The sequence below is a fragment of the Patagioenas fasciata genome, chromosome 1 (genome assembly GCF_037038585.1).
Source record: "Patagioenas fasciata isolate bPatFas1 chromosome 1, bPatFas1.hap1, whole genome shotgun sequence".
Lineage (NCBI taxonomy): Eukaryota > Metazoa > Chordata > Aves > Columbiformes > Columbidae > Patagioenas > Patagioenas fasciata.
This window is the reverse complement of record NC_092520.1, coordinates 173,972,632-174,094,978: the sequence shown is the minus strand read 5'-3', so window position 1 is coordinate 174,094,978 and position 122,347 is coordinate 173,972,632. Positions and strand designations below refer to the sequence as shown.

Here is a 122,347-nt window from a genome sequence, read left to right as displayed (position 1 = left end):
AAACAACAACAACAAAAAAAACAACTCAAAACCTGCATTCAGGTTCACTTTTATAAGGAGAGCAGAAAGAAATCACACATGTAAAATACAGTATCCCTTGAAGTTTCTGAAACACACCTCCCTAAAAATCCAAATGAAAGTGATGCTAATCACCCACATGTAGCTGCATTTTGTTGTTCAGGCTTGTTGTCACAAGAGGGGAGCATTTCACAGGGAAGTTTCTCTGGAGAGCTCATCAGGTAAGCACATGGCCATGGGGATCCTCTCTCCATCACTAAGCCCTATGATCCAAAATAGGCAAATATTAAAAGGAGGAAGGTGACCTTGTACAAATTCATGCTGGACTGAACAAAGCAACACAGGAATCACCAACTCAAGCAGGTTTGCCATCTCATAGTAATTGTTCATTCCTTTGTTTGAAAATGACGAATGCCAAGAATTCTAGCTGTGATTTAACATTGGTTTCTAACAAAACACTTGGCCAGCTGTTTGTTCTAAGCTATGCACAGAAAGGCAGGAAAACACTTTGTCCATCTGTTTCTCAGCCTTGCATTGTATTGGGGATCATGGCAGGTCAAGTAGAGCAAAGCTGGCTATATCCAAACTTGCTAAAACATAAATGAATACTAAAAGTGACACCAAACAAAGGATACAGAGACCAAACCTCTGTTGAGGGGATGATCCCAGCTACCATTAGCTGTGCAGGCAGGAATTTGGAAGCTCTGTTCTTGACTGAGCCTTTGTCAGGCAGAACTAAAGGGGCTTGCACCCATACCTGGTTTTTTTTTCTCTCAAGGAAATATTCTGAACATAGTGCTTTTGTACCATCAGAAGTTATCACAGATGCACTTTTATTATAAGCACTTGACATTAAGCTAGAGAATGCCAACATTTTCAGGATTACTCATGAAATGCTTCTCTCAGTAAAAAGATGACTACAAGAGACAAATCACATGACAAGGGTACTAGTTTAACTGTTAAAATATAATGCTGCTCTTTTGGGGATAAAAAGTAGTAGTTAATTTTGTATTTTTTTTAAACAGTAGTTCAAAAATAAAATTTCTCCATCTATTTCCAGTACAGATCTTGAGAACAATGCAAGAACATGGTACTAATTGCTACATGATGGAATCACCAGCAAGAAAACACACACTATAGTTCTCACCTCTGAGCTAAATTGTTATTTGTAGTTACATACAACAAGACTAAAAGAACAGTGAGAAATACCTGGGGATTACAATTTAGCTTTTATTTAAAGGTCCAGCTACTGTGCAGCTGATACCTCCCCTTGTTGAGAAGCAACTTCATTCAAGTGAGAAATGGATTTAATTTACTTCTGATACTGGAAGTAAACCCAGGATGTCTCATTACTTTCCACTACCAATCTGTACATTAAAAACCAGTATCACTGTGGCTTCTTAAACACATTTTGAGAGCTGAATATTCTAAAAAAACTCTCAGGCTAAAACCCATCACAAGAGGTGATGTTAGCTTCCCTCTTGAAGCAACATCATGACACTTGACACTAGGTGTTCCACCAGTGAAAGAGTTTCTTTTTTAAAACACAAATTTCTTTCTTCACGTTACCAAAAGAGACTTCCGCAGTACAGACATTCAAAAAAAGCATTCAATTTTCTTTGGGTAGAACTTCAACATGTGTTAAGAGGGGCAGCTGGGGGAAGGAATGCATGTAACACTGAAACATGTAAAGAACACTTCTCTGCATAGTTGATATTAGTGACTACTAATCAAACTAAGGCCTTATCTGGAAAAAGCTGAGAACACAAAGTTTCTTCCCCCAGCCCCCAACTCCACTGGTGAAATCTGGTAACTCTCAATCTCTGGCTGCTGCAGCAGCTACTTGGTTTGGCCTATGATGGTGGCATCTCCTGACTGGTTTTGGTCGTCTCTCTCCCTGTCTTTTTGTCTTAGTACTGGACAGTAACAAAAGTATCTGTCGATAAAATTCACATGAACACACTGCTGGGCACAGGAAAAAAAACCCAAACCCCATAGTATTGAGCATGATAGGAGTCAAACATAATGTACACTGCTTGCTTTGGATTACTTCATCATAAAGAAAAACTTACTAGTTCATAGTTATTATTTAAGCAGGAGATGACAGCAAGGGAAAAAACTGAAATTCACTTCTACATATAAAACATTTTTTTTTTTCCAGAGTTGAGCTGTAGAATTATAGCTGTCAAAAATGGCTACAAAATACAGACCTATATCTTTGACTAGCGGCAAGATTAGCACAGTTTTATTCATAAGGAGTGTGCAAAAACAGCTGTAGGGAATCTTTGTACTTCTCCGGTTTTGGGCCAGTTCCAGGCCATGCTGATCTCTCAGCATAACTCATAGCAGCAGCAGCAGGGCTTTCTATAGCCCCAAAAGGCCATTACAGCAGCAAGGGATCACCAGGTCATAGAAAAAGGATGATGAAGCCACACCAGAAATTTCCACAAACAAAGCATTCCCCTACACAACAGTTATCTCTCCAGTGACCCAGTCAGCATACTTCTGGTTGCTTATTTGGCAGTGATTTCTTAAGCAGTAGACAGACACAACCATCACCACCAGCTGCAGATTTCCCAACTCACAGATCCGCCTTGGATTAAACAGCAACAGAAGAGCCGGGTCAGCTCAGTTTACTGCTGAGGTGGATATGGCAAACTCCACTGAAGCAGCCCCACTGATGCACCTTAGGCAGATTAAGCAGCAGCCTCACTATCACTCCAGCTGGCAGAGGTACCAGCAACAATCCTATCTTTGACTGGAACCATTAGCTCAGTAGAAGAAATCTGCCTGTAGCCTAGTTTACATAAAGAGGTTCAACTCAAATGTGTGAAGATAAGCTAAGAACTGAAATAGCAGTTAGAATATTCTCTGCCACATGAACATGTTTATTGGATATCTTATTTTCTGCTGTCTAGATTTGCTCTGCATCTAACTGTGAAGGACTCTCCACTCCATTCCCATTCTGGGTTCTGAGAAGGTATATATTTCCTGCTCATATTGCAACACAAAATTAGATCTTCCCCACAGGAAGCACATGGCAGATCTAGCACAGTCTAGTAATGCATACATATATTACCTTAAGTTTAGCACTTGGTCAACAAGTGAATTGCTAATTCAGGTATGAATGTTTGTAATAACCCTAAATTAGATCCTCAGCACAGAAATGTCAAAAATCACTGGATGATCTATTACAGATAGCTAATTTTGTCAGAGAACAAGGAAACAAGCACAGATGCTATTATGAGGGTTCACTTGCAGCTACCACCACATGAACTTACTGTTCATTATATTAAAACAACAAACCATTCATGATATCACAATAAATTGAGAAAAGGTACAACTATAAAAGTACTTCAAGGTGAGATTCAGGCAGCTTGTGAAGCATAGCCAGGTTTAACTTCAATTAGCAGCTGCGCTCTTGCAGGTTTTACCAAATTCCTTCTTACATGTGATGCATGGTAGAAAGCGCCAACTTGAGTAAATGTGAGAATCCTTGCAATAACTGGTGTCAAGCAGATGTGATGAGCTGCACACAAGATTCCTTGCAATTCATCTCAAACTTGTTGCAAACTGCTATTTTAACCTTCTTTCCCTTCCACCTCCTTGCGGTTGTCTGTCGCACGTCTTTGCCTCAGTAACAGTGTGAAGTGGTCCAGTATTTAATAAGGATGCCAGACAGGGCCCATAATGTTTTACTCATGACCTAATTTAGATCCAAATTTAAAACCTTCAGAGAAAAATGCAAGTTTCATTCCCATTAGCCACTTCCTTTCTCTCATGCACATTTATGCACACTCACACACTTTTATTGTACTGCCATCTTCGCACAAACGTTCACCTTTAAGTAAAGTGTTTAACAGAGCCAGCAGAGTGCAGAAGGATGAAGAGGATTCTCAGGAATATTCTCAGGAATATGTGTGTGTACATGTGCATGTGTATGAGTGTGAGAGAGAAAGAAAGCACAAGCACACAGAACAAACGCCATGGTACAGCAGCTATGAAGTTACACACGTTACACACTTGTTTTTCTTTACAAAAGGGAAAAAAAATAGTATAACAGCATAAAGCCATCTTGGCAAGCTCAAGATTTTCCTCCAAATTGCCCTCCAGCACTTCAAGATCTGAGAACAGTTTGAAGAGGGTAAGAAAACTAAAAAAAAAAAAAAAAAAGGCACTTAAACAAAGGACAAAGGCCAGAATCAAGTAATGGAGGGTAACAGCCATTTCACCAGTCAAAAATCTACCAACCTTTTAAAAGTTCCTATAAAATTAAAATTGCATAAAGTGTTAATTAATCAGTCATTTACCTACTGCTTTCACCTTCTGGTTCCTTTTATGGAAAAAAGAAACAACACAAAACAAAAAACCAACAAAACTAAACCCAAACAAAAAGCAAGTGTCCCTTTAGTGATTCCCCCTCAGTTCAGCAAAAGATGAAAGTCAGGTGTGGGAGGAAGCCTTCCACAGCTTGGCTTGGCTGCAGGTGTCCCTGCAATGCATCTTTAGGAAAAAAAAAAATCCAAAACAAAGACAGAAGAGGGACCACTGTGCCTTCAACAGTTCACACAAAAAATTAAAAAAAAAACCCAAACACCCCAACACTTCTAGTCCATCTGCGGGCAAAAACTACTCAAAAGAAAACCAAACAAACTGTAAACTAGATTAAAATTTGCTAATAAATACAGCCAAAAGTTCATTTTACGAATGTAGCAGCAAATGTGATAAAGTTAGTTAGCTGGAGTCCAAGGTGACTCCTAGAGGGTTAATGGTTCACACAACTGATGGCAGCTTGGGAGAGTTGCAGGATTTCTCTGTTTTCATGTCCTCAAGGGTCTTGCACCAAGTGGAGAAGGAGTGTGGAGGAAGGGTCAGGTGATGGGACTGCGGGAAGGAAAACAGGCTCTTGGCACCTGTCCCACCCCCAAACCTGTGCATCAGACAACTTTGATTGGATTCAAACAAGAAGCAGAACCCAGGTAATTAAAAGCTACTTCTGATTAGCAGAAAACAGATGTGAAACCCACAGCATCCACACTTGTGACTTAGTTGACCAGTACTAGCCATGTATCTCAAATCAATGGAGAAGGCTGCACAAAGTGATTTAGGCCGTTTGCATCTTGGAGTGGGAGAACACTGCAATTACAGTCCAAGGTATCAGGAAACTTTGCGGCCTGTGTTTCATCTAGCCTGCCTTCTTTCTTTGCAAGTGTCTCAAAAGGATTTAAAATAGCTACCACGGCTTTTGGGACTTTGGATCATGTAGCAGAAATTATTACCCAGACGGTTTTAACATCTAAAACCTGTGTTTGAAATTATTGCTTGCATTTGTTTGGGGCCTTCAGTGAGCTTGACATGTTAGCTCATGTACAGTCCCCAAACCAAGTTCAGCCCTGCTGCCTGGAAAAGACAGCTCTACTTGGCTTTCTTATTGCTTGTGAATACTGAGGGTTATTTAGTATGTACAACTACAGTTTATATATTAACAAAGGCCCTTAAAAAGTAGTAAAAACTTGGGGGAAAATGTCTTTAGAAGAGCTGCTGTGCAGAAAACACTAAAACATTAACCTAGTTTTGCATTTGGACGTTGCAGAAATCTTTCACTTCTCCATCCCGCTTATGCTGCCTGCAAAGGTCTCTGGGAGCCACCCTATTATTTCCCTTGACTCAGTCTTGCTGGGTTTAAGCAGGAAGAACAGACAACAGATAACACAGACCCTTTCATCACTGTGTTGCCAATTCTGAAGAAGCTCAAGAGCAAAATAACTGGAAAGTTACCCTCTGAGGGGCTGTTTGAACTGCCTGCACAAACAACACATGGTCATCTTTACTCTTCATCATCCTACTGCCTATTTCCACAGTAACTATAAGTTTAGTTGTTTCCCAAAACTGAGAAGCTCAGTAGGCCACAGTGACAGGACTACTACCTTCCATAAGATTTAGAAAGGCTACTCCTCCACTGAGGATGAGGCATGCTTCCAGGAAGAGAGGAATGTTGAAAGGAAATTTGTGCTGTAGTTATAGAGGGCTCCAAGTCTCCCAATCTAAAATTTCATTAACTATGAAGACAAAAGATGGCAATCTGAATGAGATGCCTTGATGAGGAAAACATAGAAGAGGTAGAACTCTTAGGACAGGGTCTTTTAAATATATTGCTGTCTGACAGCTCACTGCTGCAACTCCCTTAAGCTACGTGCATTGTTAAAAAATATCAGGTTTGACACAGTTCATAGTAACAGCATCCTGCCAGAACTGTTAGGCCTCAAAAAACAAAACATGTCTTCCTTGAACCCTTCCTGGAGAAAAGAGAAAAAAAGTCAGATAAAGCTTGCATTCTAAACAGTTTATGGTATTTTGACAGAATTCACACAGTATTAAGAATGTCAGAGTCTACATAGCTGAATGTTTCAACTCTAAACCTCGATTATGGAGATGCAAGCTCATCTAATCAACACGCCACATACAAGACATTAGCACTAGCTAAAAAGCATTTAATTGCCAGATGCTGTGAAAAGTAATGAACTTAATGCATCTTGTTTTAATTCAATCTGTCTTTCACAGAAGTGTTGTGCAAAAACGTTTATTGCTGAGCTCAACCCAACATTTTAGACTAAATACACAATATATATTATTTTAAATTCATGTATATATATTTATATAAAATTAAAATGAGCTCTAAATAGAAAAGAAATTGTTGTCTAAGAAAAATAAATCACATGTAAAAGAAACCTGAAAGCTATAAGTTAATCTAGCAAAAACCATTGAAGATTCATTACCCATGGGTCAAAGTCTCTCTGGAAGGTATGAGATAACGAGTAGTCACTGGTTCAATCTCAAAACAAACTACTGGAAAGACTAGCTACAAGGAATTTCAGCATCTCTGATCAAAGGAATGTTTTGGGGTTGGAGGAGAAGGACATATACTATTTTATTCGCTCCTTTCCCCTATGACTTAGTTTCTGCCATTCTCACCTTTTATCTAACAGCGCAAGGGACTCAACAGCGAAGTTCTGTTCTAGTGTCGAAAGTGCAACATGTGCTGGATATTTCCTAACCTTACAAATGAACCAGTCAATGTATTGCTATCCCAAAAAAAAAAAAACCCAAAACCCTAAAAATGCCAGCTTTGCAGTCTTGTGCTACCATGTAAGGAAGAGTTCAGGTCAGGAACTCCCCAGGCCAGCAGGGGCTGGAAATGCTGAAGACAACCCATTCAGCCCCCAGAAGAGAAGGCACCTCTGGTCGCTTTTGAACGACTCTTCTTTGGCTAATGCCTGAAGCAGTATTAACCTGGCTCTGGAATAGGTCACACTCAGCTTTCTTTAATTAGGAAATCAGTATAATGCATGACTTTTGGGAGGAGTTAGATGAAAGATGAGGAAGATCTAGAATGAGCAAGGAACTTGTATTTTAAAGACATGAATAGAACATTACTGAATTTGAGTGGCAGATAAGCACAGGCAAAGAAAATTCAACAAATGAGAGGACTGAAAAAATCAGTGTGCCTTTAAGAAAAAAAGATGCGGGAAAGAAATGCTAGTTCAAGCAATAAAATGTGGGTTTCATTTTTACGTAAATGAAAATATTTCCATTGCCTTCCTCCCTTAAATAAGGATCTTTATATTAAAAAAAAAAAAAAAACAAGGAGCAAGGGATTTCCTAGTAGTCTGACTCTCACATCTCATTGTACCAGCAGATCTGTTTTTGAAGACAACTCTCTAATGAGACTGCATACATATGTGGGCTCCCTAAAGCCAAACAGCCTTGTAAAGCTGGAAATATGCCCGTACCAGAAACTGCATTTGTGTAAGGGTTTAATTATAATGCAAAGTATCCCAGCACCACCTACACCATCTACATAACCTTTGGTCCACAACCATACAGTACACTCAGGACCTACACAATCATCTACTGGGCACTTTGGGCACTAGTGAAGTGGATGATTCCACCTTACACAAAGGATGGAGAAATCTATTCTAGCTCCTCTCACACTTTCAACACTTCATTGGACATCACTCAGGAAAAAAAAAAAAGATGTTTGTGCTGCTGTGGGTTTGACGATCAATTTCTTTTAAAAGCCAATCAGAACAGATAAAAAAAGCTTGTTTCTTTAGGCAAGATCAAACTATGACCAGTCTGCATGACCAGGAGGACCAGTCTTCCTTTTCCTTCTCTCTTTAATCAAGTATTGTTTTCTTTTTCTTCTTCCTCTCACCACAGTGCTTGGGATCAGAATATGTAAACATCGACAGAAACAGCAGCCCTGTGACAATAAGCACTTTCCCAACTGGGCAGATTCTGTCAGCCAACCAGAACTGCTTCAGCTCCCTTGCTTGTCCAGAAGTCACTGGTTTTTCCGCTGTAACTTAGTGTCCCCTTTACTTTGGCCTCCATCTGCAATTTAGAGACAGGAAAAGAAGGGGAAGAACAAAATCATGAATGAACTTTTATTTTTATAACTTACAGCAAGAGAGACAGGAATTTGGCACATTTAGCTTTAGCATCACCAAAAAACACATTGTCTTCATAGGGTGGAAGACTGTTCATCTTTGCAGTAGTTAATTTATTAGAAATAGCACTGTTGAAACCTGAGATATCAGGCTTCATACCAAAACATAACATCATTCGAAAGATTAAGTTGCAGTTTGGGATTTAAAAAAAAAAACCACAAACACAACACCAAGCTTTTCTTTAGAAGCCTTGACATTGTAATAAAGCATTTCCAGTATTCAACCATGGCAATCATTGCCAACAAAAATGAGGGTTGTACCAAATATAGCCAATTGGTTTGTTTTCACAGCCTCTTAGAGCAACACTGCTCATTCTTCTGGTGCTGAGAATTCTCAGAACAGAATGAAGAAACCCCCACCAAGACACTGCCACCTTCCCTGTTCCTTCTCCTGGCAAAAAAGACCCCCTCCCCTCAGCCGCAAAACCTACAGGTGGCAAAAGAACACACTCTAAACTGCACCATCTAAAGCTTTATGATAGTTTTTCAGCTCTACAAGCCTTACAAACAGAAAAATGATATTTTCTACTTCAAATTTATTTTATCAAAATATGCAAACTCTTATCAAGAATCAAATTCTCAAGGAAGGCAGATCTTCCCTTAGGAAACAATCACACTGTTCACACAAGTATGCACTCTTACAAGAAACATGAAGCTTCTAGCTGCAAGGTCAGTTTCTTCTCCAAAGGAGAAATTAAAATTGACTGGAAAAAACAATCCCCCAATACAGGATTTATGCAGCCTATCAACAATCATATTTGCATCCAGTAAGTCATATTTCTTTCTTTCCCACTAGTTGAATTTGTACACTTCAGTTTCTAGAACTGCTAACATAAATTGAAATTTCTGAACTTTTTCTGTTCCTGAAACTGAAGGCAAGTAGGAAAAAAAATTCATGTTCCAAAAATATTGCTATGACAGAACGTACACTGTCTGCTGCTACCAAAGGTTTTTCTTGTGTTGTGTCTTCTCTAAACCAATTTCAGTTTTGGTGTACATTTTATTTCAGTCTAGGGCAGAAATCTGACTTAAGTTAAAAATAAGTGATAAAGAAAATACAATGTCTTTACCTGTGTAAGCTTGCTGCAGGTGAGCAGGCAGAGGTGAGTGAGACAGCGTTGCTGCGTGCTGAGCACCTGGCTGTAAACCCTTCAGTAAGTCTGGCAACAAGAAGAGAGCAACACAGATGAAAAATCTTAAAGACAGAGGCAGCCTTTATAAAATAGGAAGGTTTTATTTTGATAGTGTAGCTGTAGTAGCATGTTAATTTACACAGACTTCTGAATATGTATCTCAACAACAAAAAATAAATACCTGATAGTATTCTGAGGGCTGGAATAATACGGTTAATCAAAATCATAGGAAGGACCATGCCTCACTATTGGGATGCAATTCTTCATACCATTTCTTTGAGCAGAAAGACCAAAACTGATATAGGTTAAAAAGCTAAATAATTCATTTTTAAGCAATTAAAAAAATAAATGCCATCTCAGTTGTTATTTCCTCATAAGAGAATGGTTTGTTATCTGAGAGTTTAAGCCATTACTAAGCTAGAGGATATTTTGAAGAATTGCCATATGAAGGCTCTTATTTATATTGTGAAATTTGGAGACTCTTAAGCTATATTCCTTTCTAAAAGTAAGGGATTAACAGTTAACCCAAAAAGGCATATTCAAGACTAAGTATATACTGTGAATGTAACAATAAGGTTAAGCTTATCAAAGGTGATTCATAACATTTGCATAATTACATAAAAAGTTTCACCAGTGAAGAAACCACATTTACTCTTCTCCAGGGATTTCCATGGACCAAATCTGAGTTTCTCAGGACCTTATTGCTTCCCTTCTTAATTTACGTTTTCAGGATGTATCTTTACCTATCAGATAGTGTGACAACTAATTCCACTCACTCTGAGTTAGGCTGTGATGGAAAGCCGCTGAGGTAGATCCCGAGGTGGTTGTCACTCCAGCTGTGTCCGTCCCAAAGCCAAGCAGCTCCAAGGGAAACTGGAAGGGCACGGTCACAGGAACAAGGCCACCCAGCATCCCAAAAGGAGTTAATGGTGCAGACGTCACATTCTGACTGGTTACAGACAGGGGTGATGCCATGAGAGTCAGAGGTGACGCATTAGCCAGTAGTGATGCTCCTGCTGTTGACTGCACAAAGAAAAGGAGTATTTTAAGATTTTCAAGTTTTGAGTTGTATCCTTTTAAGAATCGACCATTTTCTGTTGTGACCCTCTTAAAAAGTGTATTAAATTAATTAATAAATATCCAGTTATCCACCCAGGAGGTCTTCCTACAATTCATCTGCTAAGCAAACACAATTGTATCTCAGATTCAGACATGATAGTATGGCTCATCTCCCATGTTTTTCTCATCAGCCTTCCAGGTAATTTCCTCTATCTCCTTTCTAATTATGCACTGGGTCTACAGTCAGAATCTAATGCAATGTCTTCTATTAGATTGATAATATGAAAATATCAGATGTAGATCTGAAGTTCTTCAGAAGTACCGTACTGCTCTGCCCTCTCCAAATCTGTGTCTTGACAAAATCACAGTATCACAGTATGTTTGGGATTGGAAGGGACCTCAAAAGATCATCTAGTCCAATCCCCCTGCTGGAGCAGGAACGCCTAGGTGAGGTCGCACAGGAATGTGTCCAGGTGGGCTTTGAATGTCTCCAGGGAAGGAGACTCCACAACCCCCCTGGGCAGCCTGTTCCAGTGCTCTGGCACCCTCACTGAGAAGTAGTTCTTTCTCAAATTTAAGTGGAACCTCTTGTGTTCCAGCTTGATCCCATTACCCCTTGCCCTATCATTGTTTGCCACTGAGAAGAGCCTGACTCCGTCCTCGTGGCACTCACCCTTTATATATTTATAAACATTAATAAGGTCACCCCTCAGTCTCCTCCAAACTAAAGAGACCCAGCTCCCTCAGCCTTTCTTCATAAGGGAGGTGCTCCACTCCCTTAATCATCTTTGTTGCCCTACGCTGGACCCTCTCCAGCAGTTCCCTGTCCTTCTTGAACTGAGGGGCCCAGAACTGGACACAATACTCCAGATGGGGTCTCACTAACTTTTTTTTTTCTAAAAAAATTACTTAAAAGCAATGATTTTTGAAAATTCAGATTCATACATAAGAACCCCCACACTTCAAGAGAAGCCAGGTTACCAAGATGCAGTCATACATATATACGTATAGACATCTATGCACATGTCAAAGCAAAAGGCAAAGGAAAATAAACTCATCACTCTACATATCACAGAATCATAGAATGTTCTGAGTTGGAAGGGACACACAAGGATCAGAATCCAGCTCCTGTCCCTGCATTGGACAACCCCAAAATTCATAGAATCACAGAATGTCAGGGATTGGAAGGGACCTTGAAAGATCATCTAGTCCAATCCCCAGATCATCTAGCCCAATCCACACCATGTGTCTGAGGGCGTTGTCCAAATGTTTCTTGAATATGTCATGATGAAGTTAAATTAACTTAGTATAAAAAATGAAAATGCAAGATTAGCCAGAACATTTTAGCAACAACAGTTCCCAAATCGCATTCATTCTTCTATCATTAGAACAGCTCATTCTAGTTTAACACTTTTTCCTTCACTATGCATGTAGTAATTGCATATGCTAATGTTCAATTCTGTAATGATCTACTACAAAACAGTCAGTATAGAAAGCTCAGATATTTTAGACTCAGACTAAGCAGGACTTCAAACCTTTGCATTTAGACAAGTAAGCCCTAACTAAACCCAGAACTTGAGCTAATTTAACAAATACATGACCTTAAAATGAAATCTTGACTTCTGTAATATCAACTTATAGAAACAGTAAAGTGATGAAAAGCAGCTATAGAAATGTTAGTTGCTGCTTAAGAGAAAACACAACATTTTAAAACAGTAACCCTGTGAACAACTGCAGATGTTATGTTGGTAGCAAGTGTTTGTGTTGGTCATCTTAAGAGCTATGGCTTCTAACACATAGTCCATTCTAGAAGTAAAAAACACATGGATGCAAAACTTCACCACACATTATTATTCTCTTTTGCCTTTAAAAGTACTAACTTCACAATAAGGCCATGTACAAAAAATTACAACCATTCACTGTCTGCAACTGTGGATTTGTAAGATGCCTGAAACAGAAAGAAGCATTATAATGTGCTCTGTCAAGACTTTGAACTTCTCTGTCTTGTTTGTTGTTGCTTTTTGTTTGTTTGTTTTTTGAGAAAGTGAGCAGTGATGGAGAGAGCTACAGAGAATGACCTAGAAGAACTGCAGTTCAAATGTTTCTGTTTTTCTCACTTCATAAAAAGGTTCATCCTGGTTATGTAAATCTGAGTCATTAAGATCCTTAGAAGCCAAGCCTAGATTCTGCTCAAGAGTGCTAATGGCAGGCAGAGCTTTTTAAAGAAATCACATGCAGTGGTTGCTGAATTTTAGATTACTTTGGCTTTGTGTTCTTAAGATGTAACTTAGGGTACTCCAGAGTAAAATTTCCATGGAGCTACAGCAGGTACAAGCTGCTGTATTCTATTCTGGTAACTGTGTCAATCAAAAGGGGAAAGGAGGGAAACACTTACTGGAAATTCTCCTTAGTTAGGAACATCTTTATTATCACATTAAATTATCTAGTCTTCAGTAGAAGCAGACTAGGATATTCTAGCCACTCAGGTACCATTCTCATCTTCTGACCAATTACTAGCATTCTCGGATAGTACTTAAATCCCTAAACTCTAATGGAAAGGAGATTCACTTTCAGTCTTATGCAAAGTTATAACTAACTCCTTAGTACATTGTACCTAATAACTAGTCTGGTATTTATTAAGTTCAGCAGCCAACCATTAGTCCTTTAAGGCTAACTAAAGCCCTCTGTGATCACAAATCTCTTCCCCTTCAGTGTATTTAGACTGGGAGGTAATTTGATTCTGAACATATTCCACTCAGCCTCAGACTGCACAGTAGCAACAGCCTTATTCCATGGTTTATCTTCCTCGCACCATTCTTTCTAACAATTTCTAGGTTACCAAAAAGTAACTTCTGAAGTGTCAAAAACACCACATGTAAAGTCACAGTCATTATTTTAGTGCTCAGAACTCCTGCCTAATTTCCCCCCCTATATATACCTTATTTTGCTGTATTACAGTATGCACTCATGTTACTTGATAATTCACCACACCCATTCCAGTCCTCTTCAACATTACTGTTTGTCAAAAAGCATTTAATTCCCCAAGTGATCAGTATTTCTGAAAAAAAATTAGTTGCCTTTAACTAGAGGAAGGTTTGCCAGAATTCATCTCATGCAAGACATTTCTACTTATTTCCCTTGTCTGTTATCTTTAAGCACTACCACACCCATTTCACATTTTCTTCTGCAGCACAATAACTGTATCCACTGGATTCTGTTGATTGCACCAGAAAAAAACAAAACAAACCAAAACCAACTCTGTCTGCAGTCCATTCATTGCGGCCTTTTTGGTCCCCTCCAGACACCTTCTGGAGCACCCAAACCGCACCATATCTGGCTCAGCTCTTCTTTAGGACCTATGTAGTACCTCAGTGCTTTTTTCATTCAAAGCACCCAAAATAATGATAAAGTTGTGTCAGAGCCTACCAGACAACTCTTGTTTACTGTAACAGACTTAAGGTACAGTAGTAAGAAAGACCATAGAAATATCTTGTAAAAATAACCTTCCTCCTGTTACTCAGCTGCATTAAGAAAAATGTGATAGCAAACAAAATGATTATAAACCATTGCCAAAACCTGAGTATACACCACTACCACACCATAGCTATGTACATTGTTCAGAACAACACAGTTTTTCCATTTGCAGTACACCAAGACTGATCTACAGCGATACTGTTTTTCTGATTTTTACTTAAGTAGTGAAGACTTCAGAATAGAGGTAGCAATAAAGAGAAAGGAAAGTCATCAAGTCATCTCAGTAATTAAATCATTTCCAGTAAACCAAATGTGCAACTTGGGAAAGCTGGTTGCCTTCTCCATAAATAATAGGTTTGCATAGGTTTTAGAACAACAGTATTTTCAAAATATTTGTTTTGTATTACTTGTATTATCTTCAGTAATGAAGTTCTGCATAGGCGTGTGCTCAAACAATTTCTACAGTATTTATATATTAATGACTTGTCTCATTCAGTTTGACTAGATCCTATAAAATACAATACATATTTAATCGTGAATGCTAAAGAAAAGCCCTCGCAAGAAGGGCTTATTTTAAATACAAGTCTTGCATTATACTCAAACCACAAGCAACCGAACTCTAGTTTTCAAAGTTAATCATGAAGCTTGGCAACAAATGTAGCAAGACACCTTTTCATATGACCACCATCATTACAAACAACATACAAGAATATACAAATCCAATAGTGCAGAAAATACCACATCCCCTGAAAAGACGGTCACACAAAGCATCTTTTCTAGTGTTCTTTAAAAAAACCCCTACAACCAAAATGAAACAAACAGAACCTCAAACAAAAAATGCATTCTGTTCCACAGTATAGACCAACCAACATTTTATACTGGTTCATTCCACACTGATCCTTGCATTTCACATAAGCTGGAAAAACTTATTTGCTAGATTGAAATAATTTCATCAGTATCAGCATTTATGCTTAGTAAAGCGTACACATTAAATGTATGACCCATTTTCAAACCAAGATACTGTAAGAAATAACAGTTACAAAATAAATGTGACAAGTATGAATGTAACGTTTAAATGTAAACTCGTTAGATGCGTACCTGCACACTGGCTGCTACAACTGGAGACCCTGAGGCAGATGATGGTCTGTGTGGAGTTGACAATTGTTTAGTAGCACCCTGTGTTCCACTTCCTGCTCCCCCAGACAGACTAGTCCTACTAGCTCCACTTGAGTTAAGGTTACTGCCTCTGCTGGCAGGTACATTCATTCCAACTCCACCCACATTATTTTTACCAACAGTTCCAGAAGGAGAAGAGTTGGGCAATTTCGAAGAAGCCTGAGGGTTCTTTGCAGGCTGAAGGCCTGAGGTGCGATTAGAGGACAGCAAATTCATGGTGGGAGACTGCCTGCTGATATTTACACCACTGGTCTGTTTATGAAGGGGGTTGTTGCTGGAGTGACTACTCTGGGAAACTAGTGCACTTGAACTGGAAGAACTGGGTGTTGTTGCAGGCCTGGGGGATGAGGTGGACTTGGATGAAAATTTAGGTGATGCATTGGGCTTGGATGTCACAGAGGGCTTAGATGCAGTGGGCTTGGGAGAGGCAGCAGGTTTGGGAGAGGCAGCCATGGAGAAAGGAGGCTTGAAACCCTGGGAAGAAACTTGTGACACCATAGCCTTGGCTAAATAGTTACTAGAGGTAGAGGTGCTGGATGTTGTCCGAGAAACCAGTGGGTGAGACACTTGAGATCCACTTCCAGATGAGGGATTAGACAAAGGCAGGCGATATACTACAGACTTATCTTGAGCCTTGATGACTGGTGAAGAGCAAGACAGTTTGGGATTACTACTCAATTTCACCACTGGATTGCTCTGTGATTTACTAATAGTTGCTTGTAAAGGAGACACATATTTCTGCTGTACAGCTGAATGCTGGTGCATCTTTGTCACTTGTGATGTTGAAGAACCACCACCTTGAGCCTCAGAAGATGATACCAAGATATTAGCATCCTTGGTTCTTTGAGAAGAGGTGGCAATAGCTGCTTGGGTCTTAGAGGAAGAAACGTGAGTCTGTGAAGAGGAGGAAGCAGCTTGGATCTGGCTTGACCTCTGTAGTCCTTGCTGAAGTAGTTTGGCTGGCAAAGGCTCTAAGGAAACCTTAGGATTTTGAATTGAAGATCCAGCAATAAGGCCTGAAGAGATACCAGTGTGAACTAGGTCCTGGGGTTTCTTTGGTACTGGCCCTGTGTGACCAGCAATAAGACTTGATGAATGGGGAGTTTGAGTGGGCTCTACTTTCTTTGAAGTTGCCAGGGGCAACTTACTCATAATGCTTGCTAGTTTCTCCTCCCTCAGCCCCGGGCGAGGTCTGGATGTTGGTGTCTCTATAGTGGATCCAAGAGGTGATCCCTTGGCACCATTATTGATAACAGCCAGAGCATCAGAAATAGAGTCCAGTGAGGGTGGGTGGAAAGAGAGATCTTCATCCAGTGAGTCATCCAAGCAGATCGTCTCTGGAGCTGGTGTGCAGCTAGAGCTGGCTGGGGTGCAGACAGATGTGCTGGAACTCAGTACAGTAGCACAACTTGAATTGACCGAAGACATACATGTTTTCTGTTCTTTCTTTGGACTGGAGTCCTGAGAATGAAAAGATAAGAAAAGACAGGTTTAATAGCCTTTCTGGAGTGGATCTAAAGTCTTCTTTATTGCAATACTATTATTCCGTAAATTCAGATGAACCAAAGATCTACTATTGTAATTTTCATGTTAAGATACCTATTATATGTAGATGTTAGAGTCCCATGTGCTAATTTAATACTTATATTTAAAAACCTAATGCAGTTGCTCCACACAACTAGAAGTACTCCCCACAATTAAGAAAAATCAATGCTGTGAAAAACAGGGTAGTGAATCTGATCACTAAGTAAAATTCATACAGAACTAAGACAACACCTAGTCATGTCTAATGAGAACTTCTAACAACTTACTAGGTCATCCTCCCAACCACACATTTTTCCAGTGTTGCAAATTTAATATAAGCTGAACACAAATCACACACTAAAAATGTGAAAATTTTCTGGAACTAGTATCTCTTCATAATCAATTTTCAAAAACCTAATATATCTTAAAGTTACAAAGCTTTTATAGTATTTTGTATTATTTTATTTAAAATAATATACCACCAAGTCAATAAGCTCTTATAGCATCTCCTGATCGAACAATTCTGCCAGAATTTCTCTGGGTCAGGGGCATGAAACAGGTTGTGTGAAACAGTCCCATAAAACTCAGATATTTAAATAGGCATTTACCTTCACTTTGGGTTTAGGTGCCAGAATCACCTTCTTCTTTGCCCTAAAGCAGAGGAGATACATGCACATCAGAAAAGAAAAGGAGGGCAAGCCATTTTAGTTTTAACTGTTACCCTGATATTTCAATAAAATACAAGGATGACTACTGAGGTCCAGCTTTAATAATAAAACAACCTTGAAATAGAAAATGGGTTGGGGGAGGAGAGGAGAACAAGCACACTTTTAATCCTTTTTTTTTGGTCATGTATCTCTAAGCAAATTACTTGCAAAATTCACTGAATTGCTGATATAACCCAATGCATATCAGGAGAGCTGTTTTTTACTTTTCCAATTTAGAGAAACTTCAAAATCTCAACTAATTTCAACTTCTTACAGAGTCTGTTTACTTGGCAGAGCTTTTTCTATACTGAAGTCACCTATAATAGTTACATAATTTCATATTATGTTGATGTTTCTGTCACTGAGGAGTATACTTGTTGCATTCCCCCCAACAAAAAAATGTTTTGTTGCTTATCAACTGTGAAATAGTTGTATCTAACTTCTGTTTGTTGCAAAAAGCCATCTAACAAACTTCCAGGTTCTTTTGCAGTGTAAATGAACACCCTAACACCAACCACAGTTCTGTGAGCAAGGACAGCATTAAGAATTAAAGTCATCAGGTTCAACTTAGAAGTGAAGCACCTCACATCATTTTTTCTCATTTCTATTTCTTCAAGAGGATCAACAGATTTCCATCTTATAGGTCACTTATTCTCCTTTCCTAGGCAACTAGTAATGTGCCTGGTTAAAAAAAAGACCCTACTGTAGGTGGACCATGACTCAAGTTCTGCTATTGTGTAAAAAATATCCTATGTTAATCATATTTACCACAAAGGTTCTAATTTGGGTACTACTTGAAGTCATAACTGCCTATTTGAATTATGGCTGAATAAGGGCAGCTTCTGAGACGGACATAACGTTGCCTGAAAAATCAAGAAGGTAAAATTCCACTAAGACACACAGCCTTCTGTGGCTAGAGATATTTATGAGGAAAATAAAAGAACATGAAGTACTGCAGTCTCTTCAGTTCAATTCAAGGTGCTGCACAGCAAATTTTAGGTATAGTGCTTCAAAACACTTTGAGAAAAAGATGTTAACCCAGGAGTGAATAGCTATTGGAGTTATCTAACCATTTAACTGAGTTAAAATACAATGCTACAAGAACATTACAGGTAAATGTCTAAATTAAAGCATCCAAAATAATTATGAACATTATAAATATTTTGAAACAAATCCTAAAATATCCCCCTCTCCTCCCCTCTGTCCAAAAAAAGGTAGCATGAAGATGGGAAAAAATACTATGAACAAGCTAAAGATGCTAGTAAGTTGCCAATATTATACTCACGGAGCAGAAGTGAGGTGATTGTGAACACTTCGGCTTTCTTTAAAAAGCATCCTAAAAGAATGGCAAGAAAATAAAGTGATTCTACAGGGGCAATCTGCCTGTGACCACCCAGTACTCAACCTTGAATTTTCAAAATAGCCTTTTTATTATCTGTCCCCAAAGCAGCTAGTTTGTCTGTATTGCCATCACAATGCAGTTACATGGTGCCATAAACAGAAGAATGCTACAAAAACGAAACCATTTCAAGTCTATATTCAAACTACCTCAGTAAATGGCAAGCAGAAGTCAACATAATGGAATATTACCTCCTTCAGCTGGACAGAAAAAAATACATTTTTAATTCCTTCTTCTCAAAGACTAATGAAATATTTTAAACAACAATGATCTTGTAAACTCTTTACACTACATGGCCACACATTGATCGTAGGTTTGGGTTTTGTCGTTAGTCTGTTGTGGTGGTGTGTGATTTTTTTGGTGGTGTTTTTTGGGTTTTTTTTGGTTGGGGGGGGTGTGTGTATTTTTTTTTAAAGCACAGAGGAAAAAAGTTGGAATATAGTAGCCAAACTTGTTTCTAATTTTCTTTATTATTTTGTATAGCCCACTGTGTACCATTTCTGTGACTTCAGTTACACTACACTTACACATGCTTTACTGCAGAGCCAATTATAGCAAGAGCTGGTGTAAGAAATCTCGACACAGAAATAAAAGCATGTGAAGTGTTATCAACTCCTGAGCTGACATGTGGAATTGAAAATGATTCCTGCCCTGTACTTATACTTCAGCTTGCTACCCACATGCAGCTATAAGCAGACAATTAACAAAAACCTGATGCCCTTCCCTGTTTCCACGTAGGTAAACTAGAACAGACGAGATTTTCCTACACCACTGCCATCACACTAGCACTGACCACATCATGAACAAGAGCTTTTCACCACTGATAACACATCCTGTAGAATTGCAATACTCATGAAAAATCCAAGTATCCACAAATCTCATGTAATCTAGTAAGAAAACATTGACATCCTCTTGCTACAGTTTGTGTCTTCCTTCTCAGATTCCACTTTCATCTCCACATTCACATATTCTTCACCATACCAACCTCCAAATCTATATTGCATTGCTCCCCATCAACTGAATGCCAAAAAATGTAATACTTCATTTGTTCCATTCATTATTACTTCACAAGCATCTTATTGCAACCTCATTTTCTAGGAAGTATCTTCGTACAGTTATTTTTACAGTTTTACAGATTTCAGTAATCTGCAATCAAGGTGTTCTTGAGATGATTATTATTGTATCATTTAGCTTTTACAGTTAGGTCAAGATTTGATGGGAAACTGTCTTTTGCAATGGCTGCTACAGAAAGAAAAATTATTTCATCTACGTTTGCTACTTTTCCTCCACTTCAAAATGTTTGAAAACTTTGTCAAATTTTTTATTTCACAGTGATTATTATCACTCTCATTTTTTTATTTTTCCCTTTGTGTGACTGTTTCCTCTTAATAAGTCAGTAGGAAGCAAAAAATAAATTTTCATTATGAAACTGGTGTATTTTTAACAGCAGCATCACAGTGCATCCCAGTTGCACACAGGAAATAAAGAGCACAAACCTCAGTGTTTCGTGAATTCTAGTGCTGAAATTCCAGCTTATAATTTTAAAGTTTATGTCACACTGCATTATCAGACTGCTTACAACATCAGGCAAAACTACTTTCTAAACCACTATAACTTTCTATATGACAGAAAAAAACTTCCCAAGCAGTCACTCCTGGCCTCATACCGCCCCTTCAAATGAAGAATCATGCAATGTGGTGTGAGCATCAGTAAACTCAGTTTCCAGAAGACGACAAAAGCAAATAGTTCTCCAAGGAAAACAGTGGGGTTTAATCTCTCAGGCTTGTAAACAAGACAAAGTTAACTTCTGAAAAGCATTAATTCTTACAAAATATTCCAGTTCCACTGACATTTTGAGGTTTTAACCAATATTAATAGTACATACTTGAGTCAAATATATGACAAACAAGACCCTAGAAATTATTAACAACAAAATGAATATAAAGCAGGTATCCTAACCTTGCCTGCATCCAACCTTTAGGCCAAAGTGGTTTAACTTCTGTTTCCATAAAGGTTTTGAGGTAATCTTCAGCAGATTGACTTCTATTTGGCTCTAGCTCATAGCATCCCAGCTTGATCTTAACAAGATTACACAACAAAGACCTGCAGAAAGAAACACAACAAATATATTGAAATTAACAATGCTTTCAAAAGCTCAGCAGAAAAAGGCTGAGAAATGAAAGCACTGATGCTGTACAGCTGCTGTGTGTTGCCAGTCGTAGGAAGAGCTCAGTTCCAATTGTGTCTTTTGGAGGTTTACCACTACAACTGGCATTATCTGCTACTGTCACTTATCCATTTCCAACAGATTGTATGGCTCTCTTTTTCATCTCTACTGTCATTTTGTAATTGCTTTTACATTTTGTTTGTGGTTTCCTCCTAGCTGAAACATCTCCTGTCACTTTGCTCAGTGACCTTTCACAGTGACCTTTATCCCATTTAAGACTGAGAACGTCTGAAAGCAAGTAAAATCCGTTCTACACTGAATATTTCAACAAAGATTCTTTGACAGGGATGCTGCCTTTTACTATCCTTAAAAAAAAATAAATCGAAGTGCACACAGTTAAGTAGCATTGGCCTTTCAGAGCCTCTTGAATTAAAAACAAGCAAACAAACAAACAAACAAACTACAAACAAGATTTAAATATCTCAAAGTATGTCTCCCTCCAGGTCAGTCCAAGCCATACTGTTTGTATATATTCCATGAAGCTCGCTTCTCTGTCGTCTTAACATACTAAAAAGACTCAGTGTGAGAAGTCCACTAGCCCATTTTAATAGTATGTATACTTGTAGTAAAATTAGCTTAGATCTTGCATGGGAAATAACTAATACAGAAAGATCTGCTTGCTTAAAAGCCTACCTAGATTATTTAAATGATAGTAATCTCAGTTTTCAGTTAACTCTATTCCAGGAAACCAAACATTCATCATTTCAGACAAGAATCTGTATTGCTCTTGAGAGACAACATCGGATTTGTGTTCAGAGGGGATGGGAGAGGTTAAGATTCATGCATTCTGGATGTTGGCTCGCCTGAGAACTCAGAGGTTTGCCAAAACAGCATCACCAACTTTGGCGGTCTGCTCTATTCCATCAGAAATCTTTACCACTCATTGGGTGACAATGTTTTGTGACCTATTCCTAGAACAGTGGGAAGCAGGTGTAACTCTGTTCTTTGCTTAAAGAAGTCTGAAGTCCTAGGAGCAGGAAAACTCAAGTATTTGGACAAAGCAGACAAAGAAGCAGTGCAAAAAGGGCTGGACATAGGATTATCTTGACCTTCAAGTTAAAGAAAAGGATGCTTTAACATTGCAGCATTTTTGCTTGCCTATTTAGCCCCAACACTAGCTAAAACTTCTGAGGTGTACTTCTGAGAAAAATTATTTATTAAACAGTATCATATAACAACATTGCCTTGGAGACCCCTTTGTGAAGTCAGTGAAAAGCTTGGCAAAAAAGGTAGTTGTGTCTCACCTCACTGTGTCATCCCAATGAAACTTCTTTCTGGGTCCTACAACCCTCTTTCCAGGTTTCTCATCATCATCTTCCTCTGATCCATTTTTCTCTCTTTCATCTTCCGCTTGCAACCTGTGGTTAGAACAATTGTTTTCTTTATAGGTGTACGCCACAGACAAAATGTTTCCTTGAGAAAGGAGCGTGGGTTTAGGTGTCAGGAAAGAAAAAAAAGAGACCTGTCTTCAGATTCTTGTTATACCATTTCTGAAAAGGTAAACTTCATCTCCCCCTCCTTCACAGTCCTCAGGGACAAGCACAAAGGACACACTCTATGGATACTATCAAGGATGTTGGGTATAAGCTTCATGTAGCACTTCTACTGGAAATGGCAGGATGCTTATCAATCTATTAATGGTTCTCTAAGTCTAAAATTAGTAAACTATGAGGGAAGCAATTACAGTGAACAAGGACAAAATATATCAAGAACCTGAACACACCATCTTCCTACATTAATCTGGCATTTTGGGAATCTGCAGTATCCTCCTCACAGTTCATATTTTTTTTTCCTCGCAAGAGCTACTTCATTCAGCTAATGGAATTTCTTTCTAAAGTCAGGTGACAACATCACATACACAAAACTAAGTACTTTGTACAATTAAAAACCTACAGACACCTGTAAACTGGAGCTGAGTACTTTGCTGAGCTCAGGGAATGAACAACATGGTGACAGACTTCCAGCTGGACTCTAGAATGGCCATGCACAGATTCCAGAAATACCTACTTGGCATTCTTGGCTTGATTGCGGGCCTGACAGTCCTCTTGGTACTTGCATAACTGTTCAGGCATGACGTTACTGACAGCCAGTTTTAGCTTTTGCAGTGGTTCTCTCAAGCGGTCATCCTGTAAAAAAAGAAACACCAAAGCAGTCCTATTAGATGCAATGTAAAGAATGTTTCTCATAGTTTCACAAAAATTATTTCACATTCACTCATGAGGCAATATTCCCAGTGCTAACTAGAGACTGCAACAGCCATTTCCTACATGGCACTTGAATCCTGTTAGGTGCAACAGCATTATAGAAATGCACATACATGAGTTGTATGAGAAATTTCAAGTAAGTCTTGAGACCAAAACCAATGAAAGATAGTAATGTGGAAACATATCTTCACAAATATCCCAACACACTATGGCATGATCTCATTAAATAATGCTTTTTTTAATCAAAAATAGGCAAAGGAAAAAAACTGCAGGGGAAAAAACAAGATAACTTGACCAAGTATCTCAGCACTTGCAAATAAGTATCCAATTAATCTAGTCTCCAAAAACTCTGTGGTATAAAAACATCTTAGGTAATGAACATAATGTGTTAGATCTGAGTATTAGAATATTATTATATATAACTTCTGTACCTCAAAGGTAAGGACTACATACTTAGAATTGTCTCCAAATATGAAGAATATCAAACATTAAAGTAGTTTACTATATACTTCTCTACATGTTTCAAATTCTCTTCCTACATCTTCTGTCTTTACATTCTTAATCATAACTGCTTATTGAGATGAACTAGAGTACTACGTGGTATTATGTCTTACTGCTTAGAAATAGCAGATGAATCTGTTTGCCACCTTAGCAAGTTCTGAGATCTCTGCATTCATGCCCCTCTGCAAGATACAGTGTGGATTTCATCTAAGTAATTGGGTCAGGATACTTCAGATAAGAGAACTTTCTCTTAAAGAATATACTTTACTATTTAATAAAAAAGAAACTGCAAATGACAAAAAATATTTGTAAGACCTAGACACAAAGGCAAATTTGCACAAACAATACAGGCTGGGTCATCTATTATTAGTCTCGCCTGTCTATTTCCTCAGCACAAAAATGAATACAGTAACTTTTTTTTAGCCTGTCATAACTATGATTACTGTGGCTTTCTAGTTCTGCTACTTTGATAAGCATCCTGTACCCAGCTTTCAAGCTGAAAGCATTTCATTCGCAAATAAATGGTCTGAAATACTTAAATAATTTGTTTCTAAAGAACTGCCAACAGCATGTACACAGAAAAAAAGCTTTTAAGCTAATTTAGCAACTGATACAAAGTCTCTGGCTGTTGCTCTACTCTCTCTGTCCTCACCACTGTTACATAAATGACTCATGCTGGAGCTAATCTCTCCATTACCTGGACATTGAGGTGTAACTTCTTCAGACGTTTTATCAGTGTGTCCTTATTGCATGGCACAAAAGCCTCAAGGTGAGAGTACACTCCATTGCGGACGGCAGGATTTATCTCCTGTAACTGTAGCTCAATACTGACAAACAAAAGAGAGTCAACCAGTGAGGCTCTCCAAGATGAAGATGACAACTGAAAAAAACCTAAGGAAGCTTTGTAACATATTCTAGCAATACATACTAAAAACAGCAGCTTGGGACATTTTTAACAGTTAAACTGTTCTACGAATGGAGGAAGTCTTAATCAATGGCAAGAAACCATTCATATACACACTTCTCCAGCCATGCTAAAACACTGCCATTCAAATTTCATTTCTAAAGAGAAAAACCTCCCACCATTTCACATCTTGATACAATTTTGACTGCTACAGTCTTCTAAAGGTTACTTTTTTTTTCTTAGATTATGAACACAGAACCTTCTATATTAAACTCTTAACAGCATAACAAGAGATGGCATTTTCCTTCATGAAAGTTGAAGGTGTTTTCAGTTATGGAAGTGGGGGACAGGAAGAAATAATGACAGTTTTGTTGAATTTCACGCATGAAGTCAAGGACACAGGGCACTACAAGACACTTTACACTGGATAAAGACAGTCATGACAGGAATTAATATATAAATCTCTTTAGCTAATAACTAGCTTAGACTGATCTACCTTCATTGACTTTTAAGGGCTTTGTTGGAACAACCTCAATAACATTTCCTCTTCTGTACTTTTCCTTTCACCCCCTTTCCAAAAAGGGAAGGTTGTACAGATAAGCACTTACTCCAGCAGAATATTATTCATGTCTTGTGTGAAAAACTTCTTCCTGCCTTCTTCATCAAACATCTTGGCGGCCTGAAAATACAGTAATAATTCTTATTTTCTGGAGAACAGAATTACTTGGAAAAAAGTAAACAAAACCAAACTACACTCAGCTGTTCAGAAAAGAGGTGAGGATTCTTATTATACTCAAAAACTCCTTGCTCTAGGGAAAATAATCATTCTATTTAGAACCTGCCTGGACCACTCATGTTAACACATTCATCTTTTCGGTAAGCACAAAAAGAAAATGATAGATATGTTTTACTATCTCACCACCAGCAAGATTTCACTACCACCATTTGCTTTAACAAGAGAAGCATTGATTCACAAGTCAGATAGGGAAGAACATCAACACATTTCTACTCTCAGTCTACAAAAGGCTGCTTTTCTACCCCTGTTACATCCCTCACTCAGTTACAACATCTCAGCCTTGTCAGATCCACCTCAATCCTTCCTTGCAATTTCTGCAAAGGGATTATGTGTGCTAGAGAAATACCTCAACCCTCTGTTCTGGTGCTCTCCAGCATTCCCACCATCTTTACACTATATCTCTCTAGTAATTTTGCCTGGTCTCTTCCTGAGTCTGTTTGGGGTGGGGGGGGGGAAACAACCAAACCAAACCAAACAGAGACAGCCTTATTCCTATACATACACTTCCTTTTATTAGAAGTTTTCACTGATCTTGCAGGAATTCCCATGCAGAATCCCTTTATCTTTGTTCTTCTCACCTAGATTATTTTCACAATGACAGCTTGGAGGAGAAAGCCAATTCCCTGCACCATTCTACAAAGATCAGTAAGATTTTCTCTCTAGTGTTCATCCACTCCGTAGATTTATAGAAGAGAAAAACCACCCCACACTTTTAGAGGCTTATTGTCATCTTACATTCTGACACTTGGACCAGACAATGCATACCTAGAGGAGCTGAAAAAGGATATGCATGCAGAATAGTATAGTGGCTGACAAACACTAGAGGCAGCCAACATGCTAAGAGGTTGAATATTCAAATAAATTAAAACCCACTAATGCTGTCTTGTAAAAAAAAAAAAAAAGTGACTTGTAACATCGTGGCTAAAAACTACATATAAATGCATGTTAACTTGATAAAAATCCCTTTATTACTATGAAATACTTACTGTTCTTGCTCTTTGTAACTGACCCATTTATGCTTGGGGAAAAAAGTATATTCTGGAACTGTGAACTCTACACTGCACAGGAAAACAGGAGTCTGATAGTCTATCAGAAATCATAAGGTAGCCCATTGTCTGAATGCTTTACTGCTTCAGTCATGAACATTGATACCAGAGGTTTTTTAAGTTCCTGTCAGGACTGCATTCCGCTCACTACTTTCTACCACAAATTCAGCTTGCTGAGGGGATGGTACTATCTGTTTAAGAATACTGAAGCCTTTATCCTGCTAAAAAAATTAGAAAGGTTATAGATGTTTAAAAGTGATAGGATATCAAAAGACAAGTGTGAACGTCTTAAACCCAGCACCTTTAAGCATAATTAACACAAGGATTATCATCATCTTCTGGTTTATATAAAGCGGAAGGAAAGATACGCTTTGACATTTCAGTCCCGTGTAGACCTTAAAAGCCGATTTCAGCATTACACTCATAGCAGACAGTGTTGCTGGCTTTTGAAGAGAGCAGCATTGGCAGATTCAAAATCTGCATTGCTATCACTGAACTGTTTTGTTTGGTTGTGTTCCATTGACAGATTAACTTAACAGTTACCTTCACAATAGAAAAAGTCATTTTATTACATTTAGGCTTGTGTACAATATTGTCTTCTGTCATGGTAGTTCAGAATTGCCCATTTAGGGATCAGAAGACATTAATATATAAATACAATAACTTCCTGACTGATTTTTAGTTGATGGTTTTCTGAATGATTTTTTTAATCTAGATATATCATACTCCATTCATGGAACACAAGCTTTTTCCTACAGCTTTATAAACTTGCTAGCTTTCTTCGCAGTAAAGAGTGCTGAAGCTGTGAGCCTGCTGAGTATCTCACAAGACCCACCTAGTTTTTCCTGCTTTTTAGAAGACGTTTTCCCCCAATGATAATATGGCAGTTAACTGTAATTTGCAGAAGGTAAGGAAGTTGCAATCTAAGTCAACACACAGTCTAGTTTTTCCCCAAGTGTATGGATAGACTTGCTCTGCTCAGCAAGCACCAAACTTCCAGAAAACATGATTGAAAGCAGGAGAGAGAAGAATTAGGTTTTCCAAGAGCCACTGAATTAAATCTTTCTCCCAACTGAGGGGGGCTCATTATACAGGGAAGAAGCATGAATTTGGGACAGGCCACTAACACTTCCTGACTTTTGGGCTAATCCAGTTGTTCTGCTGTTTTGCTAGAAGCTTATTGTTGATTCATAGCAAAATAGATCTCACTGGAGTAAATATTAACACCTTGGCTGTATTTAGCTTGGTATATTTTAAAATAAGAACACTGTAAAACTTTTATATACAGATAAGATAAACCTTGCTTTATCATTAGTCTAACATATAACAAAGCAAGCTTTGCTGTTTAATTTTTTTTTCCCCAAAAAAGGTAGTAACTTGAACTGCTTTTTCAAAACTTGCTCTGAGTAAGGAAAAGCTGCACTTTATTCTGAGTGAGGAAAAGCTTTAATATCAGAATCTGGACAATCAAACAACAAATTTATTCTCAACTTCAGATAACATCCACAACTGAAACAAGGAGCAGCTTAACAGCTCTGAGCCCTTTCAATAAGCTATTGGGATGTTTGTAACCTGCAGATTTAATACTTTAATATTGACAACTTTGGTTTCCATTCTAATCTTCCGAAAGAAAATACTCAGTTTTGTGGTTACTGCATGGTTTTTTTGGTTCAGTGGTGTTTCTTAGTGGTTTTTGTTGTTGCTTTGGTGTTTGGTTTTGCTTTTTTTTTTTTTTTTTTTTTAAAACTGGCAGGTTACCATTTATGTTACAAAGCCAAAAAATCAAGACATTTATTTGTAAAAGCTGCAGTCATATTTAAGGTTTCCTTCTCCAACGCAAGAAGAGACCCATTCATTTCACCAACTAATAATTCAATTTAAATAACACTGATATTTCCATTATGGAAAAAACCCAAACAAACATTACAAATTATTACACATAGAAGACTTATAAAACCTTGTCTCCACTGTGAAACAAACATTGCTTTAACAGTTGACCTGCATCATCTCTGTGCCCATTTTCACCTCAGTATAAGTAAAGCCATTAAGACTGACATTAAGATAAATTCTACTTTTTAGAGCTTCAGTCAGCAATTGAAGGAGGACAATTCAGGCCCTAGTTACTCTTCCTCGTTCTCTCAGATTCTTGAATGCAATTCCTTAGCAGTGAATTCATACTTACTGTTCGAAGGTCTCCAATGCGCTTTTCAAGAAGCATAGGCAGACCTTCTGGGAGGGCAGGCACCTGCTTGGGTGTCATGACCTGAGAGGTGTAGGTTGCCTGAGTGACATTTCCATTTTCTCCTGACAGCTCAGATACCGGGCTGCCATCAGAGGTGCCATCAAGCAACTTGTCAAAGTCAATGTCTCCCAGCATCTCCAGGGCACTTTCAGTTTCTTGCAGGAGCTCACGGTCATTTGTGCTACCAAAAATGGAGAGGACAGGGTCATTGATCCTAAGATTCAAGTCAGAGATATCATTTCCTGCACTGAGAGAGGAAGAAGGAATTTTACTAGGGGTAGAGGTTGCAACAGTCACTGGAGGTTTTGGACTAGATTCCTTCTTCCTCATGGCTTCCTTCTCCTTTTGAAATTTACGGATCATGGCAGCCAGAGAGAGTGAGTCTTTATACAATTTTTTTTTCTTCTTTTCAGACTTGTGTGAATTTAAGGCCATTACTCTGCAGAGGAAAAAAATCCTTCATTAGAATGCATGTGACTTTTGAGGTCTTAGTAACCTTTAACAAAAATCTGGGAGTTTAGTACAATTAAAAAATTATCCAGGGAAGAAACAAGTACTTTGTGCTTCCATCTTCAGTCTGTTCTACCAACTACCATAAATCTTTGCTAGTCATGTGATTTAATGTTCCCCAATTGATTTGTTTTGTTAAGTTTTATACACATTAAGGCAAAAGTTATTTACTTTGGCCTTCACAATTTAATTATAAAGATGTTTGGCACAGTTGTTGTACTCATGACTGATCTATGCTACTAAAATACTTGCCTCTCAGAAGACTTCTGAATGGTGGCAGGTCACTTTAAGTCTAGGCACACTGTGTACATTTAAAAAAATTCTCTTCATTGCTAAGAATTTTGATAGGCAGTCTCAACATCTGCTACTAAAACTGAGCGTTCTCCGCCAATTTATCACCTTGATAAAAAAAGGCTATCAATAAGTTTTCAGTACCAACTTGAATATTCATACGAAAACTTTCACTCAATGACAGTTTTCTAGAAGCTGATTAAAAATAAAACTCACCACCTTAATCTTTCCATGCTAGCCTCAGAACTCGGGAAAGCACATACAAAGTTAGTGAGAAACATGTAGAATAAGCTATGTTTAGAGTTTTTCAGATTAGAAACCAAGGGATAGGAAGAAAATTATTTTTCATTAGAATATGCAGTTCTTAGTGCTACATAAGACTTCAGGGAGAACAATGATAGATGAAGGTATTCATATACTCAAATCTTTTTTCTGTTATTTGTCTTTCCTTGTTCTATTATTCCTTGTTCAAAATAAATAGCTTGTAGGACTTATGCAAAAACACCACACATTCCAACCCCAAATCTAAGAGCTATTCATTATAGTTTAAAAACACAATATTCTAAACAGCTGTGATAATCTTGCTATGGCATGCAGTCTCGAAACCAAATCTCACATACAAGGGTTCATCTAAAGAAAGAAACCTACCCCAACTGCTTAGGAACTTTCATTTTCCGAGGCTTCTTCTCCTTTTCTGTCCCTTCATCTTTCCGTTTGCGCTTCTTCATTCCACGATCTTCGCTTTCTTTTAACTTTGCTATCTAGAAAACAGATCAAATAAAGGACAATGATTCTTCCACCTTAAGGGACTTTTACAACAAGAAACATTTCATTTTCCTTCACTTCCCAATTCAGAGCCAGGAAAGAATACCTCAATATGTGTAAAGGCAAACAGTATCAATGGATTCCTAGCAGCAATTATAGCTACTGACAAGTCTCAATCAATAATTTTTAAACAGTTACTGAATTCAGAGTTTTCAATAAGAAAAATACTTTAAGGCACAAGCAGATTGATCCCCAGCCAGTATGAGAAATGGCCACCTTGGAAGAGTGATTCCCCCCCACCTTCTTCTGCTACCAGAGTTTCATTGCTGAATATGAAGTTACACAGTGTGCAATATCTTTTTGGAAAATTCAGATCAGCTGTCTCCCCTCCCAAGTTCTTGCTGATCCCTAGCCTACCTGTTGGTACAGGACAGGGAAAAAGAAAGTCTTCACAGTGTGCAAACATCATTCAGCAACAAACAAAACTCCAGTGTGTTAACAACACTATTTTTGTCACAAATCCAAATAATAGCACCATAAGGACTGCTATGAAGAAAGTTATTCCATCCTGGGCATATCCAATACAAAAATCTTAAAATTATGTTAAACAATTGCAGAGCAGGGAAGGACATGAGAAAGCAGGAAGTTCTTGGAATGGCACAGAACTTGTGAATGTCATACGCAAGCAATTAAGTTTGCACTGATCATAACTTTACAAAGTACACAGAAGAGCACAGCATGCTATTTGGCCAAGACCATATATATACTTTTTAATATAGCTATTCTTATGTGCTGAGTTTATTTTAACAGATATTGTTTTAGGTGTTATTCTTAATATTAGGAAAAATTTCAAATCATGTAAGCTTTGTGCAAAATAAAAAAAAGCAGTGTTAGAGAACTTAAGTTTTCATCTTGTATAATAAAATGCCTATAAAATTACAGAATCATCTATCACTTCAAAATGGATGGCCACAACTTGCTAGCCTGACTAAACAGATGGTTAGGTTAGCCTCACAAGACAGCGTGTGGACACTCCATTTCCCACATACTAGTACTTAAGCCACAACACAGAAAACGCAACAGAACAGTACTGTGCATCACTCTGCTTTCAGCCTCTTCATCTGAGCCATTCTAAGCATATCAAGTATTTCTCCATGTCCACCTGGCTGTTACTTCAGTATAAAAAGCATAATTAAGATCAATCGAAGATCACTCACTTTAGGTGGCCTATGCTTTTTGTCTTCTGCAAAGTCTTCATCCTCTGAGTCAGATGCCTGGCGGAACTGCAGTGTACCAGTGTTGATATAAAACCCTCCATATTTGGTTGTCAGGGATGCAGGAACCAATTCATCATACTGGGCAGGAAAAAGATGAGTTTGTCATCACTACTTAATAAAATTCTTAATAAACTGCGTTCTTAATAAAATGAATGTGTAGTTAATTTACCAGTCCGTAGACATCAAAAGTTATATACAAGCAGACAGCACAGCCTGCTAGAACAGAAATAGGATAGCAATGCTATTGAAAACTTACTAGCCAAGGCACAGGACATTGATAACATATTATAAACTTTCTACTTTCAAACCCATGCCCTTTTTTTGGAAGACAGGATTACAGCACTGCTTTCTGAAGGGAATGAGGATGGCACAGAACCAACACCCTTCCCTTCCTGACGGGGGAAAAAAAAAAAGTCAAACTTCTCAACTGTTTTCCCCCCAATATTCTGTCCGAGAGCTTTATGCTAGATGTTAAATATCAAGACACACAAAGCATATGAACGATGATATACCACCTGTCTATGAGCAACTTCACTTGGTTGTTCACTGGAGTCCACAAAGCAGGCAGGCACACAGTGAATTATTCGTTTTCATCTACAACTGCCTTACAGGCAATACAACAACATCACTGTCTGAAAAGAGTTTTTGTAAAAAAAAAAAAAAAAAAAAAAGACCCCCCCAAACCTACCCCTATTAAATTTTAATTTTCATATTTCTATTGAATACCCTTCAATTTTATAAGACACTGTGCAGTTCAAATGATCTTCTGTTAGACATAACTTAGAAGGCCCATGATAAAACTGTATCTGTAAGTGATAGCTATAGTTATTTCCAGAACCTATTTCTTCCATATTTTTGAAAAAGATGACAGTCTGAACAATCATTATATTGCAGTGGAAGAAGTTTGATCTATATAAGAATTTTTACAGAATTGGATGTTATATCCAAGAAACAGGACTGAAGATAGTAGAGATAGTTCTGTACATTAGGCATAAAAAGACTTCTCAGTTATATGCTTTGTTTTATTATGACTGCCACAGTTTTCATTAATACCAATCTCTGCAGTGCACTTGACACTTGCAGCCGTTCCAACACACACTACGTTTAGGATCAACTCTAACCACAGTGCCCTGCTCAAAAACCTACTTTTATGAAGTTATCTGAAACACAGTATCTGTTAGTTTACTTTCAGTTTTAGGTGTTCAATATCACATCGGCTCTTATACAACTACCACAATGCTAGGACTGACTTTGAGTCAGATATATTCTCACTCTATTCAGATAGTTTTAAAACTACCTATTTTTCAAACTCTTATGCATTACTTCAAAAGGAACTTAGTCTTTACGGAGAAATTTCCAAGTTAGAATTACAAAGCTGTATCCTAAAAAAAATTGAAATCCAAAGACACAGGAAACGTGGTCAATATTAAGTATAGCGGAAGACAATATTAGTTACATTTTGTGACCAGCAGTCCCCTGAGAATGACATTCTCCCCCAAGTATTACCAGAAAACTTAAATCTCTAGGAGATATCTTGTTAGCAGTAAACTCTCAAGAAGACTGGAAGGATGAACAGATTCATTCTAGCTCTACGCATGAGTATCAACAAAACAAGTCACTAAGTATTTGCAACAGAACTGAGGGAGGGTTGCCAGGACAATGCTGTTGTCACTACACAGAAGGACAATGTTGCCCTGAACTACTTCAAATTTGAACTACCAGTCTTGGTTTACAAATACTGAAAATTCTAAGATGGTGAATTTAATAAGCAAAAACTACAATTCTGGAAGCTATATTCTACCTTGAACCATAAAACCAGAATGCCTGAGACACATACCTCCCAACAAAGATGAGGAGGAAGCATTTACAGAACCTAGAAACTGTTACAAAAGTACCAGAAAGACATAACAACAGGGCAATGACTAAGAACTGATTTCTCCCTTCTTCTGAAAGGGGAGGATTTTGACACACAGAGGTATTCACTCTGATGAGAAAAAAGTTGATTTTGAGTTACAGCTGCAAGTAATAAACAAAGCACAGCCAAATGACTAAGAATTAAGATACTTGAGAAGGAAACAACATGTTTGTTATTGTGAAGCTCGAACCAGCAGCCTTTCCACTTCATATCTGTTAAAGACAGAATTTAACAGGTTGAATAAGTTAGCAGGCAGTTTTAACTGGCACAACATTAACTGAAGACCTGAGGTCACCTACATGAAGGGAACACACACAGTGCAAAGTGGAGTGTCAGCTAACAGCTTATTGCACTTCCCCCTGCACACTATGCAAAATATACTGAATATAAAATGGTTTAAGAACCAAAAAGTCTGGGCTAACAAAAGCATTAAGACAGAAGAGGACCTAACTGGAAGAGGAAAATGTATACTCTAACAAGGAAGCTGATGGAAGAGCCTCAACTGGAGATCTATGTGGATTTGATCTGAATAAGTAGTTAGAAATTTCCATGAGTCATCACCTTTTATCTTCCTGGAATGGAAGGCTTAACAAACAGTACAGAAAGGGAAAAAAGCAGTGGTGACAGGATCTATGAAATACCCTCCGATCATATGAAAGACTAGTGCAAGAAAGGAGAATCTATTAATCGGACAAAATGAAAGCAAAGTGGCTTAGCTGCAGACTTGTCACTCATCTTAAGGGACAAGGACAATCATGCAAAGTAGGAGATGTAAAGTAAACTTGAGAGTGGAGGCTGGGTTAGAATTTCAGAGAAATCTGATGTTTTTCCATAACTCTCAGAACCAGCTTCATTATATGCAAGGAAGATGAAAAGGAAAGAAAATAAATTATTATCCACAGTGCTTACTAGAGGAGGCATTTCCCTTTTCAGCTGACAGGGTATGAACTGAATTGGTGAGGCTGGGGCAGTACAGGATCGAAACAGAACAATACAGTAGTTGCCAAGTTTGAAGGAGAAAGCACAGTCAGAGCTGGGACCATTATCATAAGAAGTGAAGAAAAAGTGACAGGAAACACAAAAAAGACTTTGCTGTGGAGCAGCACAGGAAGCCCTGGAGAACACACAAGTAAAAATAAGTATTAGATGGTCCACAAGTGAAGAAGCCATGAATCTCTTATATTTTTGATAAACACCAATTTAAACAATGGTACTAAAAGGCCAGATAAGTCTCAAGTTTTTTTCGAGTACATATGCAGATGCTGAGTTTTCAGTTTCCCAGTTTTCCCACTGAGGTCATTAAACACACCAGCAGTCCTAAACCACCTGGTTGAAACCTAGATCAGAACATGGGATTTAAAAAAAATTGAAGAAATTACTTATTGCTTCCTAAAAAAGGATATGATATTAAGCAGAACAGTATCCTCTTTGTTTGATACTTTACACCTCTATCTATCACGGGGTTGGGGACAACAAGGTGAGGAGAGACAAAAAGCAAAGAAAATCTCCTAGTTGAAATCTGCCCTTGTATTCACTCAAATGCATATGGCATGTCAGGTGCCAACCAGCAGATCTACCCTGAAGATACCTGGGAAGCACGCAAGACATCTTTTATTAAAGGTGACATGGCGCACTCAGCTAAGTGAACACCATTCTCCAACCACAGAAACTCCCAAGACCAAGCAAAGTAACACTGAAAAAGGAAGACAGACCAGTGATATAAACACACATATCCATAGCCAATGAAACAGCCAGTAAGTCAATCTCAAAAAAAAAAAAAGCTTTAATGCACTCATGCATTTGGTGTGCATGAGGTTCGTGATAGAAATCTACAAAGGCAGCTTTTACCACATTAAAAAATGCAGCAATGTTAAATTTGTCTCACAATCCAACATGAAAGTATGTTTAATAATGGATCCTACGTAGCATTCTTCTGTATAGGCCTCTAATACTGGCAACTCAATGGCTTCGTTTTGTTTCTTTTAAAGAGACATTTATCTTTCTCAAGCAGCATCACTGATCTCCATAGCTATGCATAAAAGAAGCTCCTTTGAGTAGAAAGGATGAGAGAACATTACGTTGGCCTAAAACGACCCCACAAAAAAGGTAAAAATTACCATCAGCACACTGAGCCCTGCCATTCCCCAAACAAATAACATTCTCACTGGGAAAAAGCATCTCCGATATTGGAGAGTATTGAGAAAGATGCTCTTACTGGCAATAAGCTTGCTTACTGGCATCAGCTTCAAGTTTTAGATCACAATCACAGGAACTCTTAAGGGGAAGTAAGAGTGGGAGAGTTTATTAAATCTATCACACCTTTAATAAGCCTGGAGATTACAAGATGAAGCAAACCAAATTTATCCTGAAAATGCACAAAAACAATCTCACAACATAGGAGTTTTTGCAAAGACTAAGCCCTTAATACTAGAAGTATTCTAGGGAACCCAGACAGAAAAAGTGCAACTCTTCTACCCGTGTGTTCGGAATTACTAAAAACCAGGATAAAATTCTTGAAAGAGGGTCTGAGCACCTGAGGCAAGATGTAGCTAAAGAAAAACAAGTTTTTCCTTTAAGTTGAAGTACCTGTTTTGGAGAAACACTCCATGTAATGAGAAACCATTGGTAGGTTAGTTTTCCCTACACAGCAGCGCAAGACCCTCACACCAGTGTCTAGAAGGTTGCTGTAAAACCATGAATATAGACAACTGGGTTAAATATTGACATACAGCCCTGGATGTCCAAAGTACTGAACCATATGCTTTCCATTGCTCTTGGCATTCACATTTTGCTTCAGTTCCTGTCAGTGTGTCTACTTGGTATCGCTGCTTCAAAAGACAGCTTGCATTGCTTACACATTTCTAGGTGGATGGTTCTTCCTCTGTGTTCATCTAACCAACATGGGGGAAGGTGCTAGCTCATCTCTGATTTGGATGTGCAAGTCTTATTACCTCTGAATTAGAGAAAATGGCATACTTTTTCACAAAGCACCCTATATTAGTTCAGATCCTGGTCCTATATTACCTAGCAGAAAGCTCAGAAAACACTGTATTCCCCTGGAACCTGTATCTACATAAAGCTTACATTGTCAGGAAGGTATTCAACCAGCCAAATATTCAGAGGTCATCACAAGAGCAAGTAGTCCAGCCAAACCAGACTGATATGCACATGTATGCACATGTGTGCATGCAAGAAGAACAGAGGGGAAGCAGAAATCTGCAGGAATACCATTCCACAAAGAATGTAGTTCTGGGCAGTTTACAGCAAAACCTGATTCCAACATCAAAGCAGTGGAAACACTAGGGAGGGACAGCTTTCTTTGCAGGCTGTGAACATTTTGTATATTACTACCAGAAGCCCATTAAGATAAGCAAAGATTACAACCTGTCATTAGACTAATTGCTACATAGCCTAAGAAACAATGGTAAGATGGTCTTGATTTACACTTGTTCTGGAATGAAGAGTTCACGACCCACTGACTATACCGGGGCATCAAACTCATTTTCACTGGGGGTCACATCAGCCTCACAATTGCCTTCAAAGGGCCAAATGTAATTTTAGGACTGTAACTACTTCACATACGGTCCTAAAATTACATTCAGGTCTTTGAAGGCAACCATGAGGTTGATGTGGTCCCCCGGTGAAAATGAGTTTGACACCCCTAGACTACAGTCAAAATGCCCAAACCAAAAATATCCGCTGTACAAACTGAAGCATGGATTTCCCACTTGCCTGTAATTGCATTCAGAAAGGAAAAGCCATTTCTTCCAAACAGGACCAGCTAAAAGTTTTACAAGGAAATAGATAAAAAACTGAGCAGCATATATACCAGATACATCCAAAGCAAACAGCAATCTGTAACTATATACTTCGTCATGTAAGAGGAGACAAGTCTGAAGGAAGATGGGAGGTAGGAACTGAACGTGAGAATCGTGCCATTAGCAGATTCCCTGCACTTGATCCTGATCCTTGCCCTCAAGAAAACACATAGAACTATTGCCTTCCTGGATCATTGGAAGACCCAAATGTTCTGCTACCTATGTTATTTTTTATATATGCATCTATGTTACATATACAAAAATACTTAATTGGAAAAGGATCCAAAGGAAGCAGAATTTCTTAACTCCATTACAATGCCTGCTAAAAACATGCTAGTTTGATTTAATGAATAATATTTGCTGGCATTATCTCAAAATCTGTTTTTAGAAGGAAAATCTCTAAAGCTATGGAATATATCTGTTTCAGTGCCAAAGAGCTCAGTATTTCTTTCAAATCTGTGACAAGAACAAGGACCAAAATTCTATGGAATATTTCCATTATTTTTTCCTGGGATACAGAGGGAGACAACAGGTAACCAATCCTGGAGTAATTCAAGAGGCACTCATGCCCATTTTTCAAGTGTTTGTGCACAGGATATTATAGCTTTTTATGTGTAAAACAGTAAATCTTCCAAAAGATAGCAAGTCCAGGCTGTGCCTGCCTCTGACAATTCTCAGGGTACACAGTGATTTAGTAGCTGGCCACACAGAAGATGAACAAGCCAGACATGTAGATTTTCCTTTGCAACACTTCCCATTTGCATCTTAGATGGAATGAGAGGTTTCGTTTAACTTAACTCCTACATTAAAGGATCCTTAAGCTCTGCAACAGCAACTTAAGACTGCAGCTAGCATACAGCATTCTTCTTTTCTAGATAGAAATGGGAATAAAAGCAAAACAGAGATAGCCTCTCACTAGTCTGTATTTGTAATGCAGCCACAAGGCAGAATGATTTGTTCAGGAGCGCAATCTTTAGAGAATACACCATTCTCCCCAGTAGCTTCCACATGATGCAACCATCTGGTCCTCTGACAACTGCTTTTTGTGTGTACTTGCAAGGAGTCTGCCCAGAGACATCAGAAGTAAATGCTCCTGCAAATCTACTGGATCTGCTGCTGGTAACAAGAACAGCACTGGAAGGAGGCACAGTATGAGAAGTACTAATACCCCAGTGAGCATCCAACCCTGCTGGTTTCATGTACATCTTTGATAGAAACCTGTACTATGCATAGTGAAAGTTATCCACATCATGTATCGGATCTGTGACATATCACAATAAATCCACAAAAAACAGGATACAACTTAGGTCCTGTATCAAGAAATTTCAAAACTGAGGACTGTTAACTTCAGCAACAGTGAGAAGCCAGATAAACCTAAAGGCTCAAGTAGTTTCTCAGCAGAAGCGCAGCACATCAGTTCTTACTGAGTTGAAAGTCAGAAACTGACCTTCAGAAAGGACATACCAAGGCTTAGGCCCCAATAGTGTTCCAGCAGCACAAACAGAAGTTGAAGGATAAAGATAAGACATTTTAATATTGGCAAGTTCGATTAAAATTTTTATCTAGACCAAGAAAAAGCACAAGTTTGTACAAGCTACAATAAGCACCTACAGCAAACTCACTTTTCACACAAATTGTTCACTTACCTTCAGACCTATTTGAAAACTACCAATACAGACAGATGAGCTCAGCCTGCTAACCACTGTAGTTCACAGCTCAACTTCTTTTGCTCAAGAAGGTAACAGTTCTGCAGCACATCTCCTGTGCACCTCACACAGTTGTTAAGAGCAATACCCTTTGCAACATCTATATGCTACAAACTTTGGTGTTCACAGCAGCTCTTTACAGAGTTTGTCATTTCCCAGATCTACTACCACATTCCAACAGAGGTGTGACATAATGTATGCCAAGCAATGCATTCCACTACTGTGCTTTTCTTACTCTTTTCCCACAACTTATTTTCATCCTCTTTCCTTTCCACTCAAACTTTTAGCTCCCTCCTCTTCAGAGCAGGAGACCAATACTGCTTTGTCCAGTGTCACTCAATACCGGAGGAAACTGAAGACGGACTGAAGTGTCAGGTGTTTTTTGTTGTTCTGTTTGTTTTTATGACTGAACAGTACACATACTTCTTCCTGACATCTAATAAGTGAAAATTATAGGAGGTATCCAAGCTTTTGTATCATCCACTCTCTCTTCCAAATTCCTTCCTCATTTTCAGAATTTCATATATCACCTCTAAGATATCTTCAAGTGTCCTCCTTTATACCTCCTGATAGTCCTGATACTGCCTGCACCTACTGCCTTTTCAACTCAAGATCTGTTTTAATTTCTGAAAGATATTCAGACAAAATAAGCTGTAATATTCTGCTGTTTAACCAAGCTGGTTTATCTCCTATTTTTTCAGAAGTATTCAATGAATGTTTAGAATAACCATCCCACTCTTACTGTTTTTTAAGAGCGGAATAGCATCCTGATCTAATGCAGGAAATCTAACACCAGTAATCTACTAATAATCCAGATAGCTAGTACAAAAAAAACTAAACAGAGACAGACGAATTTCAGTCCACAGTAAATGAAGTGCACAAATGAAAACAGTTGAATTTCTAAAGCTGGAAAATTATGTGATACAGGAATAGTTGTCTTAAATCTTGCAGTGCGTAATGATACCTGAATGAGACTACAAACACAAATTCATTGGATTCCCAAAGTATTATGCCCTTTGGATCCACACCAATTATACATAGGCTCAAAGTATTTTCCCTTACCTTTCTTCTCTATTAAAAAAAAAAAAATTAAAGCATTGTCTTATTTCTTGTTGCTGCTTTGATGAGGCTTACTTACCGCTTCAGAATTATCAATGAAAGGGTCTGTTTCATCATAACCATAGCCTATATCAATTAGATCCTGCAGGCGATCTTTCCGATGTTTGTGGGGCTTTCCACCCTGAAAAAAAAGCAAATGTTATACCATTTGGGAAACAGGGTATCAATGTACTGAAGTCTACAAAACATAAGGCATCGGAGGGACAGTCATTCAGGGAATTCACAGTTTTGCTTTCTTGGATGCTTCCTTGAAGATGGTCTAGATGACTAATAAAAAGTTTCACACAGGAATGAGTTCTGGCAGCCACACTCTGCTGTAGCTCAACAGAAACATCCCTGAAAGGTGTTCACCAAACACCTGGTTTCTGCATGACTGAGATCTTCCTAATGTTTCCTATTTAGAGATGCTTTGCTGTTCTATATTTCAAAACACAGAGACAGGACTGTTAGTGACAGAAAGACTGGGATACTTTAGAAAGTGTAATCTTTTTCAGTATGTTACAGAGTTGTTACAAAGGAAAATACTGATAGCCTAGCATTCAGTGAAGCGTTTCCCCACGCAAGACACATTGCTTCTCTACAAAAAAATAAAGCCTAAGTCAAAGAGAAAAATATCGATCTGGTGCTTGCAGATACGGTGTCTACAAGTTTTCAAAAACTTCCAGCATTCATACAACATGATTGGAGAAAAACATATCAAGATAAAATCCTTTGAAATGCAAGAGCTACTTCATGCTCACGTCAACTTAGTATGATAAAAATCAATTAATTGAATTCAGTATCAATAAAAGCAAGGTAATCCATGCAAAGGAAGTATCACTCGAATACATAAAAATACAGTGTGCTCCCAATTTTTTAGGCTGCTCATGAGGCACTGGCGTTGCTACACACAGTTCTGTGACAGTTTGTTCAACAATGAAGAGTGGTCAAAAAAGAAAAGAATTGGGACATACAAAAAAGGAACAGAGAACAAAACCAGAAGTCATTGTTCTATCACTAATAAATCAGGGCATCCTACCATTAATATACTTTCATTAAAAAAAAAAAAAAAGAAATTAGAACAAAAAAAGGGAACAGCAAGCCAACAAGGACATTTAAAGGTAAAACTCACTACTTCTGTACAATAACAAAATGTTAAGACACTTCAGGTGGGGAATGAAAAGGGCTGAATTTTAACAATAGCATCAGAACCAGATGCATCATACAGAACAACAGGAAATATTTCATTGTTTCTAACAATAGAGAAACTATGGATCACCAGGTGAACTCATCAGGTTTAAACGGAAAGCATGTTTTTATATGATATCATCATCATGGCGCTCAGTGCCATGGAACACACTGTGAAATTCAGTGAACTCAAAATGATCAAGCAAACTTATGGTACAAGCCTATACAAAGTGCAGTTAAACACATAAACTTTGGCTTTGGGAGACATCAAGCCACATATTGCTAGACTGGCGCAGTGAAGTAATAACAATGCACACTTACTTTCTTATACTTTCAAGTATGAGATGTCACTAGTGTGAGAGGACTATGCTACCATTCATTAGACGGACCTTTGTTTTGACCCAATAAAAAAATCTTACATTATGTACAATATCATTTAAGAGTCAATATCACGTTTTTACAGCATGGAGTGGTTGATTTTGTCTAGAGAATAACAGTAATCAAAACAATGAAAATGGGAATCATAGGGAACAGATTTTTATGCGGGTGTTTAAAATATGCACCAATTGCAAAACAGTTCTGAATAATCAAGTAAACAAATGGTACATTAACTTTACGCATCTTGTTTTATGAAAATATATTTATTCATAGGCTTTTTCTTAATACCTGCAGGATATATCCAGTACTGTACTACGTTGATTACGAATACAGAACTTTATCTGAAAAGTAGTAAAAAGTCTTCAGGGAAGACTGTTCTCCGTGCATCAAATTTTTCATAAGTACTGCCACACACGCTATGATTAAAAGGTTGTTTGACTCAATTTTAAATGGATATAGGTAAGTAATACCTAATTAGTTTAAGAAGGATACAGTACTTCCTGCAAATCTAAAAATCCCTTAACTTCTTTCTCATTCAACCAGTGATTACTTTTACACTAAAGCACTGTAAAAGAGTAGAGAAGAGAATAGCTCTCTACTTCATGGGATCCCTGTTCTAGTTTAAGTCAAGGAGTGAATGCCTCACCACAAGAATCAGGAGATGGCTGGATATTGTCACAGCATCAGTAACTGTACTGGGTCAGTGTAGAGAGATGAAATTCTTCTGAGTATGGAGGGTAAGTAGAGACTGATGGTTCTCATATTGGAAGAAAGGACGGGGACTATCCAACACAATAACTATTAATCCCTCACTAACCTCTGTGCTTAGTGGTCCTAACCTAATTAAGTTGTTTTTTATACAAGAAGATATTCTCCTTCCAGGGATTTTGTGGGGCTGAGGGTCATAAGGTATGGCAGAGTATGAGAGAAAGGCAAAAAACTGGAAGTGCAAACAGTAATCAAGATCCAGGTACACTGTGTATCTAAACTGTTGTAAATGATAATTTTAACTATTTGAAAGCAGTAGGTAACAGAAACTATCTATTTGCCACTTCTTACGACTGAGCATCAAACTCAAGTCTTTGTAAGTCTAATAACCCCATGTTTTGCCCATAAATGTACATATTCAGCTTTGATGTATGCATAAATGTATATGTAAAATTAAGATTGCTTCTACCACCACTCCCTCCTACATGCATGCTCTACACTGACTTTAATCTGCTGTAGTTAAGCAACTTGTTTCAGGACATTATAAAATCCTTCACTTATATTATGGAAATGAGTTTTCTAGAAAAGTACAGTTGAAACATTATTCTCACACGTTCAAAAACTAATTTATCATTCAAATGAAAGGCAGACAATGTTCTGGAACTGCCTTCTCAATTCACTGGATGTATTGGGTTCTGTCAATCCCTCCGAAAGATTAAAATTATTATTTTCAGTTTAAGCATTTATTTTGTTACGTATCACAGCTACCATGTCCTGAAATAGTAATTACTTCCACAGAATATACAGACCAGGCAGAGAAATCTGCCTTTGCCAGAAAACAAATATATCAGACAAGAAATATTGGTATATGTTAATAGCAAAAGATAAAAATGACTGTTCTTGTTTCCCTTCTTCATTATCGAGGTACTCTATTAGCAATCCAGAATATCAACATGCCTAAGCATGATGATGAGTTTTGCTTGCCAGCTTGGAATTAATCACCCAACCCTACCCATATATTCTTAAAGACCTGTTTGGGTGTGGTTTTAGAAAACATTTTCTGATTTCTCCCTTCATTTACTAGTAAAAGCCTCTTTATGTTACTACCTAGGGTTGTTCAAGTTATTCATGCTACACTTCCAGGAGTCAGCAGAGTATCTTTAGGCAGCTGGCAGCTACAAGATAAACTCATCAAGCAATGACTTATTATTCTACAATAACTTCCTATGGAAGCATTCCAAACTAGTCAGAAATTCATCCAGATTCATCACTATTTAGCCCAAACAGAAGAGCTGTTCAATAGCGCACAACAGCATTACATAAAAATTCTTTCCTCCAGCACAGTATTTATCATTAATATCGACCTACATCTATTACTGAGTTGTATTTATATAGGAAGCTTTTCCAAGAATAGCTTCACAAGCTATTAACATCCTATGGACAAATCTATTTAGCAGACTTGTCCAATAAGCTTGTAGCAAGTTCAAGCTGCTTAAACGAAATAAAATGAGACAGTCAGGTCTGAAATGTACAGAAGTCATATGAACCTACATTAGCAACCCTATTCAGGAAAAAAAACAAAACCAAAAACAAAAACAAACATACAAAAAAACTTCACAAACCACCCTGATGTTAACATCTCCACAGTATCACTATTAAGTATTTGTATATTTTAATACAGGTACAATAACTCACGTATTTTGCCTCGAACTTCTTGGCTAGCATTTCTACTTCATGACGCTCACGTTGTTCATCATTAAATGGATCTTCAGAGTGGACCAGCTTCTTCTGAAAAATGCAAAAGTTAATATTCATTCCATAAGAAACACACAGAGTGCATCTAATAAAAACTTACTAAATGTCAAACAATGCCCTGATGAATAATAGTAAGAATTTATACTAATAGAGTCCAAATACTTACTTTATTCTCTAAAAATTAGTTTGACTTGTCCAATTATCATTCGGTTACTTTTCTTCTAATGAGAATACAAACAGAAAAGAGACTCTCTTACATTTTCCCAAGCATTCCACTACAACCTCAACTGAACATGTAAGCATAAGAGAGAACTATTGCCACTTGAGGTTCAAAGAAAAAGAATTATCTGTATACACAATAGCTTTTCACTTCTGCTTGCATCGATGCCTCTTATTGGTGCCATGATCTTTCTAGATCAGACAAGATGTACCTGGTACTCTAATGTGAAGGGAAGAAACCAGAAGATTAAAAAGCTCAGAAGATTACAACCATAACTAGTAAAGTAACTCCTTTAACTCTTGAGTTGTTATTTTTTTATTCATGTAATTTCAGTACTCATAGCATGAATTCCACAAGATTGTCACTATGGCAGCCACAGGACAATATATTTAATCTTCCAGCTGTACTAATGAGCAGCAAATCCCACTTTTTTTTTTTAAGAAAGATGTTTTCACTTGTACAAAATCAAAGGTGTACAAACAGTTGTTTTTTTTTTGTTTGATTTTTTTTAAGGAAGGTATAGCAGAAAAACAGGGCTGCCTTCTTCAAACTAGAGTTCACATAATAGACAGAAATTGTTGGAAGTGGGGGGAAGGCACTAGGATGGTAAAATATGGTGGAATGGAGTTCCATTTTATGGAACTTTATAGATGGTAACTAACTTCACTGCACATGGACCACTCATTAATGAACACAATATCATACAGAACAAAGATTTGATAGACTACAACAGAACAAAAATCAACACTAAATTCAGAAATGCAAGATCCTTCCTCCACAGTATGAACAGCCAATGTATCGACTAAATGGTAACCAAATCATGATGAATTAGCTCAATAGTAGCAAGACCAATGTAATGAGGAAGGTAAGCTGAGCAAAACTGCGAACACCACACAAATATTTTACATTTACGAGAGAGTACTTAGAGAAAAAAAACTAGTAGAGGTTATAGTTACTCCTGAAACATAACCTTCCTATTTCCTGAGGCATAATTAAATATAAAATGCAGCTCAATTAGTGCAGCATTGCTTTCTCTACTTTAGCTGGGCAAATCTATTCCACATCTTTTCCTAGGCAAACATGGTTCTTGTTTTTCATTGTGAAATTAGAGAAGGTCAAGACTACAGGTCAAGTAAAATTTAGTACTTAACTTGCTTTTCTCCACCAAACTCTCAAAGCTGCAGCTGACTACCACTTTGATTAGTTAAGCACTACTGGAATCTCAAATTCAAGCAAGTTCTAGTTGTGGTGGTTTCTGGAGGCTCTGAGGGACAGCTCGCAGACTTTGCAGTAACTTTAAGACATTACTACTTCGGCATCTCTACAGCCTACACGACAGGAGCCCACTTGGGCTCCTGGCTCACCCGCTTCAATTGCGTCAGCAGAAAAGAGAACACACTTTCACTTCTGCCAGTTTTTAAGAGGCAAATAAACTCTTCAACCACTAACTTATTACCCACATTCAAAAGCTTCACATAGATAATTCGAACCAAAAGATGAACTCTACCAACAACCCTATCAAAGGATGTTCTCTTTATCAAGGCAAAAGAGCAGAAAAAGGACAGCACAAGTTTCTAACAAACATTTCCACTAGCTTCTGATTGAGTCTAGAAACTCTAATTCGCAATTAAAAAAAAAGCTGAAGTCACACTCATCCTGTCAAATAAGTTTTGGGACTCTCTGCTGTTTTATTAAGAGACCTATGAAAGCAATGTTAAAGGACAAAATTAAAGCACAGTTATTCCTGTGCACCAGCCCTTGCATTCTTGGAACAGCCTGCCCCTGGAGAACCTTTCTTGTTTGCTCCAGTTCCAAGCAACAAGATGGAAAGACAAGCTCCTGATTTTGTTGAACTTTAATGGGAATAGCCATAAGGAAATCGAGCAACTTCTTGTAAGGGATAAGGAGTCAACAATAGCTTTCAGAAAACCTAATCAATCTTCACACTACAAAAGCAGTTTGCACAACTAAGTTTAGATAAACTGTTTATTTTAAACTGAATCATTACTAAAACAACAAAAAATGTGGAAATCTGAAACTACACTTAAAACCACAGCATGAACTGCCAACTAGTTACTACCTACATGGAAAGAGCAAATCTCAGATTCTGCAGAAAACTGCAGAGAGTGAACATTTCTTAGTCAAGCTTCATTTTAGCAAGGTAGTTTTCTCTGTTGCATTAACTGCTGGTATAAATCACCATCACTATTCTACTGCACAAGCCAGATAAGTTATCCTTTCACAATTTTTTTCTATTTTAGGACTTTGAACAAGTTACACAATTTGTTGGTCTGAGAACAACCAGGGTAAAAGACAGACTCCTGTCACCCTAAGCCTCCTGCACTGTGCAAACTCTCCACCTTTATTTGCTTTAAGTATGAAGGAACCAGCATGCACTAATTTTATTGCTGGATAAAATTAATTTCCCCTCTTTTCTCATGCTGATTGATACAAGATTTTACGTCCTCCCTACCATACCAGAGTAGCTTTTCCAGCTTATACAGTAAGTTAAACTGACAGGTCAAGTATACATCAGGTTTTAAAAAAGAATAAAAGGCCAGAATCACTTTAAACGGTTCACAATTTATGACACTATTTTACATAATCATCTGATTGTTCCACACAGTCCAGCAATAGACAGGCCATTATGATCCATTCATTTCTGTCTGGACTCTACAGAGACCTGAAAAACATACACAATTTCTTATAAAGCAATCCTGTCACTATTTCTACCTTAAAAGGAACCTCTGATCTATATCGTACTAAAAATGCCCTAAATCAATGCTCCTCAGCAGCAGTAATGGAATTTGCATCAGAACTACAGAAAAGAGCCCTTTTCCTCCAATTATATGATAAACAAATTACCAGCCTACAGAAAAAGGGCATTTATGGAACTGGGAACTGCCAAAGGGAATTGTCAACCTCCACATACTGAACCACTTCTAACACTAACATGATTTTCATCTTCATACAGGAACTGCTCAGAAAGGTGGCACTTCACAGGGCAGCATGCTTATGCTACACCAGTTCAGAGGAATCACAACTGCTACTGTTTGCCCACAACAGCTGTAGGACAGGATGAACAGAAGGAACCTTTTAACTTGCATCAGAAATCTCAGAGGGATTAAAGTCACGGTCATTGATTTTTTTTCTGTCTTCCACATTTGAACACAACCCAGTGTGTACACCCCTCCTACTACAGAATAAAGAGTATGCCGCTAGATACAGTTCCAGCACCAACATCACCTAGGAACACTTTTGTTTGTAAAACAGAAGTTTTAACTATTCCCGAGTGCTGGATGTAAAAATCCAATGGTTAATATCAGTAGTGGTATCTGATGTTTGCTTTTATCACCAAAGCTATCACAACCTTCTAAGTTACTTCCATACCCCCTGCCCCTTCCAATAAGATGTAAACTTTCTCTAAAACTGTGTACTAGAATTAAGAGATACCACAACTATTTAAATTGAGCACAGCTTCACTGGTTTCCTCAAGTAAGAATGAGTGGCTTAAGTGTGACCAGCTTAAGGACACGTGTCTCTCCTTCCTACTTGAACTTGGGTCCTGTTGATTGGCTAATGCTTTTTCCTTCTTAAAGCTGTTTGCATAAACTTTACTCCTTCAAAATTAAAGTAGTTAGAGTCCCAAATATTTTCTGGTTAGGAGGAATAGGAAAAATAGTTTTTTTCTTGAATTAACTTCTTAACAGTTAAGGTGAGGTTTTAGTTTCAACAACATTAACTCTCCCTGTCCCCCAAGACTGCAGAAACTCATCTCCAAGTCTGCTAATGCTCACTTCACTGCTTCTTAAGATCTGTGGCAGAGCCGACCTAATAACTCTTCCTTTACCTGCACACAGCCTACAGACAATCTCGAAAACAGACTGGCATGGTAACAGTTTCGTTCAGCTGCCCATTAAAGCTCCCCGAAGGGAGGATGCAACCCTACAGCTCCCCAGGCAGGCAAAGGGGGCTGGGTGAGAAGGGGACAAGACACCGGCGCTCCCCCTGCCCGGCTCGCAAAAACCACCAGGGAAAAGCCCCCCGGGAGCCCTGGGCCAGCTCGGGGACAAATGCGGAGCTCCCCTTTTCCCCACGGGCCCGGGTGCAGCCTCAGGGCCAGGAGAAGCCCGGAGAGACGGCGAGGCCGCCGGACTTCCCTACGGGGCGCCGCCCCAGGACCACCCCCGAGCAGGACGCGGCGACCGATAACGTTATCGGCCAGGCCGGGGGCGCGGGCAGCCGCCTGCCGGGCTCTGGGCGGGGAGAAGGGAGCGCGGTGGAGCCCGGCCCGGCGGGAGGGGAGGGTGAAAGGGAAGGGGAGGTCCCGTACCCGCGAGTCCCCGCACAGGAGCAGCTCCGGGTAGCTGAACTCCACGCAGCCCTCCTCGGTGGGGTCCTTCAGCACCACCTCCAGGCGGACCGTCTGGCGGAGCGGGAGCGCCTCCTGCGGCGGCGACGGCTCCTGCCGGCTGCCCTGGCGCGGCGGTGGCGGCGGTAGCTGCGGCGGCGGCAGCGGCGGCGGCTCGGGCCGGGGGGGCTCCCGCTGCGGCTGCTCGGGCCGGCCGGGCTCGCGGGGCGGCTCCAGGCGGGCGGCGTTCTCGCGGGGCGGCGGCGGCTCCGGCCGGGAGAGCTCGTGCGGCGGCTCCGGCGGCGCCAACAGCGGCGCCTCGCGGCCCGCCGGCAGCGGCTCCGGTTCGCGGTCGCCCGGCTCCCGCTCCAGCGCCGGGCTCTCGCCCTCGCGGCGCCTCACGGGTGACAGGCTAATGAACGGCACCCGGCGCGGCTCCGCCATCCTCCTCCGCCGCCCCCCCGCCCCCCGCCGCCGCTCGCCAGCCCCCGCCTCACGCGCTCGGTGACACCGCTCTCCGCGCTCCCTCCCACCGGCTCCTCCTCCCTCTCCCCTCCCCCCTCCGCCGCCCGGTCGGAGCTGCCCCCTACGTTCTCCTCGCTGCCTCCACCCCCGCCATCTTGGCGCCCCCCCACATAAATAGAAGCAGGCCCGCAGGCCGCGCAAGCGCAGCGCGGACGCCGCCGCACCGCCCCGCGTCGCGTCGCCGTTGTTATTGCTCAGCTTCCCCCGCGACGTCAGCGCGGCCGTCGGCGGCTGCACGCCGCGCCCGCCGGCGCCCGCCCCCGGTTGCCTTGGCGATGTGCACGCTGCAGCCGCCGCCGCCTTAAAGGGTCCGCGGGCCGTTCGCCGCCCTCCCTGCAGCCCCGAGCCGCGCGGGGCGCCCCCGCCCGCCGGCGCAGCCTCGCGGGGCAATGGCGGCCGAGCCGCCTCCTCCCACCTCCTCGCGGCTGCCCGAGCGCGACCGTTGGCGCCAGGGGAGCGGCCCCGCGGGGATCCTGCCCGCCCTGAGGCGCGGGGCGGCCCCGCTGAGGCGGGAGGGGAGCACGGGACTGCTCGGCCCGGGCTGCTCCGTGCTGCCGGGGGCAGCCCCGATCCTGCCGAGGGCTCCCGCCGCCGGCAGCGGGTCTTGACGGGGCTGTGCAGAGCTCGTCTGCTCGGGGCGGCGTGGGATGGCTGCTGGGCCGCGGGCCTGCTCAGAGATGGTGATCCGAGGCCGCTTGAATTGAGTGGCTGTAGTTCAGTCCTGAGATAAAAACAGCATTAAATTCTAAACATAATCAAGAGTTCGGTTGTGGGGGAAACCGACTGTTTCCAGGCTGCAAGGGTGACTGTGAACACACCTCATCTCAGTGGCATCAGCACAGGCCGCATGAAGTGCTGCTGGATCAGCCGAGAAGATCAGGGTTTGACAAAATTGCTCCATAAAGGGTTGAGCCCAGCCTGCTCCTGCAGAACAGAGGTGCTCTGGCTGTCAGCCTGGCCTCTGAGGAAAGGCAACTCGTTCTGCGGCCATGCCTGGTCTGTAGGGCACCGGTTGGAGGGAGCGGCTGTGGACAAGGAAGGAAGAGTTGTCCTCTTGATAGGGGACAACGTGAGGAAGGCCACGTGTGAGCAGCAGCAACACTCCCTTCATGAGCAAGAGCTGCCTGCGAACAGTGCAAATGTTTTGGGCTGTCACCACCTACTTTGACAGACTGATGGCTGGTATTTCCAGATGGAGGTGTGCCACCGAGGCGCTGCTAGGTTTTCAGGAAGCTCTGAACATCTCCATGTGCATTGTATTCTCCAGCTTCATTAGGGCAGAGGAGACTCGTCTTTTTTTTTTTCTTTTTTTGCCCCTCCCCCCCCCCCCCTTTTTTTAGCTTCAGAAATACTGGTTAGGAGAGGTTTTGTTCTCTTTTTAAAAACGTACTCATGTTATACAAAGCAAATGTAATTTAGGTATGTATATTACTTTGGATAATTATAGCAGACCATTCTGTGCAGTGCATTACTCCCATTTTCCAAACCGCATTCTTCACAGTGCTTGATGTTTTCCTCTCATTGCATATTAAGCCTTTTGACTTGACTGCTTACTTTCACCTAGACACCGGAGAAGATCTGTGACACTTGCATGGTATTACTGAAAGTTATGATTTCACTAACTGGGAATGGAGGACATTCCAGGATATGCTTGCAGTACGACATCAGTGGAATGACTGACCTGATCTACAGAATATAGAGAGTCTCCTTTTGAAGCTTAAAAGACTTTTTGAGCTTTATAGTCAAAGGGACTTGATTTATCTGGAAACTTGGCATGTTCTAGTATGACTCAGTAGAGGTATTCCTCAAATAACTTTTTACTTTCAGTGTCATAATAAAATTATTTGCAAATCCCACTTGTTCTCCTGTTAAGAACTTCATACAGCTATTGGATGGTGCACATAAGAGGCGATGTATTCCTGGATTCAAACTGTATGAGTATCGCTGAGCTCCAGAACTGCGGATCCTGCCAGGAATATTCTAGTTCTCATCAAAGTTTCTGTGTAGTGTATGTCATCAAACCTTGTGACGGTAGAATGGGGCCTTTCCTTAGCAAAAGAGCAATTTATTGCTCATCAAAAAAAAGTTGTACGTGGAAATCACGGGTTCTCCTGCAGCTCTGCTGAATGTTTGTTTTCAATTACCAGATGGGAGACCAGACATTGAAACAAGTAGAACAAGAGTACAACAATTTTTATTCACAGGTAATAACTTGGACATATCCACGGAAAGGGCTGAAGATAAGCTGTGCATTTAAGTATCCAACCTAAAACTCAATTCTGTCTTTCAGTCCCCTAGATATGTATTCAGCAGTAATTACTGCAGGAGAGGTACTCCACAAGGAAATTAATTAAGTACTTTAAATGAGCTTGGTTGTAGTATGGATACACCTGGAAGCTCATCTTTGTCAGAGTTTTAGTACATTTTTTAAGTAGGAAAAAATAAGCTGGATAGGAATAACTCATCTGACCCATGACAGGGTTACTGAGAAAAACAGAATTAGTGATTGGAAATAGTTTCAGGTAACCATTTGTTCTGAGATTATGGACTTTGATAGTAGAAGCAGCCTTTCACAGCTAAGGTTTTCGTATATATTTACCGGTTTGTTTATATATCCCCTCTTCCTCTCTCTTCTGGGAGTTTAATTAGATGAATAAACCCTCATATTTATATGTTATCTAATCTCTGAGCATCTTGGAGCATGCACCTTCTTTTTTATGAACCTCAACATTTCTTCATGCAACTAGACAAACAGTAGTTCTGGATCTTTGAATTTAAAGTGACTTTAGCAAAGACAGTTTGCTCCGGATCTGAGTATCTGAACCAAATCAGAAAGGGACTTGACAGCAGATCCAAGCACAGCAGTTACTGGAATATGTCATCATTGTGTTTGGTCTGAGACACTGGAAGCACTCAGGAAAGACTCCCGAGAAACAAACCAACTCCACTGGATCTTAAGTTCTCAAATAATTTAGTTTTGAATACAGCAGAAGAGTTCCAGGCCTGCGCCGTATCAAACAGATTCAAGAGGAGTTAGACCCGTATTTTTTCATAATTGTTTTTCTGTTCTGCTACCTGTTTTTTTCTTTGGCATTTATCTCTGTCTTAGGTATTGTTTGTATGTAGTATAATGTACTGCACTTGTCAGTGGAGCACATAATAACAACAACAACAACATAATTTGACATGTTTTGCCAATTATTTTCTCCCAGAATATGACCATGCTAAAATAGTCCAACAAAGAATACAGATTCCTTCATTTTGTATGTTATCTGAAGAACATTTAATAATGAAAATTCCTCTTGAAAGAGGTACATTAATAGTTGGTTTTTTTTTTTTTTTTTTTTTTTTTTTTAATGTAACAACTGCAAAAAGAGAGTAATTTTGAAGTGAATTTGAAGCTGCTTTTTATTTCATTTGTGAAATCCAGGATGAACGGATCTACAGGTGGTACAGCCACATCAGGTTGTGGAAGGTTCTTGACCTGACTTTGTTTCAAATACAGAAAATGACTGAAACAGCCCGGAAAGCCACCAGAGGCCTCTGCCCGGGTGCAGGTGGGATCCTCCTGCTCTGCCTTGGGATGGCTCCTCTGTCTGGGAGGCAAACCTCCAGCACGCTCCTTTCCTTCTGGGCTGTTGGTGTTCGCTGTTTTAGAGCCAGAGCTCTATCCTGTGCTGCCACAGACCAGTGCCAGCTGCTCTCCTGGACCTGATGGGAGCTGCTGTTCCACCTGTACAGATTCCTTGGGGCTGGAGGCCCCACAGCAGCAGACCCAGAAGGCAGAGCTGCCCTCATGATCATCTGTGTCTGTCTCCAGGGAGTTTGTTCTCTGTTTCAAAGGCTGAACACTTCTGTGAGCTGTGAGGCTCTTGCCCTAGGATGGGGATGTGGGGGAAAACATATTCTGCTTGTATCAATAAGTTTCCTTTCTCAAGCTTAGATGGCACAGGATGGCAGTTTGTCTTCTGTTTTGCTTAAGGTGAGCACTGGGACCTGCACTGAGATAAGAGCCACATTGGTAGCCAGCTCATGCCTGTGCCAGTCACATTGAGATACTTCTAGCAAGTTTCGGCTTTTCTTTTTAATCTTTTTCTTTCTTTTTCTTTTCTTCTTTTTTTTTTTTTTTTTTCCCCCGATAGTGTCCTCATTTACCATGGGTTACTCCCTCACTGTATCCTCCTGGTGTCTTAGTTTCTTGTGGTCCAACCAGATGTCTTGTTGAACCTCATGGTGCTTTCACGGAAACTGCTGCCACAACTTCCGTTGGTGTGTTGGGAGATGATATGGCTACAGGTAGGATGGTGTTTGTGTAGCTTTTACTAGAACTGCTGCTGCATCACAAGAATCCGCTGCACCAACAATGTGGCTGGTGTTGCTGGTTTTCTATTTAATGAGGCTCTCTGAGTTCAAGTGTGCTTTTTTTTTTAACTTGTCTTCCCTCCTATGGTTTTACGAAGTTGCTTCCTGCCAAATACAGAATCAAGGAATAAAAAAACCCCTCTCTTCCCAAAACCAAGCACCAATGCCCTGCAAACCATTTGGAAAACTAATTTATCTACAGGATCCTTCCCCTTCCCCGCGCCCCCCCACTTTTCTTTTTAAATTAAAAATACTGTTTCCTGCAGAACATACCTCTAGCTTTCTCTCCTCAGGCACACATCCTTAGAGCTGTAACCAGCTGCTCTGCCAGATCCTTTAAAAAATGAAAGAACTCTATTCAGTGAAGTAAACAGTGCTTTAGAAGGACTGTAGGCAGGTAGAGAAATGCCACATATTGGGACTGGAAAGAGTGCATTAGCTTCAGGTAATTAGGATATACTTTGCCAGGGCAGTAATACTCATTTATCAAGATTTCAAGGCAGAGGAACTGTGACTGTGAACTTTATCTCATGCGTTAATATATTATTCCCCATGAACTCATCAAACCTTATTTCTTGGAGAACAAAAGTTTGAGAGTATGAGACACTGGACTCCTTTCAAGAAAAGCTTTGAACAAACCTGATCAAAAGTTCAATGTTTAAATGGCAATAGGAAGTTCTAAGAGTAGCAAGATTTTTTATGCGAAAGGTAGTTACTGCTCCTGTAACTGGAAACACGTTTTATCTTTAGAAGTGGATTTTGGTGCATCTTCACTTCCTGAAATGAGGAACATCTTCCAGTATCATGTTGAGTGCCAGGACAGTGTAAACAGCATTATAAGGTGGTACGTAGCTGACAAAACCAGAATGTTTGCCTTAATCTCTCATCAAAAATAAGCTAGAAACCAGGGCAAGTCTTCATGGTGGAAAAGTAAAAGGATTTGCAGGAGTGCCTGTGTTGTGGCAGCATGTGTGAGTTGCTCAGTCAAAGGTGGGGGTGTTATCTGTCATTTGTTCTGTTCACCTGCAGTTTCCCAATGAGATCTGACACAGCTTCTGTATGGCTGATGATTTTTGTGCTCTACAGAACATTTTAATGTTCTTTAAGCTAATAAATAGAAAAAGATTGTTGACTTAAAGGAACCTTAGAGAAAACTCAAAGCCTCAGCTGCTGAGTTTACATGAAACAGCAGGTTAGGAAGAAAAAAAGGATGAGAGAAAATGGAAAGAACTGCATTTTGGCCAAGGAATAGGAAGCTTCTCAAAGAAACTGCTGGGAAAAGCTTTGGATCCTGGAAAGGCGGTGAGATATTAAGACATTAAACATCAGCTCTTAAGTAGGTGCATTTACCAAGCAGAATGTGGGTCATTTGTTCCCTCAGATAACGGTAGCAGAGTTAGTTGTGACTAGCTAGATAAGAACACTTTTCTAGCTACATGTTATTTTTTACTTAATTGTTAATAATTGTTTCTGCTTCTGGTGTTAAGATTTCTTGCTGCAGCAAACATGCAACTTCCTAATGTTAAGGGTGAACTCAGTTGAGCCTGGCAAATAAGATGTAAACATCTTCAGCAGTAAGGATTTTAGGAGAAGTGGTGTGTGGACTCTGTGTCTTAACTGAAATTTGGAAATGTCAGCATCTGAGAGGTTTTCCCTGCCAAGTCCTGAAGATCAGTTTGAGGTCTAAAATCACTAGGAAGTTCCTCCTTGCAGATTTACCTTTTACTTTTCTAAAAAGAAGGAAGAAATAGAGTCAAAAAAGAAATATGTATATATGTACCTTTAAAGTGGTCACAAGAAAATTAAACCCACCAAATTACCAAAGATAAAACAACCTTTTAGCTAAAATCCTGGAATTTCCTTGTAGATATAAAGAACAGCAAAAGAAAAACACAGAATAGATTTTTGTACCCGACAACACACACACACACAAAAAGCTTTTTTATCATTAAATATACAAAGGTATAGAAAGGGGGCAGAATTCAATGAACTGGTGAAGAAATTTAAACTGAGGAGCATTTGCCTGTCACTTAAACTGCACTTAAGCTGAGTTTAAAATTGAAGAGGAGCTTCCTTTGGAAAGAATAGATTTCCTTAATGGTAGTTCTTTCACGGTTCACACCTGCTCATTTGACAGTGTAAAAGCACCTAGATATTTACAGAGATTGAGAGGGATTATGTGCTCTGGGGGGAAGTTGTCCCTCACATTTTTCCTCATTTGCACCATTTCTTTCAAGATTACTTGCAGCATGGGGTGCTTATCTGTGGTGCAAAGCCTGTTCCATCAAGGCAGCACCCCTGCAGGCAGCCGAAGGTGACCAGCCTGTCCGAACCTTTGCAGTTCAGTTTTGGTCTTGTCTCTGCATTGCTGTCTGCTGGTTTGATTCCTCCAATAATAATTAAAACCACACAAGAATATATGAGTCACGATTTCAAGTAGCTACCCCACCCACCTGCAGTGTGGATAAGAAAGATTGGCCTGTGTAGCAAAATCTAAGCTTGCATGGCAGTTTCTACACTAAAAGCAGTAGTAATGCTGTTTAGTGAGGTTAAAAGGGTCTGGAAGTGATTCTCAGCAATACAAAAGCCAGTGGGCCGTAGGTTTGCTCTTGCTGAGGGTTTCTCTTGTGAGTCCTGACCCAGGACAAGACAAACGCCTGTGAAAACCGAGTCAGTCAGACTGCAGGTCAGACTTGTCTTGGTCTCTCAACACTGTGGTATTTTTTGGGTTTTAGTGAAATACAACTATCTTCATAATTACCAGAAATTTATTTCATTTATTAAATACTACAGTATTTAATGTACCCTGTATAGTTACTGTTCAGGAAAAAACTGCCAAGCAATGTTCACCCTCCCAAAAAGGAGAATTACATGTAATATATATGTCAACTGCAATGCAAGCTTCTAGGAATCATGAAGACATAAAACCATACTGGGCTGTGACCTTGGAGGAATTTTATTTCTTTTTTCTGTAGTTTGTCCTTCAGCTTTCAGACTGATTTTCAATCAAAACCAATCCAATTTCCTAACTATTTTTTTTTAATTCCTCTCAGCACTTTTACTTGTATGAAGTTCTACATCTAAATAAGTGCACATTGTCACAGACAGCTGAGGGTGATTGTGTAAACAAATTACTACATTTTTAACATTCATACAAGCTTACGATCAGAACTGTCAGAAGCATACTTTGTATGTGCAGTTCAGCATTTTCATACTTCCATGATTTTATTTCCAAGCCAAATTGCCTTCAAAAGCAAAGCACATATTCATCACTGAGAATTAACTGCATACCGAGCTTGCAGATTCAACACAAAGCTGCTTTTGAGTTGCCACAGCATTAAAAATAGCATCCAAAAAATTACTTTTGAAAAATGATTTTCCATACATGAATAATTTAAATAGACAAATGGAATTTTATTAAACTCTGTTTTCTTACCACTTCAAGTTGTATTTTGAGAAGACACATGAAGTGTAAAGATTTTTGGTAGCATTAAACCAAGTGGATGATAGCAGCAATAGCAGTGACGATTTTCAGAAGAGGGTAGATGCTACATATCAGAAATGCTTGGGAAAACAAGCTGTGTTTTTTGTTGGACAGCTGTATTTCAAATGCCATTTTCCTGGCCTTTAAAGAACTCTCCTTTACATTGTTAAGTATTTGTAAAGTCAGATTTAACTTCTACTGAGTACTTATTCAAACACTTCCTCACTGTTTTAAGTGACTGAGTTAATTCTTAGCGTTGTGCTGATTTCTAGTCCTCCACAGGACTTTGCATATTTTACAAATTTGAATAAACCTTGCCTAAAATGCCTGCAAAGCAGAATGAGGCAAGTGATGCTCAGAGGTGGAGCAAGGGAAGGAAGCGGTGCCTGGAAAACCCAGGGCAGCATGTGGTGGTACTTAGGGTGGTAAGGCCGATCATGTTAGTGGATGGATGGGAAGGGAAAACACTCCGCAGGGAATGATGACGTGCAGAAATGAGAAGGGACACAGGCACTGGGTTTGGGGATAACTAGCTAAACTGAGTGGGAAATCTTGTAAAACTTGCCTCAGAAATTATTTTACTGTGACCTGAAAATCTCTCTTCTGCCTTTAAATGGTGGGGGAAACCACCGTTGTTTTATATAAATAGAAAACTTCCCAGTTTGTTCAGTGATGACTACGTTCAGCATATGTGGCATCCTGAATAAGTCAGGCAGAAGTAAGATTGAACTTGTAGAATACGAATATTATGATAACCACTGGTACTGGTAACATACCAGTCAGTTTAAGACCTTTATACTTTAATTTTTCTAAAGTTTTCTTAGATACAGCTATCACACATGCATTGACACTCAAGAGATACATTTACTTCATGTGATACCCATTAATTCACCAGCTCTGCAAAGTAAGAAATTGTGTTTTGTCTTATAATGGCCTCACTCACTGGCATGAGGCAAGAAGATGATGAACCAGTACCCTGAGAGTAGATGGGCATAAGGGTCCTCTCACTCCTAAGAAGGACTAAATCGTCAAATAAAATTATATGTGTTACAGTGCACAATTCAACTGTTAGAATTGAAGCACGGTTCTTTTACATGGGACATAAACCATCTCAACATTATTATATGTATTCTTGAAAGATGTTATTGTATATTACAGAATTCTGCTTTGTTGTATGTGTTTTTTCACAGAACTGACCACATGGAAGTTGCTGACAGTGATCAAGGAACAGATGGTGGAGTCTGAGGTTCATCACTCTTCCCTAGTTAAGGCCCAGCTTAAAGTGTGGTTTGAGGACTCCAAAAAAGCGACTCAACTTCTTGGTCCATGAAAGTGGAATTCAGAGGCAAGAGCATAGGTAGCGTCCCACTTTTCAGTTAGATTTAGCTGTATCTGAGAACTGCTACAAGCTACCTCATAGCATCTTTCCTGTCAAAATAACCTAAGTCCCAGGTTCCTGAAGATCTTGTAAAAACGTTTTTAAAGACCATTACCTATTTTACTGCATTATTTTAAATTATCTTAAAGAATTACTAATATAATGTGGGGCAATTAAGCACAATATATTGTGTAAGCATGAACCAAAACACAAGTTCTTTTTTTATTTGAAGAATACACTGTGTCTTCTCAAAAGTCACAGCTCTTACTAAATATAGATTTTTATTTTAAATCTATAAATAGATGCTAGTGTAATTCATCAGTTAAGCAGGACCCATAAGGAATTTAGGAAGTGTTCCTTGCCCAGAGGAAGGAAATGTCTGCTTTATTCGTTCCAAGTGGAAGTTTAAATTCTACAGTCAAAAGTACGCTTTTGGTGTGTCCCTTCTAAATGTGAATACAGGGAAAAACAAAATAGAGAGAAAAAAAAAGAGTTGTTTCAAATTCTGCAAGCAGCCCTGAACAACAGGACTCCATCAATCTTTCTGGGTGCTGTAAGGTTCATCTAATAAAGAATGAAAGTGAAGTATTGGCCTCCATGACATGGATCTTTAGATGAATGCAACAAACACAATACGTAAATTTCTAATGTCATATACCTAATTTAAAAGAATAACATAATACAGTACCTGTAAGGTTCATGTTAAATAAGCTGAGAATGACAAATATTGAAAAGTACCCGTCAGTCATCATTAATAGAATGTTTTGGGTGTTTGCTTTAGTGGGGTACTGGAAGGACAGAGGATCCAACGCATCCCTTGATGATGCAGATATAGGTGAAACCAGCACTAATAAAAGGCTGCAGAGAAACAGACTAGTAATTAGTGAGGATAAGATAGTCACATAGAGTCATCAGCTGGAAAACTGAGCCCATTCAAACAAAATATATTTTTTGTAGAGCTGAAGGTAGGCTGTCTCTTCAGAAGGGCAGACGGTATCCTGGAAAATATAATACCAGTTCTGGAAAAACCCTAGATGTCATGTCACAGTCAAGAAGCGCTTTAATGCAAGCTCCCTCTGCGATAATACGGCAGAAAGGGTAAATGCAGTCTATGAGTCTACAGGTAGGAGAACAGGAGCAGCAGTATGGAAGAGAATATTCCAGCGTCACATACCATGATGAATTATGCCCAGTGTTTCATGGCCATGTTTTTCAAAAACATCTGTTGACAAACTGACTGCCAGTTTTCCAGCCTGGAAAATATCCTTACAGGGGATGCTGTCTTCAGTACAGACAGAGGTGACTTGCTTGCAGTTTATGCACACCTAAAGATGAAAAAAAACCAAACCCTAAACCCCCCACCAAAAAAACAAACCAAAACAAAGGATGCTAGGCTTTAATGACTAACAGCAAAGATAAACATTGGAAGAATGAAATATCAGAAAACAGGGCTGAATAAGCTGAATTTAGAATGAAGATACAATTTCTAAAAGAGCAAAGATGATTTGAACATTTGAATAAATTGCAAAGTAAAACCATAGATTTTTTCATTATGCACCTTCAAAATTTCATATTCAAATTTTTCTGGCAAATATTTTTATGGAAATCCAAGTTATTGGATTCAACACAGAGATTAGCAGATGAAATCTACCATCTTGCAGAATGTAGGGTCAGACTGGATAGTATAATAATTGATTGGAGACTTCATTTTAATGAAGTTACTGGTTACTTGTTCAACCCAAGACAACTTCCTTAAGAATATCAATGAGTGCTCCTCAAGCTGAGGAAACCTCATCAACCCCAGTGCTTGCTGCTGTGTGCAGAACTGCAACACGACATGACTTTTTCATCACAATGAACTTGCCACCTCCAGTTTAGTCCATGACTTGGCTCCAGCTGTTACTGTGCTTCAGAGTTATATGCTGGGTTCCAGAATTAATCCAAGAGTGATGCTGCTATATCAGAGCAGCTGAGATGCTGGCCATTGTGGATGTTATTCTGGAACTTGCAGCAATAGGCAGGATAAACGTCCTACCTTGCAATGTAATTCACTGAGATGTTATTGGCAAAAATATTGTTTGGGTATTACCCAATTTAATTCAAAGTCATCTTCCTTATCTGTCAGGAGTGGTTAGTGCCCAACTATAAGCAGTTAAACCCTGTTTTGGGTTTCTCTGCCAGTCACTATTAATGATATGGTTGCTAGCACAGTACCTTGTGCATTCTCCATTGCCCGTTTTCCAGAATCAGATGCTTAATCAGAATGTAAGAAATAACTATTTTCCATGCTCTTCTTTGAAATTCTAATGATGCAGCAATTCCTTTCTGCCTTAGTCTCTCTTTCACTAGATTATCTAAAATGCTGCTGTTTCAATTTTATATTCACTTACTCCCAACCCAATAAACTTACCTGTTTCCCTGATTCTGCACATACATTCTTCACTGCCTGCGTGTTCTACATCGGTCACTTTTGTTGTTTTTCTCCACATTGACCTTCACTCCTAGCTGTCCTATCTAGAGTACCTTGACTCCTTAAATTCCCACAGTTCAGGGAAATGTGGGAATTTTATGCAGGCATAAAATTTTGTTAACTTTCCCTGATAAATAGCTTTAGAATTTCTTTATTAATGTCCCTTTCTGCATCAGCTAATAGAAGTTACATTCACATCTGAGATTAAACAATGTAAGATGTTCTTAGAACATATTTTTTGTTCTCCATTTTAATAGTTGCTACATATTGGTTCAATTACCAAGACTCTAAATATGTAGGAAAATATGTCGCATATCTTTTATTTCATCACTGTTCAAGGCAAAGCCCTGCAGTCCCCAGTTCTTTATGTCTTAAATGACAAAAGCTTACTACTAGTCACTAAAATGCAGTGTGCTAAGAACTACATTATTTAGCATATTGCATATGACTTTGTGACTATAGTGAATAAAGGTGATGTTTTCAAAAACTACTTCACTGATCACAGACAAAGAATTTAAGATTAGTCCCCAAGCCCCCTGCAATGTTATCACACTTATTTCAGAAGATTCAACCAACATGTAAAATGGTCTGCAATGGATTTGGATGCTCTTCAGCTCTCCTGCAGGTTAAACTTCAATAAAGCGAGTAATTAGATGCATTTAACATCTGCTGCAAAGCCACCAACATGACTTTTTGAAGCTTTGTACCAAGACTCATAATTCTATTACTGGTCTGTTTCCAAGTTAACTAAAGTGGGAGGGAAAACAAAAATGCCTTTTACAAGTGAAATGTGTTTTCTAAGTGCTTTCAGTGACAACACTGCTCCTTCGCACCTCTCTTGAATCAGTGCAGTTGCCCCTGCTCAAAGGCTGTTGTTGTTGCTAGTATGATGGATCGGTTTTCTAGATGTAAATGCATGTAAATGCAAGTAGCTACAACTAGCAGTGTACCTCTAGATAACTGAATGATGATACCCACAGTTTTTGCTTAAAGCAGTTAAGATACTGACATGTTATATGGCTAAAAAAAGTTTGTTTCTTATACACCCAGCTTACTTATTTTCAGTATCAAAACAACACAAGATCAGGATCAAGGCCATTTGCTTGCCTTCGGCTGATTATTGAACATACGTTTAATGACCAGGCACAAATCTGCCCTCTTCCACAGCAAAATGAACACACTATTTCAATTTCCTCAATATCAAGCAACACAGACCAACAAGACGTTCATGTGTAGATACAATTAAGAACTTTAATCAGAGCACAGACAGTAGAGAATACAATATTTTTATTTTTTTCCTCAAAAGATAAAAAAATACTGCACAAGTATTTTACAAATTTACAAATTGTAAATTTTCCTTCAAAAAATAATATACAAATGCTTTTTGCTGAAAAACATAATACATTTCTATGTATTCCCTGAAATGTTCTCCTAACAAAACAGGAGAGTATAATAAATTCAAAAGCATAACAAATATATTGCTAACTAGGGTGGTAAATGCTAAAGAAAATTATTTAAAACATCGAGTCCCTTTATCTGTCAAAGTGCTAAACCAAATGGATTACTCACACAAATTAAATTAACATGAACAAATGTTTTGAGCATCAGAACTCAAAGCAAGATTGAACAATGCAGTCAGTCAAATCTCCGTGTTCTGGAAAATATGGTACCGTCATGCTTTGCTTCCAACCTAGAGAGCAAATAAGCTACTCTGGAGCTCGGCATTTTCGGTTGATTAATTCTCATCTTCAGAATTAATGGTAAGAGAGAAAAAAATCCTTATAGACAAAAATAAGAGATGAAGATACTAGTTATTGAAATTTATCCAGGAAAGGACAGTGCTCAGAATACAGTTTGTATTTTGCCCCAGACAGGTATCATATAGAAGTCTTTACGTATTTTCTGATACCCTACTACTGGGTTTTGGTTGTCACCGTCATTCACTCTACTTGCCACATTCCACCTCTTGCTGAAGTAGATTTGTCTCAGCCTTTTAACAAATGATTCTTCTCCAGAGCCCAGAAGACTTGCTGAAAAAAACCCACAAAGCACTCCAGTAACTGTGTTGAGAAATATAGGGAAGATCTGAGGAGCACTTTGACTTGTGGACAGTTGGAGTTATGACTAAAACAATGAGAAACTTTGAATGAGGAATAGAGAGTGGTGCAATAGAAAAAATACTAATAAAACTTTAATGAAAAAACAAAATACTTGCTGAATGTTTTGTCATCTCACTGCACTATGCTGCTGCTCAGCTGGGTCAACCTGCTTGACAATCTAAAGTCCTGCAAAGAAGGGGCCCCACACACACCAGTAACTGACCTGGTCCATTTTGTGGCACTGACTTAAACAGGGACTCTGTTCTCCTTGGCCCACTTTTTCATGATGCGGACAATGTATTCTACTTGAGAATTACCAGTGCTCTTCAGCAGATGCAGCACTTCCCGCAGAGTCTCTCTACAGAGGTGAAAACCAAAGATTTAAATGAGGGTGAGACCCAACGGATACAATCAACAACAACCCAAATCCAAACTATTTTGCAAAACATGGCATCTAGACAGAGAGGCCCATTCATAGAGCAGAACAGGTAAAAAAGCACAGCAGATTAGATCCCAGCTTCCCCCCCCGAAAACAAATAAAAAAACCTTGTACACAATTGCAACAAGGAGAAAAATTAAAAGTAAAGAAAAAAAAAAAATCAGAAAAATGTAATTAGTTTGGAGTTTTGTGTGTGCATGTGTTCGTATTTATATATAAATCCTTACTCTTGCAACATAGTTCCCCAGAACAAAACAAACTTTTTTTTAATGCTACTTGCTATTCTTCAGTATGGCAACATCTGGCTTAATACTGCCAAAGCACCTTACACATAAATACAAATAACATGGAAATGAACATTAATTACCAATAGGATAAGCCAGTATGAAGCTGCAGTTTGTCAGCTACTTTACAGCAAGAACTCATATATATATATATATATATTGCAAAACAAGCTATGTGTATTTGACTGCATCTACTGCAGTAATTGCTAAAAGGACACTTGAAGGGTGCAGTAGTTAATGAGATGATGCCAGCAGAGAAGGAACACAAGGAAGGTGCAGAAGCCAAGATATACACCTACCAGTCATGTACAAAACAGCAACTTTGGCCAGGGGAGGATGGCCATCTGGCATCACAGCAGAATATTCACGAGGGAACAGTTCTTAAATACAGCCTCACTACTGTTGCTCATTCTCCCATCCAGCGAAATGGGCCAAAAGCAAAATTACCAGTAACACAGATGATTTCCTTTAAGATTTCATCAAATAATTATATTTGTCTGATGTGGGCAGTGCCTTCAGAAAGCAAATTTCAGTGAACACACAGTCTCATCTACTCATTGTTTAGAAATTGTGTCCTTTGTACAGCACTGAGTAATTGTTTCCCTAGTTCTGCTCTTCAAATGTCATGGGACAGTTCTCCATTCTTATGCCATCATCACGAAAGGAGGTTCTTTTCCCTCAGTTCATGAACATACTACATTTATAACCTAGGTCTTCCTAGTATAGTGACTTGTATTTTGTTTTCCTATAGTTAGTTCATAGCATTTGCTCATAAGTTATTATCCACCATATATTCTATAACTGTTGATGCTTAAGATACACTTCAAATTGTACACTGCGTATGGAACCACTGGCCAGAATATCCTCAAAAAGGTCAATAAAGAATTGGAAGAGGATTTGTAGTCCTAAAGCTAAGATTATGCTTCTGGCTTACAGCTAACCGGCAACAGAAAAAGGAAAATAAATGCAGATACAACACAGAATACTCACTTTGCTTCTCGGCCAGCTAAGATCATTTGAAAGACACCCACACAAGCACCTCTTTTGCCTTCCCAATGTTCAGGATTACTGTCCAGTCTCTCCAGAACATCAAATGCTTTGGCTGAATAGTAAAACTGATGCATCTGCACAAAAAGTGAAACATTATTCCTGACTTCATAACCATCTTTCAGAAGGGAATTAAACACTTTGAGCTCAGTTTTCTGAAATCGGCAGTAAGTCATAGAAGCAACGTGCATTTTCCTGTTGTTCTGCAGGCAGCAAGTGACACAGAACCGGCACATTTCAGTTCTATGTAGGGAAACAGGTGGTATAACGTTACTGGTCTATGTCTTTGAACACTATAGACAAACTGCACTGTGAACTTTATTAGTTGGCAATAGTCAGGACTGTTGTTTTGATCATATACAGATGACACTAGTTTACAAAACTTCTTTGTTATGAGGTGCCTTATCTGGTGTTGTACCAACTCTAGCAAAGTCCTTGATAGAATATCAACTTTGAACTAGTCAAAACATTTGAAAATGGAATCAGTTTTCCTCATCTAGAGGTGGTCACAGAGACATATTTTGATGTCTTTGAGGTTTATTATAACTTTGAGCTAAATTTTTTTAATTCGCTGTTACAGTACAGTACAAAATAAGATTCAATGACTCTATCATCCAAAGTTTTCCTGAGCATAGGAAAATCCACTATGCATCCTATCTTTTCTGTCTTAGGTCCTCTGCTTGCAAATGGGAACAAGAAGCAAGCTGTTTGGCAACAGTCAGTGCAAAATGAGTGACCACAGTAACTGTGGCCTTCGAAGTCAGTGTAACTCATGTGGACCTTATCTATGACTGTGAGTGTTCTTCACTTGGGCAAGCCTGACTAGCAACGTTGTTTGTGCTTACATCTTCCCCTGAGAGAGCACAGAAAGAAGACTGGGCACAACCTCTCATCCTTTGGTAGGTGGACGCCTGTACATGCTGAGGAAAAAGTACAGACTGTGGAAGTGATGTTTGAAAATGTCAGAGAAACACAGAATGAGTAGGAATTCCCTTTCTTTCCATAAACTGTGATTTTAACCACAGGTCACTGGTAAGCAATTAAATGGATGGGAATAAAGATAGTGAGTATAAACAGTATCAGATGTATTAGCTCAAAAGGAAAAATTGAATACTGATCTCTCCAAACTGGCATCTGATCTAGTTCTGTTAAGCAAATACCTGTTTAATGTCCTCCTTCTATCTGACATAACAGCAGCAAATGCTTCAGCCCAAGTGAATGCTGTTCCCTGTATGGGTAAGATGGGCCATTCCATGAAAAGCAGCAAGAAATTAGCCAGAAGTTCCACATCCCAGCTCCCTCACTGAACAACTTTTATCAGCATAGCATTGGGACATCCAGCTATACCTGTTCTGAGGACACTGTTGACCTCACTCCCCCAATGTTGTCAGCATTCCGTTGTGTGAAGCTCAGCTGCTTTAATTTACAGCTATGATGCTGCCTCTGGACCTCCAATATCAGACAGTGTTTCAGAAACAACTGGAAAATGCTACATAAACTCAAATATGGGCCTTGCCCAGGTACAAATAGCTGGTAGTGTAGAAAGACAAGTTGTAACACTATAGTAATAATTTTTGACACAAAATTCCTTGGTCTTTGGAGCTGTCATTTATGGCCATATGTGGACACATAATTAGGCTGAAAAATTTAGTCCTGTAAGTGGAGTTTTTAAGAGCTCTAGATAAATCCAAAGTGTGAAGCTGCTTCTCCTCTAGAGTACAATAAACTTTCGAGAAGAACTTAGGTAAAGCAATCAACTGATTTAAGTGAGACTTAAAATGGTCTAGAGAGAGATTTTACATAAGGTCCGATTGTCAACTTGCTTTCACGAATTGCAGCTACAGGAAACACCAGAGGCACAGCCACTTGCTTGAGCAGCAAGACTTTTAGGGTGAGATGGTGGATTGAATACCCGAAAGATGAGCGAGAGACAATTAGCTCAGTTGTAGAAGAGATCACAAGGTAGATTTTCTGATTTTCAGTTATGTGTTTGTCAGGAATTTGAGCACATGTTACTTTGTCAGATGAAGGAAAACAACAAAAAAGAATGTTACAGATAGTGTGTGGATATTGCTGCTCTTTGGACCAAACTGAGAATCACTGGGAGGTTTTCCAGCAGGACTCAGTTTACTCTCTTCCTTTTGCGATGGCAAATTTGGTCACTGTATCTCTAATACAACTGTGCTAATAGATGCAGGCTCTTGTGTGTTCACTTGCATTAGGCTCCACTGAACCAGCTCCATGAGCTTTACACCTTTTACCTGTGTTCTGCTCTTCTTCTCCCATCTGCCTTCTTAAAACAGTGAACTATTAGATTTCAACAATCACAAAATTACAGTCTTTATATTCTATATTTAATTTAAATTAAATCTAAAATGGTTGCTCCCCAAACAACTTGGTCCACCTTCTGGCTCTGGCCAATATATTCTGAAGAGTGGATGGCCTGTGTCTCACCATGAGACTTTTCAAAAGAACATCCTTTTCTCCTGTCACTGGGCTGCTACTCCCCCAGGTCCCGATGCAGCGCAATCACCCTTGTAGATGGCAGAGAAGATGCTGGATACGGCATCCCATTAGTGTCTAAAGAAATCTTGGATAGGACCAATTTTTCTTTCTCCTATAGTGCCATTTACAATCCTCTTAAACAGGTTTTCATCATATGCTTCTACATCCATCCTGCAGATGAAGCTCTTGTGTTTTCTTTCTATGCTTTGCAGAACAGCAAAAAACTTGAATCAGAGCTAAGTCTCACTGTGTACAGACACCTTCTGAAGATTCAGATGTTAGGAATTTAGGCAGAGCTGTTATCAGCTTCCCAAGATCTCTTCACTATTAATATAGCTTTATATAAACTAGAATTTGGAGGTGTGCCAGCAGCGTATTAGCACGGAGCACCAGAACTATTAAACACAATCTAGAAGCTTAGTACAAATAAGGTAGCATATATATTAACTTGTTCTAAAATGCCCAGAGCATCCCTACTAAAGTGGACGTTGTCTTGCCTAGCTTGACTTTTAAAAACTTTAGCGAGCTTAGCCTAGCCTCATCTCTTTAAAAGTCTCCTCTAGGAAAGATGCAAAAGAACTACTATGTATTAGCACAGGTCCTGCAGTAAGCAGTTAAGGTCACCATTTTTTCTGAGTAGTTTTATTCTAATGACCACACACACACACAGTGTCTCTTTGCCCCACTTGGGCAGATAGAATAGTAGTTGTGGGAATTCTCTTTCCATTTCCTTATGATGAACAAAGGGGTATCTCCCATTGTCATTACAAGCTCTAAGGAAAAAATAACACTGTCCTGGAAAAAAATGTAGCATGAGGCTCTTGCTGAATCTTTGCTAGATTTTTCTTTCTAAAAGTTTCTTGTCATTTCTACCAACAATGAATCCCCGGTAGGAGCAGAAACTGTCATCATTATTGACAGCTCAAGCATGCAGTAATTTACCAAGATTTTAATCAGTGGGTGGTCTACCAAGAAGGCCTGTAGGTCAAAATACTGACTAATCCTGGCCAACTCATCTATGTCATTAAACATCCCAACGTTATAAAAGAAAGTTCAGTTGTGACGACAACGATGGAAAGTATCAAGAAAAAAGGCTGCTGCTACAATCACTCAATTAACATGCCATACACCAAGTTCTAAAGAGAAGACTCACTTTGTAGCAATCATTTGCAATGAGCTGCAAAAGGTTAAACGATTCCCCTGAGGTCTCCATCTTCAGGTAGAGCTTCCAGGCCAACTGTGGTTTCTTATTCATAATATCTGCAACAACAACAACAACAACAAGCTGGGATGGTGCAAAGAATATGCTATGCACAATACTCAGTGGCAGGTGGATAAATGTTCCTAAATCTCTTTACCTGAGGTAAATGCATGCCTCAGCCTGTGAGCATGAGGTTGGGGAAGGCAACTTGTCCTTATCTTCTGCCTTACTAGGGATAACAGCAATTCATCAGAGAATACTGATGTCAAGAGGAATGATTATGGCATTTACATCTGCCATGTAGATGCCACTGCACATCCATTTACATTTCACAGATACAGCAATAAGCACAAGTCTCATGATTTCAGATGTAATTAAAAATTAGAATGGAAAGCATTAGAGAAGTTATTTTATGCAGGACAATGAACTGTGGCAATCCATTTAGACAGTGAGATTTAGGATTATGGGTTCTTAAACACAGAAAAAAAATAAATTGGCACTGAACTGAGGTCTGTAATACTTGGAGCCCACCTCAATCTAAACATTCAATTCCCATGAATTGTAGCAAACCAAAGCGGGGGTGAAGCACCTCCAAGCATAACAAAACTTGTCATTATGCATCTACTAGGAAAAAAAAATTTTCGAATTCCTGAGGTTTGGTGCTGGTTTTAAATTTGCCTATGTGACTAGAATTTTTCATTGGTCTTTAACTTTAAACATGACTGCTATACACGATTGGAAATAAAAGAATCAGAATCTTCCATCTCAGCTAGTGGAAATTCTACCAGGGTGTTTGTACACAAAGAATTCTAAAATTTGGTTTTCTGGAGATAGGAACCCATTCTGTTGAATCTGAGGTGGATATTGGTCATTCCTGACTGATCTGAGTACTGGGGAAAAAAATGAAATTAAGTATTCCTTTCTTTTCCAAGTCGTACCAGCTACTCACAGAGCACAAGAGTGGTCCGTGTGGTCCAGAGTACTCTGTGAGTAGCTGGCTGATCATGCATGGACCACTCTTGTGCTTTTCAAAAGAGGGACTGTTTAGCTTATTTTATCTGTGCCCACTGTGCCAATAAATATGTTGCAGGTAGAATGGGTGGCAATATCAACAATAAACATGTAACATCAAATTACAGGATTTATGGACACTTCTCATCTAGGAGGCAACAAGATATCCAATCAGATTTTTCCTTCATCAGCTCCAGCTATCATACACAGTGGCAAACAACCAGGCCTTAATTTTCAAATATCAACCCATTTATTTAGGGAAATGTGCTAATGTGCTAATTCGATGGTTTTTCTACCTTCTCTTCAAGAAGCATTTGGTATAAATAGTATGACAATATTAAACAAAGAAATACTATCTAGCATCCAAAAAGATACATCTCTAGTACTTTCTGTCCTCTGGAAATATTTCAGCATTGTTTACGATTCAATACCTAATCATACTCTGACATGAATGTATTATAATGCTTTGTAATTTCTACAGCAGCTTTTATCCAGAAGGATCTAATAGTAATTTACATACTTGACACAAAAAGATAACTATATTCATCACTGAACATTTGTTTCTGCAAAGAATTCTACCAGCTGTTTGGGAATGAAAAAACCCCAAATTTTAAGACAGATACAAAAGAACACAGCAGCTCTACTGAAACTCCTGCAGAAATTCAGAATGGCAAAAGGTACAGTCAAGAATAAATAGCAACTCCTACGAAAGAGCCAGAAAATTTTTGATTGATAACATGGTGTTGATTCTATCTCTTATATAATAAGTAGGACCTTTAAAGAGCTCTACATTCCCAGATGTATGCCAAAGAACTACTATAGCACAGAATCAAAGGGATGAACACTGTCTACTGAACAAATATTATTTCCCTATGCAATGGAAATTTTCCCATCAAAAAAATTCACATAAAACATTCATATATAAAATACTCAAACACAACCAGGTACTGCAGCTTAATGAAAAAGGAAATAAACTGGCACATCCTAAAAACAGAGTCATAGATAAGCATCCATAGGTGTGATATGCCTGTCTGGAAAGCTCACGCTGTTGAAGTTGACCACATCTGCGATGTGGTATAGTGTACCAAAACCATAAATATTTACATTCCAGTATAACTACTGAAAATTGTTTGATAAGAGAATATTTTTATATCGAGGTATTGTAAAGAAAACAAATTAGCCTGGGGAGTCTCGGACTTGAGTGGTCAGAAAAGCTCACCTCTATACTATTTTGCATGTGGTGCTACATCTGTATCTATACCGAGGTGTAGTCTGCAATGTTTTAAAAACTGACTTGAAAATACTAAATAAAATTTGCTGTAGAATATTAAATACAGCAAAAATGTTCTGGTTTCAAAAGAAGAATGGAAAAGTTTACGAAAGAAAAAAGCACGCTGGAGATTATAAAGGACATCCCTCAGGCACAGGAGTTTGGACAACACATGCTTGCCTGACTTTCCTCTTCCCTAGACATCTGACATTGGCTGCTCTTGGAGTTAGACAGACCCTTGGGCCTGACCCAGTATGGATGATTTTATGTTTTTCTGAAGATTTTAGAGTTGTAACTCAGTCTTTTAAGACACAAAATCTTCACTCAAGCAATTGAGCACACTATTAAAAAGAAAAAGCTTCACTGGTTAGGACAAAGCTGCATTGACAGAACCATAACAGCACTGCACTGAAGCAGTAATTGTTTGCTAAAGCCAGATGTATGAAAGGTGCAGTAATGACCCACACCATAACTAGTGCAATCAGCTTTTCACTTTCACAGTCCTGAATCCACTTACAACCTTACATTCAATTAAGAAAGTGGATTGCCAAGACTGATGCAATAGAGGAGGATCTGTATTCTGCAATGTTGAGGGTAAAGTGACTCACAGCAGCGAGCTAGCCAGCTAAGGTAAACAAAATCATTCTTTATCTTCTCACTCTGGATCAAAAGGAACACCTGCAGGAACAAGGAAAACAGAAGATTACACATGCATGTACTTTCAAACAAAATGAACGCAGACCTGCCTTGCTTCAACATGCAGCTGAGGCTTAAACCACACCAAACAACTGCTTCATGAGAAGAGGGAGGGTACGTGAGTGCAGTGCAGGGGCACCTCTCTGGGTCCCTGGTGTGTGGGGGGTTCAAACAGGGCCCTGCTGCTTATCGAGGGCCTCTGCGGCTGCCAAATGTTTGTGGAGCCGTGCGGAGGGTGCGGCCTGCTCCGAACCAGCGCCAGTGGGCGGCCATGCAAGGCAAACAGCACAAAGGAGCCCTGGGCCTGTGGGAAAAGCTGGTTGGAATGTGTTTGTTTAGAAAGCAATGCAAGCAATTACATTAGCATCTTCTTGAAATACCAGAAGTTTCACATCTATAGGAGCCTTTCCTCCCCATACATGTCAGAGATCATTCCAGGTCAGCAATAAGCCACTTCTAACCATTTTGGTTTCAGTACAGTTCCAAGGCAAAACATTGATCTTTTGTAACTTACTGTACAAATCCAGGTTTATTACATTCTACATAGAAAGGGATGTGTGGGGGTAAGTTACACGTTTTAAAACGTACTCTGGCTTTATTTATAGAAAAAAAAAAAAGCTATTTATGCCTCTCTGCAGGTATAATTGTAAGTATATTAGGATGCTACTGGCAAAACTCAGAATACCTTTATAGGAGCAGATCTACGTACTGGAACAGTGAGTTCCACAAATTACTGAGATTTTAATTGGCTAAACATTGCTGACCCCCTAATTTCAGGGGTGGGGAAAAAAAAAAGTGCAGCATTATCAGTAGTACTTTATCATAAGTTTTATTTCATTATGTCCAGGGAGGTAAGCTTTCTAATAAGTTAATAAGTGCTATATGTAGAAATATTACAAGTTTATGAGACACTGGGGAAGGGTGATCTTTATATGAAAGTGTCATCATAGGCAAAGGACAGACATTAGGACAGGCTAATCAATTACATAATCCTGTTATTTAAATGCATCAGCTACATAGCACAAGTTTAGATTGAATCATTTGTAAGAACATAAGAGGAAAAATGTGGATTAACAGCAGTTTCCACCTTTGTGTTTCTTTGTTGCCTGGCTGCAGCTAGAACTTGCTTATAGCATTATCATTTTTATCAGCAGAGCCTGCTATCATAGTTTTGAGTTACTCACCTGCATTTTCAATAAGCTAACTAAATTAGAGTGGATGAATTGAAATACATATCCACTTTGCCTGACAGTCTTGGATATTTTTCTTAAATAGAGATGAAATTTCAGGTCACATAAATTAAGGGGGTGGATGCTGGGGGGTGGAGTTGGGAGGAAGGGGAAAAAAAGGGGGGGTGGGCTCTGTTGTCAAGAAACCTGAAGAGCTAAAAAGTTAGAGGGACAGGAAAAAAAAAAAACACACGCAAACAAACAACCAAAACCAAAGCTAAAGAAGCAAAACAAAACACCAGACCAAACAAACCTATATAATTCACTTTAGACTATGAGGGTGGTTTTTTTTGTTTTGTTTCTTTTTCCTGGCTTGTCTTCTTTCTGATCTTGTGGAAAATGTTGCTTCCGTCTTTATAATAGCTATTTGCTTTTGCATATTTTAGTTGTAATTAAGTTTCTACTGCACATAGACACAAAAAATGCTGTGTGTAGAAGTTAATCTCTTCCAGCTGCATGCGGATGCTGCTGAATAAGATAGCGAGCACTTCCTCTTTTCCTCCCACATCTCCCAGAGGAAGAATTTTTTTTAAATCACAAATTTCTAGAGACACCTAAAAGCTCTTAACTATTCATTGTCTTTTACTCAGCATGCCCTAGTCAGTCCCAACAATAAAACTGCCTGGGATCCCAGACAAAGCCTAGGAAATCTGATTAAGAGGGCATTCTTTGATCAATTAGAGATAGCTGCAAGCACTCTTGTGATGCAGCACAAGCAGCATGACTCCCCATATACCTCACTTTACAAGATTAGCAAGATAATCTTTTCTGAATAATGTTCACTGAGAGTTTCAGTTCCTCTAAGAAGGAGAAGATGATGTTCCACCCTACTTGCTTATTTTCAACTAACACGAATATCTGGAGGGAGAAAAAAGGAAGGAAAGAGGGGAGTATGTGGGAAATGTTTCCATTGTTGTTTTTTAAAGAGAGGAAATACATACCTCTTCAGCCTCACTAAAATTGCCCATGGCAGCTTTGGCTTGGGCGTAGTTGAAGTTAAAAGTGTCATCATTGTAGAAGTAGCTCTGGAAAATAAGCCACATAGACAAAACACAAATAAATAAAACAAAAAAATCCCTCCTCCCATGGTATAATAACATTAAAAATATCCCCTCCTTAAATCTGAGTCAGACTATATCAAGACAATGTGAAGGAAAAAGAAAAACCCACATTATGAACATACGACATTTATAAACAGTGGGTAGAAAATTATGGACTGGCTTTCCATCCTACATTCGTGACTACAAACACGGCTGGAACATTCCACAGTATTAACCATGAGAGATCTGGAGCATTCTCCAAGCTTTAAATTGCAGTGGCAGCTTTTGTGGGTATAATTTTCACTTGGGGCATGCAGAGACATGCTGCGCTGCTGTGGTGTCTTTCACCTCCCAAGCACTTACTTCACCACCAGGGAGGTAAATAGGCAGTTGACTCCCTAATGGCTTAAGGAGATGAACAGTTTGTTTTTCCAAGGCTTCTCAAGGATCAAAAAGAGATCCTGTGGATCTGGTTATGCGATAGATGCTAGCATGAGACACTGGATCACATGATGCAGGTGCAGCCACAGTCCCCCGCCGCCGTTGCCGGGCAGCATACCATGTGAAAGGACCTCCTTAGGCTCAAGCCTTGCTTACAGGTGCCCTTCTCTCTATCTGAAGTGCAACACTAAGTTTTTCTCTCTCATAATAGTAGACTGGACACACCTGGTTAATGGCAGATCAGGTTAGCATCGCTGCATCTTTTCTGAGAGGCCGCATGGGTCAAAGCAGGAAATACAACTCTAGGTACAGGTTAGTCTGATATTTTGGTTTGACCCCAATAGCTTAGATTTGATCATGGTCAGATGCCCATGGTCAGATTGAAGTGTAACTCAGATGACCGAAAGTCAGCTGTGTTCCTCACCATCCCCCACTGCTGCACTGGTAGATCTAGTAGAGGTGTGGTGGAACACAACACCACAGCTACAAGCGTGGATGGGATTGAGGATCCCTGCCAAGGAGAGGTGCAGCGCTTATGAAAGACCATGAGGAAATTCAGGGTGGTTTATCCACGATAATTACTGTAAGAAAATCCTTCCTGGGTGCATGACAGCAGGGTGTGTGGAAGAGGAAAGGTTTTTCCTTATATAACATCTATAAAAGGAACAGAACTTGTGTAGGAAGATCAAACTTTTGTTTTGTTCCCTCATTAAAAAGCGAAGAGGAGGTAAAAAGCACAGTTGGGACTCTATAAAAGATATGGGAAGCAAGGGGAAAAACCCTTGCCCAGTGCTCTCTGTCTTCTTTCATGATGTAGAAACACTTGAGGAACCTCTTCCCGTCCCTGTCACAGGCAGTCAACAACAGGTACTGATCCAGTCCACCCACACACATCAAGCTACTGCCTTGACAGGAGAGGTGAGGGGTTGCCTCCATTTGCCCATGTCTAGGTTTCACCCCAATAGTCTATGTTAGGGCCCAAAAACTGGCAAATATAGCAAGTTGCGTGAAAACATGAGGATGAACTAATCAACTGAATCTTAAGCTCAGTTTGTGAAAACATTTCAGTACCCTTAGGCTGAACTAACTGGTTTCACCATATGAGAATTACAACACTTTACTGTATTCTTCCTCAATGGGAGTTTCATGTGAATCAGCACAAGCCCCAGGTTAAGCAAAGCTGGTGAGCAAGATGCTAGTTTTACTGCATTAACAGTTTTTTCTGTTCAAATAGCCATATTTTTGAATTAAAATGGAAAAGAAACTCTGTCACCAACCAAACTCAAGAATTCTGTCATTCTGTTCTGGCTGTATTAGTGCTAGAGATCAGAGCTGCTGCAAAAACTAAACCAGTAGAAACGAACTAGTGCTGCTGATAGTGCAACACATTCACAGCAGCTAGATGTTATTTATTCATTTATTTTAAACCACATTATAGGTACTGGACTTCACTCTTTTGTGGCCTTTTTAGTGGTCTTCAAGCTTTCCATAAAACTAACTGTGCTCTGAGTGATGCTCATCTCAATGAGATGCTCACACACCCAGTTGAACTATGAAGCATTCATTGTGACCAGAACTCAGCTAAAGCTGTATTAGCTTGTCTTCTCAGTTGATCCTCAGTGCTATAATGTCACCCTCAGGGCAGCTGGCAGTACATTTATAATAAGGTGTCCTTTGAGACAGTCTCACGCCCGAAGTGGTTTTAATCAATCATGAATGAAGGTGATGTTTCCTGAGAGAATATCGTGCAAACAGTCTTCACAGAGTACACAGCTGAAGAGCTACAGAGATTCTACTGAAGTTTATTCTGTGAATGAAACACAAAGGTGACTGTAAAGTCACCTAAACGTTGCCTGTAACATGGTACAGAAAGAATTATTTGCATCCCTGTGCCCTGAAGAGAAGGGGAATGACCTAAGTAAATCTGAGCAGTGGCTAGTCTCAGCTAAAAAGTGTTGAGAATTATCAACTACTTCAAAAGGGCCATGCAAGGAAAGTGGTAATCGGCAGAAAAGTTCTGTCCTTAATGCTTGCTATTTATCAACTGCATTAGGTCTGAAATTACCCGTGTTCATGATTTCCTTCAAGAATTGAACACACACATACTTTACTTAAGCTTAATCATTTTGCAGCTTGCTAGCTACAATTTATAAAACCCCCCAAACTTGCAACCTCAACCCTACCTTGAACTACTACAAGGAGTTCAATAAACCAGCTGCGTTTTGGGGGCGAGAAAATGCATTTCTTAGAAAAGACATTGAGAATTTGCTGCAATTCCAGCAAGCTGCATCTTGTTTTCAGCCTCTTCTAATAAAAATTGAGGTTTTAAATCTACCTTGTTTATTCTAATCCTCATTTTGTATCATTTTATTTTCTTAACGTCCCTCTATAGAAAATAATACCTATCTTCTAAATCTCTTAAGACAATATTTCAGTTTCTAATTATCCTCTGAATGACATTTCTTTCCACGTTGGAGGGTGTAGTGGCCAGTATTTCAAATAAGAGTGCACCACTGTGCAATGAAAGGCAATCAATCTATAAATGCATTCATATTACAACTGTGAAAACCTACGGAATATTTAAAAAAAAATCAGTTATCTTTGCCTAGATATGTGTCAAGCCAAACACGATTTCTGATGCCAAAGGCATGTATATGTGGACAAGTCCAGCTTGCGAGCCGAGATCTACATATATATGTTATAATGTGTGACAGTTATTCTACATGCTTTCAGCAAAACAGCTCAGTTTTTAAAACAAAACAAAATACCCAAACAAGCAGTCAGATAACCCTTTCCCTCTCCCATGCACACATAATAAAATCATTCCTCCCAAATCTGGCAACACTTCTGCTTCTGGCTGATAAGTACAGCAGGACTGAAAGCTTGCATACCTGTACCTGTCACTATTTCTGCCTCCCTCCTGACAGTTTTTAAATGTTAGATCTATTCCTCACTTATATTTCCCTCTGCATGGGCTCCCACTAACATCTTAGAAAATAACACCGAGTACTCTGTGCTCCTCCTTTTCCCTTCAGGTTTTCTTTCTAACCCTTCCTACAACACTTCCCTTTATAACCTCACTGAAGCAGAATTGTCTCAACCTCCTCCCTGTGGCATTTCTCTTGCCTCAGGACTCTGACCTATCCTCCCATCACTCTACTGCCCACTTTCACCCTCTTCATTTCTGTTTAGTGTTTTGTTCGTTTCTGGCTCGTTCCTTTACAAAAACTAGCCTTACTTTCAATATTAATGACAAATCCATTTGCCACCCCAGATACTACTCTCTCATTTCTAAACTTTCCCATATGCCTTGGAGGTGGTAATTGCATTTAACTTTTTCATGTTAGAACTAGTTGTTTAAGAACCTTTAAAAGGAAATGGAAAGATCTAGACATTTCTATGGGGCGACTCATTCCATTCTAAGATAAGTGTAAGAAATACACAGGATGAATTCTCTGGAAATTATTATCTGCTCCCGCTGACTACAAGCTGAGGCCAGATGATCAGTTATAACTAGAAACCTGACTTTTAGATGGCTCAAGGTAGGCAAAACAAATCTCACTGTTAGTTTCTAGCTCCCCTTTTCTTCAGTTACACACACACTGTAATTTAGGGGGGGTGTGGTGGTGGGGTGTCTCTTCATTCGACTACTGTGGAGCCATTCCACTGGCTACAGCCACTTGGAATTTCTTCAATAACCTCTTTCCAGATAAAGTTTAAAAACACTACACCTTCATAATTTTTCACCCATCAGCTGCTTTTGGCACCATTACAACCACGTTTTTCTTTAGATCTCACCTTCCTGAGAACACTGTAATTATGCCTACCTTCTATATCTCCCTAATAATTTCTTTATAGATTTTTGTTCCTCTTCCTAGTAAATATGGAGTTCTTACAACTCTAGTTTCAAATCAGTGGGACAAGACTGTAATCACTTAACACTATGATCACACTCCAGCCTCTCTTTTATTCCTCACATCTGACTTATAACTGGATATCTGTAAGTTATATCAATTTTATCCATTGAATACTGGTGATCTGATATTGGGGCATTATGATAACTGCAAACTCCTTCTCTTACTTTGAAAAACGCAACATTGCCTGGAGAGTACCACTCAGACTACTGCAAAAATAATATTCTTAGCTTACTGCTTTGGTAATGCTGCCCTATCTTAGCCCTTCAGTGACTGTTTTCCCTGTAAAATATAAGCATTATTAATTTCAGAGTCCTTCATGTCCTATCTTACTTACACAGTCTTGTTCATTAAAATGTTGTCCCTGATTATTAACAAGTGACAATAATCTCTATCCCTCATTTGATAAGTCCTAAGAAAACATTTGGGTTTTTTCCTCCATGCTGCCTACGCCAAAAACACCCACTTTTTTTTCTTTTTCATTGTCTTCCTGTAACCATCTTCTTCACCTTCTGTGATTCCACCAGGAAGCCTGATAATGGTTAAATTGCAAATGTGATGAGACCATCATGCCCACCATGCTGCATATTGCTATCTTATAAACTGCTTCTTTACATTTTGATCCATTTGCTGTATTGACCGCTTATATCCCACTGTTGTTTCCGTGTTTTGTTGTTACTGTTGTTTCTGTATCTTTTTCTATTTACATAATGTCTCACACAGTACAGTGTAATTCCATAAGTAGCAATTCCATGCTAAATAATACTACTAACCTTGACTGAGTTGAGGTACATCAGGACATTACCAAACTGTCTGAGAAGAAAGAAGCAGGAGGACATGCACTGTCTCCCCGGTATGGTATCTAAAATTCAGAAGAGAAATGCAGTTTTTGTAGAGTTTAAAGATCACATGGTAATGGAAATCACTGCCAAGATTGCTGGCAACTACGAAAGCAGCTAACTTCTAAAAATAGTGTGACTTGCCTTTTCAGGCAAAGGACTGTACTAGAGGTTAGAAAACCTATTAGATCATCTTGTCAACTTTCTCTACAGTATAAAATAACTATTGCAAGACTGTATTCAACAGCAAATTCTACAGAGACAAATTGCTTAAGTACCAGGCCTTTTCCATGACAAAATTTATGTAGCATAATTTTACTGTGAATTATTCTTACTCTTAGGAAATGACGCTTCATACAAAGCCTGAGTTTGTTATTCTAAACACATTAGCCTTTTTTCATTAAAAAATAAGAAGGTCTACATATTTTAATCTTAGTTCAAGTAAAAGAATAAACTTTATCAGTACACTGAAAATATTGTTATTAAAAAAATACATGCACAGGAAAAATACTCAGTGATAAAATATGAAAATTAATTTCCATGCATTTGGGATGACCACATTGCCCACAAGTGGTAAAGCTATCAATAAGTTTGGTGTACCAATTCAAATGAGTATCAGTAAACTTTGCTGCCATCTATGTCATCATAAAATTTGCTGCCATCATACTATGCTGTCATCTACTCTGAAACTGCAAGCTGTGTTACTGAAAAACTACTTCAAAGCTTTTTTAGAGAGTCTCAAGTAAGCTTACTAGGACTAATTTTTTTTAGACCCAACCAGCAGAGATTGGTCAGAGATGGATGAACCCCAGTAGCAGCTGGGAAGGCATAAATGGAAGCGATGTCGAATTGCTACTATTTCACTAGGTTAGATGATCACTAGAGAGCACGCCGCTCTGAGCACTTTGGTAAGGTGACAGGACATAAGATCCTAAGGCAACCAGCAGCCCTGAAGTAATCTGCTCTTGTAAGTTAGTTACCATCAATCCGTCCATGCTATTAAATTAAAATACCTTTTCTATATGTAGAAATTTCATGTGTCTGAAGACAAACATTTTGACTCCATACCACAACACAATTAGAGCATTCCACTGAAAAATTGTACATTCTCCTTAAATAAGGTACAATAGTAATTATTCCTGGAAAGCACTATGTAATATCTTAAAATATATTTCAAAGAATAGCAGAATATTATCATTTTTTATCTTGTAGCACTAGGGGATACAGAGCTTGGATATCCTGTCATTTCCATACAGAGACAATCTATCCTTATCTATGTCCGAACCATATCATTCCGTTCTCCAACTTAAGAAAATTACTTCGTTATTTATGAAGCGTTCACTTGAGAGCAGAAACTGGCCTGTATATTTATCTATCATTTTTTCCATGCAGGCATACTTATCATATGTGCCTTGACAGCACAAATATAGGAACAGTTTTCCACTGTGTTCCTTCACTCTTTTTTTTTGTTGTAATGAGAACACAGGTACCTCAAAAGTGCTCCTTTTCTCTCACATTCAATTTTTGAAGTTCCTAAACTCACAGCAATTTATTTTAAACAGCTTTTGAAAAAATGCAAATAAACATGCATAGACAACTTAAAACTGAGACTACATTTTCAATAAAAATTAATCACAGTAACAGAATATTAGAACCACACTTTTATTTTCCCACATATGATTGTAGATTTTCTAAGTTTCAGTATTTTTTCTTATGTCCACAGTATATTATCCTCCATATATGTTTAGAGAAAGATTTCATTAAAAAACCCCAAACAAGTGACACATCTGTAAATCTCATACAACTCAGCAACAAATACCACTAGCGACAGGAAAACTAGAGTTTTGTAGTTCTAATTCATCCCACGTGATCCATGCAGGAAGAGGACTAAGTTACTTAGGGTGACCTAAGAATACCTCAAAGAAAAGACTGCACAAAGTCCAGAAAAAATGTTTCATTCCTCCCACTCAACACCAGATATGCCTGACTTGGTCCTAAAAGAAGACCACTGAAAATCAAAGGGGTGCTTTTCTCTAATATGCTTGCAGTATTTTTAGGGCAGTTTGTAAGATTTATGTTAAGCATCAGAAACATTGCAATTAGTGGAAATGTTATGGTTCATTTACTGTCACTAATGTTCCTCTTGCCTCATTTCTCCTTAACTTAGCTCAGAAATCTGATCAGATTAATTTTCCACGCAGTCGTGACCCTGGGAGAAGAGCATGAGAAGTGACTATAAAAATCTACTTATATGCTGCTTTGTAATGCCAGTTCCATGTAATGTAATTGGGATTAAGAATTTCTATTATGCTTTAAAAAACCCAGTAAATCAATATGCTGTTATAGGTGTTATTTATTGCTGCTGGAGGGTGAATATTGACTCCTACACTCTAAGTGCTTCCTGCTTATTTATCGTTTTGGGTGTCCCTACTCCTCTTAAAGTACATCACTTCCAACAAGAGATGAAACATGAATTTTCACATTATCTGTTTGCTCTATGTTCCTTCAATGTCCAAGTCAGAGATCTAATTAAAAACAGCAAAGGACTTAACTTATGACTCCAAATGACTTTACAAATACATGACACCATATTCTTCCTAAACTTGCTGTTGCTGCTTTTTTCTTAATGCAGTCACAGGATTTCTACAGTTAACAAGAGCAAGGCAGAAAGACAGGACCTGTTGTTTTTTTTTTAAATCCATATCTTCATTTTAATACATTAATTTTTGATAATCCACATTAAAATCAGAAGCCTTCTAGGCCCAGATGTGAGCGAAGACACAGCATAGGTTTTCCTCACTCTGGCGAGCACAACCTACTTTTGCAACACAAATCTCCAAAGCAGCTAACTAACTTGTCTTTTTAAGATCTTTATGAATCTAGTGGTACTGGCTCCTTGCAAGGATTGGCACAGTGTGAAGTGCTGAAGCATGACTTACATGCTCGAATAGGATGGCTGGCTATTTAGCAAAAGCCCAAGTATCCAAACAGCAAGAATTCTTTTCTGCATTCTAAATCCAACAAAACAAATGCAGCAGATCAAAAATGACCACAAATATACAACATATTGGCTAATACGCTAAGTTACATAAGAACAGAAAGATGATCATATTAGATGCGAAGTCCATCTGGTTCAGAAGCTTGCTGAGTAAGAATATACAGCTACAGAAAGAAGAGATTCTGATTTCACATCTAATACATGCTGTGGTGTGTAATGTTGCTTCCTTTGAGGTTTCTCCCACCTTTTAGCAATCTGCACTAAGGAATTCCTGACCATCATTGAAAAATTGGTGTTAAAGAGCCAACGGATTTTTCTTCTACAAATTTATTTATACCTCCTGGTTCTTGCAAGATTCTATGTCAAATGAGTTGTATTATGTGAAAAAGTAATTTGTGCTGTTTAATTGTCTTGCGTGATGATTTATTTCAATGGTCCTTGTATTTTATGGTACAGTAACTATTCTTCTTGTCATTTGTGATGTTCTGTATTGTGAACATAATCAAACTCAGTCATCATTTTCCAGGCCACGTTTCCTCCTTTATTTAATTTCTAGTTCTTCAAGAAGCTGTCCCTTTCTCTGATCATCTTTGCTGTCTTTATTGTACCCTTGCTTGTTCTACCATTTTTTTTGAAATGTAAGAAATAGAACTGCAGACAGTATTCAAGAAATGGAACCACATATACAAAGACACAGTAATGACTTTGTTTTGTTCTCTCTTTCCTCATCAATTCCTAAGATTCTCTTCAACTTCCCTGATAATTTTGCAAATACAGTTTAAGGGTTATTTTTCCCCCCATGTACTACTTCACATTTATCAAAAATAAATTTAATTCGCATATTATTACCCAGCCTCTTATATTCTTCCACAGCTTTCGCCATCGTGGAAGCTTTCATTTTTCTTACCATGGGTAATTTTGTACCATTAGCAAACCTAGTCATGTCATGATTTGTCACCTATAGCTCATTAATTATGAATACAAGCCCTTTCTGTAAAGAAACAAAAGGTTCTTTCAAGTGTTGAAATCAGGTGCATTTTATGCTTTTCAGTGCTACTTCACTGACAATTTTGTTAGAAATGAGAAAGGTTATTTTGTATCTTCCCCTCTTGAAAGCAGTACTATTGAATTTTTTTGAGGTACTTGCTAACAGATGGATTCTGAATTTGATTATACTCAGATGACTGGAACAGAATTGGATTTTCATAATAAAATTTCACATCAGGTTCTATGTAATCTCTGTAGTGGTCTAGAGTCACCTGTTCAGTTGTGTGTTCTCTAAGAAAGAATTAAAACAGCATTTAAAAACTTGTTCTCTGTATGATGCCATGTCATTGCATTTACTAGGTCAATCTGGGCAGAATAGAAATCCTCAACTATTATTTAATTATCTATCTATATAAAATCTCTAATCTCTTTAATATGTCACTCACTGTTCCCACCCAGGCTGGCCGGTGAGTAATTTATCCTCAATACAATGAGTCTCCTACCTGAGCATGTAATTGAAAAGAATTTCATGTTACTCACTGATAAAGAAAAAGTATTTATTTTGAGGGAAGGTTTCTATAACGCTTAGAACCATTTCCCCACTGGCATAATCTTACCACATTTTAAGTTATTTTAGCTTTATAGCTTCCTCTTCTAAAACTAGGTGTTACACTTTATTCATCTTCCTGTAAAACATCTAATATTTGTATAAAAACACTTACGTATTTGGTCTTCATGTGTTTGCCTTTTTGCTATGTCCTGTCTAAACTGAACTCTGTTTGCTTTTTCTATTTCTTATCTCCTGTTTGTTGATCTCCACCTGTCCTTCATTTGAGCATACAAAAAATCCCTCACACTATTTTGCCTTTAAACGAGGAGTTACCTTGAACTGTTTGCTCTTCGGTATCTTCTGTTTCTCCCAAAAGTTTTTAAAAAGATGACAAAACAGTTTTTACACAGATGTACTGAGAGTGTAAGATGCTTGAGGTACTAATGTTTCCATTTACCTTTAACTGGAAGCAATCCTTCCCATAGACTCATTTTTTTCAATTAACCCATCTTCCTAATTGGACTACATTTCTGTTATTTTTGGTGTGGTTTTGTGTGTGTGTTTTTTCTTTGGTTTGGTTTTTCTCCCCGTCAACCGTATCTCCAGTCTCAGCCTCTCTTACTTTGCATATGGGTTTAAAAATATTTCACAGTGAAGTTAAGACTTTTAGCCTCCTAACAAATTCAGTTTTGGCCTATATCTTTGCTGTACGTCTTTTCAGGATATCTTTTCTCAGGCTATCTCTGTATTATTTTTATCCACACATGCTATGGTCACTCATCACACCTGCCTGACTGTTATGGACATTAAGAGGTCCACCACCCTTGTATGAATCACCTTGTGACTTTACTGGCCTGAGAAACCCAGTTGGCTATGTGCCCACTAACCAAATCCTTCACTACTACAGTTCATATAACTTCTTTCTGTTAGTTGGGATCCTGACTCCAAAGAGACACTCTCAGTGCAAGAGGAACGTGTTAGGGAAGGCTCAGCGATGGAAACACTTCCAGCCTTCCAACGTGAAGCTCTCTGCTGTATGATCTCAATGGTACGAGGGCTGCATGGGAAACAGAGTGGCTCAGCAGTATTTCTGCAAGTTTCATTAGTGCTGCTGCTCTGTCCCTTGAGCTCCTCTTTAGTGATCATGGACACAGGAGACAACATTCTGCCTCTGAGGACCACGAGCTGTCACACCATAAACATACATAAGCTACCTAAAGAAACAGTCCCACTGACAATGCTTACAAAGGAAATTGGGAAGCCCCATTTCAGCTGAATTTCTGTGTTCCAACTACAGGCTTTTTTGATTTGGGATTTTTGGATTTACTTCGGCAAGAGGAAGGGAAGACAAGGTCTTTTTTGGTCTATTATTGGATAAATAAGAGTAAATATTGAAAATACATTGGTTTTTTTTGTTTGTTTTTTGTTTTTGTTGGGTTTTAGAATTTTGGTTTTTGATTCAACCAAGCAGTGAGTCCCGGAGCCTCCATTCCTCTCTGTAGCCAAATTCCTCTTTACATTTTTATTCCCTTCAGTTCCAGGACACACTCCATGCTAGGAATCTACATACTTGGTAGGTTTTCATTAGCAGTCCTAGATTTGTCCCTGTGAGTTTCTGTACCTGTGAAGTTTCAGCCATACACTTCATCTAATTAGGCTGTTGTCTTCTGTTTCCACAATAGGGATTATTAGTTGAAGGCAAGCTGCCACAATGTCTATCAGTGAAAACTAGCAGTTTGCAGTATAGCCTCTTTTACAACCAAATTCATATAGTAAGGTTTGGAATTAATTGAGCTTTCTAATTTAAACTTGCAAATTTGTTTTAGACTCTAAATTACACTTTCTATTACTCATACTATACAACAAAATGCCTAGCAATAGTCATGCTAACAGTCAGCAGTTAGACAAAGATATGGTGGTATATATTTGGATATTGTAAGAGGGACTACATAATGGAGAAAGAACATTTTAAACATACCACATTCGCTGGCCGATTCACCCACCAGCTGGAAGAACTGCTGAGCAATTTTCAGGTGGTCTCTCTAGGAGGGGAAAAAAATCCAATATGAGTTCCAGAGTTGATGCTACAATACACAGTGAAAATACACTCTGAGGAACAGGTGGGGGGCAACTAAAAGACAAACCAGGGCTGAAGTAAAAAAGAAAAGGTAAATGTGCCACTGTATGTGCCTAGATGCACAAGAACACTGTAGAAAGCAAACAGTATTTTGGAAGCAGGACAGGGAAGCCAAATTCAGCTTGATATATTGTCAGGACTATCAACAGAGATTTGCATTTCACTCATTTTCCACTGAGTACTTTACAGAGGAATATTAAAGAGACTCAGAGATTCTGCAATCTAAATAAGAAATGACTGCCTTTTTCACTCTATTCCAGTCCCTACTGATCCGTTCACAAGCTATTGTTGGAGAAGCTGGAGAACCTCATGGGCTTCACTCACCGAGCCTGTTTCATATCCGAGTGCTGCATTTACCACTCCTTTGAGGATGTATTCCTGGAAAAAAACAAAAAAAGTAAAAAGGATCAGACAAGGTGAAGATTTCAGGAGACACGTAAAAGCTTACTTGAATATTATTTTCTTCCTAAATTCAACTCTATGCCAACTCAGTTTAATAGGTAGCTGGTTACTATGATGCTATGATAGTGCTTCAGCACAGTAGTATAAAGTTAACCCCCAAAAGTCCATTCCACTTCTGCTACTCACTTTTGCTAAATATGTGGGATGCAAAGGGTAGTGTGTTTTTTGCTAAGTCTTATGCTCAAAGATGATGCACCAGAAGGAACACCACAACATACTATCACGCCCTCTTCACCATCGTAAGACCAATTATCAAGTGCAATATTTTTATATTAATGCACAGATCCCACTTCAACTACACACACTGGTTAACCATAACTACTACCATCCTTGCTCCAAAATGCGTAGCATCATGGCAAAAATGTCAAGAGGCTGGGGCTCTGTGGTCATGTTACTCTACTGAAATTAGGAATAGGATTAGGGTATCCTGTAATCTCTACTATGAGATACAACTATAGTTTAATTCTTCTCTGAGCAAGCACTTTTTTCAGCATGTAACAGACTCATTTGTCTTATTCATATCTTACAATTAAGAGTTATAGCTATAAAGCTGTTGAAATAGGCACTCCTGATAAACCTGGACAGCCCTGCCACAGATGTGAACATGGAAAAAGAGACAGGTACACAGACCAACAATGGAGCGCAAGGAAACAACCTGAGAGTATTAGTTGGTATGCTAAGTAATCATTTTAGCACACCAAGTCTCTTACAGATGCCAAATTATTATCCTACAGACGTCATGACAAAGATGCAATTTGAGAAGAGCTGAAGGAGGATACATAAGTAGTTTTGCAAGTCTTAGCAGGGAGTTCCTTCCAAGTGTGAGTGAGAAAAAGGAAAAAAAGCACAGATACTCATTTTAAAATGTGATCAAGGATGATATGTTGTTTATATTAGACATGTATCTGGGGAAAATGGAGGCTAAAGGACCCATAGCTGCACAAAAGTCTCCAAGTAAGTCTTACTATACCAAAAAATGCAAGAACTGAAAAGCAGCAGCAGAAGACACTCCTCAGCACAGAATCACCAGAGGTTGTTCTTGAGGTTTTCCTTTTCCCTCTCTCCATCTAATCCTCACACAGATTCATGAAAGGTCCCTTTCATGCCCAGCTATGTGACCTTTGGAAAATAAACTGCAAAGAGGAATAAATCAGAGACTAAAGATGTTAGAACAGCCACAGAAGAAAATTACAGTAGCAGCCAAGGGACACTGCAGTTTTCACTCATTTCAGCCAAAGTGAGATGGAATTAGAAAAGACCTACTATTTGAACTGTTTAATCTAATCTGTCTTATTTTCTTGAAATTGCTTCAGGACAAACCACATGAGCATCTGAGCTAGTAGATTTGCAGGATGGCAACCATCACCAGGGTAGAAGTGACAAGCAGCTGTAGTTGAAAGAGGGCTTTTATCTGTGCACTAATCGTCAGCTCACTAGAATCAAGTCTGCACACAGCAGAGCTATATTCCTAGTCACTTCAGGTATTACAGCAATAAACATAATAAGTACTAATTTATGCTCATACATAATACTTTATGCATGCACATTAAGATGGAAAACACAAGAGTTTTAAAAGTGGGAATGGGATAAACTGTCCTCAAGATACTAGTTTTGTATGTGGTAGCTTTCATACCAATGTATAAACTCTGCCTTTGTGTACCATGACATCAGTTTCCAATTACCTGTGGAGCTGTAGGTTCCAGGTCCTTAATCAGGTTATAAGCCTCCTGCACATCATCTGAAATAGCAGACGTTAGAATTCATGACAACCTATAGCACACTGTATTAGAACAAATCACTCACTCTCTACAACATTGCCCAATAGTCACGGACTGAAAAATAAAGCATTTAGACAGGAGGAGAATGGTAACTATAAATCACTGTGAATTTATATCACAATAGTGATGGTTTTCCAGAACTCAAACAACAAATATGGAGTGAGTAATAGCTTCTCTATTACTACAGTTTTTGTAGTACTTTCCTAGGACTTGGCCCCCTTGTTCATAATCCAGTGACTGCCTTCTCAACAGTACAAAGTCAAGATAATAAATCTATCACCTTCCTGTCTTTTCTCTTATCTATTTACCTCTCAAGGAGGATAGGGTAACATGATTCTGAAGGGAAACTTCATCTTTTCCTTATCAGTGTATCAAAATCTGTCCAGCAGCTCTTACCTGATCCTAATTCTAACAAGCAAAACACATTACTAGTACAGAAGTTTAAATGTGAAGTTTGAATTCAAAAAACAACTTCCTTCCCATCCAAGAAACAAGTAAGCTGAAAAGATCCTAAACTTTACCTAAATCAAAAAAGATGTTTGCACTATGGTCTCATCTGGTACAGATGCCATTTGTACTGGAAAATTTTGTTAATACTGCATAATACCAGCTGCCTTTAAGAACAAGCCTTATCAAATAAAAGTTTGTTTTGTTTTTGTTTGTTTCTGTTTATTTTTGTGTTTTTGTTTGGTTTTTTTGTTTGTTTGGTGGTTTTTTTTGTTAGTACATACCATACATACACTGTGGGGACAGCATTCCAGGGTGACTTATGGAAATATCCATTAGAACTGCCAGGCTCACATTCAACCTCTCTGCTTTCCTATCTATTCCCTTCAACAGTCATGCAGTAAGCTAGCACAAGGTACTGGACTAGCCAAAAGTCATCCCTTTTTTTTTTTCCTATAGAAATAGATTTTGTGTTACTTTTTGCTAGCTCAGCTCACCAACAAAGAAAAGCAGCCCTTATTTTCATCAGTGTAGGTCATCAACACAGAACTACGCTCTTCAGGCTCCAACAGCTCTAGCAAATCTCAACGAAGCAGATTACAACTGGATACCTGGCCCGAAACCCTGCTAAAAGTCACTGCTTTAAACACATGAAAAAAAATAAGATGCATGTTTGTGCTTCCATCACTCCAGCTCAGAGCATGTCTTAACACAATCCTACCTTTATCAGAGACCTTGTAAGTTTTGGAGAGGCAGCTATAGTCATTAGAAGCAATGATTACTCACATTCTTAACTGATGCTGCTACACTAGCAAGACTTTCAAATGGAAACTTGGCCTAACCAGGAAAGAGGTTTTAATCCTAATTCCCCTTGGCCTTCATTGGCAGTATGCAAGTCATATGTATAACACAGTGAAGAAATGAACCTAACTAATGAAAATTACTGCAAGGTTGATAACAAATGAGTAAACAAAACGGATTTTTAAGTTATGCAGATGATGTGCTTTGCTTCTGTGTAAATAGAACTCAATTTAAAACATATACTAGTATTAGTGATATTATTGGGCAAGAGAATTGTTAATAATACCAATATTCTGTTTGCACCATATTCATGGAAATAAGTCATCCTTGCCTTCACAGGACACATGCCTACCATTCTCATATATTCAGAGGACAGGTCCTCTCTCTATAAACATATAAACACCACCACCTCCTGTAAAGTGCAAGGTCCTGCATATGGGTCAGGGCAATCCCAAACTCAAACACAGGCTGGGCAGAGAATGTATTGAGAGCAGCCCTGAGGAGGACTTGGGGGTGTTGGTTGATGAAAAGCTCAACATGAGCCAGCGATGTGCGCTCACAGCCCAGAAAGCCAACCGTGTCCTGGGCTGCATCAAAAGAAATGTGGCCAGCAGGTCAAGGGAGGTGATTCTCCCCCTCTGTTCCACTCTTGCGAGACCCCACCTGGAGAACTGTGTTCAGCTCTGGGGTCCCCAGCATAAGCAGGACGTGGACCTGTTGGTGCAAATCCAGAGGAGGCCATGAAGATGATCAGAGGGCTGAGTACCTCTCCTATGAGGACAGTCTGAGAGAGTTGGGGTTGTTCAGTCAGAAGAAGAGAGAGGAGAAGGCTCCAGAGAGATCATATAGCAGCCTTCCAGTACCTAAAGGGGATCTACAATAAAGCTGGAGGAGGGACTTTTTACAAGGTGATAGGACAAGGAGTAATGGCTTTAAACTGAAAGACGGTAGACTTAGATTAGATACAAGGAAGAAATTCTTCACTATGAGGGTGCTGAGGCACTGGAACAGGTTGCCATAGAAGTTGTGGATGCCTCATCCCTGTAAATGTTTAAGGCCAGGCTGGATGGGGCTCCGAGCAACCTGATCTGGTGGAAGGTGTCCCTGCCCATGGCAGAGGGGTTGGAACTAGATGATCTTTAAGGTCCCTTTCAACCCAAACCATTCTATGATGCTATGACTCTAAGCAAGGAACCTCCTGTCCTCTGCTGAAGTAGATTTATTTGACTGCACACAATTAAAGCCCTTCTCTGCAAGCCATGGGAACTCTAACATCACTATTTTCCATAGGAACAGAACATCAAATAAATTACATTTTACTGCAAAGAAAAAAAGTATTTCATGGAATAGTTGAGATCAGATAAATAAATGTCATCCCTGAATCTATAAAAGAGCCAGAGGAAGGTGTATTTACCTTGTCGGAGATAGTAAATCACAAGATTCAGTCTTGCCTCAGGAATAACATCAACCAGAGGAGGTAGGACCTGCAAAGCCCCTTCTCCCCCTCGGAACACCACCTGCAGAGAAAAGCAACATATTGATAACTGTGTATCAAAGTCTTGTCTATGAGCTCTTAATTCAAGGAAGTTAATCCTTAAATTCCTTTATTAACAGTGGGAAAAGGTCAGTGGTACTAGCATTAGCATAATCCCTGCTTTAATATAACTATAGAATTATGACATGTGACAAGCTCTGTTCTGAAGAATATAAAGTATTTAATCCATTCATAAAGATTAACTTTTAGCAGTTCAAAGCAGTGATACTTTGTATATCAAAGATTTTGAAGAATAATACGGTCTGAGACAAGAGTGAGGGGAACGCATACAGATTTGCAATTTGCTTATATGAAAAAAAATAGACTAACAACTCTATATTTATTTAGAATGCCACAAGATCCTAAAATGATCAGGAGGGGTCAATTCTTTATACTTCAGTTTCACAGGACAGTTCCTTCAACAGAATCTGGCATTCAATAAACCACTGGCAAAAAGACCAAGATTCAAATAAAGAATGTTAACTTACAAAAGCCCAGTTTGAAAGCAGTTTTAACTACTGGGGAAAAACAAGTGTTAGCTGCTTGTGACCACTCCTGATAGACAACAAAGGAAGCAACTGCTCATTATTAAATGAGAGCAATCTACTGTTACTGGTTGTTCAGCAAAGTACTAATCCCACTTGCAGAGAAAATTAACAAGTGATTAGTGACTCTGTTACTGTAGAACACAAAAGTATTTTGGCTTTTATCAGCATATTTTTTCTTATGAACTCTTTATTAAGTACTTTTCGGATGAAGACCATTTTTCTGAGTTATCTTAATTCCATTTACACTGTTGTTGTACCAAATAAGAGTTCCAGGCCATGCATTCTGACTCATTTCTACAGTGTCCTTGTTGACTGGAGTCCACAAAATATCTTGCAAAGGTATTCTTACGGGACATAAATTATTTTAATATGCCTTTGACGGTAAAAGTAACAACATCATTATTTTCTTCACACAGTCTCAAACTCACTGGGAAAAAATCCAGAAAAAATAATACACTTAATCGTATATTGATTATACAGGTAGGAATGGTACTTATATGGCAACAGAGATTAAACTGGCTCTGCAGTTCCCCAAATATTCCATTTTATGAATCATCAAGATAAGCTCTACAAGTGAGTGTAGTTCATATAAAATCCAAGAAATACATTACTCACCAGATTGTGCTTAATGAGCTCCTTGCCAAACTCCAAAGATGATGAAGCACTGTCCATCAAGTTCTTGAGCTCTGCCTGGAATTACATACATTCCAAAATTTTAACACAAAATCAAAAAACCACACAAGCACAAACGGGCATATGAGCCCCAAAGCTGACAGAAAGACATCTCCAGCAGTCTTGGGTCACTGGAAGATTTTTGCCTTCCCACTTCCATGGGATGATTTTAGCAATTGGATAATACATATAGACACAAGGTCAAAAGTGGTTTGGGGAAACTGTGAGACCACTGTGCAGACATGAACAGATGGTTTAATAGCATGGAAGCTAAAGTAGGTGACATTCCTAAGAGAAGGACACAATGACAAGATAAAAGCCATAATCATCATTACTGATTTAGACAGATAACAAGGAAAAGAAACCTGTATGGAATCTTTAACTAAAATAAAGGTGAACTGAAGGGCTGTCCAACAGATACCTCAGCTGCCTTCCCATTGTAAAGTCGGAAATGGTTGCAAGCCTTAAGGTTAAGAGCAATGGTGCTGTCAGGAACTTGCTGAAGATAAACATCTAGAACTTCCTGTGATACATCGTAGTAATCCAGCTTGTAATAGCACAGGGCCACATATACATTCAGAGCCAGGTATTCCCTACAGGAAAGAGGATTAAAGAGAACATTTAAATCCCACCAGATAGTTATACTACAGAACATTAAAATCAGTGATAAAGCCGTCACATGTCTATACACCTTTTACAAGCACATAAAAAACTGAGTTGCTGAGAAATGCTTATTAGTATCCTTAGAGCTCTAGTTTGTTAGGTAAGGTTGCACAGATCCCAATCCACATTAGTTTTTTCAATGGTAGCTACTGCGGCTTTAGAGAATTACCTACAAAACCGCTGGCTTCCAAATCTGGGAAATGGTGGCAACTTCACAACAAGGAAATGCACAGAACACGAGCACTCTATTTGGCATGGCAACATAGGATTTTTTTTGCAATATGTGCAAAGATATTTATTATGTACATAAAACTTTGAATATATTTTAATGGATCTTATAGTTTCAGAATAAATAAGAAAAAAAAAAATCTCAGAATGAATTACATGAAAATATCACGAAAAGAAAGCACCAGAGAGCAGACTTCTTTTTAAACATGCATTTTTTCAGTAATGATTTACAATGAACAAAATTGAGGGGGCTGCAACTTGTGCACATTTTGTGGTGGGAAAGGGACACAGTAATTGGGGAAAATTCCTACTTTCAGAAACCAGGCAGATAAATGGAATTCAAACACCAACAGTATCAGAGATGTTGAAATAAGGTTTAGGGTAGAGATCCCCACCGATTTTCAAGAAGAATGCGCTTGTAGATATCAATAGCTTCTTGGTAGTGCGCCCGCATGTAGTGGATAGATGCCAAGCTAAGCTGGTCTTCTGTAATGTCTTGCAGGTTCTGGTGAGAGCTCATCAGTTTCTTCTCATCACTGAACTAAAAAAAAGTATGACACGTTCTCAGAAGACTTCAGTGAGAAAAAAAAGCTTTGTTAATTAGCTGGATTGATTTTGTCCTTGCTGGCAAAAAATAAATGACTCATATTAAACAACTGGAAAAATTCTGCTACTTTAAAGTTAATTTGAAAGCCAAACATTAAAGAGGCAGATTAGGTGAAACTAGATAAATGTGAGGCTAAAACTAAGTACACATTTCCTTTTAAGGTGTGATTTAGACATAATTACAGGTCATGTGCCTTGGTGGATAAGAGAGGAAGAGTTGAATTAATTATTTCACAATCAGAATTTTGCAACACAAGATTTGACTGTTATTGATTGAGCCAGCAGAAATTTTCCTGTCTGTAGATCTAAATCTTATTTCTCATGAACAGCAGAAAAATGCAAGACTTACCAACACAACAGCACCAATTTTCACAAGACTTCTTTACAGCACTAACAAATTTTCTTTCATCAAGCCCTTAAAATTCCAGTTTCTTTAACTAAAAGGTTTATTTTTAAAATCACTGCTGTATAGCATATAACACACACAAGGATAAAAATAAGGAGCAGAGTTAAACACATCTGTCCTATTTGTATTACTATACTAACATTGAGACTATTCACCTAATCAGTCTACTCAAATAACTTATTCCAGTGCTTCCCTTTGTTGGTTCTGCTGATTCAACAGTAATTATGAATTTTTCTTACACAAAAATTCTATCTTACGTATTTGTTTTTCATTTATCTGCACAGTTTTTGTCAAATCCATTTCCTCCCTCTTTGAGCCTGTCACAAAATGATACTCCAATACAAAGGCAAGAGATGTTGCTTAACAGAATGGCAGTGGACTTCATAGTTTCATAAACATCATCATTTCCAAAGACTAATTACATGAGCTAGGAATTATTAAACTTCTCTGGAAGTGCTAGTGCCACTACATAAAATGCTTTAAATTTTCTCTCTTAAACTAAGAGATTTAAGTAAAAAGAATCTGACATCAAAGTTAACATTCAGGATTTATACTTTCACCCAAAACTCAGTCTCTTCAGCAGCACAGTACTTGTTAAGTATAATACAGGATGGTACAAAACCAAATTCAAGGGAACATAGCTATGTGCGGCAAGTGAAATAAGCATTTAATTTTTGTTGAAGTTAAATTAAATTTCATGCTATAAATGATATTGCTGCTTGGATACTGAATGACTTGGGAAGATCACTAATAGCACATAGGCTGCAAGTCAGGGAAATTTGGTACACTTGAAAGAAACCAGTGGCTTTAAATTTCTGACTATTCAGAGTCCCAGGTTCCTCATGATCAAAAATACCATCAGGTTCCTGTTGTATGACTCATGTGAAGTGAGTTGGTAAAACTTTCATTAGATACACACTGAGGGCATCTATTCTGAGATCATGTTTTCACACTTCCTTTCTACTCCACATTTGAATAAAGTAGGGTGGTTGTGGAAAACGTTTGTTCTCCTGCCACTGCAGACATTTTAATTATTCTGCCAGATTGCCAGCAAGAATTACATATTACCCAATTTTAAAGAAAACAGACAAAACATGAGTGAAGAAAAACATCATACCTTATGTGCCAGGTGAAAGAGTAAACGGTTCTGGAGACGACTCTTAGGTGCTGCAAGGAAAGTTGAGTAAGTATCGCTGCAAAGATCAACTCGGGGTGTTTCTTTTTATTTTTAAATCACTTTCTCAATAGACAGACATGCGCTTATATTCTTTCATTAATTAGCCCAAGTACAGGTCTTTGCAGGTCATGTCCTGGGGCAGGTTTTACCAACTTTAGAGTGGTTGAAAGGCCTTCCTGCTTCCTCCCTTCATTCCCTTCCCATTTCTTTTGAAATCCCTGTTGGAAATAACTTTTCATTGTCCTCTGCTTTCCATAAGCCTTAAAACTTTTAAGAATTGCACTATCAATTTCCTGCATGGCCTTCTAGATAGTTTTCTCTTTTTTTTGCACAAGAGACACAAAGCACAGCACCTTTTTTTTTTAAAAAAAAAAAAAAAGGCAAAAAGCAGCAATAGGCAAACTCATGATCAAGGCTCCTTTTACAGTATATCATATTCAAAGTAAGTTGTGATTCATAATTCTCTGAATCTTGTCAACTTCCAGTGTTTTGGAAAACCCGTTGCAGCTACCATCTTGTTATGTATGCACATTATACTATACTTAGGTCTAATGCTTCTTCCATCCTTAGGAACAAAAGGCACATGAAAGAATCCTGCAGTCAGAACAGATAAGATCCAAACTAGGACACAGTGAGAGATCTAAGGGAGACATCTCCTTTCTTGAGCCACTAACGCTCAGGAAATTTCTCGCTCTGGCAGGATTAGGAATTCCATTTAACTCACTTCATATGACACAAATTGTTAATTGTAGAGCTTTAAGTCACTAGAGAGAGCCTTGTTCTTCACCAAGAGTGACAAAGGTCCTCATCCAACAGAGCTATTTATTTCTTTTGCAAGCAGTCTTCCAAAAAGCCTCCCCTTGTTTCCTGTATTTGCTTTAGCCTACTCAGTTAATGAGCACCCTCATTCTTGCTCAGACTAACCAGCTGGCAACCTATGTTCCACAGAAAGGATGTACAAGGACGTACATGGAATCTTTACAAAAAGTCAAATTACTTACTGTGTTTATGAGGCCACGAAAGTGCAGAGTTAGCAAAGCAATGGCCTGTAACACAAGGCTATAATTCTTCTGACATCCTAAACCATGAAAGAAGGTTCAAACCACCAAAACCTCTTCCCTCCCCCTCTCCAAGATGGAATTTTCTAGTAATATGTTAGATGTTTTTTTCAAAGCAATTTAGGAAGACATTTCCAGACATCTTACTCTTTCTCCACATAGTAAAACTTTGTAACATAGTAAACAATGCCAAATCCCAGACCATGCTCATCAGGTTGGCAATATAAGGCTGTCAACCTACTTCTGATAGGCACAGCAATTATTTCTCCCCTTTTCTCCTTCCCAAGCTGTGTTATTTAACCATGTTCCTACAAAAAGAGGACAAAGAGGAAAAAGAGAATCGTATGCTTAAAGAACTGCTAGAAGAGAGAAATTCCAAAAGGCAAAGGCAGTATGAGAGAGTTCTCACAAAACCACACCCTGCGAGGTATTACTGACAGAGCACTAAGCTGTTAAGAAGCTAAATGGTCTTCAATCTAGGATATGTGTAGGAATTCTCATTCGCCTAATTATTAAAGAGCAGAAAGTTTTTCTGATCTACAATCAATACTGTATAAGCAGCAGTAATAGTATAACTAACATGATAGTATATTCTAGAAATTATTTCATCCATTGAGTTAGAAAGTCAGAGTACCTTAATTTAAATGCATGTTCTTCAAAATAAGAACATTTCTTGTCAGCAATGATACTGTGGTTACTCCACATGTGCCCCAGCATTAATTGATAGGTTTTAATATCGAAGTTTAGAAGGGCTGCACATGGACCCCACATGTGCTTTTGTGTGAAACCAGCCACAACCACCCTTCACAATTCAAAACACTTGGTCATCAAAGACTCCAAAAATACAAGCAGGACAGATTGTGGAATTTACATTGAAAATAACATACTGTATAATCCTGGTACTATGGATAAAGACACCAGTGTTCCTATTTGAGTTTGTTGTTTTTTTTTTTTTTTGAGTGGGTTTTAGCATTAATTTTGCTGTGAAAATTGTGACTTACAAGCAATGCTCCCTCAAGAATCTAAACCAAGGAATTATTGTTTCCCTGGTCAACAAATGACTGCAATGCTGCCCTCGCAAACCTGGCATCTGATCTGACATAAAAATTATTATTTACTTCTTGGCAAAAGCTGGAGGGTTAGTTCACATTATTTTACACCTAAAACCAGGTGAAAGATGAAACCTGAGTTTTGATGGTGTGCATGGATATATGAAGGAAGAAAAAAAATGCCCTGCTTCATAAGATATGATACTACGCATTTGACATTCTTTAAAATAAGACACTTTTACTTAATGCCAGGCAGAGAAGGAGAAGGGCAAAACAACAACAAAATATATAGTCCTGTCATTATAGTAAGTAGAACCATGGAAACATTCAATATCAGCAGTTTATTTTCTCCCAATGCCAAAAGCATTTTTTGAGGAAGACAAGGAAACATATGAACAAAGTCAGATTAGCTTCCAGAAATAATTTGGTTACAAATATTGGATAAAGCTGTTGTCAGTCACTGGGGCAGGAAGTGATGATACAACTGCCTGATCAGAGCAAATGATTTTTAAGGGACAAAAGGTTTGTTCTTTTATGACCATCTGCTACTACTGAACTGTATTGTCACTGATCTATTAATGCCACAAGGAAGCACAACCTTATTTTCCTGTCATACTTTTTCAAGAAGATGGCTGTACTCTTTTTTTTTTTTTTTTTTTTTTCAAATCAGTACTGAGCAATCTAGGGATCATAACAAACATGATGACAACGTTGCATGGCAACAAACTGGACCCTGCTTCAGGTCTAGTATTTGCCTTGTGCTACAGACATCACTGAGGTATCTGGATAGGATGTATCTCTTTCCAGCTAGGAAACACACCAATATTCCTAAACGAGAATTTTTATTGTGATCAGTGCTCCTGTTCTAGGCACTAAAGTCATAGTTGACATTGATCTTAAAAGTATTCTATGTATTTTTATGTGCTGATGCTGAACGAGCACCTAGTGAAGTATTTGTTAAAGTATAATAAACAGCTACAGTAAGAGTGAGGACAGATATCTTCACTAATTACTAAAGAAGATGTTAAGCTCACTAGAAATGGCAGCTCAGACTCTTGGTGGGTTCCATGTTGCTGCCACAAGCAGTAAGAAGATGATGAAATGCAGTCACGGACAATTTGGCATTTGTGCCCCCTCATGAGAGTGCAAAGCAATGCTGGTCATGTGTCCAGCATTAACAAATCCCATCTAGCAAACATCTGTGTACACTATAGCAGCACTTCACACATTAACAGATGTAGAACACATCTTAAACATACAGAGGTGGGAGCTGGCAGGAATGGAACCGTGCTGAGATGGCTCCAGCCAGACAGCAGAGAAAATATGACCAAAGGAAACCTTATTCTCCGGTCCCTGAGAAACAATGCCCTGCTCACCTGAAGACAGTAGCTGAATGAACCTCTCTATGCTGTAAAACCACAGTCTCACTGGTGGAGGGAAAATGCAAGGATATGGAAAAATGTTTGGAAAAACCATGGTCCAACAGTGAGGTTCACACTTACACACACTTGAATAGCTCAACTGTTCAGAATTTTCTTGAATTAAATTTACAGAGGACATTCACTGAAATTTTCCCATTCCCCAAATACTTAAAAACCAGTTCAACTATGTTCAGTTACCTGCAATATATACAGGTTTCATTTCAGTCATGCCTAGGCACAGTAAATTAAAGATCATCAAAGCAAAAAACTATCAATTATCCCCATTCTGTAGCTTCCACTATGCTTTAAAAAGCAAACAAAGAAAATAAGGTTAGTAGTTTTAAAATTTTAAATGTGTACAAATTTATACTTTCACTTGTGCACTTTCAAAGTTCCATATATCAAAATCCCCTAGTTCAAAATCACAGCTAAAATGTAATGAAAATGAAACATTGTTCTCAAGAAATACAGTGCAAGCAGAGAGCAGATAACTTTGCATGTAGGTGAACAAGCAGTCTGAAGAAAAAGAAAATCCAGCAACTTTTCCATGCCCACTTGTAACCACACATTTTCACTGGTGACAACTATCAGACACCCGGCAAACATTAGTGCATGAATGAGGAAAGAAAACTGGCTTGGAAAATGTCTTTGTTCTTACTAACCCATCTCTGTTCTGCTTTTGTACAATATTGCTCCTTGCAGTGTAGGCTGTGAAAGGAGAAGGATCTCTGTTCAGTTAAACCACATGCAGATCTGACGCACACGGAGTTGTGAAGAATCACAAAGCTTTGCACATCAAAAATTAGAAGGGAGGAAAAAAAAGAACTTTAATGACAGGTTCAGCAAAACAACCCTGTCTGTGCATGAATCTTAAGTTTAATTGTAAAATTCCATTTGTCCTAAAAAGACTGTTTTTCATAACATAATTAATTGCAGCCTCACTTACGTGCACATTTTGTGGGTTAAAAGAACACAGCTAGCACTTGTGTTTTCCTAGCCAATGGCTTCTGAGAGCCCTATGCAGGCTTCTAAACACGAGGATCAGTTACTGGGATCACTGTGCAAGTGTGCCAGGCTGAGTTTCTGATCCTTGTCCTCTGCAAGGCACAAGAACTGGGAATGCAATATAAGATTATTTGTTTTTATGATTAAAACCCAGGAATTTATTACTGTTTATTAAAACAAGACGAAGACCTTCAGCCTTGTTCTCCCAAGACTACGTAGGCTAGCACATAGCATGGAAAACATATGTTTAGCCAGTGTATGAGACCACAGATGCAAAAAGAGTATACAAAGCATCACTTGGCAGCTTCACTATGGAATGACTGTGAAACAACAGTAGCTGACTTGAAGTAATGCTCCCTTCACCTCAGATCCAGGAACATCCAGGAACATTAGTAACTGTAATGTAATGGGAGAGCAGGGAAAAAGGAGAAGCCAGAAATATCTGAAAGGAACTTGGAAGAAAGCCTAGAGGAGATAAAGTACAACTATAATGAAAAACTTTCAAAGAAGGATTTTTCTTTACTGCCTTTTTGCTCTACTTCTTAGGTTATACTTGCAGTAATTCTGGTTTATATGACTTCCGATATACAGATTTATTATTTCCTGAGAGAATGTACCATGAAGTTTTAATTTAGTAACAACAAGCTAAGAGAATACTTCACATCTATTATAAAATAAACATAAAACCTTGCTCCACGAGAGATTGTGGACTATATATCTTGTAAAAAATGCAACAATTACCTGATGGCTTTTAATGCTAATTTCTTAATTTTTAAGTATCCTGCATATTTTTCCTCAGACAGTTAACAATAATTTTCTTAAGCAACAGTACACAGCAAGGAAGAATTTCTATATGATATTGACATCTTTGTGTGGAAAATCGATTCCCAAAAGCCAGATGACATCTATGTTTCCTTTCACACAGAGATACCATCATCATAGAAATTTAGAATTATAGCTGCAAATAAATTGTTTTTCCCTCATTTGTTTTAACACTTCCAGGGGCTTAGCGTAACTGTGGCAATAAACAGCAAGCAGTATGCAAGAATTGAGGCAAAATAGTCCCAAAATAGCAATGATAAGCAGCAATGATAAGCAGCCTAACACAATCTATCCTTTTTTTCAGCAGTATTCCCAGCAGTACCGGATAAAAGGTGTTCTTTTAGAGACTCCACCTTTTGTGTCTCTGTCCAATGAAATATTTTGCTTCTTCAGGATCTTTGCAAAACCATGGAAGAGATCACGAGATGTTATGGCCTCAGCTGTCAGTAATATATTGTGAACAGCCATCATTGATGCAATCCTAATACGTTTAAAAAAAAAACCAACAACAACGACCTAAAAGAGGATCTGGTTTAGGTCAAAGTGACACCTCAGGCTCTGTTGCCCAATTGTTTGTAGATTCTAGTTCATGTTGTAGGCCATAATCTCCAAAGCTCAAATTTGTGTTACATTAAAGATTAAACTATTATCTGTGAATATACATGTATGCACCTCTTGAACAATAAAGATCACAAAGCTCTGCGTGAAACTTTTTACAGTTGGAAACAAAACATTTGCAGTTATGGGATTTGAGCTCAGCATGATCTTTTGGAGGACTTTTAAGGGATACGAGAATCTAACTTTTTCTAAAAAATATTACAAAACTGTCCATTTTGAAGGCACTCCCCCACAGTAGCAGAAAGTATACGATTATTTCCCCCTACCCTGTTTTCAGCCCAAGACTAGAAGACTAAAGAAAGAACGAAAAGAGAAAACCCATACTTCAATAAGAGTTTTATCCTAAAAAGGTAAGAGTCAGAAGTTAACCAAGAACATCACTACTATTCATTCTACTTGGATATCACTGAGATACGATGGTTATGAGAAACAATATAAATCACTAAGATAAATAGAAAGTGACGGGTAACAAAATTAAACTGCCTAACTAAAAATTGTCTTGGAATCTAATTTCCATTCCTCTTCTTTAAATGAACCCATGTATGTTCAGATTAAAGTAGAACTGTAACAATGTGACTGCAGTGGTGCTCAAGAATCAGACACCTAATATCTGACATAAGGCAACAAGATCACCCACTAAGTCCCTCAAACTACGTGAACAGAGCTCTCCTTCAGATAAGGGAGAATGCTGAATGCTCTCAGAAGCTCATTTTTTAATAATTTCACTGGCCTAACTCACTTCATCTGCACTGGCTCAGAGACATGGAATCAGTCAAAAGAAAAAGAAACTTTTCGTTGCTGGCCAGCATATGCTGGGGTTTTGTATTTAAAAATTACTAGGAGAAATTATCTTCCAGATGTTCCACCTGCCCAAGGTATTTTTAGGAAGCAGATTGCATCATAACTTTGCTGTTAAATGCAAACAAACAAAAACCCCAAACAAAAATCTTTGCTCAAAATTATTGTTTATTCCTATGCAAAAAAAGCATTGAATACTTTCTCTGTAAATCACTTTAAATGCTAAATCAACAAGTAGCCCTTTCCATCAGAGACACACATCTCACCTTTCAAGGCTGCCTGTTCAGCTTGTGTATACATCCCTAGAAAGAAGTATGTACAGGCAAGGTTCACCCAAACATCTGGATTGCAAGCTGGTTGTTTGGTTAAGGCCTCATATTCCTGTAACAGATGAGAGGGTTGGCTTTTTAAAAACGGATAAAAACACAGACTTATATTAAATACCACTCTTTCTTCTACCATTTTACAATGTATCATTAAATTACTGAGATCAAATTACTTATTCTCAAGTTCATAGCAGTTCTTACAATGAAACTATTACAAAATAGGCAATTCAAGACTTCCTAATAGATAAAGATAATTGCAGTAAATATTACTAAACTGTGCCTAACTTCACGATTTCCCATTTTAGAACTTACAGCCAACAGCTAGAGAAAACCACTAGATACCTTGTTCTGTTATTTCTTACACATCCACATTTATTACATATCCCTTAATACTATCACATAAACCGCTTCATTTCTTGTTATTTGAGAAACAGTAAAAACTTTACAGATCAGTCTTTCAATCTGCTTTTTTAATTGAGAAAAACTCTGCCGCTGCCAAACAGTAATACTTCTGAAAATAAACATCTTTGTATCAAAATAGGTACTGAAACCAGAGGCAGGCAGACCTCTCAATGCTATTTTTTTTCCTCTTTTGGGTTTCTGTTAAATTACTAGGAAGGACCATCCCAGTGAATGTGCCTCTTGCTTGTGCTCCTGCTCTCCATCCAGCCACATCCAACAGACAGCATAAGGCAAAGTGGGCAGGGTCACACAGGGTTCTCACCAGACGTGCTGAAGGAACACCATCCACATACTCCCTGTCACCAGAAGGTTCTCATTCCTGACAGCAACACAACCCCTTGCCAACTCTGTACTCTTTCTCCAAGCATATGAATTGGAATTTCCTGCTGCTTTGGGAGAGTTTACTTGACTGTGCCACTACAGGTGGAAGACTTCTTATCTCTAGGGGAAAGGCACAGATACATATATGGCACTAAATAAAACAGACCATGCCCAAAGGGCAGTGAATCCCAAGATCAGAAACATACTGACAACAATAAAGTTTACAGTTTGCAAGCACAAATAATTTTTTTCTGTTGCCAAGTGAAAGCAAACTGCATTCCGAAACAGAGAAGGTATTGGTAAGGTAGGCCCTTAAAAGCCATCTCAGTCTTGCTAGTAGTTCACGGACTAGCTCTCCTTCAAGAAGACTTAAAATAAATAAATAATAAAATTTAAAAAAAGAAAGAAAGAAAGAAAAAAACATTTAAATAGAGGCCAACCTTTCCTACAGAGGCCAGTCACAGATCTCCAAGAGACAGGCCACTGCTCTTTATTGGGACCATCTGGAACCTTTCAAAATCTGTTCAGATTAAATGCACCCAAATGTCTCTTTCAGCTGTGGCTTCAGGCAGATTAATTAGAAAAGACAAAGTGCATAAACACAAGTCATGTTCTGGCTTGGCCATTCAAAGCAAGCAATAAATAAAGAGTGCTCTAGCAGTACCAATGTGAATCTATGGAAACACAGTAAATAAAAATCAGGACTATAAGTGCTTCTCACCCTGTAGTTCTGGGCCATGAGCCCAGACTATGTGCTGTTGCTCCTTTCTTCACTAAAAGGCATTCAACATCCCAGTCTCTCAAAGACTACTTCACAAGAGCTTTCCCCCTCCTCTCCAAAAAAACAAAATCAAAAAAACTAAACTAAATACTCCAAAAAGCTTTCCCAACTGCCAACCTGGGGCATATTTTTGCCAACCAGAAGCATAACAACTTCTTGCTATTTCCTCCTCCACCTCTCACCCCCATCACGAGACACATACACTTTTCCTCAGAAGCAGGCTGCTGGGTTGATTGCCTACAATTACGGACACCTACTGACAATGCTGAGGCCAGCAGGATTCTGCTCAGTGCCCTTATTACTTGTCTGGATTCTCCAAGCCCACACAGATCCTGAAGAGCTAAAAAACAGGCCAACCTACAGGGCTGCCCCACAAGTGCTCAAAGGAGATGTGGAGACCTGGCTACCGTCATGCCAGAGAAGCCTATAGAACTTCTCTGAGCCAAAATTCTGCCTTTTACTTTCTAGTTTCAGCTGTCAGTAACTTGAGGGTACCTGTGTACACTGCCAGCAAAAGTACTCAAGCAAGACCAGATAGTCCTCGTGGATGAACCAGAACTCTAGTATAGACCTGTTCCCTTCATGATTTACTATTTGACTGAAATTATCCTGAGCAAAGTCAGAGTAGGCAGGAGGTCCTGTCTATGAAGAGGTGGAACAGCTCCTGATTCTCACCTAGGAGGGAGGCTTCAGACAGGAGAGACTGTCAGAATCATTGGCAGTATTTAATGAGATTTTGACAGAAACAATGCATTGAAGGCTCTGACCCAGGGATCATGCTTTGCTCTCACGTGTGTAGCTGACAGATCAAAATGGCATCACTGTGTGAGGCAGATATACCACGCCAGCATCCCGTGTGCCTAAATCCAGTCAGAGGGCACAGAGAGAAAATGCAAAACCTGATCTTGAACCTAACCTAGCAGTGCCCCTGGCTTTGCCAATTCCTCTCCTCAGTTGTCAATACCTCAAATATGTCTTATAACACTCCCTTTCTCAAGCCCCAGCTGCTTCAATGTGTAGATCAGGCAGATGAGAAACAGAATGACTGGACTGATGCTCTGATCCTGATCTTCGGGTGCCACTGGGAAATTTTTCAGAAATGGTTTAAGATTAGTGCTACGAACACCTCATGGCAGAAAGACAGGTGGGTTTTTCCCCACTAAGAGCAATAGGTGTGGAAGACTCCAGAAAACTAATTAGATGCTGCCATCCACTAGGGGGGTTCTGGTTGCCATATGATGCCAGGAAGATACTGGCCACTCAGTGTTAGTAAATATCAATTTGTCAGTGAAGGACTCTAGACAGTTTCTAGGGAGGGACTGCCACCATGACTGCTGGAAGAGTCAAGTCCAGTGCAGTACCATCTTTAAACTGGTCTACAGCAGTAGGAATGATCCCATCAGACCAATGTTAGTGGCATATCCTTTCAGAAAAGGATCTACCTCTTAAGGAGAGGAAAGTGTGACCCTAGTGACGAGTCAGTGCTCAACCTAGAGAATTACCTGACTGTTGGTGTGCCTATGATAGGAGAATGTGTATTCTCTTACGTGAATGTACCAGATATTTTGTTATCATTATCTCTGAATATATTCTTGGAGCTGGAGGTCCATATCATTTTCATTTTTTCCCTGCTTCTCCCAGTAGTGGATGATGGCAACCTCATCCCAAGCCTCTCCAGAAGTTGCCATGCAACCAGTACGCCTGGCTTACTATGAAAGTATCATTATAAATAAAAGGATTATTGAGCAGCATAATTTCTGAGGACGCTCATCAGGCATATGGAATATGCTGACACAGACTATGCGTTGCCACTTACAGGCACTTAGGAGTGTGAATGATTTAGATTGTGTGTAATGTCACTCTGGAGAATTCTGCAGAATCTTCCATCTATAATATTTTATTTACAGGGCTCTTGGTACTCCTCAAAGAGTGCTCCAAGATCTAGACGGTATATATAATCAAGGAAGTTGTCCTTGAGAATACAGCAACAATGCCTCTGTAACACATCAGAGAACATACAGCATCACACTTCAGCCTTGAAGCTGATAACTGAAAGGCAATTCAGCCTCCACAGTCAGCACTCTTTTCCTTGACTACTGCAAGATTGGGAATTACAGCTACGGTGTTCTGTCCTGAAAGAAACCAGATTGAGATGCACAGGCTCATTTCACACATGGCATCACAAAATGACAAGGTTATCAGGACTCATCACTGTGCCAAAAGTCAGGCTTAAATCTGACAAGATAAGGCCAGTGATATCTCATTTAAAACACACACAACCAAACCAACCACAAATCACGCGTACAAGCCTTACACTGTCCCTACTTGGGCAGAAAAACGAGAACGAGACAACCACATTGCAGTTTTTAAGAGCCTGAATCAACAGCATCACCTAGTGGTGAACGAAACACCGCAAACAAAACCTAATCTCTTAAAAAAAAAAAAAAGCTGTTACTTTTTCGTTGAAGGGAACATTTAAAATCTACTCCAGCGTACTCCAAATAGCAGAATTTATTTCAACCAAGTTGCCAGCTATTTTTCAATTATATACAAACGTTTTTCTTTTTTTAAACTTTCACTCCCTGTTAACACCTAACATCCAGATATTAAGTACAGCAACTGATTGTTACATTCATAATCTTTAAATTCCACAACTCTAAACATGAATATTAAGTTAGCACTATGTCCTATACTACATATTGTGTATACTGTCAATTTGATTCACCGAGCATTTCTAATATCTCTACTGGATGTTTCCTCTTCATTTTTTTAAAGAGGGAAAGTGCCTTGTGAACTTACTCAGAAGCTTTAGAAATTCTATTTCCACCTCATGTACAACTCTTGTGCATGTGACCATGTACTGCCATAGTTAAACACCTAATTTTATCGAAGAGAGAAAATACCATAATTGGTTATAATCTATTTTTCTATGGCTATTTTCTTTTGTTAATACTTTAAATTGTCATCTGTTCTTAATATTTCTTCAAGGGAAAGCCAGTTAAAAGTCTGTGAAACCAGCTATACTTCACCGCTATGCTTCACAGTGAAGTGTGATGGGGATCTGTCTCAGCTGACATTGAGCGAAACCAGTAAGACTTAAATGGTGCAATACAGCAATGCATGGACCCAGCAATTCACATCTGTGGGAATACAGCAATGAGGTGAATGATACTCAGGCAGACCAAGTTGTTTTCAAATCTTCATTAGCTTATTGGCAGCCTTGTGGGTATCACCACATCACTCCACAACACTCCCTGTTCTGGTGTGTGCACTGATTCCAGCCCTCAGAGGTACACAGCAAGGCAGACGACAAAAAATTGTTAAGATTTCTACAGAGAAACATGCTAGCACAAATAAGAAGATAAAGGGATCCCAGGAACACTGGCAACAAATTGAGTTTCATTAGAGACATAAATGGACACGAGAGAGAATTGCATATGGACTCATACACTCAAAGAGATTCAACAGCACTGTATAGCGCAAATATTTAAAATGTATGCATATCTGAATAATCAAGGTCTTTTAGTGACTTTTGAAGAGTCAGCTTTTGGAGAGTAAGAATGTCTCATTTCTTGAATTACCTAATACAAGCAAACATAAAGAAGAACAATAACATACATTAAATGGCCAGAGACATCAACCTTTGAAGAAAGAATTTTTAAGGAATGCATATTACAGATAAGCAACACAATGAAGACAAAGACATAAATAAACCTGAAAAGTAAAACTCTTTAAAGGTAGCAGCAAAAAGGGAATAGAACATTTAGGACATGAACTATGACATTTCAAAGGGCAAATTAGGCTACTGAGGCAAGTATCAAATCAGCTAGTAGATAACATTAGAAAAAGGTCTATTTTCATAGGGGAGTATTTTTTTTTCCAATTCAAACTGCTTTGCACAGCATCTGCCTTATTACCGTACATTTGTACCTTAGCTGGCTGGCAGAACTGTTCCCTATTACAGAACATATTCCTCCTCTTGTCATTGTTTTATCACAACATCCCCATTTACAGCCTCAGGGAGCAGGATTTCCCCACCTTACCTCCAGTGCTCTCTTGTAGTCACCCAAATGAAAGGCAGAGTACCCGATCCAAAGGTCAGTATCCTCCTCCTGCTCACCCACATGCCTTTTAAACTTTGGAGAGAAAAAAGTATGTAAGGATTTTGTCAGCTGCCACACAGTTTATAAAGCCTCAGAGATAAAGTAATACAAAGCCATCTTATATCACAGATGGTTTGACAGCTGTAGATGCTACCTGAGTGGAGCTGGTCTCACATTTCTGAGAGTATCATAGAATGTCCTGAGTTGGAAGGAACCTACAAGGAAGAGTGAGTCCAACTCCTGTTCCTGCATATGACAACCCCACAGTTCACACCATGTGCGTGAGGCTGTTGTCCACTGTCAGGCTTGGGGCCGTGATACCTTCCTGGGGAGCCTGTTCCGGTGCTCCACCACCCTCTGGGTGAAGAACCTTTTCCTAATGTCCAGCCTAAACCTCCTCTGGCACATCTTCCTGACATTCCCTTGGGTTCTGTCACTGGTCACCAAAGAGAAGTGTTTCACGCCTGCCCCTCCTCCTCCCTTTCTGAGGAAGCTGTAGGTGCCATGAGGTCTCCGCTCAGTTTCCTCCTCTCCAGGCTGAACAAACCAAGTGACTTTAGCCACTCTTCATACCGCTTCACCTCCAAACCTTTCACCAACTTCATAGCCCTCCTCTGGACACTCTCCAGTAGCTTTATCGCCTTTTTATCCTGTGGCGCCCAGAACTGCACCCAGTGCTCCAGGTGAGGCCACACCAGTGCAGAGCAGAGCGGGACAATCACCTCCCTGCCCGGCTGGCAATGCTGTGCTGGATGCACCCAGGACACGGTTGGCACGGAGAAGCACCAGGCGTCCTTACATGCCAAACCCAGTCCTGGGAAGGGAGGAGAAAAGCAGCCAGAACAGGGCCTAAGGGGTGCGGGTGGAGGCGAGGGGGACACAAGGCGGGGAAGAGTCGCTCTCGGCCCGCAGCCCTTTTAGGCACAGGCCTGGCAATGCCGGTACCGTCCTCCCGAGGGGAGCAGAGCGGGACCCCCGGCATGCCGGCGGTGCCCCCGGGCCGGGGGCTCAGCCCCGGCGGCGGCCGTTACCTCCAGCAAGGCGATCGCGCCGGTGAAGTCCCTCAGGGCCAGGAGCTCTTCCAGCTGCGGCACTTTCTTCCCTTTCTTCTTCCGCCTGTCTCCCGGCGGCGGGGTACCCCCCACGGCCGGCTTGGCCCGGGAGAGCATCTGGGCAGAGAGCGGAGCCGGATCAGAGCGGGGCCCCGGAGGGGCTCCCCCGCCCGAAGTGGGGGGAAGCACCGCACCCGCCCCGCGCCCCCGTCCCGCCGCCTCTCACCATCCTGCCGCCGGGCCCGGGCTTCTCACTTCGCCGACGGCGCCGTTGCCAGGGTAACCGCGGGACGGCGGAAGGCGGCGGCGCAGACCCGAGCGCGGCGGCAAACAGGCGCCGGCTGGCGAAGGGCGCCGCCCCCCGGGGTTCCGCCTCCGCTGCGGCCGGCGGCGGACACTGTAGCGACAGCGGGACGGGGGGTCAGCCCCTCAGTCAGTCTCCCCAGTTGCCGGCGCCCCGGACACGCGGAACCCTGGGACTTGTGGTCTAATTCCAGCTGCTGGCACTGAAACATCTGCACACACACACTCGCGCACAGAACAAAGAGTCCTCTCACCCAGGAAAGCAGTCAGAAGTGGAGTTTAAGGTTGTAGTCATTGTAGTCACTGGTAGTAGTAGCGACTACAAGATGAAGAGTGACCATGCTTGATCAGGTGCAAGGCACGGCCAGAGAAATGTACCGATGAGCAGCCTGTTTGCACATCACCAGCCCCTTTTATCCCCTTGTCCTGTTTTCCATACTGGTGCTTCCCCAAACCACCCTGATCTCTCTCTTTCCCTTTTTCCCCCTTTGTCTAAACATCCCATAGTAAGTCTTGTTTGATCCCAAAATGCCCTTCCCTGACATCCCGTAATGAGTCTCATGCTCACAGCAGCAACCCCACCCAGTCTGCAGGGTGATCCAGAGCTTCTCCTTGGTGATCTCAATGGATTGATCACTCTCCTGTGACAGCCCTATGGGGAGGGAACCCCACAGATGTTTATACTTTTCTGGTAAACATAGCCACTCCATCTATATTTCTATAATTATGGACATGGAGAACATAATATAAAATGTTACGTATGTGGGTTGCGTACATTTTAACTGCATACAGTAGCTGATCTCTCTAGCAAACTCTAGATAATTTTCAAGCACAGATACCACCTTTCTTCCTGTAGCACCTCTGACATTGCGGTTTGCTGTGAATAAAACAGATCTCTCCTTGTTATAGGGGAGCACCATATGGTGGAATTCCCCAGATTTAATTTTTTATACTACCTGAATTGCACCATCAGAAATTCCAGTGCAGAGGAGCAATACATTACACGATTGCTGGCAACTCAGCTGGCAAAAAAATACCTGTCCATGGACAGGGCTAATGAGGTATTTGTATTGCTACCATTTCATCCTTGAGAAGAAAAATGTTTTGCACTCCATCAGAAAGATACAGGCTTTTTTTTTTTTGTATTAATAAATATATCCCGCCATATTGCAATCATCTGTAACTCAGTCCAGCAGTGAAGAACTGTGTGCTGTTTCTTCAGAGCACGGCTTTCACATTCCCCTTCTACCAGTCACTTCATTATGGCTTAACCCTAGAATGATCCACCCAGCTTGTAGCTGGACTTGAGAGGTTACTCTGCAACCAGGAACCATGGGAGAAGAACACCACTGTGATGATGTCCCTTTCTAATGAATGTGCTTTCATGCCACAGGGCATAGAAAATGAAGGCAAATAATCCACTCACCCATAGTGGATTTCTCTACAAGAAATTAATTTTGACTTAGTCTGTCAAAGTGATAAGGAATGTGTGCTAGTGATTTGGTCTACTTTTATAGCTCCTCTCTATTTAGTAAGGTATTTTTGTCAGGAGAAAATTAATTTTCCATAAATAATTCTGAAATTATTTACCTTTTCAGAGATTTTAATTTCAAGTATTTTTCTATATTGGCAAGATTCTATATATAGACTAATCAATATAACAAAGATATCTGCCCTCTTATAATTTGTCTAATATTTTCTACTATCTAACAGAAAAAGAGTGTTCTGCAGGGCAGAAAGCTGTAGCCTTCTCTATCAAAACCCTGCAAAATCAAGAAAAAACATCTAGATTGACAGGGTTGTTTTAAGGTGCAATTTCCCTTTCGGACCTTAAACAGTGCATCAGAAGTACTTAATTTCAAATGGAAAGAAAATAATATTTGTTGTAAAGACCTCACAGTAATTTTTAGTACTGCCACAGATTATTCTGTCTCTGTACAGTAAGCTAGGAAAAATAAAGATTTTGGTTTGAGTTTTGTTTAGTATATGGATGCCATAGGAAACTGAGTAAAGGAGAAGAAACAAGAAGAGCAGAAGTCGCTGCTGATGGAGGTATTATATCTTTGACAGAAATGCAAGAAAGCAGACAGTGCAATTAGACAACATTTTTTAATGTAACTGAAAATAGAATTTTACTACTACATTGCTTTCTTCCTTTTTTTTATATAGATTCTTTCACAAGATTGTGCTGTTCTATGAATGAGCATACTGAATATAGCGAAAATGTTGACTCAAATGGAGGAAAGCCCTCAAGTGTGCACTGGTTTCTCCCATTTCCCACTGGTTTCCTGAATTCTTACATGGTGGGTGAACGTGAGAGCCAACAGCCATGCAGTGCCAGTGCGTTAGCTGTGAGCACAAGGGCAGTGTAAGCTGAGATAAAAAGTAATAGCAGCCAAATCAGCTACTTTTTATTTGCAGACAGCATTTTGCGTGGCACCAGTGGGATTCCAGCATCTATCTGCACCACATGGGGGATTTTCTTGACCAAAAGTTTTTTGATCATGTGGAGCAGGGAGTGCTCAGTGCTCCTCTGCTGTCAGCTCTGTGTGGGTCAGGGGGAGCTCAGGTGAGAGACATCTTTTAACCTTAACTATGCTTTGGAGGCAAGTCCCCTAAGCACTGCCTGTACATTCTTCTCCTCTCCCCCTCAACGTGTGATTTTGTTGCTTCCAAAGAGATAAAAGATACTGTGTTCTGTAAGGGTTAGCTTCACTGAGCTTCAACTCACCTGCAACATGAGAACATGGGAACATCTATGATTCTATTATTGCGTTCTACAACTACCTGAAAGGAGGTTGTAGCAAGGGGCATTTGGTCTCTTCTCCCAAGCAACAAGCAATAGTATGATAGGAAATGGCCTCAAGTTGTGCCGGAGGAGGTTGAGGTTGGATGTTGGGAAAAATTTCTTCGCAGAAAGGGTTGTCAGGCATTGGAACAGACTGCCCATGGAAGTGGTAGAGTCACCATCCCTGGAGATGTTTAGATGAGGTTCTTAGGGACATGGTTTAGTGACAGTGCTGGGTTAATGGTTGTACTTGGTGAGCTCGAGGGTCTCTTTCAACCAAAATGATTCTGTGATTCTGTGAGAACATGAGAAAGTGATCAGAGAGCTGGAGCACCTCTCCTATGAGGACAAGCTGAGAGAGCTGGGGTTGTTCAGCCTGGAGAAGAGAAGGTTCCAGGGACACCTTATTGGGGCCTTTCAGTACTTAAAAGGGGCCTGTAAGAAAGATGGGGACAGACTTTTTAGCAGAGCCTGTTAAAATAGGACAAGGGGTAACAGTTTTAAACTAAAGGAGGGGAGATTTAGGCTGCACGTGAGGAAGAAATTTTTTACAATCAGGGTGGTAAAGTATTGGCACAGATTGCCCAGAGAGGTGGCAGATGCCCCATCCCTGTAAACATTCAAGGCCAGGCTGGACAGGGCTCTGAGCAACCTGATCTAGTTGAAGATGTCCCTGCTCATCGCAGGGGGGTTGGACTAGATGAGCTTTGAAGGTCCCTTCCAGCCCAAACTGTTCTATGATTCTATGATTCTATGATGTAACAATTTATTGTAACTGTACATAAAGATCTGGCTTCCAATTACAAAACTGAAGATATGTTGTACGTAAAGCAAAACTGTAGGTTACATTTAACAGCAAGAATCCTTCTTAGCTGCTTCCGCTTGACTCAAATGGAATTCTTGTGGCATGTTCTCAGCAAGCAGAGCTGTGACTCTGCCTGTCAGATCATTCTCTCATAGGTGAGGTCTACAGTAGTATTATAGAAAAGTGTGGTGGTGTCCAGCCTTGCCTGCTTATATATTGAGGTGTATATAAAATATGATAGCCCAATAGCTGTTGATTTTCCAGTCTGCTCACAAGTAGCTGTCAATCAAAACCATGGACTTTGCCATCAGAAGGGCTGCTAACTATAAATTGCTCAGTTCAACAGGTGGATTGAACACAGCATAAAAATTAAGTTGTCTCCTGGCCTGTGCGTTGTGTGTGAGTAACATAAGTAGGGGGCAAAATGCTAGAGTTTGGCATAATGACAATCGGTGTGGGCTCTCTGCATACAGGAATGGTCTAAAACCCGTTCAGAGCAGTAGGAGTCTCCATTCATATCTAATGGTCACTGGAGTCGGTTGTGTAGGAAGACACATGTAATTTAATCTTGTATTCTCGTTAGCATCAAATTAAGCTAAATATTTTTAGCTTGTCTGCTGTAGAAATTATTATTAAGATGCAGACCAAAGTAGGTAGAGGGGTTATAATCTTTTCCTCATTTGAAGTGCCAAGATGGCACTTCATAAATTAAAGACAAGACTCTACTACTCTATTAATAATGCTGGAAAACTGCTGCCATTCTTGCTATCATCATTCTTTTAGCTAGTGGCATTATCTTGGAGGCTGTCACCTGTAAAATGATTAATGATCATGTTTATTCCCACACAGAATTGGTGGGAGAGAGGGAATTGAATTACACTGATAGCAGCAAAAGGGAAGTCATGCACCTGTGACTAAACAGAAAGTTAAGCATCGGAGAATGTAGTGAGTGTTTAAATAAAAATTCAGGGAGTGGAAAGTGAGGTCTAAGAAAAGGATGGCATGGAGGGGAAGGAGAAAAAAAAGGAGAGAAAGAAAAAACAGTGATATAACCAAAGCCAGAGGTTAGGAAGTGACCTTTGCACAAGCAACAGTCACATGCTTCAATTTCTGTAATGTCTGGGTAAGATCATGTTTTTTCAGTAATGATGCTTCACCATGTTCTGCCTCTTTTACCTTTGATGATGCATCTGACAACATCTCAAGATAAATGGCACGCAGAATTGAGATCAATTAAATGTTCCCCTGCTAAAGCTACAAAAACTTATCATGAGATGAATAAATGGGAGATGATTCCTTTAAGAGCAAGGAACTTGAAGAATATTTGCTTCTTTTTTATGGAGTCAGCAACATCTGAACCTTAATGTGCCCTAGAGAGGCCACCCATGATGAGAGAAGGTGAAATACATAAGCTGACCACCTGCAGAGGTGAAAGATCATGTATTCATTTAATGCTCTTGTCAGGTCTCAATAGACAATCTCAAGAAAGCAAACGACAGTCGTGTAGATTAAAGACCCCCAAATAGTGAAATGAAAAGTCGTAATTTTTATCTTTATTTTGGTAGGGAACTGTCTTTCTTTAGTTTTCACTGGAGTTTATGTTTGTGGGTTTGTGGGAACTGCACATTCCGGATTTTCCTGATACTTCTAGTGTCCAACCTGCCACCAAGATTCAGTCAAATTAATAAAAGCAGTTTAAAAGCTGTTCTTGTATTGGATTTTAGCATCACATTTTGATAAGTTTTTGGAAGTTTATGTATGTAGAACAAAGGAAGGGGAGGTGAGACAATCTGCTGATCCAGCACAAGTCAGTGTCAGAACTGGAAATGCAAGTATATTTTGCTGGATCTGCACAAACTTACCCAAGACAGAAGACCACATCATTGCAAGTGCCATATCCCAGAGAATGGAGCTGTACTCGTCCAGGATATATCTGCACAGTATTCCACTGCCATATGGATTTACAGGGTCAAGCGTGCACTAACTTCATCCCATCACACAGTGTAGATCCGTAGAATGTTTAATAAAAAGAATTTAAGGAAACTGATGTATGTGACCAATACATAAATTATTACACACTCAAGACATTTACCTTCCTAAGGAAAACCAGAACAGATGTTTGCACATCACCGATAGCTTACGTTCATCATTTGACAGAGCTGTGTCTTGCTGAGCCTAGAACAGAGACTGAAAAGAAAAATCTGTCCTGTCACTCTGGAAACAAAGTCCTTTAGAGAAAGAGTACAAAATCAGCAGTTAAGAGGATACAAGTTAGTAGCATATAAGTTAGATGGATAAATAACATTGACTTCAAAGTATGTATGTGTTGGGAAAGAGTTAAAAGGAATAAGACTTTCTTAAATGAGCTAGCCGTTTATGATACATTGCATATTTAGTTTCATCTTCTGGTATGTGGCAACACAGGTCAATGGGAAGATGGGGCAACCACCCCAGCTACTGGTAGTGTGATGCAATTCCAATTACAACTTTTCTTATCCTTGTCTGTGGATTTCCTCTTATTAGATTGGTAGCTTCTGATGAGAACAGTCAGTGCTCTGTAGTGTAATTGCGCTCTAATTTATGGCAGCAACTCTGAACTCCAAGAGCAGACCTAAACTCTTGATAACCTATGGGAATGGCAATATAATGATGACTTCTACTTTATCAGGTTCTGTACTGGATCAAGATCATGCTGTATTATCAGGAACATGTAACACATGACCCACATATTTTCATGCTGTTTTACAGGCTTGTTTTTTATTAGTAGATAGTGCCAGTGACAAAGAATAATAGTTATAAAATCTTTCTTTATGTTCTTGTGTAATACTTGAGAAAAAAATATTGCCACTGGAAAGCCAACATAGCTGCTATATGACTGCTATGCATGAATACTGTAAAGCTTTGTTTGTCATTATTTACATTACCCTCTTCTAAATCTGGATAGTAGAAATATTGAAAAAATAATTTAAAAGTCAGAAAATATTATTTCACTGGGTGATATTAGTAACAAATCTTTTTGTAACCCTGTACATGATCTGAGACATATTCAGGAGACATAGCAATAAGAGCATGCTAGCTTGGATATCCCGAGGGTGTTCAAAATTATAAAAAACTGTTGCACCTAGGCTGGAGGAGAAAAGGGAAGTGACAAAGGGGGGGAAAATCCCCTCCCCATCTTTCCTATAGATTGGGTGTGATTGCTAATCAATTCTGAGGTATCGATGTCTAAGATACGGAAATGACAGTAATGTTGTATAAAAATAGCAATATAAGCACGCAAGAAGAGCTATCACCATCTCTTAAGTTGATATGACACAGGACAGCAATATGACAAACGTAATCCTTCACACAGAGGTGATAAACAGCACTGCAGGGAATACATAAGGCATGTAGGAATTCACATAACACAGCCATGTGGACAAACAAAGCAACATCATGACCAGCGACTTCTTAACTAGTATAGTAAATGTGTATTTCAACACGCTCTGGTCGGTTCTGTTATTATCCCAACCCCTTGCCTGTCCCACCTGGCTTGCCAAAAAGGACTGTCATAGTTTAGCCTCAGATTTCCCCCAGTCAGCAACAAAAAACGGGTGTGACTTGCTCACCCCTCCTCTGCCCAAAAGAAAAGAAAAGAAAAGAGAAGGGAAGAAAAGAAAAGAAAAGAGAAGGGAAGAAAAGAAAAGAGAAGGGAAGAAAAGAAAAGAGAAGGGAAGAAAAGAGAAGGGAAGAAAAGAGAAGGGAAGAAAAGAGAAGGGAAGAAAAGGGAAGAGAAGAGAAGAAAAAAGAAAAGAAAAGAAAAGAAAAGAAAAGAAAAGAAAAGAAAAGAAAAGAAAAGAAAAGAAAAGAAAAGAAAAGAAAAGAAAAGAAAAGAAAAGAAAAGAAAAGAAAAGAAAAGAAAAGAAAAGAAAAGAAAAGAAAAGAGGAGAAGAGAAGAGAAGAGAAGAGAAGAGAAGAGAAGAGAAGAGAAGAGAAGAGAAGAGAAGAGAAGAGAAGAGAAGAGAAGAGAAGAGAAAAGAGAAGAGAAGTCCAAACAAATAAACAATAACAACAATAATGTAAGAATATTCAAAGTGATGGACACACAGTGCAATGCCTCACCACTCGGCAATCCTGACGCTGCAGTTCATGTCTTCTAAAGCAGCCATTGTGATTCCTGACTGCAGCCTGTACCAAAACCTGCCTCTCGTCCCAGACAACGGCTGGTGCCCGAAACACAATAGCACTGAACCACATGGCCCAGAGAGAACCAAGGGTGCCCCAGACCGCCATCTCTCCAGCAGTGAGAAAGAGGGAGACCTGGCCAGCTCCCCTTTTATAACTAAGCATGACCTTATACAGCATTGAAGACCCCTTTGACTAGTTTTGGTCCAGCTGTCCTGGCTGTGTCATTCTCCCAGCTACCTGTGGAAACCAATCCTATCTCAGCTGACCCAGCACGTTCTGCCCCTTATTCTACACCACTTATGTCATGCTTAGGTCTTACACTTACCAATAAATTTCAGTTAATTACTGCCACCATTCATATATATATACACACACATGTATACACACAGATATTATTCGCTTAGTCCATTATATAATTTTATCCCTCTAAAATGTTCATTGAATCCACTTAGTCCATTACTTTTGGTTCTGTCTGTCAAGACGGTCTCCCAGGGCAAGAAAAATGGGCTGTCATGTTGGAGTGTTGGGTTGTTGCATACTGCATGTGGAACTCATAGTTTGTTTCGTGCCCAGGGTTTGCATGATAAAGATGTCGACCTCGAGGAGGTGGGTGGATGCCAGTTGTTGAAGCCAGCTCTGGTTCCATCATTGCTGCACTTTGTTCAGTTTTTCGGAAGTTAATTTTTCTCACTTCTGTGTGTCAGTATCACTTCTGTGCCTGGCAAAATGATGGAGAAGGTTCTTCTGGGAGATACTGAAAAACACCTGAAAGACAACTCAGTGATTGGTCCCAGCCAACACAGGTTGATGAAGGGAAAGTCCTGCTTAACAAACTTAATTTCTTTCTACCACAAGGTTACCCACCTATTTGACAAAGGGAAGCCAGTCAACGTGATCTTTTTAGATTTCAGTAGAGCCTTTGATACTGTCTCTCACAGCACCCTTCTTGACAAAATAACCAGCATACGTCTGGATAAACATATAATGCAGTGGGTGAACTGATGGGTGACTGATAGGTTGGGCTCAAAGGGTTCTAGTAAATGGGGTTATGTCAGACTGGCAATCAGTCACTGACGGGATTCCGAAGGGATCCATCTGAGGGCCAGCACTCTTTAATGTTGCCATCAATTACTTGAATGCAGGACTTGATGGAATACTAAGTTGGCCAATGACAGAAAACCGGGAGGAGCTCTTGACACTCTCAAGGGCAGAGAGGCCCTACAGAGGGATCTGGACTAATTAGGGAGCTGGGCAATCACCAACCGTACTAAGTTTAACAAGCACAAGTGCCAGATTTTGCACCTGGGACAAATCAACCCTGGTTGTACATACAGACTGGGGGATAAGATGCTGCAAAGCAGCTCTGCAGAGAGGGATCTGGGAGTTCTGGTCAACAGCAAGCTGAACATGAGCCAACAGTGTTCCCTGGCAGCCAAGAGGGCAACCGTGTCCTGGGTGCATCCAGCACAGCATTGCCAGCCGGGCAGGGAGGTGATTGTCCCGCTCTGCTCTGCACTGGTGCGGCCTCACCTGGAGCACTGGGTGCAGTTCTGGGCAACACAGGATAAAAAGGATATAAAGCTACTGGAGAGTGTCCAGCAGAGGGCTACAAAGTTGGTAAACGGTTTGGAGGTGAAGCCACATGAGAAATGGCTAAAGTTACTTGGTTTGTTCAGCCTGGAGGAGACTGAGCGGAGACCTCGTGGTGACTACAGCTTCCTCACAAGGAGAGGAGAAGGGTCAGGGGCTGATCTCTTCTCTCTGGTGACCAATGACAGAACCTGAGGGAATGTCAGGAAGATGTACTGGGGAAGGTTCAGGTTGGACATTAGGGAAAGGTTCTTCACACAGAGGGTGCTGGAGCACTGGAACAGGCTCCCCAGGAAGGTGTCACGGCCCCAAGCCTGACAGTGTTCAAGAGGAGACTGGACAACGCCCCCAGACACATGGTGTGAACAACTTATTTATTCAGAACCATAAGCCACTGAAACCAAGGAATTTTTAAAAGTGATAATTAAATACATAAATGCATCTGCTGTTCTTTTTATTTACATATATTTTCTCTTGTGTGTGTGTGTTTTCTCTTCACATTTTCCAATTGTGTGGTTCTAGAGGCTTGCAGCATCTCTTTTATGTTAATGGAATCTCAGATGTTTGTGCACTATCGAAGTTTCTAGTTCTGAAGAAAATAAAAATAATGTGCAGTTTTGAAACTCATAGATTGATCATAACAACCACAATTAAATGACAGTGAGAAAATAAATAATTGTAGCAAATATAGAGAAAAAATTCCATTCTGAAGGACACTAAAAATATTTTATTCTGTAAAATATGACAATTGTATCACAATACATGTTTCTTTACAAAATAGTTGCTGGAAGAACGTTACATGGGTTATCTTTGGCACTAAAAGTACTAAAGATGAGTTGACAATATGGCTACATTTTCTTCAGGCTTACTAGGACTATTACTGTTAAGTTCCACATCAGCATTTCGACTGAGTGGTTGCAGCTGATACTTTCATGTAACTCTTTGGTCCTTCAGAGTTTTCTGAGATTTTCGTATCTTCTCTCCATTTTCTCCTCTCTGAGTGACCAAATGAAAATAATAATTTGTAATTAAGTAAAAATGAAATTAGATCCTAAAAATGAACATGGCAAACGTATTGGAGATAGCACAGTACTTTGTTCTGAATATGGCTGCACTTTTATGATATGATCTGGATAGCCAAAGGGACACTATGATGCCCAGGTTGGCGTGTTATTCCCCTTTTTCAGGACTCTTGGACTCTGTACAAAATAAAGAAGCTATTGAAAGGAGGAAAGCCCTGTCATATGGACCATTAAAAAAGGATTTGAAAATGTTCTGTAGAGCATGATCTTACATAGGCTGGGAGACTTAGAGGAATAACTCTTTGGGTTTTTTTTGCTTCTCTGGTTTCTTTTCTCTGAGTGTCTCTGAATATTCCAGAAGACTGGGAGATCAAATCAGAGTGGTTTTAGATCAGGAAGTCATTGTTGATTATCTGTTTTAAACACACCCTATAACATCTGGTTGTTTATTATCCAATAAAACAGAGAGCAAAATAAACAAAGAGTGTTCTAGAATCAGGCACTAAAAATCACTTTTCACTAAAACCAATAATACAGTTCTCCTGTGAGTTAATTTGAGTTGGTATTTCTAATCTGACACAGACTATAAGAATACACAGAGAGACCTATTACAGTGTTGTGTATCTATGCAATATATGCACAAGTATTATTGTTGTTGGCGAGGGACTTAATTTTATCCTCAGACAAATAAATACAGGGCCTGCCTATCTGAATCTTAATTGTCCCTATGCTTCTGAAGGTAGAATAAGAGATAAACTACAGGGTTTGTATTCAGTGATTCAAGGGCAGACTTCCATCAACTGTTAATAATGGTGGGATTACAAAGATTAGGTACTCATCTGATGTACACCTAAGAACTGAACTATTTTATAGATACTTGCACATAGTGAAGATATTTAATGATGGCTTTTTTTTTTTTTTTTACCTTCTGACAAGAACATAACAGTAGTTGTTGCCTATGAGCCACAGCTAGCAAAAATGTACTGGGGATGTCAGATATAGTTGCTTATCACCTTATTCCTCAGAAGGTGATTAAATCTTGACTCTTTTAAGAGAGGAAATGTAGTTCTATAAGATGTGCTTTAAAGACATTTTGGGATAAATTCTGTGGCTTATCCTGGGGTTGTCAGGAGAGGTTACCTTAGGCAGGATATTCCTGGTGTTTGAGCAAGACGCTTTGCTTCCTGTCGTCACATTGTTTCAGGAGAAGGCAGAGTCATTTACATTGCCTTCAGGATGCTCCCATTACTTGTAGTTCTGTTGTAAAACAGGATTTCCAATTAAAGCTGCAGTTGCCTGTAGAAGTCAAAAAGCTTTTCTTTTTTTTTTCTTTTCTTTCTTCTCCCACAGAATTTGAATTGTATCCATCCCTGACCAATCTTTGAAGTGCAAGAGCTGGCTCACAGTTGGAGAAAAATTACTGAGATACTGGGAGCAATGCCCTGAAGAGGTACAGAAGATTTTTGAGAGTATTTGGCTGTTTTGTGTCACTGGTAACCTCTTGGTTTTACAGACTGCTAGATCAGATATTACAAAAGAATTAGATGAAGTTGGCTGGGATCCTTGGGAGCTCAGCTTCATTCTGCAGCCAGGGCACTATGAATGGACTGGCGTTGGTGTCTCACCTCATCTATTCCCCAGGACTAAAGATCCCTCAGGCACAGGAAGCAACATACACAAATATACATTTTTTTTTTGCTTTTGCTTGTGGTGGGCCTTTCAAGTTTTGTACTTCACACATATGACTCACTCATCTACTTTTTCTTCCCTCCACATTCACAATCTTCTGTAGTCTCAGTAACTGTCACCTTTATGGCATGGTGTCACAGCTTTTCTTTATCTCTCTTACACCATGAAGCAGATGTTACTGATCAGTCTGCCAGGCAACTGGTACAAGGGAAAGTGTGGCTGGTGTTCAGCCAGTTCCAGGCAGTGCTGGCTTCACCTTGGCTGCAGCCTCCAGCAGCACTCTCTCCTGCTCCGTATTACCTGATGCTCAAGGTGTGCTCCTGTTATGGTTCTTGACACCGAGAGACTACACATACCTGGCAATTAAAAAGCTGAGAGCTCAACAACTCATTTGTAACATCTTCTGGCTAGGGACTCCCTGTGGCACCTTGAAAGCAGAGAGCGAGGGAGAGAGTAAAAAGAAATGCTATGCTGTAGCTGATTTTAGTTTGTTTTTTAAAGGACATTTTTGAGCTGCTATGGAAACCAAATAAATACATTAATAGATATAAAAACAGGGAGACCTTAGTGCCATCACATACTCCCTGTGTGACCAGTAGTGTAAAATACTCAGTTCTACTTGCGTTATTCATGCTGGCTAACTTTCTGTCAGGCTAAGAAGAGTATAAAAATGCAAATCTTGCTCTGCCGAAGCTAATGACAAATCTCTTTTTGACTTACAGGGGATAAGTTTAAAGGACTTTGTAAATGCCTATAAAAAGGGGCAGTGATGAGCAGATAATCTCAGCACAAAAAGCTGTATTCCATTCTCAGTCTGTGGCTCTAGCCAGCCATACTTGTCCAGATGTTTACATGACAGACTGCTAATTTAGTATTACTGTATTACTAATTACAAATGCTAAATTAGATATGCTGAGGTGTTCAAGGTCTGCTTTTAAATGCTGGCTCATGGTCTCCTCTGTTGTTTGGTACAAGAAAGAGTCAAGCAATAATCATTTGGTATTAAAAAAAGATCATGTAAAAAGTCTATGCAAATATGT

The 122,347-nt window shown here is 39.3% G+C and overlaps 2 protein-coding genes across 5 annotated transcripts; both read right to left on the bottom strand.

Annotated features, from left to right (window-relative positions):
• Positions 1-834: 834 nt before the first annotated feature.
• UBN2 (ubinuclein 2) lies at positions 835-49,437 on the bottom strand. Of its 3 annotated transcripts, none has more exons than XM_065858991.2 (17): positions 48,882-49,437; positions 44,269-44,361; positions 40,340-40,441; positions 31,703-31,840; positions 30,369-30,481; positions 28,860-29,358; positions 25,444-25,514; positions 24,629-24,758; positions 23,234-23,352; positions 22,471-22,584; positions 20,959-21,102; positions 18,886-18,936; positions 17,502-17,544; positions 15,292-16,830; positions 10,437-10,683; positions 9,598-9,687; positions 835-8,412 (listed from the first exon to the last, which is right to left on the bottom strand). In XM_065858991.2, the coding sequence occupies exons 1-17, from the start codon at positions 49,341-49,343 to the stop codon at positions 8,363-8,365; spliced, it is 4,005 nt and encodes a 1,334-aa protein (XP_065715063.1). In that variant the 5' UTR covers positions 49,344-49,437; the 3' UTR covers positions 835-8,362. The 3 variants fall into 3 exon arrangements, with proteins under 3 accessions (XP_065715063.1, XP_065715080.1, XP_065715071.1); XM_065859008.2 differs by having other exon boundaries at positions 28,860-29,100; XM_065858999.2 differs by having other exon boundaries at positions 44,269-44,358.
• Positions 49,438-62,387: 12,950 nt separating this feature from the next.
• On the bottom strand, positions 62,388-109,276 carry IFT56 (intraflagellar transport 56). 2 transcript variants are annotated; one of them, XM_065841805.2, is made up of 19 exons: positions 109,170-109,276; positions 108,923-109,060; positions 107,832-107,924; positions 102,165-102,279; positions 95,068-95,117; positions 93,334-93,479; positions 92,469-92,640; positions 91,991-92,065; positions 90,708-90,810; positions 87,950-88,005; positions 86,130-86,183; positions 85,647-85,710; positions 79,068-79,156; positions 73,841-73,924; positions 71,583-71,652; positions 68,646-68,752; positions 64,931-65,064; positions 63,441-63,575; positions 62,388-63,148 (listed from the first exon to the last, which is right to left on the bottom strand). In XM_065841805.2, the coding sequence occupies exons 1-18, from the start codon at positions 109,170-109,172 to the stop codon at positions 63,464-63,466; spliced, it is 1,665 nt and encodes a 554-aa protein (XP_065697877.1). In that variant the 5' UTR covers positions 109,173-109,276; the 3' UTR covers positions 62,388-63,148; positions 63,441-63,463. The 2 variants fall into 2 exon arrangements, with proteins under 2 accessions (XP_065697877.1, XP_065697867.1); XM_065841795.2 differs by having other exon boundaries at positions 62,388-63,575.
• Between the last annotated feature and the right edge of the window lie 13,071 nt (positions 109,277-122,347).

Bases quoted from the DNA above. Each gene is read 5' to 3' on its own strand.
- UBN2 (XM_065858991.2), bottom strand. From the start codon at position 49,343: ATGGCGGAGCCGCGCCGGGTGCCGTTCATTAGCCTGTCACCCGTGAGG. The intron at 23,353-24,628 runs GTAATGGAGAGA...CTTTTTTTACAG, and splicing joins AGTTACACCTCAATGTCCAG to GATGACCGCTTGAGAGAACC. The intron at 9,688-10,436 runs GTGAGTGGAATT...TCTTGTTGCCAG, and splicing joins CCATCACAGCCTAACTCAGA to ACTTACTGAAGGGTTTACAG.
- IFT56 (XM_065841795.2), bottom strand. The intron at 79,157-85,646 runs GTATGTTTAAAA...TCTGAATTTTAG, and splicing joins TGAATCGGCCAGCGAATGTG to ATACCATACCGGGGAGACAG. The intron at 68,753-71,582 runs GTGAGTCACTTT...TTGTTGTTGCAG, and splicing joins TAGCTGGCTAGCTCGCTGCT to ATATTATGAATAAGAAACCA.